The 120,265-nt window shown below is 38.1% G+C and overlaps 6 protein-coding genes and 1 non-coding gene across 11 annotated transcripts; 5 read left to right on the top strand and 2 right to left on the bottom strand.

Moving 5' to 3' along the window:
* Nucleotides 1-6,914: 6,914 nt before the first annotated feature.
* Nucleotides 6,915-6,986, top strand: trnaq-cug. The gene has a single exon. It is a non-coding gene; the product is annotated as a tRNA-Gln (tRNA).
* Nucleotides 6,987-17,448: 10,462 nt separating this feature from the next.
* dennd4a (DENN/MADD domain containing 4A) lies at nucleotides 17,449-50,342 on the top strand. Of its 2 annotated transcripts, XM_042495646.1 has the most exons (31): nucleotides 17,449-17,600; nucleotides 23,339-23,670; nucleotides 23,848-24,094; nucleotides 24,188-24,257; nucleotides 24,986-25,155; nucleotides 26,000-26,238; nucleotides 26,363-26,429; nucleotides 26,583-26,641; nucleotides 26,736-26,880; nucleotides 27,837-28,012; nucleotides 28,361-28,461; nucleotides 29,799-30,017; nucleotides 31,212-31,357; nucleotides 31,822-31,842; nucleotides 35,333-35,466; nucleotides 35,826-35,958; nucleotides 36,336-36,542; nucleotides 36,621-36,749; nucleotides 36,865-37,009; nucleotides 38,229-38,351; nucleotides 39,222-39,332; nucleotides 41,210-41,284; nucleotides 41,397-42,235; nucleotides 42,685-42,901; nucleotides 44,015-44,106; nucleotides 44,438-44,613; nucleotides 44,875-45,238; nucleotides 46,089-46,206; nucleotides 46,495-46,657; nucleotides 46,782-46,846; nucleotides 48,053-50,342. In XM_042495646.1, the coding sequence occupies exons 2-31, from the start codon at nucleotides 23,360-23,362 to the stop codon at nucleotides 48,187-48,189; spliced, it is 5,199 nt and encodes a 1,732-aa protein (XP_042351580.1). In that variant the 5' UTR covers nucleotides 17,449-17,600; nucleotides 23,339-23,359; the 3' UTR covers nucleotides 48,190-50,342. The 2 variants fall into 2 exon arrangements, with proteins under 2 accessions (XP_042351580.1, XP_042351581.1); XM_042495647.1 differs by lacking the exon at nucleotides 31,822-31,842.
* A 1,384-nt stretch (nucleotides 50,343-51,726) lies between these two features.
* Nucleotides 51,727-59,189, bottom strand: slc24a1 (solute carrier family 24 member 1). Its single transcript, XM_042495585.1, has 9 exons — nucleotides 58,149-59,189; nucleotides 57,971-57,973; nucleotides 56,879-56,938; nucleotides 56,535-56,643; nucleotides 53,741-53,829; nucleotides 53,315-53,572; nucleotides 53,140-53,229; nucleotides 52,077-52,243; nucleotides 51,727-51,976 (listed from the first exon to the last, which is right to left on the bottom strand). The coding sequence occupies exons 1-9, from the start codon at nucleotides 59,187-59,189 to the stop codon at nucleotides 51,727-51,729; spliced, it is 2,067 nt and encodes a 688-aa protein (XP_042351519.1).
* A 1,996-nt stretch (nucleotides 59,190-61,185) lies between these two features.
* Nucleotides 61,186-70,621, top strand: ints14 (integrator complex subunit 14). 3 transcript variants are annotated; one of them, XM_042495587.1, is made up of 12 exons: nucleotides 61,186-61,249; nucleotides 61,556-61,838; nucleotides 61,990-62,097; nucleotides 62,828-62,983; nucleotides 63,569-63,687; nucleotides 63,792-63,934; nucleotides 64,026-64,118; nucleotides 65,108-65,252; nucleotides 65,379-65,512; nucleotides 65,861-65,979; nucleotides 69,893-69,958; nucleotides 70,041-70,621. In XM_042495587.1, exons 2-12 carry the CDS (start codon nucleotides 61,617-61,619, stop codon nucleotides 70,272-70,274), a joined length of 1,539 nt encoding a protein of 512 aa, XP_042351521.1. In that variant the 5' UTR covers nucleotides 61,186-61,249; nucleotides 61,556-61,616; the 3' UTR covers nucleotides 70,275-70,621. The 3 variants fall into 3 exon arrangements, with proteins under 3 accessions (XP_042351521.1, XP_042351520.1, XP_042351522.1); XM_042495586.1 differs by having other exon boundaries at nucleotides 61,246-61,264; XM_042495588.1 differs by lacking the exon at nucleotides 61,186-61,249 and adding an exon at nucleotides 61,378-61,430.
* An 87-nt stretch (nucleotides 70,622-70,708) lies between these two features.
* hacd3 (3-hydroxyacyl-CoA dehydratase 3) lies at nucleotides 70,709-86,237 on the bottom strand. Its single transcript, XM_042495589.1, has 11 exons — nucleotides 86,064-86,237; nucleotides 83,764-83,806; nucleotides 82,570-82,643; nucleotides 82,301-82,465; nucleotides 82,082-82,127; nucleotides 81,791-81,901; nucleotides 81,556-81,683; nucleotides 71,914-72,026; nucleotides 71,614-71,720; nucleotides 71,401-71,532; nucleotides 70,709-71,294 (listed from the first exon to the last, which is right to left on the bottom strand). The coding sequence occupies exons 1-11, from the start codon at nucleotides 86,139-86,141 to the stop codon at nucleotides 71,218-71,220; spliced, it is 1,074 nt and encodes a 357-aa protein (XP_042351523.1). The 5' UTR covers nucleotides 86,142-86,237; the 3' UTR covers nucleotides 70,709-71,217.
* Nucleotides 86,238-86,315: 78 nt separating this feature from the next.
* Nucleotides 86,316-94,481, top strand: ppcdc (phosphopantothenoylcysteine decarboxylase). Of its 2 annotated transcripts, none has more exons than XM_042495591.1 (5): nucleotides 86,316-86,572; nucleotides 88,171-88,266; nucleotides 88,711-88,839; nucleotides 88,944-89,112; nucleotides 92,127-94,481. In XM_042495591.1, exons 1-5 carry the CDS (start codon nucleotides 86,429-86,431, stop codon nucleotides 92,219-92,221), a joined length of 633 nt encoding a protein of 210 aa, XP_042351525.1. In that variant the 5' UTR covers nucleotides 86,316-86,428; the 3' UTR covers nucleotides 92,222-94,481. The 2 variants fall into 2 exon arrangements, with proteins under 2 accessions (XP_042351525.1, XP_042351524.1); XM_042495590.1 differs by lacking the exon at nucleotides 92,127-94,481 and adding an exon at nucleotides 89,210-89,541.
* An 8,162-nt stretch (nucleotides 94,482-102,643) lies between these two features.
* Nucleotides 102,644-117,490, top strand: c11h15orf39 (chromosome 11 C15orf39 homolog). The gene is made up of 3 exons (XM_042495902.1): nucleotides 102,644-102,834; nucleotides 106,119-109,299; nucleotides 114,719-117,490. The coding sequence occupies exons 2-3, from the start codon at nucleotides 106,164-106,166 to the stop codon at nucleotides 115,798-115,800; spliced, it is 4,218 nt and encodes a 1,405-aa protein (XP_042351836.1). The 5' UTR covers nucleotides 102,644-102,834; nucleotides 106,119-106,163; the 3' UTR covers nucleotides 115,801-117,490.
* The last annotated feature ends 2,775 nt before the right edge of the window (nucleotides 117,491-120,265 follow it).

Below are 120,265 nucleotides of genomic sequence, written 5' to 3'. Positions count from 1 at the left end.
TATCTTCTTGTGAGATGATCAGTGTCATTTTGTGTGTGTTTTTTGAAGTTAACTTAAAATGTTGTTTCTCTTTCTCTCTGTCAGATTGTAAATTGAAAAATAAGGTTTCATCTGACCCACAAAGACCCTCAAATACCCCTGTGCAGTATTTACAAAGGGAACCACACTGTATGTTAGGAATCCATTTCTAAAATATGTTATGTTTGTATCAGGCGAATTAACTTATTTATGAATTGAACTTTATTCATTCACTACGTGAATTCCATTTCACCCTCTGTAGAAGCAATAACATGTTGACAATCGATGCCCAGACAGCATTTCATTAGTGCTGGACATTATGCCATCTTTGACCAGTGTGGTGACAGTGGATCATATTTTACGTGACTGTTTTCCTCCAAGGAAAGTTTCACCAGTTGCTGTCATATCAATGCTGCTTGTTGTTTTGGTACTTAAGTTTCAAATTAAAAGCCTATTCTTGCCATCAGAAAGCTGTTTCAGTCAGGTCAATACCCCGGACAGATAGACTAGGTATTTACTTCTCATGTGAAGTGTTAGACAGGATACATCTCTCTTCATCTGCTGCTCTGAATATATGGCACGCCATGACAATGAATGTTGACAAGACTGATGAATGAAGGATTGCACTCTAACAAATAAGAGATGTTATTTAAGTGTGTTGCTGGGTGCCAAAATGTTGTCCAGAGTCTATAGGGGAAGAGTAAAATCATGGTCACACATCATTCTTGTCAAATGTCTCACAGATTCATTACTAGGGACATTTTGTCAAAGTGCTCTCATGTTAAAAAGACTTGTCAGCGGAGAGACAACTACAAGATTTGTACATCGCAGGCTTCACAGTTGTGTTTGACTTGTGATTTGAACAGAATTTTATTGTTTTAAAGGTCTGTGAAGATGTTTTTAAGCTGTAATTTTATTTCTATTCCTTCGCTGTAAAATAATTTTATGTAAGAATTATATGATAAATATAAATATGATGTATAGCTTTATATACTTAACTACTCAACAGTGCATAAAGTCATTAAAATGATCTCTACCTTGATTACATCATTAAAAACCTGCTTAAAATGATTTTATCAATGCAATTATATGATATAAAAATATAACAAGGGCTCTTTATCCTTCATAATGAGGATTCTTGGTATTTATACTTTAATCCTTTATTACCTGGATTGACATAAGTGTTCTTGTGCTGCTTTCAGACAAATTTCACTAGCATCCAAACCTTTGAAACCTAAAAAAGTTGGTTTGATGTCTTTCAAAAACATGGGGAAAAACATAATCAGCAACTTGTTGTTTTTTTTTGTTTTTTATATATATATATATGTATATTAGACTCTTTTTGTTGTTGTTTTTATTATTGTTGTTTTTTGTTTAATTTTTTTTGTTTTTTTACCTTTTTGTGTGCTTATTTTCAGGTAATTTTCTTGTAACTATAGTACTAATTTTGAGCTTTTTTTTTTACCCATTTCATGTTAGGTTGCTTGATGTTCCTTTTGAAAGACATCAAGTCAATTAACTCAGATATCAAACAGTTAAATTCATTTTGCTATAATAATACTTACTTACTTTTACGAACATTTTACTGCAGGACTTTCACTTGTAATGCAGTATTGCTAAACTATGGTAGTGCTACTTTTACTTATTGGATCTGAATGCTTCTTTCACCACTGCACAGCAAACACCAGCAATCTGGCATTTTTAATAAAGACATATAATATAATATAATCAAGAAAACTGTAAAAAGGCAAGAACAGGAAAATATGTGTAAAGCTAAGTCTGACCTTGGCCTGATGCATATAGAGACATGTGGAATTGTTGATTATTAAGAAAGTTGCTTTTACTGAAATGGCATGACTGTGATATTATGGGTGCAGTTGCAGTGAGTCGGGTTCACTACAGTTGAGGAGTTCTGGTTGTTTCTCAGTTGTAGGAAGCAGGTTTGTCGAGCTCCGCAGACAGTGGACGTCCTGCCCCAGCTGACAGCCAACAAGCCCTGAGCGATGCCCCACTGAAAGGAACGGCAGTCAGTAAGTCAAGAAGCTAATGGACCAAATACAACAGAGCACTTCAGAGAGAGCCAGATAGAGAGAGAGGCATGAAAAGACGAGGTCACACTGCAGCAAGGTGAGCACTCGCGAAAGATTTCGATTTTGCAGCTTGTTGAATAGCCTTGCAACAATTAATGTGGTTTCTCGCAGCTCAGAGGGGGGCAGAGAGCAAAAGACAGCAACAGAGATTTTTTTAATTCAACCCATTAGAAATCGGATTGAGAGCAGGGTGAACAGTGAAAGGTTAAAAGGTCAAACTGTGTGAAAATCAAATGTCTCCTAGTACAGCCTCCTGCTAATAAGGTGCTGAAACTACTCCTTATGTTCAAACACACTTACTGCTGCCGCTGGGAAGCAGGCGCTGCCTTTTAACTGAGTCACTGTGACAGGAAAAGAGATTTTTGATTTATTGTCTCACTGTTCAACCATCCTCGACCGATCATTATGGATTAAGTTTCAATGCAAAGTACATTAGCCACTAAATATGTAATTGTAGAGCTGTATTTCCCTCCTGTGCTCCAGCGATTACATCTGCACACAACCATACTCCATCATTTCTAATTTAGCAACTGTTTCCTTACACATTTACATTTTAGGTACAAAATGAATCCTGACGGAAGAAGAAATCCACATTCCTTCTGTTCCTCTCTCAGTTCAGTGTGATGTCTAGAATACTGAATTTATCCAGAGTTTGTTGCATATTTTCATTTAATTAACTGGCTATTTACATACCCTACTGTCACCGTAACAAGGCAATGCAACTCAGCGCATTTCATTACATAAACTTAACGTGATTCTACACGGAAATGCTTAAAGCGCCAAATAGCATGTATGGAATTAAGAATATGATATTGAAAATAGAAGCAAATTCAACCATAGCAGAAAATAGATGAAAAAATACTCAGTCGACCCCCTCCAGCTCACATAAACTAGCACAGGCAGTGAATCTGCAAGTTAAATATATATATATATATAATATATATATATATATATATATATATATATATATATATATATATATATATATATATATATATTGTGCATATATAAATTATATATCTAGTATACATTTCCTACATCTCCTCTCCCATCTCTACACCATAGAAGTAGTATGAAAGTGCTCAATAACCTTGATAAGTGTAGGTTGATATATGTTTAATTACCAAACAAGTATGTATTTGAATAAAAGGTCACAGATTCATTCACGCATTCATTCATTTTCCGTAACCGCTTGTCCTCTCAAGGGCCGGAGCCAATCCCAGCTGTCATCAGGCAGATTATCGCAGGGCCGAAACATATAGACAGACAACCTCTCACACTCACAGTCACAGTCACACCAATTTAGAGTCACCAATCAACCTGACTTGTATGTCTTTGGAATATGGGAGGAAGCGGTAGACCCCGGAGAGAACCCCCTTGCAGACACGGAGAGAACATGAAAACTCCTCACAGAAGGGCCCCCAGGTCACAGATTATATGTAAAAGAGTTTCAGGTTAATTAGAATTTTGCAGGAACAAAGTGAAGGATTTAAGGGGATTTAGTGACATCTAGTGGTTAGGACTGCACACTACAACCAGCTGAAACTTATCCCAGTTAGAATTCTTTTAGCATTCATTGTTCAGGAGGTTTTTAACTGGAGCTGAATTACTCACGGAGGTTTCTTCCTCTCCGGAACACACAAACGTCACAAATCGGTGTTTCTCTGATGCTGTTTGGCATGTTGTACACAGGCCCCTTGCCTAGCGCTGCTTATGTGGGCTCAGATCTTGAAGTCCAGGAGGCTTTCACTGCAAACTGAATTATCCACAGAGATCTCTTCCTCTCTAGAATAAATAGACAGTGATTTAAACAGGTAAAAACAAAAATAAAAAAAAGACCAAAAAAGACTAAAAACTTTTTCTGACATTCTCATCACAGAGGGGCTGCTTAGTATGGTGCCTCATTTGAAATTCAAAAAACTATGAGTGACACTATGTAGAGCCAGTTTGTCCATTCTGGCCTATTGTAGAAAAAATGGCAGTGCATCTCTTTTGATTAAGACTTCTTTGTATTTCTTTGTAGATATAAATAGCTCATTTAGGTCACAAAAAAACAACAATTCTTATTTTTTAGGTAATTACACTTGTAAAAAAAAACACACACTTATTATATTATAATCCATGTCTGCCAGTATATCCCCTTAAATCTTACACACAGGACCTTTAAGTTGTAAAATACATAGCCCTCAACTACATAAATGGCTACCAAACTTACAGATTATATTGATCTGCAGCACAACAACAAACACCATTAAAATATGTCTGATTCTAATGAGCAAAAAGAGAGTTTCTTTTCAAACCAATACCTGAAGAGACTTGGTTTCTTGTAGAAATATTCTTCATACAGTAAAGGTGCACCACAGTGAATAAAACAACCTGGACAATGTATCAATTCAAAGTAGGACTGTCTCCGGGCTGATTATTAAAATGCTGTAAAATATTGCAGAGGCAGAGAGGAACTGCGGGGACTTTCCCCTTACTAATGCAGGCCCAGGGCATAATCCTTTCTGCTGCAGTCAGCCTGTCAGCTATATCTTTCAGCCTGAGCTGTTTTTCACTGAGGCTGCCACCGGGAAGACGCTATACCTCTAAATGCTCTGACAGAGTTGCACCTTTGGTTTATTCTCAAGAGACTGCACCTGGATGCTGACCACAGTGCTGCTGGATAACCTGTCACTTTCACTTCAGTCAAACATTGACTGTTTAGAGCCAGGACGGGAGATTTATGTGGGGAGAGGAAAAAAAACGAACGAAGTATTTCTAAAATGACTGACACCAGTGTTGAAGTTTCTATTTTCACAGTGCATTACTGCCACAAATTTAATCAGAGCTCAGTTTAATAATGCTTTTATTTCAACATTTGACTGCACTCTGCTGCGGGTGAGTCCATAGCAGAGCTCAGCTGCAGATCTTCATTGCAGTCACGTCCTGCTACAGGAACTGTGAGGATCCATCACACCAGAGCCGGATCTTTGCTTAGCCACTCTTAATGCATAATCAGTATTCATCCTAGTCAGGCTGATCATTTTCACTTCTTCCAGTGTCTATAACTGCTCCCAAATTCAGATCAGAATTTACCTTGAAATACATAACAATAAGCCCTTTGACAAAGTAAGTCTGGAAAAGTTAAATGGGCAAAAGATTTGTCTAAATCAGGGTAGTTAGAGAGGTCGGGGGAATCTGTGAGGACAATCTGGTTGTTTCCACAAAGCTGAGACAGACATTTATCCGAAATATATTTTTCTCAATGATGTTATGTGGTTATGTTATGTCATTATCTAAAAAGGAATTTAGCATTTCTATTCATAAACTCACTGTTGTAGGGCTAATCACTGGGGTGAACTTCGCTGGGAAAAACTGATGATATATTCATAAAAATGCAGTCTTTTTTTAAGAATAGGGACAATCTAAAACGAGCTTAATGTTCATCTTGAAATATAAATCAGTAATATATCCCTATTCAGGGCGATTAAAGGCTTATTTGATTAAAGAGAGTTTGAATCGTTCACCCACTCTGAAGGTCAAAGTTTATCAAATACTGAGTCGCAAAAAAAAAATTAAAATGGCTATGCCCTCCGTTCACAGAACTTGTTCTTATTGTCTTTATAGGGTTTGTATGGAGTTTGGCAAAGGAGCCTTTATGTATCCAGCTCCAAATATGTGGATGCTTCTGCAGAAAGACTTAAACTCACTCACTGGTTCCGGCAGGCTGTTTAAAAGCACTGTAGCAGGTCTTTTAACCCTCTCAAACCTGAGCAAACTCTCAAAAACAAAAAAGGAAAAAAAAAGAAAAAAGAAAAGGGCAATGATTAACTAAATCAAATCAAGAATTGCCCTGAATATAAATATAAAATATATAACTATAAGAATTATTAATATCGTTTCTGGACTTTTTTGTAATTTAATTATCTCCCCACAACTAATTTTTTAACTAATTTTCTTGTCACCATTGACACATTTTTTACAATATGTTGAACATTTCTTCCCAAGTTGCTTATTGCCTTTTTTCTTATGTTTTCAAAAGAAATAAAACCAATTTGCCAGGTTCCAGAGGTTTAGATGTTTGTGAAAGGCATCTGAAAGCAGCACAACGAAACTGGTGACAATCCAGGTACTAAAGAGTTAATTGTCTTGTTTTTTTATGGTTTATTTATAGTATATATTATTACTTTTTAGTCCTTCCTTATGGTAACTTTATTTTTGTGTTCTTTTTGTGTTTTATATTGTTGCCTCGGAGTTGTATATTTTTCTGATTTTGTGTTTTTTTTTTTATCCATGTTGTCTGTCTGTAACTTTTGTTGCTGCCTGTTTTGGCCAGAACGCTCTTGAAAAAGAGACTTTATATCCCAAGATGTTTTTCTGGTTAGAAAAGAAAAATGTGTTTTGAATGTGTGAGATGAACGCTGGTGCTCCTCCTGCTGGCCGCCAGGGGGCAGGCATAACGGCCATGTGTTTGAGAGTGGATGAACAAGAATCACTCTCATGACAAGCCAGTGCAAGTCATGGTACCAGTGAGTTTTTTTTTTTGGGTGCCTCCCAATTTATTGGTCCCCAGCTATTACTACAGAGTATACGATATTTGTGTTGTTTTAAAAGATTATTTTTGGTGGCTTTTGCCTTTCACTGGCGGGACAGTAAAACGTGAAAGGAGGCGAGAGAAGGGATGAGGTGGGAAACGAATCTGCGGACGCTGTGGTAAGGACATAGCCTTTGTAAATGGGGTGCCTGCTGTATTATCATTAATAACACTACAAAAAAACTACAGAAAGTAGTACCAAATTATGTGACGTTGATAGAAAGAAGCAGGGTTCCATGGTGTAATGGTTAGCACTCTGGACTCTGAATCCAGCGATCCGAGTTCAAATCTCGGTGGGACCTGAGTTTTCATCGTCAGGTGCAGCCAATTGCCAAGTGTGGTGCAGATTAATAGAGAAAAATACCGACATGAAATAGAGTAAAGGGCTGTTTTCAAACTTTTTGATACAGAAGTTAAAGTAGGAATGCTCAAATAATGCTACAAAAGTAATTGTAAGATCCGGTGTAGTCATTTTATTTCGTTTATTTTTTTCATGGTCGCCCCCCGCTGGCCAGGTTATTTGATAGATGCTGACAAGAAAGGAAGTGAGGCCTTGAACCGGGAGAAAATTTAAGATTGGAAACCGCGGCGGGGACGGCAGCAAACATTTTGACCAATATTAAGTTGAAATCAGTTCGTATGTCCACCGTTTCCTACACAAACTAGTGCGAAGCGCAGTGCTGATATTTAGATAAATTATAAAAACATTGTTCATAGCCTATTTTTTGGTGTTAAAATCATCGCAAAAATGACTGGAACGTGCGTCTGGACTCCACATCTGTCTCTGCTCTGGCTGGAGACCTGAGAAAGGTAGGACAAGCCACACTCATTAACACTTATTACATATACAGAGTAACATTAGATCAAACTTTATTAACCCTGATGGAAATTGCTGTGAGGCAGTTGCAATTCAAAGTTATAAGTGCAGAGAAAAATAGTGTCTACAAAAGACTCAACATAGATGCAAATTCACTCAGCCTTGCAAAGTTTATTTTAAATGTATTTCCAGTAAATATTAAGGGTTCTCACTCTTAACAAAGTTTAACCCCTAGAGACTGTTTATTTTACACCTTTTTCTGTTTGTTTGTTTGTTTGTTTGTTTATAACTGTGGCAGTGTTCATGCATATGGCATACTTTTTGGCAGGATTGTGTATTTTTGTTTAATCTTGGAATTTCCAGCTCAGCTCCTACAATATGTCTACAATGCATCATGCATATATGGATAAAACATACATTGTATTATTGCTGGGTGTCATTCTGGGCTTTTTTGGAAGGTGCAATTTTTACTATTTTCCACCTGATGATGCAATTTTTACCATTTCTGTCACAATCAATGTTGCTGCAAACCATTGACATATCCCAGACTGTGATTATCAAAAAAAGATCTACTTTGCATGTAGATGTTGAAAGTAATTGTTAAAAATATTTTGGCACACAGGTTCTATATCATATAACCCAACAGAAATTAATGACTCATTTAAACAGTTTTACACACATTTATATACATCAGAACCACCAGAAAACCTGAGTAACATTGATGAATTTTTGTCCACGATTGAACTGCCCAAACTTGGCCAGGAAGATCAAAATAGTCTTGATCTACCCTTCACACTAAAAGAAATTGAAAAAGCTCTGGGCTCATTGCAGGCAGGCAGGTCACCGGGAGAGGATGGGTTTCCTCCAGAATTTTACAGGGAATTTAAGGATTTACTCCTCCCACTTCTCATGGACGTCATCAACTTAGCCTCTAAGACTCAAACACTCCCTGAATCATTCTCTACAGCCATAATCACTGTGATTTACAAAAAAAATAGAGATCCATTGAAATGTTCTTCATATCGGCCAATTTCATTGTTAAATACAGATTATAAATTGATTTCCAAGGCCCTGGCTAACAGACTCGGCCAATACCTGCCACAACTAATAAATCCAGACCAGAGTGGCTTTATTTCAAAGCGCTCTTCAACTAATAACCTATGTAGACTTTTTAATATTATTCACTTAACAAAATCGGAAACAGAACCCAGCATCTAAAGCCCTTTAGATGCTGAAAAAGCCTTTGATAGGTTAGAGTGGCCATATTTATTTAGAGTGTTAGCCAAGTTTGGGTTCGGCCCACTATTTATTAATTTGGTTCAAACACTCTACCATAAACCCCAGGCAAAAATCAGCACCGATGGGCAGATTTCATCTACATTCCCTTTAAGTAGATCGAGTCGACAGGGATGCCCTTTGTCTCCTGCACTTTTTGTCTTGGCAATTGAGCCCTTAGCTGAGGCAATTAGACAAGATCCGGATATAAAGAGCTTTCAGGTGGGTCAGACAGTTCATATACTTAATCTCCTAGCAGATGACATTATTTTATACTTAAAAGATCCTGGTAACTCCCTTTCCAAATTACAAACCATATTAAATACCTATGGTAGTATTTCAGGTTATAGGGTGAATTTGGAAAAAGTGAAATTATTCCACTGACAAACTTCGACCACTCCAACCTCCAGCGCACGAGTCCATTTAGATGGCCTATGGATGGTATAAAATACCTTGGGATAATTGTAGACAACAACCTCAAAAACCTGTATAAATTGAATTACCTCCCACTGCTAAGTAAGATTGAAGATGATTTACGTAGGTGGATGGGTTTGCCTCTCACCTTGATTGGCAGAGTTAATTGTATTAAAATGAATGTACAACCAAGATTGCAATATTTGTTTCAATACCTGCCCATTTCATTACCACAATCATTTTTTAAAACTCTCAATAGATATGTTAGACAATTCATATGGAACTGTAAAGTACCCCGGATATCCATGGGAAAGTTAACGTGGGACTATGGTTCAGGGGGACTTCGACTACCCAGTTTTAAAAATTACTACTTGGCAGCTCAAATGAGGTTCATTTCATCATTTTTTGAGGGCAGTGACGCCCCCTCTTGGACACACATCGCGCTGCATCCCCTGAAAGAAAAGGTTCACAGTGACTTCATTTATAAACATAATTTTGGAACTATAAACAAGAGGACAGATAACCCTATACTGAGGCATCTGATTAAAATTTGGTATGAGGTTCACAAAAGTCTTGGATTGAAGGTGGGATTGTCACCTAAAATGCCTTTAAAACAAAATGAACTTATAACCATGACTCTTGACAATAAGATTGTGGATATATGGCATCATAAAGGAATCCAACACTTGGAGGACTGCTTTGACAAAGGACTTTTCATGTCATTTGAACACCTGAAGAGGAAATATAACTTGTCCAATCAGACCTTTTTCTGTTATCTCCAGATAAGATACTTTTTGAGAACTAATCTTGGTCCCGAAATGACTCTGCCTGTCATGAATGATATTGAGAGATTTCTTTATGAGGGGAAACACACATATAAATTCATTTCTAAAATGTATCGCCTGTTGATGAATGAATGCCCAAAGCCAGGTTTGCATAAGTCTAGAATGAAATGGGAGTCGGATCTTAATGTCACAATTGATAAACAATTTTGGGCAGATTTATGTCAGAAAAGCTTGTCAACTACTATCAATGCCCGGTATAGACTGATTAACTATAATATTCTACATCAGTTATACCTTACCCCAGAAAAATTACATTCATTCAAATCTGACCTGTCAGAGATGTGCTTCAGATGTGATACTGAAGTTGGTTCCTTTCTACATTGTACCTGGCACTGTACCAAAGTGAGGCCTTCTGGCATGATATCTGTTCCACTTTAACCAGGATCACAGGAGTTAGTGTTCCACTGGACCCAGAACTGTGTTTATTGGGGAACTTTACATGTATTCGCGGTTCTCTAAACAATGCACAACTCAAGTTTATGGAGGTTGCTCTATGTGTGGCCAAGAAGTGCATTGCTGTGTCATGGAAATCTGATTCCCCTCTTTTTATTGACAGGTGGTCTTTTGAGATGAATAGTTGCATCCCCCTGGAAAAAATTACATATTGTCTCAGAAACGATACAACACGTTTTTGAAAATTTGGCAACCATATTTAGACCATATCGGTACATCTCTTACTCCAAGTACTTAATATAGTTGTTTGTATTGCCTCTGCACACTGACTGTATGTTTGTTTGTTTGTTTGTTTGTTTTTTGTTTGTTTCTTTTGGGGGGGGGGGGCGGCTTCCTCTTTGTTAAGGTAAGGAAGCTCACCCTTTACGCCTTACCTTATGTTATGTCCATATACTGTTGGTATAATGGTATGTTTGTAAACATTGCAAAACTGAAAATAAAATAGTCCAAAAAAATATATATATATTTTTGGCATCATGACAAAAACTGGCATTTAAAGGGTTAAAATTCTGAAAATTAATGACTATTTAATATTTAGGACTAAGACTGATGTTGGTTAAAAAAATAAACTCAGTGAAAGTAGAAAATCATATTAATGTTTAATATTTTTACAGCCTGATTTTGAAAAGCTCATTTTGTGCGCAGAGTAATGCGGGTGTATGTAATATTAAAGCAGGCCCTAAGGATTAATTGAAAAATATTTAAATAACTTCTGAATTATATGACTGTTTTGCATAGTAAAGAAAAGAGCCTGTAGGACTCTGTGTGTTTGTTTTTATGGGCACAGCAGCTGAAGAATAACTGTATCACTTACTTTGTTTTACAAGATTAAACTCGAAGGCAGCAGAAGGGAAGCTTGTTTTATGGATGATGCCGGCTGTTCGGGATTTTTTTTCTTATTTTCAGGTAATTTTCTCGTACCTTTTACTAATTTCCTGCTAAGTTTTGGGCCATGTCTATAATTTTTATATATTAAAAATTATGTTACAGAAAAAAATGTAGGAAATATATAGATTTTCAGGGGGTGGGGTGGGGGGTGGGTATTTGTTTGTTTTTTTTTTAGTTTTTTCTCTCTCCAATTTTTAAAGAAATCAACCCAGTTTGCTCAGGTTTCAAATGGTTAAAGCCATCATAAAGCTGGTGCAGCCTGCATGATGTATGAATTGGGTTTATCTTTTTGTTTTTCCTGATGATGCATTTTCTTCCAATGTTGTCAGGCTGGTTGATAAAAGTTCAACATTGTTGTTGAAGCTCATTTTAACAGTTTTAAAAAACCTTTTTGTTAATTCCTTTTGACCATCATGTTATCAACAACAGGCTGGTACGATCCACAGTGCGGTCCCCACGATAAGGTCATTTCATCTGTATTTTCCGCAGTGATGTTGACTAAATCTGTTTATAATTCTTTGTCCTTATCAATCATTACTAATGACAGGCTGACTCACACCTCAAATATAAATTGTATTTATTTAAGAGAGACCAAAGTAAAGTTGTCACATGATCTGACTCCAAATCTCAAAATGACCTGGACATGACTGGCTCTTCTCTTGTTCAAAGTAGCATCTTGTGAATATCTTTCCTGGAAAAAGAATACAATGTTCCTGTAAAACTCCTTCTGTGGCACATTTGTGAAGGAGGCTCGGACTCTTCAAGTTACCTCGTCTGGCTCAGATCTATTACCTTTTTTTCTTTGTGATTTGTAGTCTACATCTTTTACACAGGCTGTTGCCATGGATGCGTGTTTCTGACTTTTGACAGCTGAAGTATTGACAAGCCTTCATCACAAGCTTCATCTTTGTATGTCCTCTCTGTTATTTGATGGAGTAGAGCGCCTACAGGAGCTCTATGATCTATATTTCCTGTGCCAGATCAAAGCATGTCAAGTGGTGTGCCATATATTCATATTTCTGCAGAGGCAATGACTTCATTCTCTCATGTTTTAGACAGTAACCAATGCATAGTATGAGGTTACGTTACAATGATGACCTTACAAACACTCTAGTATGAGGTTACTTTAGAGTCATAGATTGACTGACTAAAACATTGCATGCTACTATGATCAACTGTCTGTCTTACAACAATAGTCAGCTGCAGATATCTGCACTGAAACTGTTTTATTACTGTAAAGATTCTTCCTGTCCATATTAACTCTTTGAGATCTGGAATGACATTGTTTTTCCTGTGCTGCAATGCCTTTCATGTGCATTTAAACTTATGAAACCTAAGCAAATTGGTTTGATTTCTTTTTAAAACATGGATAAAATGGCAAGTGTTGTCTTGAAAATTTCAAAATAAGGGTAAGAAAAAGACTTAAAACTTAGTTTTAAAAAAGAAAGAGAGAGAGAGAAAATTATGAGGAAATAATTTTTTAAAAAAGGTAAAACTGTCCGAAAACGATATTTATAATTATCATGATATTAATTAATTCTTTTTATTTTATTTATTTATATTTATTTTCATTATTTTTTGTTTGTTGTTTTGTTTTGTTTCACCTTTTGTTGTTTGTTTGTTTGTTTGGGTTTTTTTGTGCTAAATGTTAGGAAATGTACTTATAATTTGTAACTTGTAAGGCAAAGCAACTTTATTGGTATAGCACATTTCATACAACAGGACAATTCAAAGTGCTTTACCAAGCACTGAATTATATATATGAAAAAAACTTAATAAAGGATATAGATTTAAAATAGAGTAAAGAGATAAGATATAGAAGGTAAACTTAATTACTAAAGTAAAGTATTAAAAAAGTTTGTAGTCATTTCCAGTCGGAGTAGAAAGTGTTTAAGAGGAGCGTTTTAGCTTTTCTTGTTATTTTTTAAATCAACCCAATTCGCTGATGTTTCCAAGGGTTAACCTGCTTGCGGTAACAAAATCCACACTCCTCTTTTAGTGCAAAAGTGTACTTAAAAGTTTCTGTGAAGTTTATATCAGGCTTCAACAGTCAAAGATAGACGCACCAGGTTAAGTCTTTTTAGTACAAATTTCTCTCTTTGTGTAACTACTGCTTCAGTGCAGCTCAGCAAAGAAAAACTGTCCTGGGAAACAAAAAGAGGAAAAAGGCAGACTTCTACTTTGGAGGATTCCCTCTTTGTCCAACCTCATATTACCTTTAGAAAGGACGTCTGAGTGTATTTTTGCACAAAAGAGGATTTTGTCCCCGATTTATGATAGATTTTGAGATTTTTGATAAAGTTGTCCATAAAATTGGATGTTAGATCAAGTGGAATGCATGGACCATGATGGGATCACTAAACAGGCCAACAGGACACGGGCCACAGGGGCTCCAAAGTGTAACGGACTCATTGTATCAGTCATATGTACTGTGACGTGTTCTCTGTCATCACATTAACCCTTTGAAACTTTGAGTCATCACTTTTCATGTACTCCTTTTTAGACACCTTTCACAAGTATTTAAACCTTTGAAATGTGAGTAAACTCGTGATGAAACTCGTGAACAAAATGTTCCACAAATTGCAAGAAATTTGTAGATTTTGTAGAATATTTTTTAAGCTAAGGAAAAAATTCTAATGAAAAAAAAAGCAAAGGAAAAACTATTTGTATAATTAAGTATTTAAAATTATGTTACAAAATTATAATTTTTAGGCACTTTTTCTTGGTAACTTTTTTAACTTCCTTTTTTTCTCTTTTCTATCTGTTTTATTTATTTATTCATACAAATTTTCAGTTAATTGTCTTGTATTTTTTACTAATTTTTTGCTAATTTTGGGGTCATTTCTTCTGTTGCTCCTTACCTTCTTCCCATGTTTTTGAAGGACATCAAGCTAATTTGCTCAGTTTCAAAGGGTTAAGTCTGTGAGGGCAGAGACTGCAGGCCGCTGATAGGCACGGCTCGAGTCTGCTTCACTCATTGCCGTGGAAACATTTGAGTGACAACTGCAGTCATGTCCCGGTGATCAGTGCTGTCATATTCTGTCCCTGCTGATAACAACATGCAGATTTCATGTGTAGGCTATTTTATGACTCAACAAAATTATATTCACACTTTTCTATGTAACATATAGGCTACATACATTTTTAATGATGTGCTTAAATATTATTTCTGGCCTAAATGATTCGAGTAAGACTTACAGTAACGTAATTTATCATAGGTTGGTTTTTTTTTTTTGTTTTTGTGGTTGTTTTTTTAGTTGGCATTTGGAAAAATGAGAGCATCATGTCTGAATTTCTATGAATTTTAAGAAATTAAACCTGCAAAGTCTGGAAGTCATGTGCGGATCTGCAAGTGTGGTAAAGTCCAGAGATTTGGGGTGCATTCCATTCCGTTCCATATTTTTAGTAGGTACTACAGCTCCCCTTATGTATGTACTGCTGCATGCAGTATGCATACAGTCGAGACATAATACTTCTCCATAACAAAGTCGTCCTAAAAGGGTATCAACTTGCATGCTATTAAAAGCATAGCTGAAATCAATAAAAAGAACACAAGCAACTGATTTTGGTTGTTGTTGGTGTCTTGCTATTTGGTCCACCACAGTAAGAGTTCCCTGTGTGATTTATAAGCAAATTGTAGGGGGTCAAGATGACTCCCCACAGAGGACTTCAGATGGACACTGACTGCCCTCTCCATACACTTGCCTAAAAGTGAAGTCAGCGCAGCTGGGTTAAAAATCTTTAAAAGATGCTGCTCAGGGACTTTAGGCACAGGTCTAACAGTTTTCCATGAGTGTGGAAAAATACAGCTGTAAGCATTGTTTGAAGTAATTGGGTGATGGGCCCTTTAAGTTGGTCAGAGCACACTTTAAACAGCCTCCCTCTCAGACTGTCAGATCCAGGTGCTCTGTTGGGTCTGGTTTTGGATGGGCATGTGGCTATTTCTCCCTGAGACAGCTGAATAGGTTTCATAGCTACCTATCTGCTCGCAGATTGTACTGCAGCATGTTCTCAGCCTGTTCGATCTACAGTAGTCACACATTGCTTTTTCCCCCTCCCTGACCATCATCCTATCATCCCCTCCCAAGTTTGCTTTGCATTTCCTGTACAAATTTTTTTTGCTCAACCTCAACCTACCAAATTCTACCTTGAAATTCCCTCTTTTCTTCCTGCTCAGATATGGACTGAAGTCAGGGGCTCTCAGTCTGCGTATGATTCAGTCTCACTCAGACAAATGAAAAAGCCTGATGCTGTCTGTTGCTGTTGACTAGGCAATCAGTTCAGAGCATTCAAGCTGTCATTCAGACTCTGCTGTTAGTATCTCAGATTCACGTTTTTCAGTTTTTAATCAACCAGAGATTTTGAGTCAAATAGGACAAATGTAACCGTGCAACACATGAGGGGATCATTCATTAATTTATTGCACTTTATCCCTTATTGTCTAATGTAATCTCTCACTTCATAACTTTTAACATCTCTGTAATGTCTAACATTTTTAATTTGACAAACCTTCAATGTCAGTGCGATGCATTTTTAATATCATAAAGACAAAATGACAACAGCAAAGATGACTCAGCAAAATGTCTGAAGACAGAACAGGACTACATCCGAGCTGTCTGCGATCTTCCGGTATACGAATATGGTCATTTGTAAATTTCAACAGAACTGTATGTCTTTCTGATGGCCACACAAGGGCAGCAGAGGGCAAGACAGTCGGCCAAGTTGTGTGTGGCCACAGGCGCTGTGCAACCAGTCCAACCAAGAGACAGTTTGAATGTCCACCCACTCACAGAAAACTTTTCCCCCTGCTGCTGTCTCACACTAAGTGAAACACATCCAGTTGTTAGCTGAGTTCCTCCATGCTCTGCACTAATAACATTTAGAGATTGGCTCACCCAATTTCTGTGTAAATTCAGAAATATTGGGCTGATTTTACAACTACTTATTTAAACTCCATGCCGTGTGGAAAGTTTGTATGTTGTAAATATCAGTCTTGCTTTATTGTTCCAGAGTATAAATTTGATTTGCAGAACATGTACATGATAGATAATATTACTGATGTTATGAGAGGCATGGAAGGTGCCATCATATTAAAAAAAAGAAAATCATAAACAATTTACTATTTTTTTATTATTCAATTAACCATTGTCTTTAGCTGCCATTTAGAACACTGTGGTCATGTCCTTTACTTTTAGTTTTATGGGAATTTGGGAGTTTTAGCAATCTTGGAGTGTTCAGATTACACAATTAGAAAGTAACTCTTGGTGGGGTATTTGTTGCAGTCCCTCGGTCTTTGGTACTTGCTGTCATTTTTCCAAAATTCATTTTAGGCAAATGTCACAGTTCCCTTGAGATGACTGGGTGTGATGGGGTTATTCTGATCACCTGTTGAGCAGAGTGTAGGGACTGACTCCAAGCTAAGAACTGAGAGCAGTCTGACAGTAGTATTATTTAGACATTATGTTTTAACTTTTTTAACCACCAAAAAATACTCAGAATTTGATTCTTGACAGATTGGAGGAGGCTGTTAAATAGACCTGGCACACTTAGTTAGTTGACTGAAAATTAAATAGCAACTATCTTGATAACTAAAAAATATTTTTGTTTTAATGAATTATAATTTCCTACAGTCCAAAGTAGCATCCTCAGTGTGTGTGTGTGTATATATATATATAACAGTATACTTCATAATGTGTATTAAAATTAAAAAGAACAATGTATAATATAATACATTTCAAGTGAGGTGGTAATTCTAGGGGACAATAACACATATAATAATTATTATTTTAATAATAGCAACAAAAACAATAACAACAACAATAAAATCAATAGTCTGACAAGAGCAACAGCCTGTGATAAATCTCTTTATGGATTCTTTTCTTCGCTGCTCCTGTGCGCAGTTGAGCAGTTGAGTATAAATTTGTAAATTAGACCACACGTTTCCTCACAGCTTCAGACGTTGTTATCAGTGTCATCAGTGACGTCAGCGAGGGTTGTAATCAGTCACGTGGGCCGCGCAGGTCTGGATAAAGCGCTGCTCGGGGACTACACAGGCTATTCGGGTCCGTCCATCGAACTGTGAATTATAATTTTTTCATGATAACAAATGCGGACAGACATAAAAATAAACAGAACAGGCGAACACTGAGGAATCATATTATTCATCAGCAGACACCTGGCTTTTGTTTCGATTCATACTCGACAGATCAGCTTTCAATCGAGATGTGAGTAGATTCTTCTTTTATTAAGAATAAACACAAACGACGCCCACACTCCCGGTTTTTATAATTAAGGTATTTCACGTGTTGATTTTGTCCTATTTTGTCATTTTATTTGTGCTGATGTCGTTTGCGTTAAAAACAAAAACCTTCGATGTGTTGTTTTGATGCTGGACGGTTGAAAGGACTATTGACTGACACGCTGAATATGTTATATAATATTATTGTCGTGTAAATGCATTGCAAAACAATTGAAGGCTTCATAGTGAGCATCGCATCCTGTGTGTGATTCCCTGTATTTACCGTGCGCCCATTGGCTGCTAAGAAGTCATATGGAGGCGTATTTTATTGCATCCCGTGTAGATGCTCCATAAGATGGCTTCTTGTGATGTGGGCATATGAGAAAACCCCTCTGTACTATTGTAGCCGTGGTCAGTTGCTTTTTTTCAAATGACCATTTGCTCTGTGGTGGGCTAAACTAAATATTACCATTGCATGAAATGCAAGCGTTGCAAGCTGATCATGCAATGTTCTTTGGTATTTTTTTCCCAGCTGCACCTTAGAGTATTTTCTCCTTCATCTTTCTGCTCTATTTATCTTGGGCGTGTGTGGTTTCCTCATGCAGCAGCCAGGGTCCCCCCCGTCAAACATAAGGAATGCAAATGGCTGGTGAGGGTGAGGGTTGTCTTCATGGCTAAAAGGGAACAGATGCTGAGTGAAATGTTGTGGTGGTTCCCTCCCCAGATCAGACTGCCCATCCTCCCTGCCCTCCTGCTGTTAACAGGCCCTTTAATCCCTGCACAGCCTGAGACTGACTGTCCAGAAGCCGCTGCCTCTGTCTCTGGGGCCATAATTATAACAACACAGCCACGCTCAAAGCAAAAAGTCAAAAGGCCCTGACTTCACATTACAAAATAACATGCAGTGGAGGGAGAGGGTCGATTATTTTTGAAAGTTTAATGTCAAAATCCTGCATGACTGTATTGGGAAAATGGAAAAATAAATGTTCCTTGTATGAAATATCAAAAGGCATGGATGAAAAAAATGATAAAAGCTCCCTTTTTAGCTTCTATGTTGTATTTAATCTCATTCCAGCTCACATTTTGAAATTGTTATCATTGTTCAAGCGCCAAACAATCATTATTTGTTTTTGTTTTTTTGTTTTTTTTGCAGTTTTTATTTTTTTGTATTTGAGCTTATTTTATTTTATTCGTGCAATTTTGTCAAAATTGACCAAACTTAAAAAAACATTATTTGCATTTTTTCCCTTTTTCACATTTTCTATTGGCTATTTTTGAAGGTTTAATGTCAAAATCCTGCATGACTGTTTGGGAGAAAATTAAAAATAAATGTTCCTTGAAATATCAAAAGGCATGGATAAAAAATGATGAAAGCTCCCTTTATAGCTATCTTAATGTATTTATTCTCATTCCAGACAGTATTTTGACATTTTTGTTACATATCAAGCTTTTAAAGAATCTTTAATCATATCTTTTCTTTTGTTGTTTTTATTTTTATTTTATCTTTCCAAACTGCTTCCAGGTGAAAAACCCCTTTTAAAATACAAAAAAAAGTGTATTTTAGATTTATGTCAATACTCAAAGGTCACCTTAGACACCAAATATGACAACTACCTGGAAAAGATTTTAAAAGTGATGAACTTTTTTTTCATCTTTTTTTCAACTTTTCAACCAGAAAAGGCATATTCCAGTACTTTAAATGAAGCACTGGGCCTGGCAGATACAAAATGTGAAGTGTGACGTTCTCAGACAGTCTGCGAAAAAAAATCTAAGGCTCAAGCGGTAAACAAATTACTGACAATCTGCCGTCTGTGTGAAGCTGAGGGTTGGATGTGATTCATGAAAATAATAGTGGATGTGAACGGGGAAGTTGGCTCGTTCGCTGGTGAGAAGAGGAAATCCGCCGTGTCCTTATTTGTGCTGCTTTTATGAAGAAAGCAGTAGTGAATGAAAAAGATTGCAGTTTCTGGGGAGACCACGAATGAGTCACTTCCAGTCTTGGGCGAATACAGGATTGCCTGCAATAAGTGAGGTAGTGGGAGGAGAGTTGAAATTATGTGAAAAATGAAATATCAAGTTTGTTTGAGTCAGGTTTATTTTTAGGCTTTTTTCTACTAACACGGGTCTCAGAAGATTTTAGACATCTTTCCATGCAAACAACAAACAAACACATGGCAGTAAAGAGCAGTCTACCCAGCAATATCAACCTTAGACAATAAAAGAAAACAAAGGAAAACTCACAAAAACACTGATGGGTAAAATTTATGGACAGGCATATTCACTGCAGTGTGACATTAGTGTGTAAAAACTTCCAGATCAGAGCAACTAAAAGAAAAAAAACATGAGATAAACAGAAACTATAGCTTTTTATTTCTATATTCAGTATATATCTGTTTTGTTATTTAAAATCTGTCATCCTCAGGTTATCTCAGTGACTTTCCCAATAGAATACATGTCCAACGACATAGCCCATTAGCCGAGTTGTATTTGACCCTTTGAAACTGAGCAAAATGGTTTGATATCCTTAAAAACAACATGGGGAGAGGGCAACAAGCAGCTTAACAAAACTTGTTCCAAAAAATCAGCAAAAAAAACCCCGAAAGTAAGCAAGAAAAAAGTAAGAAACAAACAGAAAACTACCTAAAAATGCTTAAAATTATATATATATATATATATATATATATATATATATATATATATATATATATATATATATATATATATATATATATATATATATATATATATATATATATATATATATTATAATATAAATATAGTTTTCTGGACATTTTTCCCTATTTTATTTTCAATTTTTTTGGCTAATGTTTTTGTCACCTTTAACAAATTTCTTGCAAATTGTGGGACATTTCTTGCCAAATAGGTCACCCCCTTTTCTCTCATGTTTCAAACCACTTTGCTCAGGTTTTAAAAGGTCATATAGCTTGTTGGAGGCATCTGAATGCAGCACAAAAAACTGATGCAGATCCAGATTTCAAAAGGTTAACTAGACCAATGTTCCCTGCGTGTTTCAGCATCACAGTAAGAAATGTTCAACATCTCAGTTCGGCGTTTACTTTCACTGTTGTTGCTATGGTGAGGATTAGATATAATTTTAGGCCTCTGTGTCCGGCTGAGTGGGAGGAATAGATGCAGTGGATGCACTGTTGGAACTGCAGATTACATCTATATTTAATCCATAACCTTCCAAATATTATATGACACATCTGCCGTTGTATATTTAGCAGCATTCATGTTCCTGTAATATTACTTTGAGCAGGTGTTTTTATGTACTAGCATAAGTGTTGTGTCAGGAAGTGGAGCTACAGAAAAGAAAAATGTTGCTTTCAACTCATTTTTTATTGGTAAAAATGTGGATTGTAAACAAAAAAGAAAAACTTGCCTCTTAACCCTTTGTGATCTGACCAAATTGGCTTGATGTTTTTAAACAACTTAGGTAAGCAACTTCACACAAAAATGACCCCAATATTAGCATAAAAAAATAAAAAAATTACGAGGATATTACCTAAAAATTAGGAAAAAAAAGTAAATAAATAAAAGGGGGAAAAAGGAAAATTACTTAAAAAGTACTTAAAAATAGTAATACTTTTAAATTATTTTTAATATATAATTATGATAATCATAAACAATCATAATTTTTCAAAATCCACTAATTTCTTGCAATTAGTGGAACACTTCTTGACAGATTGCTCATTTCCTTTTTTCCCATGTTCTCAGAGGAAAGCAAATTAATCTAATTAATGGAGAAAATACCAGAAGCATCTTCTTTTATAGACAGTGTTTAAATTTTTCTGTTAGTCTGCTCAGTAAAATGCTTCAGTGTCACTGTATATGGAGGCTTTTCTTTATTATTATGATGTGCATTTTAGCCAGTGTAATGAGCATTTTTGTGTATGATTTTTTTTTTTTAATGACGTTTGACTGTAATGAGTGACCTTAATCTGCAGTGCGACCTGACTGGTCCATGAAGCTCATTCAAACTATTTAGAATGGTTTCTCACATTGTCTTATAAGATAACCTGATGAAGGTGTCCATAACGTTATTCTTGTTCCAAATGCATTTTCTTATTCCACAAGAGTAGCAGACAGTGTGCAGGAGTTCTTTGTTCTATGATAGTTGGTCTTCTCCTCTGCACCTGTCAACCCTCAGGTGAGACACAAATTATGCAACAGCTTTAAATTTGCAGCAGTTGTGCAAATATCTTGAAAGTGTGTCACTTTTTTTTTTTTTTTTTAGAAATCACACTTGTTTAATCACTTCAAAAAAACACAGTAATTAAAAGATGCACGAGAAAAAACAATCTTGTATTTCATTGGTGCATTTGTGATGCATTTATGCATATTTTGCCATCTCATTAAATCCAGCATTGAAGGACATCTGAAAAAGATGAAAACTTTGTTGCAGTTCGGCATGCTGAGTCATGGGGTATACCCGCTAGGCTCAACACTGCAGAGCACAAAAAAAAAATTACTGGCATCAAAACAGCCGCCAGCTAGTCGGAGGGAAAACACTCATAAACACATGGAGGCCAAAACACTGCAAGACCATGAGCAACCTTGTGATAATGAGTCATGATTTTTAAAAAGACAACTTATGAAACAGGAAATATATTTGACTGAATTTTATTGCTAAATTGTTTTGGATGGTCTTGTGGTTTTTCAGAAATATGCTTGCTGCTATAGAGTATCTTTTTTTTTTTTTTCGTGTTCTCGTGTAAGCGGTGAATTCCACGCCATAAGCCTGTAAGCAGTGCTTAGCGTTGTGTCCCATCACTTGTCCACACCGGGGAACGGCACACATCAATTGGCTTTAAGGCCAGTGCAAGCCAAAGTCCTAAGTGGGTGAGATATGGTCACGGCTTCTTGTGTGCCACGATTCCTAGCAGTGACACATCCAGTGCAGAGGAGGGGGAATAACTTTATGCTAACTCCTTCACATCCCAGCGGGGGAAATAATAGGCAGCTGTTTATCAGTTTGCTAGTGAGTGTGGAGGAACTGCTGTGAGAGATAAAGCAAGCTCTTCAGCTGAAGCACAATGAGCTGCCCCAGTGCTGAGAGGGCTTCCAGGGCTCAATGCTTTGTGATAAAGCTATAACAAGCTGACTCACAGGCGCTCTCTCTGTTCCTTTCTTTCTCACAACATTGTTGAGCGCAGAATATGTTTAGTATGAATATTACCTTGCTGAGAGCTCTGAAAAAAACTCTTTTTGCTGCACTTCAGTGCGCCCTCTCTTCATTTCCCAATGCTCAGTTCTGGTACTTTTCCTCTCCGCAAATTTTTCTTCCTTTTTTTTTTCAACAAAGGCATGTGTTTTATTTTACATAATCGGTCATGGCATATAGCAAGGTCATTGGTCTTAAACCCGCCCATGTTTCTTGTTGAAATATGGTGTTTTTGCAGACAGGAATGCACGCTAAATGCTTCCAGATGCTCTCATTATATTCTGTTGTTTTTTCAGTATAGAATGCATTTGTAATGTATGCTTTTTTTAACATGGATTTATGTGTTTTATGCAACAATTGGAGCAGCACGATCACTCAGTGTGCTCAGAGTGTTTTTTAGAGGCGACGCTTTCTGAGTGAGCCTAGTCTCTTCAGCCAGGTCATTTCCTGATGCCCATTTTCACTTGTTTTTAAGCTTACAGTGATATGATTAAAATGCATAATGAAAGCCCTCCCCCTCTCTCCTCTTCTCTTTTCAGCCCACAGTGTGGGAATGGGAAATGATGGAGGATAAAGGGCCTCGTGTAGCCGACTACTTTGTGGTTGCCGGCCTCACCGACTCGTCCAAGCCTTTGGAGGAGGAGCTCCACTTTGATGATGCCGGTCCCAAGTCTGTGAAACCTAAAGCCCCCATTACCGACGTAGCTGTGGTGATCCGCTCCCTGGGTGAAGAGGTGCCCGCAGGGTTCACCTGTGTTGAAAGCACCCCCTCAGGCCTCTCTGCAGAGCTCAATGGAGCCAGCCTCCGGGGCCCGCAGATATTCTTGTGCTTCAAGCGAGGCCGAGATAAGCCTCCACTGACAGATCTTGGGTAAGCAGTAATCCTCGGTCGCTGACCCTTTACTCACCCAGCACCACTAATCACTTCTCTGCCCAGGGTCGCCATAATCTGCCCTTAAACACATCCTCTACTCTGTCATCTCTTCAATGAATATATTATCAGAGTGCTGCAATAATATTTCTCAAGAATTTCCATCTTGTCCTTCAGGGTTCTGTATGAGTGGAAAGAGAAGCTGAAACCTGGATGTCACATCGTCCAGACCACTCCCTCAGGTCGCCCTGCCAACATCAGCAGCTCGTCGTCACAACGCATCTACATCACCTACCGCCGCGCACCGAAGAGCCAGCCCCACACTTCACTAGCTGTCACCGATGTCTGCATCATCATCCCCGGCAAGGGCGAGACGCCCCCTCACACCTTCTGTAAGGTGGACAAGAACCTCAACAGCAGCATGGTGGGAAAGAGCTCTGAGTGCACGATATCTCTCGTATGTCTGTATTTTAATCCACATATTGATTGATCTGTGATGTCTCTTCGCATATTACAGTGGGGATCATCAGTCTACCTTTGTTACAAGAAGTCTCTGGCTAAAGCAAACACAATCGCATACAAAGCAGGTAAAGTGGTGCGCAGAATTTGTATTATGAGCTAATTCAGAATACTCAATCAGTGGTATGGGCTGAAAATGATATTGCAATACTTTTAGGCTGCGTCTCAATACATGATATATATATCGATATTTATAAATCTCCTCAAAAACACTACATTAATGCTAAAACTAGGAGACAAATTCGAACATTACTTTTTTTCTTTTACCAATTCCCCTCTTTGATGTGACAATATTGTAGAAATGACTATTGGTATTTTCATAAAATATTAACACAATTCCATTTTTGATCAGTAATGTATTCATTTAATGTAGAAATAGAATCAAAATCAAATGTCATCTTAAAATGCATCTTTTTAATCTTGCATATTTAGTTTGATCACTATTGAGCTTGATCCGGTTACACTAAACCTTTGTACATAATGATTTTATTTGTTATTATTGTTGTTGTTGTTGTTGTTGTTGTTAAAATGACTAAGTGGGTAAAGGCAGGTACTTAAACAAGTAGAGTTGTTTGATAAGTTGAGAAAAGTAATCACTTTATTGTAATGCAACCTTTAAAATCAGAAAAAAACATAATTTATTCCATATCATGATTTAACAATATTGAATATCTAAGACAATATATAGCCTCATATCTCAATATGATATAATATCTCTATATTGCCCAGCCCTACACAATCTTATTAATCAGATGCCTGTATATGACTGTCTTTGACTGTGCTTGTGTGTGTGCAGGTCTGCTGTGTCGGTACCCTGAAGAGGACTACGAGTCCTTCCCACTGCCTGAGTCCGTGCCTATGTTCTGCCTGCCCATGGGGGCAACGATCGAGTGCTGGCCAGCACACACCAAACACTCCCTGCCTGTTTTTTCCACATTTGTACTGACGGGTGCCTCTGGAGAGAAGGTAAAACCACTTTCTTACATTAACGTTACCAATAACCATGTTGCTTTGTTGCGATCCGTCATAATGTCTTTTTGTACCTTTTGCAACATGCACACAGACTTACTACATGCACACTGATTTTTATAAAGGAAACCACCACTATGTTCAGAGTCCTGCTAACTTTCATTATATCATCATTAATTAAGCCATTCCCCCAAAGTTGGCATCAGTTTTCTGCCCTTAAATACATAAATTCTTCTTTAATTGCCCATTTCGGCCAGCCTCTCCATCTTCACCCCCCCACCCCCCCATCTCTCTCTGTGCATTAGTATCCCTTTTCGATTAGTTTGTTGATGAACTGCAGTGGTTTTTCTAAGAATACCAGACAATCTTAATCAACCCCCAAACTCTGACTGGAATCAAAAATTGTCTAAAGGCTGTGTTTGGAATACTGAAATGCACTAAGTCTTTGAAAGCAATGCAGCATAAAAGTTTTTTTTTTTTTGCAGTGCATCTTTTGAATAATGGATAGCTCATGCACCACTTGGGCTGCTTGGTGCATAAGTTTTAAATGCTGAATGCCTCCATGCTCAGTCCTTCCCCTGCAACCTCTAGTCTGCAGACTGGTCTCCTGGCACTGTATAGCTTGTTTATTTATTTGGGAAGAACAACTTCAAAGGCCTGAGTGTGATTTAGCTGATTTATTATGATGAAAAATTCTCTAGCGGAGCAGCCATAACAGCTCACCTGAATAAGTTCTTCCACTGTGGTTTGTGTCTTTGTAAAGTTTGCTCCGGGATGTTTGTGTGCGCATGTATTGGATGTGCAGATCATCACACTTATATTGTGATCCTTTTGCTTGCAGGTGTATGGAGCAGCCATCCAGTTTTATGAGCCTTACTCAGAGGAGAGCCTGTCTGAGCGTCAGCGCTCACAACTCGGCCTGCCAAGCTCTGATCTCGGACCCGACGGGACCAGAAGTGTTTACAGCAACAAGAGCATCTGTCTGCTCTCCCACTGGCCCTTCTTCCAGTCCTTCAGAAGCTTTCTTACCTTCCTCTACCGATACTCCATCTCTGGACCGCATGCCCTGCCTATTGAAAAGTTAGCATTGTTTTCTTTTACATTTTTCTGTCTCTTTGTTGACATCTATTGCTCACTCTGGTTAAAGTTTCAGGTCTATTCTTACACTTATTGCTTTATTAAGTGATTATTTTTGTACTCACAGGCACATCTCTCACTTCATGCAAAGTGTGCCATTCCCCTCCACTCAGAGACCGCGCATCCTGGTGCAGGTAAGCTGAGTAAAGTAAAGCAATGATCTCAGTTCTGCATGTTTGCTGTATTTGGTTTGACACGAACGTCTTAAAACACACCGTAGTCATGAGCTAAATCCCCCACCCACTGATACTCTAATGCTGTAACGCTCTCCTGTGTGTCCTCCACAGCTGTCTCCACACGACAGCCTGATACTGAGCCAACCTGTATCCTCTCCACTGCCTCTCAGGTAGGGAAACATCAGCAAAATGCCAAATATGATAATGTATTTTATTTGCTTTAGCCTTAATCTGGTGACATTTGTTTTTTAATTGTGTGTCCAGCGGTGGAAGCCTCTCCACGTTACTGCTGAATCTGGGCCCAAAGAACGCAGCCACTCTGCTGGTGCTGGCTGTCACAGAGCACAAGATCCTGGTTCATTCCCTGCGTCCAGCTGTGCTCACCAGTGTTACAGAGGCCCTCGTGTCCGTAAGTCTTTTCTTCTTTGTTTTTCTTTCCACATTTCCTCATGTTACCACTGAAGAGGGTGGTCTTTAATGTGATTAAAGCTACAATAGTGGATGAGCTGCGGCTTCACTGAACAAACTACCCATAATCACATCAAAGAAGACGCTCTGGTATTATGGATGAACAACAATTACCACTGAAAAACGCTCTTCAAAGAAATAAAGTTCTGAAAAGGGAAAGAGACATTTCTGACTAGCTCCTGGTTTGAAGGTTTGGTCTGTAGGATTTAGGGGGATGAGATAAAATATAAAGTGTTTTTTTTCCTTATATAACCACCTGCAAATGTGACGTGGGTTTGGTTACTTTTGAATGTGTCAATTATATCTACAGAGGGAGCAGGTCCTTATCAACGGAGTCTGCCATGTTGCACCGCCATGTTTCTACAGTAGCTCAAAACGGACAAATATGTAATAATATGTAGTTGGCAGCCACTTTGCTACAGAGCAGGAATGGGGGTCGATGCCCAGTTCTACCGCTTTTTTCAAAAGCCAAAAATCAGTAAGGTTTGAGCTTTTCAATACTGCTCTTGAGTACCGTGGGTCCTATAACGCAACTTTACATCTCGAGTGAAGTCACATCATTTAAATCCAATCAATGGTCCACATACACTGATTTTACATCAAATTAAACCTAAATGCATTACTTTCAACTGTCTTTGGATTAAAAACAAAATCTCCAACTCCATCAGTTGTTGCTGCTGCTTCTGCTTTCATCATCATCCACTCAGCAGCAGTGGTAAACACACCCAAACTTTGTAACAAGTCCGTCAGTTAAAAATAGTAATCCAGTATTGAAATCCACGTTGAAATCTTCAGGATAAGAGCTAGTTAGCTAAATAAACAATGTTGCATAAGGTTTCATTGTGATGTGTTTAAGGTCAGCTCATATTGTAAAATGTATTGACCTTTCCTTTTCAGATGATCTTCCCTTTCCACTGGCCGTGCCCGTACATCCCTCTGTGTCCGCTGGCTCTGGCCGGTGTCCTCAGTGCACCGTGTCCTTTCATCGTGGGCGTGGACTCCCGATACTTTGACCTTTATGTGCCCCCGGCTGACATCAGCTGTGTGGACTTGGACACAAACACAATCTCCCAGTAAGTGACCTCTAACCACAGCTGCTCTGTGATAGATGGCTTTCAACTTTAAGACACCCCCTTCAAAAATTATCTCCTAGGCTTTTATAGGTCTGATTGTGAAAGTTCTCTCCAAGGTTATCGGTAGTCAGCCTCTTATGTAATGATACAAGCTTGAATGTGGAATATTCTTACTGTACACAAAAGCACATTTTGTGTAACCGCTGGTCTCTCACATCCATTCAAAAGCTGTGGTGAGATTAAATTGTCAGTGCTGATGCCAGTGAATCCGTCTCCCTCCTTGTATCTTTTTTGCAATGTTTCTTGACTGTCCTCCCGTGTAATGAAAACCACATGGTGTTCTTTCAGAAAAGACGACAAGAAGGCTCTAACGTGGAAAATCTTGCCCAGGAGGGCCTGCAAACATCTCCTGAATAACCTGAATAAGCTCTATCAGCAGCTGACTGAGGGTGAGTCCAGTCTGATGCTTTGTCATTTTTGGTTTCATGAATAATTTGTGTGACTTGAGTCTGCTGACTCAGCCTGTACAGTCAATTTTACAGGAAAACCCAGCGGACGTACTGTTATAAGAAACCACCTTGTTGGTCGATGTTCAGTGCATAAAGGAAGATAGGACATGTAATTTTATCCTAATCCATTTCTGCTCAACCTGCCTCTTCTACATATAGTTAGTAATTTCATGTGTTTCTGTGATATTTAAGGTTCTGTTGCAGTCTGTCTATTTTACCATGTTTTTTGTCTTTCTGACGCTTTAATGTTGATGCAAAATAAATCCCAGTTTAGAAAGGAGCTCTTTGATTGCGACAGATTAACATTTACCTTTGATGTTTTCTACAATAACCCGCTGACGTAATGTCAGGTGGCCTATTTTTGGCCAGTGAAACTGAAACATACAAAAAGAAACCAGAAATGAATTGCCTGTTAATAGATGTTTTCACAGTGTCATAGGGTGCATTCAATCAAACCAAGGAAAGAATCAAACTAAAGATCCACGCACTATTAAAAGCTCCCAGTAAATTTTATTGTGCAACATTTCGATCAAGCAGAGATCTTGGTCAGGCATATTAAACAAAAAAATATTTTTTTATTTTTACGTTGTTGTTTTTTAAATGTCTGACAAAGATCTCTGTCAGATTGAAACATTGCACAATTAAAATTTACTGGTAGCTTTTAATAGTGTGGGGATCTTTGGTTTTGGTTGGTTTGGTTGATCTTTGGTCTATAGCAGAGTAGGTCAGCCATCCTTTTCGGTGCATTGGGAACATTTTGATCAGACAGTCATGGTTCCCAGAGGTTAAAGACGACTGACTTTGGGGTTCCCCTGACTTTTCCTCTTTATGGTTCCCTTTGAATTATGAATTTTGAATGAACAAACCAAACACTGGCCCTGGTGTTTTAGAGTTTCCGCAGTTAGCAGCCCCCGCCCCCCTGTCAAAAGACCAAATAGCATCAAAAAAACACTAATTAACCAACCAAATGTTGCATGCTGACACACTAAACCTAGATGCAGAACGTGGTACATTATACCAGTTAAATATCAGCAAATTAGCATTGTCCCTGTGAGCTTGCATCCTGGCTGTAGTGCCAAACAAGACAATTTGTGAAAAATACAAACAATCCAAAGATTTTTTTTCCCCTAATTTCAGAGTGAAAAAGAGTGCTCCAAATATTTGTTCTCACATAGCGCTGTGGAGATGGGTCTGCCTACAGGACACTAGCTTTCAATAGACAATTATTTGTTTATGTGCTAATACGTTCTTCATAATCTACTGTTGCGTGCTATCAGGTGGTCAGCTGAACCGTGAAGATGTGCAAATGGAGCACACTGTGACCGACAGTGAGCTCAATGGTGGAAAGAGCCTCCACACTCTGGAGCTGGAGATCCAGGAGACCTTCTTGCGCTTCATGGCAGCCATCCTGCGAGGGTACCGCTCCTACCTGCTGCCCATCACCCAGGCCCCCTCTGAGAAGACCACTGATGCCAGCTCCCTTTTCGACATTCAAGGTACATTTCAGTCTCTGTATGCATCACAAAAACACGGCTGACAAGGTGGGCTTGCATTAACCCTCAAATTGCACAAATTGAAATAGCAAATATAAATTACACCTAATGGTTAAAGCCAAAAAGTGTGAAATACTTTTTCGGCTATTATAGCTCACATGATGCTATAGCTATGTACTATGTCAGCTATGTCAGTAGGAGCTGGCTCCCTCGGGCATGATGCATCAGGTGCTGCAAGAGGTGTTATTGCATCAAAGAATAATAACAGCTTTGTATAGCAGTTATCTAAAGAAAGCTACAAATTGTTACACAAAGTTCATTAGAATATACAAAGAAATATAAAGTTAACATAAATAAAACACTGTTAAGAGCTAAGATAAAAGTGTGCTTAGAGTAAAAGAACATAAAATACAACATTTCTTAGAATGAAAATGTACAAAGCAGTCATTAAAATGAAAAGCTTTCCTACAAAAATTCCTATGAATAAAGTTAATAGTTAATAAAGTTAAGCAGATCATCTGGAGGTTTAGAATCCTCAATTCCTCTGTGAAATCGTGGACTATCACCTCATATCCCAATCCCTCATATGTGGGAGCAGCCACATATAAATGGCTTGTTTTTCCATTATCACTCGCATTACACACCTGTGTCCCCTGTGATTGGAAATAATGACAGTTAGTGTGGTTGCTATAATAGAAATAAACTTGCTTATGTTCTGAACATCCATCGACATGCTTCTTTGAATTTTGAATGTTTTGAAAATATGGCTTTAGTTTTGCACAAATCTGTAATGGAAACCAGCCTATTGTTGCCTTTATGTGATTCTGTGCTGTAGCAGGTCATGGGGTTAAGATCCGAGTGCTGCTGCATCAAAGTTTGGCCTACTTCACTGTTATAATGACTGTGGTGATTAAGCTTAAGCTTTACTGGAAATTAGGGCTGGATGACAAATCACAGAAACTGCTGTGATGAACAGCACAATGTCCCCGTGCATCTGTGTGCTCTTATGCAAGCGAGGCAGCGGAGAACAAACTGTTTCATACCACAGTATTCATTTCCTGTAAATGTTGGTTAAGTCTGCGTGTTGACCCTGCAATCATCCTGAAACAGCTTGATAAGTGAATGTCCAGTTTTATAATCCGATATTAAAGCCCACTTGTCATGCTTGTCATTACATAATGTGTTTTTGTTTCGTAGGCTTCCTGAAGAGCAGAGACCGCTCCCACCAGAGGTTTTACTCCCTCATGACCAAGACTCAGATGTTCAGCCGTTTCATCGAGGAGTGCTCCTTTGTCAGTGATAAAGACGCCAGCCTGGCTTTCTTTGATGAGTGTGTTGATAAGGTGAGGCTTGCAGCTAATCTTTACTATGGATTTTCTCTGTCAGAGACGATTCATCAGAAGAGGTGCATCTCTCTGCTGTGCAGGAACAAATGCTTCAATAACAATATTCAGCCTGGCCGCCACCCATTTTTCAGCAGAAACAAAGCTGAGTCATTGAGAGGGAAAATTAATCATATGCTGTCCTCTTAATTAAGACGTCTTATTGAGGTCTTGGTTTAATTTGAAGGCACTAATAAGGAAAAAACAGGAACTAATGGAAATAAACAAAGAGTAATTAACACTTGGGCTGCTTGTTATAAATCAGCACTACCAGCTTTTCCAATCCATAATGTCCCCTGTTCTTTCAGTCCTTTTTTAAGTCTTCTTTTGGTATTTCTATTGTTGCCCTTTTCTTCTTCTCTGATTTTCCACCTTTTATTGTCTTTTCTGCTGCTCTGTTTGTCATCAATGCTGCTGCCTGGTAGCTTTTCACCACTGGAGGAAAGGTAAGCTATTAGAATCTGTTTTGTAGTTCAAACCTTTTTTGTTTGTTTGTCAAAGAAAATGCTTTTTTTTTTTATAATACACTCATATTCTTTTTTTAGCTCTAGTAGAACCAGGTATGAACCTGAATAACGTGTTTTCCTTTGTTCTGAGTGCGTGACTCAGCTCAGTGTTTTGTGTAAGTGTGTGCTGAATAAATCAAAGAGAGGTGAGTGCAGTTAGAAGTGCAGGAGAGGTCTTGATTGTGAGGATGTGCATTAGCTGTCAGTGTGTGTCAGCAATCTGCATTATTGAACCAGGTGCCATTAGAGTGAAGCACACAAAGAGCAGAACTGTGAGACTCTGAGGGGACGCTGAGACTGTGAGATTAATTATTTGTGCAGATGACAATGCACTATCCTGACTCTAAAAGTCTCTCAAATATAATCATAGAAATAGATTGAGAGTAGAACGCTACATTGCATTGCTTGCTGTGATCATTTGTAAAGTACAAAAGAAGATGGGGCAGCTCCAGAAGCAAGTCAGTCCCCGAAGGCACCAAATAAACATGTTTTGTTTTTAATTGGGAACTAGTATTGTACAAATGTCAAATGCAAAGTACAAATATATGTTCTATTTGTTTTTTTTTCTTCTCCCCACCCTCTTTGTGGTGTGCAGAACAGAAAAACAAAACGCCATCTTATCCGAACACCCCACCCACACACCTCAAGCCCCCAAAAAGTAATTAACACAAAAATAACAACAACAAAAACTATTTTAAAAAAAGAAGAACAGGGAGAAGAACTCCACGTGAAAGATAGACAAGATGCCTACTCCAAGAAATTAGATGCAATGAGAATCAGATAGGGTACAGCGAATTAAGAGTATTTACATAACAAATGATAGGCTGCCGTCTTTTGTAGAATCTGACAGATGAGCCTCTCAGGAAATATTTCACCTTTTTTAATGATAAAAAGGATGTTAAATCAGACAACTAGGATATGGCAGAAAGAGCAAAACATGTTTTTTATCCCTATAGCTAATTTCAATATTCATGAAACCTGTACAGGGGTAAATTTGTATATAACTCACCTGCTAACATTTTATTCTATATTTTATACTTATATCAAACTCAAGGCTTTAAAATGGGAGTCCGTGAACCAATTGCTCATTCATTATTTTTTGCAGTCTGTGGTGAAAAGACACGTCAAGTGGGACCATAAAGTGACACACTTCCTAATTTGGGAATTTCTTTTTTACCCTACTGAATACAAAAAAATAAATACTTTTCCAAGTTTCTCTCTTTCACCAAACTAATATTAGCTTAATTGCACTTGTAACTCATTATGAAACTCACCAAAACTGTCTCAGTTAGTCTTATTAGTTTATTATTCCACTGTTCCACTAAACCGTTAATTTTACTGAGTTTGATATTAAAACATGCTGATGTGCACTCTATTTATCCCCGTGGTCTCTCTCATGCTTTCAGCAGTCCACGGAGCAGCGGTTCTCACTTGTTCTTTGAAGGTAGCAACAGTACAATCATTCACCAGACATGCAATTAACCCTCTGTGGTACGCATTTTGATGCCAGTGAAAAAATGGTGTTTCTAGCAGCTTGTTGTCCTCCGCAGTGTAATTCAGCCTCAGTAACATCAACTGGGAGTGCTGCTTTTACCCTCCTTTTCTTTGAAGAGTCAAATAATAACAGTGCATTCATTCTGTAAATGGGAGGAAACTGTGTATTATGCAGAGGACTCACAAATTGCACTGTTATAGTAGACTACGTAGTGTAATAGCCTGAACTGTATCACAACTAACGTGATTTAGTTTAATTTTTATAAATTTAACACAGAAGAATGACAAACAAAGATGTCGGTTATAATCCTTATTTGTCAACATATTTTGAGTTTTATTGTTGAAATCCCACAGAATGTAGACAGTGAGATGCTCATTGTCGTTGTACGAACGTTAGTCATCTGCTGATTTGAAAGCTTTTATTAACACAACCTGCCCACACATGTTTTGTAACACACGCAAAAAGACAAAACATCGCCCTCTCCTGCAAAAAAAAACTCTGTGTGCTTGCAAACTTGTGCAATCAGGAAGTCACATCTACATCCTGCATAAACAGTGGGAGCTCCTGTACAAGTGGTCACTGCGGTTATTATTGAGAAGTGGAAGCATTGATTCATTCAGCGTCAGTACTGCTGAGGTTGACAAAGAGGGTGCGATTGAGAAAGACATATTAGGTGTAAGAGGAAGGGCAACAAGCGGAGAAACACTGAGCAGAATCTAAGCGAGGGCAAATAGGTCAGTGGGAGTTAGTTGACTGAATCATCCACTCGACCGAGTGGAACAAACCCTGTAACACAGTAGCAACAGGGAGCTATTCAGCCGCTGCCATAATATTAACGTTTTTGTGAAGCTCATGTTCGAGATAAGCTGGTACTCAATTCAGATAAGCCAAGTGAATGCACATGAGCATAGCTGGCTTTTTTATGATCTCCAGACAGCTATTCAATAGTGTTTCCCCCTAAAAGAGAACACGGCTTTACCTTGCCACACAACACAAAGGAGTGCTGCTGCCGCTGTTCCCAGTGCAGCCATGTACACTTCTCAGTTCTGAGCTGAAGGAATTGTGGCAGTTTAGTATCAAGCGTCGCTGCCAAGGCGGCACAGTTTAATGGTTTTGTGTCCCTGGAGCAACATGGCATCCATTTTGTCTAGGTCACTGCAGCCTGGATTCATTTAGTCTTGGAGGAATCATGGGATCAAGCCTTGGCAGTGCCCTTTAGTGAGATGGAGTGGAGCCATATTTCTGATGTAGATGGACTCATTACAAACATCTGTTTGTCCTCACTGCCCCTCACATCTGATCACATCTGAGGGCTCAGACAGTATTAGATGCGTGTGAGCATCCAGACAGCTTTAGCATCTATAGATTTGTGTTTGTTTGTTTGTTTTCAGTATTCACATTCATTACAGTGAAGGTCACCCAGAAGTTGGGCCTTCATTCTAAAAAACACTCTGCTCTTTGCAAAGCTGTACTGACATGATAACATCATAAACAGATAAATCAGAAAACACAGGCATCAAATTAATACACACTTATATACAGCCCGTTCTCACTCTGAACTCGTTAAATAGCGCCACTCTAAGTGCTTTTGCCGTATGAGAGTAATGTCAAAGGCCACCTTCCATGTGAAGGTGTCATATAAAATCACGCTTGGACAGAACCGGTGGTGTTGCCATGATACGCTGGTGGACAGCCGGAGGGCACTGGGCACGTCCACATGCAACGTGCATGCAACTGATGTCATACTCATGTTACACGAGTCCTGTAGCATCCAGTAATTTAAATTCCGAAAAATGTAGTTCTCTAGAAATTTAATAAAATTTGCACTTAACCTGATTAAAAATGTAATGAAACCCAGTAAAGAATAGATTTGTGTTTAGATGAAATATGAAGAACAGAGGAAGGCAATGACAATTTTTTCTCTTAAAAAAACAGATGGACAGCGAGCGGCCAGAGGAAACCAGACTGATCGAACTGGATGAATCCCACCGCAGCGAGCACACGGTCTACATCAACCCTCCGGAGCTGCCTCCACTACCACAGGGAGAAGAGCATCCTCTGTGCTATAGGTACCACGCTGCACATCAATGTCTTCACTACAAGACAGGCTGTTTCTTTCTTTTACGGTGTCTTAAACAGACACCCATTTCAAGAGCACTTCTCGCCGACACCTGGTGCACACAATGCAGCTCCCAAAGGAGAGGCATTGCGTAAATTGCCTCTGTTGTAGGAGAATTTGTTACTGCTTTAGGGCTTTGTTATTATTTTCAGCCGGAACATGTCACTTTTGTATTTGTACATCAGCGCTCAAGCTTCCAGCGCATCAGAGCCAAACCATTGTGCATGTCACTCGGCTTGCCGGTGTTTATATGGGATTGATGTCTATTTCGGTTCATGTTTTTAAGAGTGAAGGTATGTCTTTTTGCAGCTACTCTGGCTTTCCTGTGCTGAATGCTGAGCTTCTGGAGCCACTGGAGGGAACAAATCCTCCATCAGCAGGCATGGCCTCACGCCACAGCAGCCCAGCCAGCCCTACGGCCATCTTTAGGCGCTCTAAACAGGTCAGCCGTGTGAGATGTCAGAGTTTCTTGAAAGTAGACTCAGTCTTACAAATAAAAGATGATTTATTGTTTAGAAATGCCACTTATAAAACCCTTGTTTCCTGCTGATTTTATGTGTTTTACTAGCTGTTTCTAGTGTGAAACCATACAATTTCAAATAAACATAATTGGATTGCATTTATTGTCAGATCTGATCCTATGTAATTTGAGCCAATTTGTTTGTTTTTATGTTTGCAATTAAGGAAGTTAAGCTCATTTTAACGCTGTATTCATTCTACATGATGATGGATACGGGTGTATATGTGAATGCAAAATGCAAATCTGGTTGCTAGAAGATATTTATCTCTAAATGTGATTTTTTTTTTCTTTTTCTTCAGGAGATCAAATCAGCTCAAAGGATGGCCAAAACCCACTCATCTATGCCTCAGATGTGGTCCAAGTGTCTGCTGCGCCACTGCTACGGCCTTTGGTTCATCTGCCTGCCAGGGTTTGTTGGCACCTGCCACTCAAAGGTGCGGGCTCTGCGCACAGCTTACGACGTGCTGAGGAAGATGCAAGACAAGAAGCTGCAAGCTCCAGATGAGGTGCATAAACAACCACATGACTTCATATATATTAAGTTTTATAGATTGATTTTTAAATCCTCCTGTTTTGTGTTCAAGGTGTGTTACCGCGTGCTGCTACAGCTGTGCGGGCAGTACAGCCAGCCAGTCCTTGCTGTCAGGGTGTTGTTTGAGATGAAGAAAGCCGGAGTTCAACCCAACGCCATCACTTATGGTTACTACAACAAGGTGTGTCTTTGTGTTCTGTAATGGCGGAAAAAAACTAATCTGAAACTAAATTGAATCTTGCAGCTTGAATCTGAAAATACATGACCAAATATGCTGTATGTGTTAATTGCTGCAGGCGGTGTTGGAGAGCACCTGGCCCTCCACCACCAGAGGAGGCTACTTTTTGTGGGGAAAGCTGAGGAATGTGGTCCTCGGTGTGCTCCAGTTCAAGCAAGCGGGGAGAAAGCAACAGGCGCTGCACAGAGACCCTCAGCTTTCAGGTAAATATACTAACATCCAGATAGAGCTTTGCAACCAATCAATCAGTCAGAAGTTATGTATGAAGTTATGCAAGTTATGCAAACACATGAATAAAAACAAGACTGTAATATGATTACTCATTAATAGTAGGAGTACTCATTAAAACCAGAAGCTCAGGAAGCGCTAGCAGCACCAGAGGCAGAATAAACCCTATGAACAGAAAGAGAAAAACAAAAAAAACCAAATAACTAAAGAGATAAAATGATAATAATAACTATATAACTAATAACTACTGTAACTGACAGTTTATCATACACCCCCACTCTGACTGCCTGCAAAAAACCAAAGCAAGGAGTAATTGTTTTATACCCAAGACTAATCAGGTCTTAACTTCTTGGAGATTGAGTTAAGTTCTGCGGTAATTACTTTTCAACTGTGCTCAAGTTCTGTAATTGAGAGACTGAAAGTATAGGAGTTCTTTTTACTTACCTAGATCTTAATGAAAAGATTTATAAATGAGTCTGATCCTGTGGGAGCACTTGTTTCATCTCTCCTGGTCTCATGTAAGGTTTATCCCGACTCCAACCTCCTTCAGCACATGTCGCTCCCAACCCTCCTTTCCTTAATGGCACTAATTAAACAGAGTGAAGAGGTTTTCCTCCCCAGCAGTCACAACACACAGGTTGCTCTTGAAGCCAGTCCCTAATTAACACAGCAGCCCAGTTAGGCTCTGATTACCATAATGGCATGTTGTGCAGAGGGGCTCTAATAAAAACATCATGCTTTACATCTTATTCTGTAATCTGGTTGTTTCTGGCGTGACTTCACTTTGCTTGCATTCACCCCACAAAGAGGATTTTTAATTCAAATTTCCCAAATCGTAATGTGATCATGTTTTATACCGAGATCCTTTCAGTGACATCCGTGAATGTATAGTTGGCAAAATGAAAATGTGATTTAGTCAGCCCTTGTTTTCCTCTCCTTTGAGATAAAAATAAGACAGAAAAGTGACATTTGGGTTATCTTTTGGCACTCTGGCATCATGTTCATGTTGTTCAGTCTCGTTGACGGCGATATGACTTTCAAAGCATTCCTGCACCTTCGCAGCGGATGACACCGATTACAGCGATGTTCAGTGATTGTTTATACAGAGCTCTAACACAAGCAGGGCTCGTATCCTGCTGGTGCTCTGTCATTTGTTTTAATCAGCCTCATCCCTTTTCTGTTGTCTCACTTCAGACGGCAGCGATCTTGACACAGTCAGTCACGGCAGTTTGGACAGTGCTAATGACTCCGCAGAGCGCACTTCCATCGACACTGACTTCACTAAAATGGACTCCAGCGATGATGGATTTAGTACAGGTAGGAAACGGCTCTTTCTTCCTCGAGCTATTTCATTCACTCATTAAGTGCCACCGCTTCTCTTTATGTCTCAGTTTCTCTCTGAAAAAAACTCTCAATTTGATTTAATTCACCACTTCAAAAGCAGCTAAACCACATGATTCATGAACTTTAATTTTGCATTTCTCCACATGAAAAAAATATAAACCAGACTTTGACAACAAATGGATTCCTTTCTTCTGCGAAACCAGAGCACCATGATCCCACCATTGTTTGGTTCTGTGTAAAAATGCAAATGTGCTGTAAAGAAGGGACTTTATAGCAGCCCTGTAGTGCTATCTCTGTGTAAAAAAGACTTTTTTTTGTTGTTTCATATTTTGTCCTCACATTATTAATAATGCGCTGTAGATAAAGGACAGTGGAGACAACAGAGCTTATAGTGGTCCATCAGCAGGATAAAGCTCTTCCACTAACACTATCATAGACTTGAATCTGGCTCATCACTTGTCTCATCTTTTATTCCCCTCAGCAGAAAACAAAAGAATAAAGCAGAAATTGTGAGAATAAAATAAATCACAGTCGAGCAGGTTTGTACCTTTTTTCCTGCAGTTTGACCTTGTGAATATGATGCAAGTTTTCAAAGACTCTATTCCTGCTGCTCCTGCTTTTCTATTTCTGGGAGCGCTGTTTGCTGTAAGCTGTAGGGAACGTTACAGTGCTCTGTTGAAGAAAAACTCTCAGATCAGTTGTCATTTGTGTAGCTATCCAGAGACTAAATATCTGTTTTTTGATTCCCTCAGCTCTTTCCGAAAGAGGAAACTAAGCAGGTGAAAAAACACAATCAAATAAGTCGATGTTTGTCAGAAGAGTAAAGCCTCTTATGTTTCTCAGGTGGACAGTCAGACCAGGGCTACGACTCACTTTCCAAAGAAGAGGAGCGGATGTGCAGCAGAGAGAGTGACAGCGCAGCACTGACTGAAGACAAAGGGCCGCTGCAGTCCAGTGAGTTATGGATTAGCTTCTATCGCTCATCTTTGACACTTAGCTACCATTTCTGCTGGAGTGAATCACCGTTTACTGGCAGTGAAATGAACACTCTGGCTTTAAAAGCTCGGGTATCATGTGGCAGTGTGGGTGTACTGTATTCTCCAACGGTCCATTTGCAGTTATATTTAGATGTTTTTGAGAAACAGATTCTGGTGTTGGATGAATGCATTATGTAAGCAGGTGATTATTTGCATGATAGGATTTGTCTTGAATTTTGTTGCTATTAACACCGTGTCTCACTTGATGAAATCTCTGTTCCAGCCCTTGTGATCAATAGTCCTCACTCACTAATTGGTGTGGGCTTTTCATTAGAGGCTTAATGGGGCACTTAGGTTTTTGGGACAAGACAGCCATATTTATAAGATTAATAGCTGTCCCTTAAGGAGCCACACAGCTGCCAGTTTCACCCTAATTCACCTCAGTGCAACAGCTTCATGCTGCTGTAAACAGCAACACTCCAGCAACTGATGATTTTCTTTATAAAATGTAGATTTTACATGGATGCAATGACAGAGGTATGACTCAAGTTACATGACTTGGACTTGATTCACAAATCTGATGACTTTAGACTTGACTTGCAACTTGACGTGGACTTAAACACTTATGATTTCACTTGGACTCAAGCCTTTACCCTAAAAAAATACCCGATACCTTCCCCCAAACCCAAAGATTACAAAGTATTTTTATTATAGTTACTATTATTTAAAAACTTTGCCATGAATCAAATAATTTCCCTTCATATTTTCAATAAACTCATGTTAATGTTAATCTTTTCTTATTCCCCTTAGACTTAAAGCGTGCAACATCCTACAGTAGCATTTAAAACAATGAATAATCTTACAGAAAATGTCTGATAAATTAGAAAGTTAAGGGTATGTTTTCCAATATGAGATATGAATACAATAAGCCAGGAGAGAAACAAAATTTCATTACGTTGTGGTCCTGTTTAATAGTGCTATATGCTGTAAAAGTGAAATGTCAGCAGCACTTCATATAATTATGTTCAGCTGTGCTTGCTTGAACAAATTTTTAACAATATTTTTATTGAAATTTCAAGTTTCAAAAGATGTACATCAATCAACAAATATGTATCCCTATAATAATAATAACAGATTATAAATGAACTGAAAAAAATAAATAATTGATTAGATGAAAATATAAGAATGAATTCAAAAATTAAAAAATGAAAAAAGAGAAAAAGAGTGATTTAATAAACATCAAAGTAATGAACTAAAATGAGCTAAAATAAAGTAAATAAAATAAAAGACAGGATCAATACTTTCATGTGATCCATAAAACTTTTCCTTTTCAGTAGGTGATACATGTTTCATTGGCCAAGAAGAACATAAATGAGTCCAGAATACAAACAATCTCTTTTTATTTACCTTTAACATTAAGTAAACCTCTCCAGCCTGAGACATTTCATCAACTCATTTTTCCACATTTTAAGTGACGGTGGTTCTACAATTTTCCAGCAGAGTGCAATCTTTCTTCTTGCATGAGAATTTTTGTAAATTTAATACATATTCTTACTCTGTTGTTAGATTGGCATAACTGTAAGCAAATAGCACATTTTGACTTGTTTTAGGAGTTGAAACTTGAAGTTTAGGATTTGTGACTTGACTCTGAACTTCACTCTGGACTATTCAATCTTGTCTTGGGATTTCACTCGGGATCTGCCTTTTTTTATTTGAGATGTGACTTGGGACTTGATTGCACAGACTTGAGACTTGTAAGTGAATTGCAAAAGTGCAAAAAACTTAGTCTCACCTCTGTATAGTGCTGATTTAAGAAATTCTGCTTTAATGACTGGGTGTCATTTAAATCTCCAGCACCAGAGATCGAGGTTCCAATCAGCAACACCTCTCCTTCTGCTAGAAGCTACAATTCAACAGATGTCACTGCAGGTAGGATTAGAAAGATTGTCATGGAATCGTTATAACTGCATATAAAAGCCTCAGATGTCAGTCCAACTTCATGTGAGCTGAATGTCATGCCACGTATATGTTTTTGTCACAGGCAACAAGCTTGTTTCCAGTCCATCTAGTGACGCCATTCTGTGTGGAGTTCTGCCAAAGTCAGAGAGGCCAAAATCTCTGGACTTGTCTGGTGGACAAGGTAGCCTCAGGCTCACCGTTCCCCACCTTGGCTCATCAAAGCAGCATCACCTAGCTGCTGACAGGCTGCACGGGGTAGAAGAGGAGGAGACAGAGACCGATAAGCAGAAAGCTGCGGTGGAGAGAAGTGTCAGCTGCAGCGGTGCAGTGGACAGGCCGGGTTTGTCCATAGAGAGGAGTATCAGCTGCAACGCTGGGACTGTAAGCAGAACAGGTGTTATTGAGAGCGGCTTTGATCCCCTGTCACTGATGGCGGCAGATGCGGTACAAGAGTGCGATCAGGAGAACAGCGGCACAAACACGGCCCGCCGCGACCTCGCCGATGAGATTGAGATGTACATGAATAATGGCAACAGCCCTCTGAGCAGCCGCACGCCCAGCGTGGACTTGCAGAACCCCTCGAGCCCCTTGTTTCGATCCGCCTCGTCTCCTCACACCTCCCCACGACCCTCTACCCTGCTCCGCTCCAGCACACACCTCCCACTGCCGGTGAAATCAAAGGAGAGGCTGAGGCCGTCGCCCTCGCTTCCTCTCGGTGTGGGTACCAAAGACAGGGAGCGGCCTTCCTCTTTGGTGTCGCCCTCTTCACCTACTCCCTCCTCCTCATCATTCTCCATGGACTCCCTGTTCACTCCGACCCTGGACATCTTCAAGAGCAGCGTCATATCTGCAGGGAAGGGCGTGGCTGAGAAGGCCAGCCGCCTCTACTCCCGCCTCTCCTCCCAGACTTCACTAACACAGGTCAGTAGTGCAGCATTTCCCTGTCATGGCTCGTTCTTTGAAAGTCTTTGAAACTGTGCCATCCCAACTGGGCTCCGCTTCTTAATTCACAAATTAAACAAAACAGTCCAAATCACAACACTGCAGTTGCTGATTCCGTTGCCTTCATTTGGCTGATTTAGTGTCACTTTTAAACAAATTAACACAAAACTTTCTCAGTCTACCGTGAGGTCAAAGACTGTACCGACACTGTGTTCTACACACTTGGTTGCTGTAGACACAAAAGACACAGTCCAGCCCCCTCTATCACAGCTGATCATAATCTAATTAATCACATTGATAAGGAGTCACCTCATGGATGAAAGAAAAATCCTATACAGATTAGGCAACTTGTAACAATATTTATTTTAACATTAAAAAACCTTTAACATTTACCTTACTGATATTTCCAGTATAACTGTTTCCTACAGGATGCAAACTGTGACCGGATTAGTGTATCATCACTGACCTCAGGAGAGGCAGACTGCTCCTCACTGCTGGATAATGACTGCTGTCTGGATCCAGACGGCTTCACCTCCCCCCAGCACGGAAATGTTTCTCGACTCAGGAGGAGCCCAGTTGTAGGTCACAACAACCTGGGCAGCCCGAGCACCCCCAACAGAGTGTTCAGACACAACTCCTTCTCTGGTCAGTGGCATATTCTTGAATCAGTTTACAAACATTGTTGGAATAAAGTGCCTACCCAGTGAGCAATTTTTGCTTCTAAAAATGTTCTGAGAATGGTTCAGCCAATGCAATGTTTTAGTGATGTTTTCAGCAGCAAGTTTTCTTTCAGTTCCCAGACTGATCTTCTTAAAGTTAGGGTAACATTCTCTAAAACATGTTGAAAATTGTTTTTTTTAACATATCACAGTACAGTACATAGTACGTAGTACAGTATAATCATTAAAAAAATGGTCTGTAATCTAAGTCCTCACTAACATGTTCTTCCTTTGTTTTCATGTAACATTGTGGGAACATTTTCTGAAAGAACATTCTCTGATCTGTCACCTCGCAACATCACCAAAACATCCTAAAAATACACCAGTTACATCTTTACATCTTCTTTAGCATTTAACCATATAAACATCTTTTAATTAAATTAATTAAAATGGTTTCTTTAAAACATTATTGCAACTTGTAGGTAACAGTAGCCAGTGTTGTGGGAACGTTCCCTGCTAGCTGGGCTAGTTTTCATGCTGATGTGTGGAATTTTAAAAATATTTGCTCTAGACGAACAATGCAATCCACACTCATTTAAAGCAGTTGGCAGCCTTTATGAAAGCATCTCCGACATGAAAAAGTCATAGCTCACAGCCCTGCTCGTTAAATTTGCTGTGTTAACTGCAGAGTTGTGTTGGTTCCTAGCAAAACACTTCTTGACGATCTAAATTTAGAGTAAGAGCAGGGCTCAGTAATGGAGAGCGTTGGGTGTTGTTCTGTGTGAAACTAGGCCAGCAGGCGTGAGGGCTGATTCAGTGTGTAGGCTGTTCTGCACTCAGCCACAGGCCCTGTGCTATACATAAACACAAGAACATGCACATGTGCATGCACACTCACGTGCACACACCAATGTGAAAGAGACTCTCTAAACCTGCAGCACAAGAAAAAAAAAATCCACTGACTATACACTTCAAGAACGAGTTGCTGCTTCTTCTAATTTTTCTTTTGCTTTATCAAATCTAGATTTAGCTTTGACAGTTGTGTTAAATCTTGGCTTTGTCTCATGTGTCTAATTGTATAATCCTCCCTCGTATCCAGGTGGTTTGGCACTTCCTTTCAAACCCCCCCACACTCCAGATTCCTCCCCTGACACCTGCCGCTTCCAGCCCACTCCCAATTATACCATGGAGGTAAGCTATTCTCATACAAAAATCCCTCATCTGGATTTTTATTTATTTATTTATTATTATTAATTGTTGTTTCTTATTTTTTCTTTAAAATTAAAGATAATTGATCTATTTATTTATTCGGCTGTAAAGTTATTAATGATCCAGTGGGTGGGAAGCGGGAAGTTTGGTAGGAACTTGTTTCAGATGTAACATGTTCAAGCTGTATTTGTTGTTTTTGTGATATATTTGGAAACTACAAAAGACCTTGATCAAAAAAACAAAAATCTCTCATCTGTAGACGGACTCAAATTATCATGATTAAGTGTTACACTGTCTGCTGCGTTTGTCCTAGGTGCTGATGTCCAGCTGTTCACTCTGTAAGACGTGTGACTGTCTGGTGTATGACGAGGAGATCATGGCCGGCTGGACAGCAAATGACTCCAACCTCAACAGCACTTGTCCATTCTGCGGCACAGCCTTCCTGCCATTCCTCAATGTGGAAATCAAAGACCTGAGACCACGGAGAAGGTAAAAGCTCCCGTTACACAGAGCGCTATAAAGTACAGAAACGCTTCAAACAATTATCCAGGTGCTTTCATCATTTCACACTGAATCCACTGATAATATGAGGTTTAATGTCTTTGATCTCTTATGCTAGACTGTCTATTGTTGTACTGTCTCGCTAGCTGGCACTTTTTCTGAGACGCACTGACACACAAACGCACTCAGACACCAAGTCTTTTATCCCCGCGGCTTCTTTAAACACATCCACTCCGTGTCTCCCCTCAGGTCTTCTGAGGAGAGTAATCCTGTTACAGAGGAGGTCACGTCGGCTTCCCTCAGTCCCGAGGCCAAAATGTCTGCGGCAGACTGTGCAGCTCCGTCACCTGCAGCGCCCCCGCAGGAGCAGCAGAGCAGCAGGAGCGCTGAGCCGGCTCCCGTGACGGTGCCCTACCTGAGCCCTCTGGTTCTGTGGAAAGAGCTGGAGAGCCTGCTGGTAAATGAGGGCGACCAGGCCATCTCCTCCCCGAGCGTTGTCGACCAACACCCCATCGTCTTCTGGAACCTCGTGTGGTACTTCAGGAGGCTGGAGCTGCCGAGTAACCTGCCGGCTCTCATCCTGGCCTCCCAGCACTGCAGCAAAGGAGACCAGGTAAACACACAGGTGTCTGTCAAGCTCACACACACACACACACACACACGGTTGTGTATAAATTGACCCATTAACCGTAAGGCTGTCATTTATCAGCTCTGTTAAATGCGCTTTTCCAGTTTGTTGGCATGAGTTAGATGCAAATATCGATACCACTCTCATATCTGCATGAAGCAAAGCCAAGAGAGAGCTATTGATCTTTCATCTAATTCTCAGCAAAAAGGCAAATTTCCCAAAATGTCAAATTATTCCTTCAAACCTCATGTGTGTATAGTTAAAACTTTGGTGACTCCTAGTGGCAGTTTGAAAAAAAGACAAAAACAGAGCAATGCATAAAATCAGCACACAGACAATTCCAATTTTCACTGGGAACATCTCTTTATTTGGTTTTATGAAAAACATGAAAAAAATATGTTTATAAATGCATCAACATTAACATTTTCCTATAAGGTCTGTAACATTCAAAGTAAGGTATTAATCATTTGTTCATTCAATCTTTATTTAGTCTTGATGGATCATTGAGAGCAACCTCTCATTTACAGTGATGTCGTGAAAAGTACATCGCACAAAAATTCAACCAAAAGTGCACGATAAGAAGAGTAATAAAATAATCTAACCAATTAAAAGCATTTAAAACAATACAGTTTAAATAAATCCAAATTTACAATGATATTAGAAAAGATTTTTTGACAATTGTTTAAGACAGTATCAGACTGTGACAGAAATATTGGTGATCAGAGATCTGAACTGACCAATGGATAGAAGTGATTTAAGTTTCAGAGTGGATTGCGGGATGTTCCATGTGTTAGCAGCAGAAAAGCTAATCGTTCACCTGCTTTACCCCTTGCAGACTCCGCAGAGCGTCTCCTCCGAGGACAGTAAGCAGGTGCTTGTGAGGATAATGTGGGACAACCTGAAGTTGCACAAAGACAAAGTTCAGCCCTGCTATGTCCTGTGGAACACACATTGTAAGTCGCTCAAGCATTTACTTTAACTGAAACTGAGCCATAATGTAGTTCACAAGGTGAAATTATTGTGCAGAAAATGATTCTGCTGGCAAGTTTGATCAAGGTCAGATATTTACATGTAAATTGAATAATGCATATGAAGTAACTAGAAAATCATGCATAATTCAGTTCAGAGCTCCTATTAGTCATGCCGCCCTTATCAGTGCTATTCTTTCAGAATTGATTTGGAGTGATGGAGATGAACGAGCCTTTGAACGGGGGGTGACTTTTACCTCTTGTTCTTTGCAGGCGCAAACTCCCTGGTTCGCTCTGGGCTGTGTGAAGATGGCCAGCTCTTCACCGTGGAGCTGCTGCAGGGTTTTGTGAGGAGCATTAAGAAGAGTGACGTCTATCAGCCCATGAGCCAGATCATCCAGCTGCTGGGGCCAGAGCTGGGCTTTAAAAGGCAGAGGTGAGAAGATAAAGAGTTGAGCGTATACAGCCATGTGTAAAAAGCGATATGGATGGAAAATCTAATTGTTTTTGTCTCTCTCTCTCTCCCTCTCTCTCCCTCCTTCCCTCCCTCCCTGTAAAAGGAGCTTATACAGAGATTTATTGTTCCTCGCTCTGGTGGCTCTGGGAAAGAACAACATAAATATCAGTAAGTCCCAAAGTATTATATCCTGTTTTTAGCCAGGGTTTGTTTATCTTGGTCCAACAGTTCAGGGCAGACAGAAATATCTCAACAACAATTTTATGGATTGCCATGAAATATGGTGCAGCCATCCACTGTGCTCAGAGGATAATTCCTAAACACTTTAAGTGATCCCCTGACTTTTCCTCCAGTGCCACCAGCTGGTCAAAGTTGTCATTTATCCTGCAAAATACCTCAACTTTTACCTGACATAGTGGTACAGAAATAGCGCAGATATTAATGTCCTGAAAAAGATGAACTGAGATCATCCAGAGCCACGTGTTTTTTAGACCAAATACCTGTAAAATGAATGGCATGGAAATCAGCCACAGATGTACTTTGTGATTAGTGCTTAATTCGCAAATGTTAGCATATTACCATGCTTAAAAGATGGTTAGTATCGTCTTCTAAACATCATCATGATAGCATTAATGTTATTATAATTAACTAAAACTAGGTGTGGAAGGAAAACATTTTTTTGTTAACTGAAATAAATTTTAAAAACTCTAGACTTTTGAAAAAAAACAAAAAGCCTTAAAGATATTATGTTCTTTAAAATGAACTAAAATAGAATAAAATTATACAGTGATACGTGTGTTTGAATGTTAATGAAAATAAATAATATTATGAAATATATAATATTTTACTGTCAGTTGTTGACACTATTTCCATGCTTTCCATCATTTCTGCTGCCCTGAAAGATCACGCAAATGTCACTACTCATCAGCTCGGGCATCATCGAAATTTCCCAATTTCCCACTCATTATTATGACTTTGAGGGCCGTTCATGTGCTTGTAACTTATAAATATGATACTTCTGGGGAGCACATGAAGGCAACATTAACAGTTTTTAATTTAAAAAATTAGTGTCCAGGCTGCTTTAAAGCCTTTTAAGTTGACAGAATTTGAGAGGACAAGATGAGATAATTTTGTAACAGTTCAACTTCTCAAATTCAGTCTACTTAAAAATTAAAGGGAGCCCAGACACAATTTTTTTTAAGTTAAAACAGATTTTGTTTATTTTTACAGCGAGCCTCACAAGCCCAGCTTTAGAACAGTCTTTTCTCTGTAGAGATGCTAGCAATGTTATTTTCTTGCTTTATTAAACACATGCCAGTTATTTCACTAACACATTACAGAAACATTTTTAGCTAACCGTCACCTGTTTTGCAGATGCTTTTGATCGGGAGTACAAGTTGGCATATGATCGCCTCACCCCCAACCAGGTAAAACTGACACACAACTGTGACCGGCCCCCCGGAGCAGGGGTCATGGAGTGCAGGAGGACTTTTGGGGAGCCCAGTCTGTAAAGTTCTTCTCTTTCTCTGTCCCATTATGTTTTTACTTCACGGTTACTGCTGCTGTTTTTCTTTTTTTATTTTGTTGGACTGCTCCTCAGACTCAGGACCAGCTCACCTGACTGGAGCACAAAGCTCTTAAGCACAATGGGAAAAATGACACTTAATGTTAAGCAACTGCCATGAGTTTCTTGTATACTGTTAGAGGCGTGGAGTGACAGCCTTGTGTTTGTAAATATTTTAAAAAATCCACTGTATTTTCAGTATAACTATAATGTTTGTACAGTTATTATACAGTCTATTTTATGACTTTGTTTCTGTTGAAGCTGTGAGCAAGTACGTTAAAGTAAGCGTGATCATCACATTGTCAAACTCATAAGTGGTCCTGGTGACCTTGTTAAGACTGTTGTCGAGTGTGTGTATAAAAAGTATTTGCTTATAGACGTTTGTGTTTTTACAAAGCACTTTGACGAGATGAGCTCTTACCGGTTATTCTCATTTATGTAACGCTGTGGCCCAGCCGCCTATGCTCAAGTGACTTTTTATTTGGCTGCTGCAGAACTTTCTGCACTGTTTGATAGTTCCATTACATGCAGTTAATGAAAGCAAAGAAATTCCTCCGCTTCCTGTAAACATGGCAGGGACAAATCATAGGCCCGTGTACACTAAATTAGAGGGTAACATCAAAAAATTCTGAACTTTTGAATCAAGAGGGGAGTGCTCAATTATTGTATATGCATCATATTATTTCTTCATCCCCTTTTTTTCAAACAATGTAACAAAATAACCCAAAAGGAAATAGTATTCCTATGATTTAATTACATTTTTTAAGCAATACATTTTTTAATGTGATGTGTTATAAGGGACCACAAGGATAGATTTCCTTAAAATAGTACAATCAAACTTATAGATGGAAAAAAAAAACTGAAAATAATGTTTGTTTAATCGACACTTTTTTTTAATAAAGAAAATAATTTATTGACACAGTAATGGATCTATAAAAATGTACAGAGTAATTGATTCTTGTATTTTGTATATTTCCTTTTGGTCATCCCTTTGTGTATGTCAAATTTCGACATTTGGACAACAATGCACTGTTTAATGTTACATACAGTAGAGTTTTGTTTTTTCTAAAGACATTGAAATCTTTGGACAGATGATGGCGCATGTTTTTTTGCACTGAGATTTAAAAGATACGTTAAAGTCAAAAGTGTCACGTTCGGACAACAGCTCAGACCTGCCCTGATTCATATTCACTTCCAAAAAATGAGTGCGATGGTTCACTGTGTTAATATTGTATTTCACTTTTAACTGACAAAAACCTACCTAGATTCTGTTCCACATCTTATTGCTGGACTTCACCTCAATCATTTATGATGTTATGATGCTGGATTAATTGAGGCTGTGTACATGGAATAAACACCAATTTCACAGCATGTAAATTAGCATTTTAATCACCTTATAAGATGTTACAAAAAAAAACAATGATGACCAAAACATCATCTGATGTCTACATGTTGTTTACACAATTTGTCAATTTAAACAATGTTTATGATGTATTATTTATCATTTGTAATACAGATACTAATTTGTATGATTTTTATATATAAAAAAAAAAGAAATCAACTTTTTTCCCCTGGCTGGATTTCTAGTTTGCTTTCATTTATGAATAAACACATTATTCTACAGATGTCAAGTTTAATCATTTCCAAAGTGCTATTGCCACGCTTGACCTTTTTATAAAAAGCTGATGTGTATGAAAGAGTTTAAGCAAGCTCAGATTCTCTATTAATACATTTTATTAAATGGTTGTTGGTGCAAGTATTTATACAAAATTCACATTTAGAAACCTAATACACTTTCCAAAATCTTCATATACCCTAAAGTTCTAATTAGAGCCCGACCGGTACAACATTTTTTTGGGCCGATACCAATGTCAATTTTGGAGATTAAAAAATTCTGATATTGATATTTTGGCTGATGTTCTGTATGTATACAATTTTGCAATGCAGTTATCCCTCAGATATTGTTATCAGCTACCTGTGACAAAGATAACACAATGAAGGCAGGATAGTTTGTCATTCTATGTTACTCTAAGCATGTTTTTCTGCGTCATGTTCTGTTAAAAATAAACTTTAAATATCGTGCATATCTGCCAACATATAGGCCAATACTGATATATCTGTGATGGGCCACTATCAGCCAATAATATTGGCCAACCGATATATCGGTCAGGCTCTAGTCCTAAATGCATTCTGTACATGTTGTTTTGTAAACAGTGAAACAAAAATGTTAATATCCCTGTTAGGGTTGATCCCTGAAGAGTTCCCTCTTTTACACTTACCTACACTCTATCAGACAGTTCTGCATCCTCTGATATCCCTGAAAAAAATGTGTAAAAGCTGCCATTTATACTAAAAGTAAAAGTTCTAGAAAAAAGACTTGAGTCACAAATTTGATGACTTTTGATTCAACTTGACAAAATAAAAATAACAAAACAACAACACAATATGGACCTCAACACCAGTGACTCATGACTTCACTTACACCTAAACCTTTTGACTCGAAATACTTGAGGCCTTCCCCCAAGCCATTTTGGAAAACGAAAATTGTTAACGTTTTTCCAGTATGAGCCCAGTTAAACTGCAGTACATTTGGTGACAAGCAGGCAATGACTTGAAACTCAAAGTTTAGGACCTCCACCGTTAGACGGTTTAACGATAGATAGCATGACAGTTACCCAAAAGTGTAACATTTCAATCTGGATCGCCCCCTGGTGTCTATCTGCAGTATAGGTCATAAAGCCCGCCCCTCCATGTTAGCGTATGGGACATGGGCCGAACTAAAATTTCAAAGTACATCCCAAATAAATTTTTCCCAAATATGGTTTCTGTCACTGAAGGTAATTCTCATCACCCTGATGTTTGTTTAAGTGATCATTTTAATGAAAAGTTTAGTTTTAATAAAGTTTAGTTTTAATGAGTTATTCGTTCTACGAAAAGAAGATTTACCGCCATGACAGCTGTGACAACTAATCCATGTGCTCGCATTCAATGCTGCTGCTTGCGATTGATCGGACGGGTGTTTTGATCGAAAAAAACCCACTGTGGACATTGCTTCCGCTCAGATTCCGGCTCCAAATGACGTCACCGGCACACGATGGCTGCAGCCATATTGCGGATATTTTAGCTTCACTTGGGGGTAAATGGGAACGCGGCGTCCATCCTAATATACAGTCTATGCCTCAGTGTCGACTTAGTACTTTAACTGGGACTTGAGTGCAAAGACATGAGAATTACTTGTGACTTGCAAAAAAATGTCTCAGTCCCACTTCTAGTGATAATGATAATGTTGTCGTATGTGTATTGTTGTTGACACACTGGACACATATCGATGGTGGCAATGCAGAGCAACTACAGCAGCTTTCTGCAGTTTCTACAGATATCCAGACTCACGTTCATGAGGACAGTACATGCACGGGTTAACAGTTGTGCTTCAGCTCTCAAGTGAAGCCAGAGCCCGCTGTAGAGAACTCTTTGGCTCACGTGCTCAGATGGAAACAGGGCAGATAATGATGCGATCCTCCAGCATCACGCTAAGTACCAGGAAGATAAAATAGAGCAGGAACATGGTGAAGCCCAGCAGCTTATTCATCTTCCACTTACAGGATGCAATGGAGATAATGACGAAGAGGAGCATGATGAAGAGCAGCACAATGGCACAGAAGAGCCCATTGCTGCTGACTGCCACTGGTGCAAAACCGTGTGTGCTTGAGTACAGGAGCCATGGCACTGGAAGACTTTTGGGAGAAAGTGACAGAGCAAGAACCAGAGAAATGGAAGAGATTAGTGTTTATCAGTGTTTCTTTTTCAAACATGACTCAGGCACTTGGAGCTCACCCCACTGTGATGTCGAAGATGTTGCTGCCTACGGAGCTGGACACAGCCATGTCCCCGAGGCCTTTTCGTGCCACAATCACGCTGGTAATGAGATCAGGGATGGACGTCCCTGCAGCCAGGATAGTCAAGCCCATAATCTCCTCTGATATGCCGATGGTCTCACCGACCTACAACGGCAAACTGAAGCTCAACGAGGATAGAGGCTACAGAAAGTTCATTTAATGGAGATTAGACCTCTCAAATTCCTCCTTTTTTTTGTTCAAAACCGTGAATCCAATCCTCAACACAATATGATCATCAGAGAGAAGAGATTCTGCTGAATGTGTTGATGTGTTTTTTTTGTGTGTTTGTGGTGTAAAAAAATGTAAGAGTAGGTTTCACATTTGTCTTTTGGAAATTTCTTATCTCGGTTTATACAGGAGTGAATGGGGACTAAACTTGCATTCCTTTCACTTGGAGGCTCATTTAGCCAAATATGTTAGTCTGTTTTCTTCCTTAGGAACATGTCTGCAACCAGCACACGTTTTCATACATTTTGTTGTTCTACCCTAGCTCTAAACATTTCGTACCATAGACCACCCATTGTAAAATCTGAAACACCTGAAAAACACCATAAAATTTTAACTCATTTGGCCCAATAAAATCCTAAGTCTTGAGAGCCGATTAAACGCTTAACAATTTTCAGAGTCATTTGACGTGGCCCCAAAGAGGAGTGCCTTTGTTCACATTATTTGCTATGGGGGAATATATGGCAGTCTTCTGCAATTTCATGAAAATGGCTGGGCAAATCTAAATTAGATTAATTATGTTGCTTTTGTAATTTTTTTTTGCTCAATTGATTTTTTATAAATTTTGTACATTTTTTGCAAATTTTTGGACCATGTCTTGTAATTTGCTCGTTGCCTTCTCCCCCATGTTTTTAATTCAAACCAATTTGCTCAGGTTTTAAAGGGTTTAACTTAACTAAAATATCACAACGCTCTGAGCCTGTGTGCACAATCAGAAGAAAACACATCTCTAATTCCATCTCTAAATCCATCTCAGTGTTGCTACAGCAACTGACCTGATGGGCCCACCACACCATGAGGTAGGAAAAAATAGCAATCCACAGAATAGAGCCCAGGAAGGTGACTGCAAAGAATTTTCTGGATTTCTGCGGACAAGGTAGATGATGTTAAAGCAAAAACATGGTGTTGTGGTATCAAAGATTGTACTCAGAGATGCATCTGGGTGTTCACCTGGTTGCGAACATCTGGAACTGTGAGCCACAGGGGTAAGATGACGGGCAGCAGGAAGATGTAGGTGGCTTGTTTACGCGGTGTGTCAGGCCACTCTAAAGACAGAGGTTCTTCTTTCTCCTCTTCATCACTCTCCTCATCATCATCATCATCCTCATCGTCATCATCATCTTCACTGGAGTCATTGCTGTCTTCATCGCTGTCATCTTCATCACTGTCAGAGCCTCCTGACCCATCGTCTCCTGCTGGCACATCCTCCTGAAGCGTTGGGGTGGGAAAAAATAATAGAAGCGAGGAAAAGACCAAAGAAGCCTAAGAGGCGTTTTGCCTAAAGTTGTAGCTCTGAACATTGACTCTTACATAGACCGCTATCAAAGAGTGACTTCTGGGCTTTTTGAAAACCCCCAGGACATGGTTGGAGAGTACCTTCTTGTCCTCTGGTTGTTCCTTCTCCTCTTTCGCTGGGGCTGCAGCAGCCTCTGGCTCTTTGGTCGGCTTAGTTTTTCCTCCACCATCTGCGAAAAAGAATCCCAAAGATCTCGTGCATTTCCCTGATGCCTTTAACTCATTCGGCTATCTAAAAGAACTCCAATGTCATGTGTTTTAGGATCTGTCATGTGGGGAAATGTAATGATCTGCAGTACTTCTCCACCTGTTTTTCTTTGTTTTTCTTTCATTTGGGTTTTCTGTTTTATTTTGTAATTCACATCTCATCTAGTTTATTGTAAAACCTGAGCAAATTGGTTTTTTTTGGGGGGGGGGGTGTTTTTCAAAATCATGGGGGGGGAAGCAATGAGCAGTTTGGTGAGAGATGGCCCACAAATGTTAAGAAATTAGTAAAGGGTGATGAAGAAAATGACCTGAACGTTATTTTAAAATGGGGAGAGAATTCTTAGAAAATTATCAAAAACTAGAGGAAATGATGATACTTTTAAATCTATGTCATGTGTACTATTGTTATTAGTATTAGTAGTAGAAATAGAAGTAGTCGTATTGTTATTGTGTTTATTTGTTACTTATTTCTTGCTATTTTTTTGGACCATGTCTTGTTAAGTGCTTGTTGACTCCTCCCGTGTTTTTGAAAGAAATTTAACCAATTTGCTCAGATTTCAAGGGGTTAAATTATTATAATGAAGGAAAAGTATCAAAGACATTTCATCTCTCTGTCGTCACAGAACCCGCTGGACTCACTCAGGTCACACGCTGAAGTAATTTGGGTGGCTGTGTACTTTTTGCAGCCGAGATGATGAGCAGCTTTCAGACTCATAAGCAGCCTCTCAAAGCTTAACGACATGATCAGTGGATGACCATCACATCCTTCCATGTTACCTTCACTTTTGTCTTGAGTTTTGCTCTCTGCCGTCCGTTTAGCCACATTATTCAGTGTCTCAGCCTTATCCTTAAATTTTCCTACGAACAACCAAAAACAAGCTTAGAAGAATTCTGAGATGGGTTACTCAGTCAGGTGATAATTATTACAGTAATTTCACAGTTATATGAAAACAAATAAGCAGTCACATCATTCGGCACAGAGCAAAAATAACACTGACAGTATGATGTCAAAAACAACAACAGCATCACAATTCTAACTGCAGCACAGAGCAATGTCATGAGAGAAAGAGTGAGCTTATTAAAGGGATTGCACAAGAGCCACAGCATAAGAAAAAACAGGATATGACTTTTACTCTCCATTGAAAACACATGACTGCACATAAATTCCACTGCTTCTTTGTCATTATTAGAAACAGCAGTTCGACTCAAATTGACAAATAGATATAAACATAAAAAAAGCAAGAATTTGCTGTTCCTTTTAACCCCATGCTTTTAAGTGAAAACATGCACCTCAAAGCAAGAATAGTTTATAGCTATATACATAGAAAACGTGGGGTACAGAGTATCTAAACATCAATTTTGATTTTAAATTTAAAGCATTTATAACTATTTATAGCCCTTTTCCCCCATTAAATTGGCCAATATTCTTGCACTCTTCTCTTAATCTCTTAGTAGTCTAATTATTATTTTTCTGTCCTTTACTTTGCATTATTATCTAGTGTAATGCTTTTTTGGAATAATAATAGTAATAATAATATTACAGTGGATTTATATAGCGCTTTTCTTGAACTCAAGGTTGCTGATATAAGGGCTGATGACTGTGATTCTCATTTATTTTTTACAGGTTCATTCAGAAGCTTGACCTTGTGTTCGAGTCATGGAGTGTTTGCTGCCTGAAGGCGACAGAGACGATCAAACCAGGTGCCAGAGCCACAGGTACACACACTGGGACACACTGTGCCGAGATCTTGCCTCAGGCGACCGCAGATGAAGAAAATATGAGCACTGCTTTGAGATGATCCTAGAATGCATCATCATAGCAAGATGCTCTGTAAAGTCACACTTAAATGATTTGGTCTGTTGTGTCAGGTTTACATATTTCAGTTAGATTTTTAAAAAAGTAAATCCAATTAAGCATAGTAAATCTAATATTAAAAAAAACAAAGTAAAATAAAATAAAATAATACTGAGATGAATAGACTTTGAGAACTTATGTACATGCACCCTCTGAAATTTATTTTAATCAAGTGTATTACTTATTAAAATATATAAAATATGTTAATAAATAATACTTCAAATAAATAAATACAATTTTTTTTATAAATTAAACTATTGTTTATTAATTTTCTTTTATTTATAAAATCTTGTTTAAAAAAATAAGATTTTATCAATAATAGTTGATTCTTCCAAATATTTGAAATACTCATAATTAATAACATAATAACATAATATCTTATGAAGAAAGCCTAAGGAAAACCACTGGGGAATCTGCACTGGACCAATCTTTCACCATATCGTTTAACCAGCCAGCCAATACATCATAGTTAACAGATTTTGCTATCTGATTGAACAAAACAATATTAACACTTTCTGGTATGACACTCACATAATAGAATTCTTATAAATATATGTAAATCGTTGTTTCTGTTGAATAAGACCATATGTGTCTTAAGAATCTGTTTATATTTCACTGTGGCCTTACAAAGGATACCTTGATGGACTGAGGCAGGTATTTATCTGCTTAGTATCAATCTGGACTTAGTGCTGCCTTCATTTGGGACGCTTTGCTAATCCATATCACTATGATAATGACGTAGTCCCCAGACACTTGTTACAAGAGCACTTTTAAAAGCAGACAATGATCAATCAGTGGTGATATGGTACTCACCCTCTCCTAGAGGGTCTAATGTGTGGATCATGAGCTGGAAGATGGTGTTTCTCATGGTGCTGTTGTGTAAAGAAGCTGAACTTCCCCCGCGCTGAAGAGACGGCTTCAACTGGAGAGAGAGATGTCTGAGGTCATGATAGCTACTCACAGTAACATATCAATGGTATAGTCATGCACTAGAGGAGTTCAGGCTGGTGTGTGTATTTACATGCACCAGCACATAAAGGGAGGTGTGTTTACTTTGTGTAGAAAGGTCAAAAAGTTTCAGTATAACATATAGATAAATGAAGTAGAGTATGAGGATGTTGCTTTTTGTGTCTTATTGGTTGGTTGTTTAACTTTACCTTTAACCGATTCTTGTCCTCTGAAGCAGGAGGGGCGTTATCTTCAGTGTCCCCATTTGTCTGCGTGCAACAATCATTTTTCAGGGATAATCATTCATTGGTAGAGACAGACAAAAGTCATTTCATGCTAGTAGAGCTTAAATATCCGCATATAAACCACAGTCTCATACAGTACATTCTTTGGGTTTTGTTAGTGTTACGTGTGTACAAATGATTGAGATGCATGTCGTGTATGGGATTATAATTTTGTGATTTTATCCCTCACCACTTAAAAAAATAACTATGATTTGGTGTGAAATAGCTTTTTTTAACAGATGAAATAAATACATTAGCTCCTGAGGACAGCATATCCAGCTGAACAAATACCTCTAGTGTGCACAAATACTGTTGCTTACCATATGTAAATTAAGCCACAGTCACACACACATATATGTTGATGCAAGAATTTGCACAGAACAGGAGCTCCTTAAGGGATTGGTTTACTGTGGCTGATAAGCTTTGGTTTTTACCAACGTCTTTGCTTGAATCATTTTCGCAAGATTTGCATAAAGCCCCACAGGTGGGAGTAGAGTTGTCATGAGTGATGAGTAATGTGACTTTCTTTAAAATATTAACAGAAGCAAACACATGCACGTACATACAGTCCAACTTGGATCAGGGGCTGAACCAAAGGTGACAGTCTGATGAAGAGGTGTGAAGCTTGAGACGTCACTGCAGCTTAGTTGCATTAAATCAGTGATAACTGGAGCCCTGCAGTGTGTAAGCTATGTTTTGCCTTTTGACTGTTTCACTATTAAACCACACTGCTTATAATGAGTATGAAAGAAAACGTGACAAAACTATGCATGAGTGAACGAGCTAGTTTCACATTTGTGAATATTCATCTGTATTATGAGCTGCCACATCATGTGACAGTATTACAAGATTAAACACAAGCAAAAATGGTGCCGGTAAATCATTTTTGCAAATTTGCAACTTATTGAGAGTTGATGCATTTGTATTTAATAGACAGAATAACTCTACTTGACTCAACTTGACTCACTTCTATGGTACCAGGAACTTTTTCATATTGTTTCCCACTGCAAATATTACTCCCTTAGCGTGGGTGGAACATAATGTCACTGCCACAAATAAGTTTGCACACTGAGTTCAGAAGCAATTAGGCAACTTCAGGCCAATGAAAACTGCTTATACAGACCATAATTGTGTCAGCTGAGTACATGTAAAATCTGGTGTAAGACCAGTTGTGTTCCTTCATGGGAGTGCTTACCTTTTCAGGTTCTTCCACAGCAATAATTTTGACAATGTTCTTATGTTTTAGGAGTATGATCTTGAAGGCCTGCTCTATTTGCACATTGAACTTCATGAAAGTCACATAGAGCGTGTAACAGGCCACCAGAATCATGCTCTCCCACCACGTTATTATATTATCCAAAAAGAAGATGATGAGCATGATGAGGTCCAGTATGTAGAAGGATACGTCTCTGAAAAGCGGCCACCAGGTCAGATGGAGAACCTCCCGGGAAAACAAAGCGCACATCCCAATCACAAACAAAATGTTGAAAACTGCCGAACCGACGATGGTGCCGATGCCCACGTTGCTGTGGGCGATGAAGACTCCTATCAAGGAGGTGAAAAGCTCAGGAGCAGAGCCTCCGGCAGCCATGAAGGTGGCTCCTGCTACATCATCAGAGATTTCTAATTTGTCTATGATTACCCCCAGCGCAGGGACAAAGAACTCATCACACACAATTGCAAGTGAAATGAACATGTAGGTCATCCCAAAAATGTGGAGGATGACCCAGCCTCGTCTACGGTCCTCAACAGAAAATATATCTTGAGGGTATTCACCCTTTATATGTGGAGCCTCTGCAGGAGAAGCTGGGGTGACGGTTGTCACAGGAGGCGCTGGTGTGGGCGTCTCTCTCGGAGGCTCAGGGGCCACATAGATGCAATGCACAATAGTCCGGTTTGTAGTTGGCAGTGGTGGAGATTCAGTGGAGGTTGATGGTGTAAAATCATCTGTTGTTATATCCGAATTATGCACCACATGCATCTCTGGTGTTGTTTGATCTGTGGGCTCTAATTCGTGTGTTGCAGTGAAAGGTTCCTCCAGCCCCTGAGTTTCAACTGTAGCCTCCTCAACCCCCTCAGTTGAACCCTCTCCAAAATCCTCTCCGATCTGAGGCATTGACAGAGGCTCGTACAGTCTGGCACTAATGGTCAGCTGGTAGAGGGTACAGAGAAAAACCCCAGAGAGGAGAAACAGGACCCGGCTCAGCTGCAGCCGCTTCCGTCTTGTGCAATACATTTTTTCTCCAAAGCAGTGAGGCTACTGGCTATGGAGAGTAAAGCTGCATAAATGGTAGAGGACAAGTCCAGCTCTCTCCCCAGAAGACCATGGGGTGACAGAAGCTAAAACTTGGGCAGCGTGATTCATGTCATGCTCGAACCCAGCCTATTGTAAATAAGAAGCATCAACAGATGGCAAAACATTAGTGTAAATGTAAAAGCATGAACACTTTTTAGACAATGTCTCTGATCATTAAATAAACTATGTCTGTCATGGAATTAGTGCTAAGCCCATTTAGAAGCTGTTATAACTACTTTATTGCATGTTGGTGATTTAAGTGACCAAATAAATAAAGTAAAGTAAAAGTAAAAGTAAAAAGAAAAACTGCACAGCAACTCAAATAAATGTCATATAGTAAGGGGTTAGGCTAACATTGACAGATGGAAGAAAAAAAAAACATGCATTATAACTACAGCTGCAGACTTACCACAGAGCCAGTGTCTTTCAAAGTCAGGGGTCCAAAATGCAGATTTCCACAGCTGGTTATTGTGGCACAAACAAAAGTCCAGACTGCTTCCAGTGGCCACAGGGTTATGTAGGACACAGGACAAGTCTTCACAATGGATCAGCATTATACCTAATACCTGAGGTCTTCTAAGAGGATTATGTGCATTGTCTCACTCTCGCTTTATCATCAGCCTACCTTTGTTATATTCAATTTAATGCAGAATAAAAATGGTGCTTTGGTCCAACATTATTATTTTACACAACTATAACATGAAGATAATCTTACTGACAATTGGAATTAATAATGAAACAAAACATGGCAATATAAAATGGTACGGCTAACTTTAAACTCCAAAATGTATAATGTAAAAATGCCACTAGCATTGAAAGTATGGCGTGCCTAGTTGATCGTTTTTTGATTGTACCGCCATTGTCAGCACAGTAATATAAAATTAAAAGTTTGTATCACATAGGATCTATTTTTTAATGCTGATTTCACCCGGATGGGAGTAGCGATGTACGTCACATATTGATGACGTGAGTGAAGTTAATTCTGGAAGACACACAGTCTTTTTTTTTTTTTTTTTTGGCTCTGACACATATCAGTATGACTTACTGAAAGTTTGCACCTTGACTTAAGACTTTTTGAATTTTATCAGTCAGTTTGTTTTGTTTATAGAAAGTTAGCATAAGTGAGCCGAACAACAGTTAGGGACTGTTGTTTATTTATCAGAGGAGGATGGTGACTGGGGTGTGACTGTTTTGTTTTTTACCCTCCACGAAGCTAGGGATGAATGCATGAGCCTCCCTCCACCATGAATTAGTTGTTAGATTTTAATACTTATGCTTTGTTTGAAAATAAAAAGCTGAAGAAAAAAAAACTTTGTTAATTAGTGCAAATGTTAATTTTTGGCAACATTTTAAATGAGACATAGTATAAAGTGATCTTGATGAAATATAATTATTATGGCTTAGATTTGGTTATGTTATTTTTTTCTTACTTAAGCATTCATCCCACATGATGTGTTTAAGGACCATCAAAAAATTTAAAATCCAACCCTGATTTGAGTTTTTACAGTTTCTGGCTGTGACAAATAGTGTAATTTGGGCGGGTTTTTATTGATGGCATGTTTTCTTTAAAATCGGCTGTAAAATATTTACAAAATACAGCCAGATGTATACCCCTCCCCTAAAATAAATAACAGAAGTTCCTTCCCAGTGCTTAAAAATATGTATATTTGACATGCCTTTTTGCACTACCTCCTTCCCTCTTAGAGGTAACAAACAGTCCCTTATAAAACCACAACTATCAGACTGCAACTTTTACAGCTTTTGGCGTCTTCAATTGTTGCTTTTTGGTTTAAATCAACCTCATTGTTGTCTCGCACCTAATCTCTTAAAATTATTGCGGAGACACGTTTTTAATCACATTTGGAAGTGACGGAACTTTTCCTCCTGTCATGTAGCAAACAGAGTAGGAACTACTGTTCTGTATTACACTGTTGTCACCCGGACGGAAATAGCGGTGCACATTAAAATTCAAACACTGATGGCGAGCAAAACGCTGAATGGCACGTATATATTGCGTCTGTGTTTTATTATTTATTCTCTTCATAGTGAAACGTATGAATATTTATCTTCGCAACGTTTGTGAAATAGTATCCAGAGCGTTTATTCCGTTTGACCTTCTGGTGTTATGTTTCAGAATGCTAACGAAAGTTAGCTCAACAGCTAGCTGACATTTTGCTAACGGTTAGCTGTTGATATGTTGTTCTGTTATTTTGGCTGTTTAATGGTTATTGTTCGTTAACATGCATCTCAGAGGCAGAAAGAAACACTCTGAAACGTCTTGTCGTCTATTCTTTCTCTTCCTTCAGCGGGAGCACGTTGGAGGATACTTTAAGTCCATTGTGTTGTTGGTAACCTCAGCAGGAAACAATGCCTACTGTGGTCTTAATGGACGTGTCTCTGTCCATGACACGGCCAGTGTCTCTGGATGGCAGCGAGGAGTTTCAGAGGAAGAACCTGGCTGTTCATGGACTAAACATGTTGTTTGAACACATGGCCTCAAACTACCGCTTGGAGTTCACAGCCCTGATGGCCTTCTCGTCCCTCTGGGAGCTCTTGGTGCCTTTCACCAGAGATTACAACGCATTACAGGTAAATAAAAAGTGCCTCAAATGAGAATTCAGTTTGAAAAATCAACACATGGTTTGCTCTCCTGAGTCACTACTTGTTTGTTTTTAGAGAAGCCAATTCTGACATTGGAGAAGAGATAGAGATTATTGCATTGATGTATTTCTCTGTGCAGGAGGCTCTGAGCAACCTGGAGGACTACGACAAGACCTGCATAGAGTCGGCTCTTAATGGAGTTAGTAACGTGGTACAACAAGAGTGGGGCAGTGCCTGTCCCTGTCAGGTAATTTGAAAGGTCCTTTATATAATGTTATCGCACCTCTTGGACTTATTATTGATTGACTAAAGCTGGGTTGTTGTCAAATAATATTTCTAGCTATTTTTACCCTTTTATCGAGAGTTATGTTTATCAGGGTTCATGCAGACCCTTAACGTCTTAAAAGGAATTAAATTCATAAATCTAAAAATAAGGCCTTAATTGGGATTGAGATGTTTTAAATTAATCAAAAGTCTTAAAATGCAAAGACTTTGAAAGAGGTATTTTATCAATCTTTTTTCAGGCATTGCATTGTGAAATCAGAAATTAATTGGTAATATCTATTTTTTGAAATAAATTTCCAATTTTAATGTCAGGCGGCTCAGGGAAGAAAAACCAACAACCCTTATACACAGTATACTTAGCACATCCAAATAAATGAAAAATGAAATGTTTCTTTCAAGGCAAACCAAAGGGATACTTGAATTACATAATATTTTTATTGTTTTCCACATGTTTTAAGCTAGAAAGTTTCAGTGTTTTTCAGCATTTGAAGTAGATCATCTAACTTAACTTACTTGACCAAAAACAAGAAGAATGTCCTTTATAAGTAATTGATGTGGGTTATGTTTTTTTCCTTCAGTTTTGGTTATTGTAATATTGGTCTTTAATCTTACTTTGAGTCACAATGAAAATTTTTAAGTCTTAAATGTAACTAGGAAGTCTGGTTCATGTACCTCCTTCCTTTAACCTTTAGGTGGTGCTGGTTACTGATGGATCTCTGGGTATTGGAAAGGGCTCCCTGCGTCACTCCCTTCAAACACTGAAGCATCGCCCAGATGACAAGAAGTTCCCGCTCCCTTTCCCTTTTCCTACCAAGCTGTTCATTATGGCTGTAGCCAATGCAGAGGAGGTACGAACTGAGTCAACAATCAAGTTCTAGTTACTTGCATCTTGATCTGAACACAGTCATTGTAAAACCATTTAGTAAATTTGACCAGATATTGTGCAACCATACAAAGCTGGTTATAAACAAGTTCTTAGGTGATGGCTTCTGTTGGGCTTTGGCTGTAATATTACAATGATTCCTTGAGACCGAGGTGGTAATGGGCCATGACTTTTACTGTTAAGATGACTTATCAAGACTGCATTTAGGAGTTGTGCATGTATCATTCCCTGTATTTGTATGCAAGTGATCTTTAGAGGACAAGAACACCCTTTCAACAGTTCCTTGAAAGAGTTACTGTGTTGGTTGTATACAGGTCAATGTGTTTTTCCACATTCACACATTTAAAATTCTCCTTTTTTAAACTTAAAAAAGAGTGCCACCTCATTGAGCCATTGAGCACAATTTTTGTGTAATGTAGGTCAAGTAGCAACAGTTTTTTCCCATGCGCTCATAAAGCATCTGTGTAAAATTAAAGCTTAGGGCAAGTTGGTGCTTGTAATAGATTTGTATGCTGCAACCAGTGAAACCCTGTGCCTTGTGGTATTGCAGTTACAGATGACTGATGCCATGGACAACTTAGAGGAGCTGCTTCGTCTTAGTGGAGGTGATGGACAGATCTTCACTATGGAGGGACCTCTTTGCATGAAGAGTGTACAGGCCATGTTTGGGTACGACTCTTACTGGGGAAATAATCCAGGAAAAAACTACTATTTCATGATGTATGTGATAACTTAGAAGCCTTAGGCCATGGTATGTCTTTGTGTGTCTTCAGGAGGCTGATCGATTACGCGTACTCTCCCTTCCATGCTGTCCTGCACTGTGGGAACTTGTCCTCAGACGTTCAGGTGTTCCCTCGCCCTGAGCCAGTTGTGATGGATGAGGAAGTGGAGCCCATGCCCCGATCAGTCAGTACAGGTACCTAGCTGCCTTTGAAATTTCATGATTTAGAGTTAAAGTTAAACCATTTTTCCTTTAACACGTCTTCATTCTGCTATGCCTGTTTCAGATTTGGAAATTGTGGGTTTCATTGAAATTGCTGACATTTCAAGTCCTCCTGTTATATCCAGACACCTGGTACTGCCTATTGCTGTAAACAAAGGTTAGTTTTTGTTATGTTTCAAAGGAAAACTGAATATTCAAAGGCATATCAGCTGTATAGCATGCATAGGACACTATAGTAGCTGTTTCAACATACCATAGTTCCTAGGACACGTAGTTGGCAAGGTGTCTTGGTCTAGCTCCATGTTGTGGAATATATATAATAATATAAGTACTCGTGTGAGGCAGGAAAAAACTTAAACAAGTTCACATAAAATTGTCCAATACATTACTACACGGTAAAACATGTTACTACACGGTTAAAAAACTTTGATAGATCCACACCTTTGCTGACCACTCGTCTTCTAGCAGAGTCACCATAATTTTTTAGTCATGCACACTTACCTGCGTTATGACACCATACCTGTTTCAAATAGAAAATACAGAAAATAATTAATCAATAAAGTAAAAACAAGCACAACCCTAGCATAGTTCACTACTGTGCACTGTTTAAAATATACATAAACTACTGTAAAACCTGAATAACATCAAAACCTTTATAATATATCATATACCAACACAAATACTTTTACCAAGTATCAAATATGTGATTGAATGGTACTCACAGACTCATTGCTTTTGCTGATTTTTACAGCAAATATCCTGATTTTCTTTTAACAGAGCTAACTGTAACAGATTTTTTCCTGACTCTTAAAGATTTGTTTCCTACAAAACACTGCAAGCTACTCTTTTTTTTATTTTTTTACAACATATTGTGCGTCTAGTGATATAAATTAAAGAGAAAATGGGAAGAAAATGCAAAAAACTCTGCTGATAATGCACTAGGAAAATAGTGCATAAAAAACAGTTAAAACTGTTTGTATATCTGATGCAAATAATATTTCTAAAACCCCTTTTTTGTGATCCCCTTTCATATTCAAAGTAGACATTTAACACAACACGACTGTTTTGAACGCAAACTGAAATTTAATGAGCTCTCAGTATGCAAAATTGTATTTTTTAATTTTTTAAATCTGTATTTGGTTGCAGAGGTAGATGACGTTGGTACAGGAGCCACAGATGAGCTCGAGGAGGAACCCTCTGCCAGTCAAATGGCAGGCAAAAGTCCAAATTTTTGTGTCCTTTTACACGGCAGTCTTAAAGTTGAGGGCATGGTGGCACTGGTCCAGTTGGGGTGAGATGCAATAGAGATTTTTATATTTAATTGAATTCTTTTCATGTGAACAATGCACCTGCAGAGTAAAACAAATTAATATATTTTAATGAAGAAATGGCCTAAATCTAGTCTTCTGTCCTCCAGGCCAGAGTGGTACGGCATGCTGTACTCACAAGCAGACAGCAAGAAAAAATCGAACCTGATGATGTCTCTGTTTGAGCCTGGTCCAGAGCCTCTGCCGTGGCTGGGCAAGATCACACATCTGGGACCAATATCAGGTAACCCCTCACCCCCTCACCGTGCCTGATTTCTCTGCAGATACACGGCAAACAAGCAAACAGCAAGTTTTACTGCAAATCTGCTACACAGTGTCTGTTTACATACTCTATGGTGTCTTGTTCCTGAAGGATTTGTTTTATCAGCATGACACGTTTGGACATGAAATGTTTAATGAAAGGTATGACACACTAACCCTTGTTCAAGTAAATGTTTTTTTGTTCCCCTGAAGACCAAAGGCCTCTCTGCTCTTAATCAAGCAGTTAATAATTAACCATTTTTATTTGGCCGGCTTCAGTCGTGATACAGATTGCACACACTGATGTTTGATGACCTTTTTGGTATTTCAGAGGCTGCTGAAAATCCCTATGGAGAGGATGACAGTAAAAGTCCTTTCCCTCTGCAGCCGCAGGCTAAAAGAAGCTATGCTCAGAATGTCACTGTGTGGATTAAGGCCAGTGGACTACAGGTACAGTCAAATCACTGTGTAAAAGCACTGCTGTTTGTTGTAGACTTTGGAGAAATGACGGTTGGTTTCAGTTGAGTCATAATTACAGTGTGCTTTGTTTACTTTGTGTTCTCAAAGTGCACGTCACGGTACGTCAGAAACTGGAGGAACTATTTTCTATAAATGATTTGCATTTAGGACGTTTCGCCTTTAATAGAAATCACAGTATCAATTTAATGATTGGTCTGATTAACTGGCTAATAGATTAACTGAGTGTAACATGCAAATACAGAGATTTTATTAGGTTATTATTATTCTGATTACTATAAACTGCACTGAGATTGTATATATTATTATTAGGTTATAGGTTCCTATGCAACATATCAGGTTAATAGACACACCCTTTTTGCAATGGAACTTGTGGTCCTATCAGATCAGATGAGGTTTTTTTGATTTTTTTTTTCAAACGGACTACTATATGCTTTTATTACTTATTGTACTATGACTATGGGGTTTTTAAGGACAAACTATAGTGACCTTTTTTGGATTTTTTTTCAAATGTGTTATGCTGTGATGCTTTTATGATTTTTTTAAAATGACATACTAAATTACGAAGGTTTAATGACTAATTTAAATTACATAATATATTGATCCAAACATGATTGTATGCCATTACAATGTGGTTTTTATTTTTTTTTAACAACATAAAACATTTTAATGTTTTTTTTAAACCAATGAAATATTTAATCACATTGTAATGGCATACAATCATGTTTGGATTATTTTTTTAAATAACATACAACACTAATGACATTTTCAGTGTTTTTTTAAAATGCCGTACTATACGATCACATTTTAATGATTTTTTAATGACATACTATACTTAGAAATTTTAATTCTATTATCCTATTAATGGCCTATGACATATTTATGATTTTTTTTAATGACATACTATTTTATCGCTTTTTATGATTTTATAAATTAAACACTATACAAGACTTTGTCATGATTCTTTTCAGTGACAAACTTTACCATGATTAAAAAAAATATATATATATTTTTAATGACATACTATACTAAGGATTTTATAATTTTGTTAAGAACATATATTGTGACATTTGTTGTGATTTTTTTTAAGGACACACTATACTGACATTTTTATGGTGTTTTGAATGACACACTAAACAATTACATTATTATATTTTTATAGGACATACTGTAACATGATTTTTTTTAATGACATATGTTTTTATGATTTTTTAAAGGACATACTGTACTATGACATTTTTATGATTTGTTTCAAATGACATTTTCATGATTTTTTAATGACAGTATTCTATGACTTTTTAATGATTTTTCAAATGACACACTTAATTATGACGTTTTTAATGATTTTTCAAAAGACATACACAACAGTGGAATTGTTGTTATTTTTTAAACAATATACTGTGATGTTTTCATACTGTTTTTTTCCACAACATTATTACACTGTGACATCTGAATGATGCTTGAAATGCAATTTTGCACTATGACGTGAATGATTCTTTTAATACCATATTGCTGACAATATTATTATGTTTTGACAATACTATACTATGACTTTTTATCTATTTTCACACATATTATACAATAAGATTTTAATATTTTAAAATTACATGCTACTATGAAATATTTCTGATGTTTTTATTGAAATGTTATGACTTTTTTATAAATGTTTAAATGAGATATTACACTATGACTATGGTTTTTTAATCGATTATCTGGCTCGAATCAATGACTTGCGTCATTTTAAAAAAAAAAGAAGTTTTTTTTTAAAAAAAAATTTTTATGATTTTTTTTTCAAATTTGACATTTAAATGACATACTATCCTATCACTTTTTTATGAGTTTATAACGACACAGTGTAGGATTTTTTTCATGATTTTCGAGAACATGCTATACTATAACGATTTTCATAATTTTGATGACAGACTGCTATGATCTTTTTAATGAATTTTGAAGGAACTTCAGTACTATGAAGTTTTTTCATGATTTTTGAGGACATACTATACTATGACGTTTACCATGATTTTTGACCACGTAAAATACTTACTTAAAATACTTTCTAAACTATATATAATATTATAATATAATAATATAATGTTACACTATGATGTTTTTTTGTTGAATTTGGAAGAAATGCTATACTACGTTTTTTTATCGTGATTTTTGACAATGTCCTACACCATGATGTTTTTAATGATTTTTGACGACATACTATACTATGATGTTTTTATGAATTGTTGGAGGAAATACTATGATGTTTAAATGGTGACACGATACTATGAACTTTTTATGATTGTTTTCTATGACATACTATGCTACGACCTTTTTTCTGATTTTTTGAAACAACACAGTTTATGAAGGTTTGGTAAATTTTGGTGACATATCATACTATGACATTTTTATGAATTTTTGGGCGACATAATATGCTATGTTTCTATGAATGTTTGGTAGACTTTGTATATGTGCTTTATGTTTTTTTTCGACCACATATATTATTTCGCTGTAAATAATTTTAGACGACATGCTATGGTATGATGTTTTTATGATTTATTCGCAGACAATATGCTATGATCTTTATAAATTGTGAGACGACACTCTATGCTATGACCTTTTGCTATTTTTTTGTGAAACATACTATACTATAATGTTTTTGTGATTTTTTTTGTTTTGTTTTTAGAGGACATACTATACTAAGACGTTTTCATGATTTTTGCACGACATACTATAATGAGGTTGTCATAATGTTGGACAACATACTATACTATGTTATTTTTATGAATTTTTGGATGAAATACTATACTAAGACATTTTTATGATTTTTTATACATATTATAGCACAATGTGTTTAAGATTTCTTGGACGACAGTAATGTGAAGTTTTTCTGAATTTTAGGATGAATTACTATTCTACTACGCTTATACTATGATTTTTTTGGCAGCATAATATACCATGAATTTTTGATGATATATTTGGACAACATGATAAGTACAAAGACGTTTTAAAGAACTTTTGGATAACATAATTTATACTATGAAATTTTTAACATATGTATGACATACTATACTATGACCTTTTTGATGATTTTTGACAACATTCTGTAGTTTGAAGTGTTTTGATCTTTGACGATGTAGTATACTGTGACATAATATGAAATTTATATGACTTGCTGTACCATGAGTTTTTTAATTATTCTTGATGACATACTATATACTATGACGTCTTTTGGTGATTTTTGTAGACATGCTTTACTGTGTTTTTCAATTAGTTTTGATGACATTTTATACCATGATGCTTTTTGATTTTTCTCAACATACTATACCTTGTCGTTTTGTCATGATTTTGACGACACACTACACTGTTTTCTTGATTAGTTTAGATGACATTCCATACAGTTTTTCTTGGATTTTTGTAAACATACTATTCTGATATACATTCATGATTTTTGATTCAAGTTTTTTGGATTACATACGATGCAGTGTTTTTTTTTGTTTCGTTTGTTTTTATAACAGTTGATTTTTTTCATGCTTTTTTTTCTTAATGATATACTATAGTATGACATTTTGAAGATTATTTTAACAACGCACTGTGCTATCTTATTTTTAAAAGACATATTATCTAAAAGTATGCACGTATTGTACAGGGGTTCTTAATATTTTTCAGGCCAAGGACCACTTCACAGCTAAGCAGTCCTTGGCCTTAGAATATAATGAAGATGATTTCTTTAGAGCAGTGGTTGTTAATGTTTCTATTTCATTTCTGCCTATACATCACCCGAAATCCTACGCAATGGACCTTTAAATTAGTTCTTGAATGATTGGCCCTCATGTGTTTAGAGTCTTTATTGGTCATCATTGATTGAAGGGTTGTTTTTTTTGCTGTCATTCTACAGACTGATGTTCAGAAGATCCTGAGGAATGCAAGAAAATTGCCAGATAAAACTCAAACTTTCTACAAGGTAAATATAGCTATAATGGGCTCTGAATTCTGAGCATCATTTGCAATAATATCTAACTCCGTTCTGTATTTGAAACTGTCAGGAGCTGAACCGTCTTCGAAAGGCTGCCTTGGCTTTCGGCTTCTGGGAGCTCCTGAAGGGAGTGGCCGACCTGCTGGAGAGAGAGTGCACCCTGCTGCCAGACTCCGCACATCCGGACGCCGCCTTCCAGCTGTCCCACGCCGCACAGCAACTCAAACTGGCGAGCACCGGTGACTCCCAGTATGCTGCCTTTGATCACAACATTGCCCCCATGCACACGGACTTCTCAAGCTGAACCCTGTTTGAATCCGCAGAAACAGACTAAAATATAGCAGCATCAGCCTGTGTGGACCACTGCTGAGACAGCAGCTGTGTGAGCTGGAGGCTGCTTAAAGAACTCATCAGAGGACTGCTTCAAGAACCTGTGTGGAACCTAGATGAGTAAGACTGAGAGCTCACACTCCTTTGACACCACCTTAACATGGCAAAACATACAAAGTGAGGTGTTGTAAAATGGTAGCATGTACATATTTACTTTTTTACAAATTTCTTTGTAGGATCTTTTTCACAATTTGACCACATTTAAATCTCACTTTTATTCATACCATCCACATTTACAGGAAACCTATAAAAAATGTAATGTTAGCATTTGAATTCTGTCAAAATGATGAAAAAGCAGAATGTGGGAAGGTGTCAAATTCTACATAGAAGGCTCTTAAAGGGCAGAAGAGACACAAAATGCTCTTTATTTCAGCTGTAATTTTCCCTGAGGTTTGTGGGATGGTTCAGCAATCTGGAATTAGATCAAATGCAGTATTTGTAGACAATGTTTTCGCTGTTTTTCATTTATGCAAAATTACTGTATCTAAAATGACAAAATGCAGCCAAAAAAAACAACAACCCAAGATTAAAAGAAACTTGAAAAAAAACTATCACAAGATGTCATGTTCTATTGCTTTATACATCTCCCAACTTATCTAGAAAATGCAAACTTACATCTATAAGAACTCAAACACAAGTAAGTAAGAACGTCAATGGAATGATTGAAATAAGTCATCTGTATAACAACCATAAATTAATAAATCTAACTGAGAGCAATATTGTAGAATAAAAACAACCATCTAACAATAGTGAGCATAGATTTGACTGTAGCATGGTTTATGAGTATCATTTAAAATGTTTTATCCAGAAATAAGCAGGCAGCTGAGGTGTTTGACGAGTGTTTTTGTTGCTGTATCTCAATGTGCTTTCCTCTTCTTGGTGCGGAAACGCCTCCTCCTCTGCTTGTAAAGATGACGAAAGTTGATAAAAAGTCCTGAAGAGAGGAAGCCAAAATGTTCATACCGCAACCAAAATGCTGTTATTAGAAGATAATGTTCGCTCAGAGATGAGTATGATTAATGTTTTATCTGGGGACTTACCAAGAAACATGAGGACAAGATAGATGTGCAGGACGTAAGAGAAGCTGATAGACGTTCCAACGGCTTTGGGCAGAGGAATGCTGAAGAGTTTGGTCTCGTCAAAGATGGGAATGGATTGTATCACAGCAACAGCTGCATGGGATTGGAGATGAGATACATTTTAGTACTTGTACTTGAAAACGTATTAATTGTGAAAGAAGTAAACAAGCTCACCCTCAGCTATGACACCTAATGGGTACAGTGGTATCCAGACTGTGTAACGCAGCCACGTGAGAGTTTTCCACTCTGTGTTAAAACAGCCCAGCATGTAAAATGGATACCTGAAATAGGAGCATGGTGTTAGTTTTAGGAAGGAAACAAAGTTACATCAATAACTGTAGTCCTTTAAAACAATTCAGCCTGTATAACTAGTTATGCTGATTCTTGTAACAAAAGCTGCTGCACCTGTCTGCTGCTTAGTGTGTCAACTTGTCTGTGGTGCTACTGCATTAGACTTTACCAATGCATACTTACCTAAAAATCTCAATGGCGCTCCAAAAATAGAAAACGAAGAACGTAACAGGCTTGTTATGCATTTCTTCCAAACTGCCCAGAATGATGAAGAGGATAAAATTTCTTCCAACCACCTAATGAGAGTACAAAAATCAAAAAAGAAACCAATACCAAACTACTTTCAGTTTCAGCGAATTGTCACGCTCCCTGGTACATATTTTCTTTTAGTTACCAACGTACTATAATGTGACTTTTGGTCAGATTATATGGTGACTTTAAATTCCTTTTTACGACATACTCTATCATGGACTTACTATACTATGACAGTTTTTGTGTCATTTTGGATGACATACCATAGTATGACATTTTTATGCCAAGTTGGATAAAATAGTGTAGTATAACGTGTCATAGTATTGTATGATGTTTTTATGCCATTATGGACGACATACTATACTACTGAATGACAGTTTTGTGCATTTTTAGAAGACATACCAAAGTATGACATTTTTATTCCATTTTGGACGACATACTATATTAAGACATTTTTATGTATTTTTGGATGGCATAGTATTGAAGGACTTTTTTATGTGTTTTTAGTATGACTTTTTTATGCATTTTTGAGAAAGTGTAGTGCACTAGTACACTACACTGACATTTTTATCCCATTTTGGACGACATATATTAGTTTTTTTTTTGTGCCAATTTAGACATCATACTAAAGTATGACATTTTTATGCATTTCTGTTTGACATACTGTAGTATGACATGTTTGTGCCATTTTGGAAGACATACTGTACTGTATTTTTATATTACCGTAGAGTGAGTTTTTTCAACATACTTTACTAAGATTTTTTTAACATACATTCTATGAGTACAGATGACACAGCCTTAGGAGGGACAAGAACGTCAAAGTACTACATTATGCAATGAGTTTTTTCAAGATACTATAGCGAGTTATTAAAATGTTTCGACATATAATGGCTCTTTGGGAAATGAAGACAGGAAGTGGGTGGTGTTGGACACAGAAGAGATAAAGGAGTAGGGAGTGGAGATGAACACAGTAAAAGAAAAAACAAGACAACAGACTAGACAAAAGCACTAAACACTTGACTAAGACAGGCTGAGCCGCAGACAGCTGTTTCAATTTGTTGTGGTTATAAACAAGTTTGAAAAATAATATTCAGCTTTTTTGTTGGAGTGATGTGTTGTTCTTAAAAGATTGTGGATCAGAAGCAGAAAGTGTCCCTCTGCTTTATGATTTTGTTTTTCTCTGATTAGGTCATGTAGGTAGGTAATAAGTTCTTGTGTGTACTTGTTATTGTGCCTCTATGAAACGTTACCGCGCGCTGCCACACACCTTATGCACCTTATGTTTTAGTAGTGTTGTGCACCCAAAAATGGGGCTCCCCCGAAAGTCACTCTGTAATTTGGACCCTCACTATAACTTTTCATGTAATTTTTTCGACATGCTATATTATGATGTTTTTGGATGTTTTTTCAACATTCTATACTATGACGTATCTCGACATGTTGTACTTTGTGGTTTCAGTTGTTTTTTGGACATATTTTGTGATTTTTCACCATACTACAGTATGGCATTTTCAGTCGACATGCTATATTATGGCGTTTTTGGTTGTTTTTGAAACATACTATGCTTTGGCGTGTCTCTGCACGGTATATTTATGCTGTTTTGAGGCATTTTCAGTTGTTTTTGGGACATGTCATATTTTTACATTTTTAGCCTTACTACAGCCTTGCCTTTTTTGGTCATTTTTTCAACATGCTATATCATGGTGTTTTTGGTCGTTTTTGCAGCCATACTATGCTGTGGCATGTCTTGGCATGCTGTTTTATGCTGCTTTGAGGAGTTTTCAGCGGTTTTTGGGACATTTCATGATTTGATATTTTTAGCCTTACTATAGCCTTGGCTTTTCAGTCTTTTTTTTTTAAGATGCATCATTGTGGTGTTTTTGGTTGTTTTTTTGCAACATATTATGCTATTGTGTCTCTGCACTCTACTTTATGCTGTTTTGAGGTGTTTCAGCTGTTTGTGGGGCATGTCGTATTTTGACGTTTTTAGCCATACTATAGCCTTGCCGTTTACGTCATTTCTTCAACATGCTGTATTATGGTGTTTTTGCAGCATACTATGCTATGGCGTGGTTTGGTACACTATTTTATGCTGTGTTGAAGTTTTCAGATGTTTTTGGGACATGTCATATTTTGACAGTTTTTAGCTATACTGTAGCCTTGCCTTTTTGGTCATTTTTTGACACATGCATTATTGTGGTGCTTTTGGTTGTTTTTGAAACACATTATGCTATGGCATGTCTCTGCAAGTTGATTTATGCTGTTGTGAGATGTTTTCAGCTGTTTTTGGGACATGTCATATTTTGACATTTCTAGCCTTACTATAGCCTTGCCTTTTTCAGTCATTTTTCGACATGCTATATCATGGTGTTTTTGGCCATTTGTGCAACATATTATGCAATGGCATGTCTTGGCATGCTGTTTTATGCTGTTTGAGGTGTTTTCAGCTGTTTTTGGGACATGTCATGATTTGATATTTTTAGCCTTACTATAGCCTTGCCTTTTCGGTCATTTTCTTTAGATGCGTCATTGTGGTGTTTTTGGTTGTATTTGCAACATACTATGCTTTGGCGTGTCTTGGCATGCTATTTTATGCTGTTCTGAGGTGTTTTCAGCTGTTTTTGGGACATGTCATATTTTGACATTTCTAGCCTTACTATAGCCTTGCCTTTTTCAGTCATTTTTTGACATGCTATATTATGATGTTTTTAGCCTTTTTTGTAACATTCTGTGCTATGGCATATCTCGATTTTATGCTGTTTTACTTGATTTTATGCTGTTTTGAGGTGTTTTCAGCTGTTTTTGGGACATGTCATATTTTTAAATATTGAGCCATACTACAGCCTTGCCTTTTCGGTCATTTTTTCGACATGCTATATCATGGTGTTTTTGGCTTTTTTGCAACAATCTATGCTATGGCGTGTCTTGGCACGCTATTTTATGCGTTTATCATAAAACGTGTGTGTTTTCAGCTGTTTTTGAGACATGTCATATTTTGACATTTCCAGCCTTACTATAGCCTTGCCTTTTTCAGTCATTTTTTGACATGCTATATTATGATGTTTTTAGCCTTTTTTGCAACATTCTATGCTATGGCATATCTCGGCACTTGATTTTAAGCTGTTTTGAGGTGTTTTCAACTGTTTTGGAGGGCAATGTCATATTTTGACATTTCTAGCCATACTATAGCCTTGTCTTTTTTAGTCATTTTTTTGACATGCTATATCATGGTGTTTTTGGCCTTTTTTGCAACATACTATGCTATGGCGTGTTATGGTACTGTATTTTATGCTGTCTTGACATGTTTTCAGATGTTTTTGGGACATGTCGCATTTTGACATTTTTCGCCATACTATAGCCTTGCCTTTTCGGTCCTTTTTTCAACACGCTATATCATGGTGTTTTTGTACATTTATTCAACGTACTATGCTATGGCGTGACTCTGCACTTGATTTTATGCTGTTTTGAGGTGTTTTCAGCTGTTTTTGGGACATGTCATATTTTGACATTTCTAGCTTTACTATAGCCTTGCCTTTTTCAGTCATTTTTTGACATGCTATATTATGGTGTTTTGACCTTTTTTGCAACATACTAAGCTATGGCATGTATTGGCACATTATTTTATGCTGTTTTGAGGTGTTTCTGGGACATGTCATATTTTTAAATATTGAGCCATACTATAGCCTTGCCTTTTCGGTCATTTTTTCAACATGCTATATCATGGTGTTTTTGGTCGTTTTTGCAGCATACTATGCTGTGGCATGTTTTGGTATGCTATTTTATGCTGTGTTGACAGGTTTTCAGATGTTTTTGACACATGTCATATTTTGACATTTTTCGCCATACTATAGCCTTGGCCTTTTCGGTAATTTTTTCGACATGCTGTATCATGGTGTTTTTGGCCATTTGTGCAACATATTATGCAATGGCATGTCTTGGCATGCTGTTTTATGCTGGTTTGAGGAGTTTTCAGCTGTTTTTGGGACATGTCATGATTTGATATTTTTTAGCCTTACTATAGCCTTGCCTTTTTCGGTCATTTTCTTTAGATGCTGTATCATGGTGTTTTTTGGTTGTATTTGCAACATACTATGCTTTGGCGTGTCTTGGCATGCTATTTTATGCTGTTCTGAGGTGTTTTCAGCTGTTTTTGGGACATGTCATATTTTGACATTTCAAGCCTTACTATAGCCTTGCCTTTTCGGTCATTTTTTCAACATGCTATGTCATGGTGTTTTGGGCCGGTTTTGCATCATACTATGCTATGGCGTGTTATGGTACTGTATTTTATGCTGTGTTGACATGTTTTCAGCTGTTTTTGGGACATGTCGCATTTTGACATTTTTCGCCATACTATAGCCTTGCCTTTTTCAGTCATTTTTTGACATGCTATATTATGATGTTTTTAGCCTTTTTTGCAACATTCTATGCTATGGCGTGTTATGGTACTGTATTTTATGCTGTGTTGACATGTTTTCAGATGTTTTTGGGACATGTTGCATTTTGACATTTTTCGCCATACTATAGCCTTGCCTTTTCGGTCATTTTTTCGACATGCTGTATCATGGTGTTTTTGGCCATTTGTGCAACATATTATGCAATGGCATGTCTTGGCATGCTGTTTTATGCTGGTTTGAGGAGTTTTCAGCTGTTTTTGGGGACATGTCATATTTTGACATTTCTAGCCTTACTATAGCCTTGCCTTTTTCAGTCATTTTTTGACATGCTATATCATGGTGTTTTTGGCCTTTTTTGCAACATTCTATGCTATGGCATATCTCGATTTTATGCTGTTTTGAGGTGTTTTCAGCTGTTTTTGGGACGTCATATTTTTAAAATATTGAGCCATACTACAGCCTTGCCTTTTCGGTCATTTTTTCGACATGCGATATCATGGTGTTTTTTGGCTTTTTTGCAACAATCTATGCTATGGCGTGTCTTGGCACGCTATTTTATGCGTTTATCATAAAACGTGTGTGTTTTTCAGCTGTTTTTGAGACATGTCATATTTTGACATTTCCAGCCTTACTATAGCCTTGCCTTTTTCAGTCATTTTTTTGACATGCTATATTATGATGTTTTTAGCCTTTTTTGCAACATTCTATGCTATGGCATATCTCGGCACTTGATTTTAAGCTGTTTTGAGGTGTTTTCAGCTGTTTTTGGGACATGTCATATTTTGACATTTCTAGCCTTACTATAGCCTTGCCTTTTTTAGTCATTTTTTTGACATGCTATATCATGGTGTTTTGGCCTTTTTTGCAACATACTATGCTATGGCATGTTATGGTACTGTATTTTATGCTGTCTTGACATATTTTCAGATGTTTTTGGGACATGTCGCATTTTGACATTTTTCGCCATACTATAGCCTTGCCTTTTCGGTCCTTTTTTCAACACGCTATATCATGGTGTTTTTGTACATTTATTCAACGTACTATGCTATGGCGTGTCTCAGCACGCTATTTAATGCTGTTTTGAGGTGTTTTCAGATGTTTTAGGACATGTCATATTTTGACTTTTTTAGCCATACTATAGCCTGCCGTTTAGGTCGTTTTTTCAACATGCTTTATTATGGTGTTTTTTGGTTGTTTTTCCAACATACTATGCTATGGCATGTCTTGGTGTGCTATTTTATGCTGTTTTGAGGTGTTTTCAGATGTTTTTGGGACATGTCATATTTTGGCATTTTTAGCCTTACTATAGCCTTGTCTTTTGGGTCATTTTTTCGACACGCTATATCATGGTGTTTTTTTGTACATTTATTCAACGTACTATGCTATGGCGTGACTCTGCACTTGATTTTATGCTGTTTTGAGGTGTTTCTGGGACATGTCATATTTGAAATATTTATCCATACTATAGCCTTGCCTTTTCGGTCATTTTTTCAACATGCTATATCATGGTATTTTTGGTCGTTTTTGCAGCATACTATGCTGTGGCATGTTTTGGTATGCTATTTTATGCTGTGTTGACAGGTTTTCAGATGTTTTTGACACGTCATATTTTGACATTTTTCGCCATACTATAGCCATGGCCTTTTCAGTCATTTTTTCGACATGCTGTATCATGGTGTTTTTGGCCATTTGTGCAACATATTATGCAATGGCATGTCTTGGCATGCTATTTTATGCTGTTCTGAGGTGTTTTCAGCTGTTTTTGGGACATGTCATATTTTGACATTTCTAGCCTTACTATAGCCTTGCCTTTTTCAGTCATTTTTTGACATGCTATATGATGATGTTTTTAGCCTTTTTTGCAACATTCTATGCTATGGCATTTCAACATGCTTTATTATGGTGTTTTTGGTTGTTTTTCCAACATACTATGCTATGGCATGTCTTGGCATGCTATTTTATGCTGTTCTGAGGTGTTTTCAGCTGTTTTTGGGACATGTCATGATTTGATATTTTTAGCCTTACTATAGCCTTGCCTTTTCGGTCATTTTCTTTAGATGCGTCATTGTGGTGTTTTTGGTTGTATTTGCAACATACTATGCTTTGGTGTGTCTTGGCATGCTATTTTATGCTGTTCTGAGGTGTTTTCAGCTGTTTTTGGGACATGTCATATTTTGACATTTCTAGCCTTACTATAGCCTTGCCTTTTCGGTCATTTGTTCAACATGCTATGTCATGGTGTTTTTTTGTACATTTATTCAACGTACTATGCTATGGCGTGACTCTGCACTTGATTTTATGCTGTTTTGAGGTGTTTTCAGCTGTTTTTGGGACATGTCATATTTTGACATTTCTAGCTTTACTATAGCCTTGCCTTTTTCAGTCATTTTTTGACATGCTATATTATGGTGTTTTTTACCTTTTTTGCAACATACTAAGCTATGGCATGTATTGGCACATTATTTTATGCTGTTTTGAGGTGTTTCTGGGACATGTCATATTTTTAAATATTGAGCCATACTATAGCCTTGCCTTTTCGGTCATTTTTTCAACATGCTATATCATGGTGTTTTTGGTCGTTTTTGCAGCATACTATGCTGTGGCATGTTTTGGTATGCTATTTTATGCTGTGTTGACAGGTTTTCAGATGTTTTTGACACATGTCATATTTTGACATTTTTCGCCATACTATAGCCTTGGCCTTTTCGGTAATTTTTTCGACATGCTATATCATGGTGTTTTTGGCCATTTGTGCAACATATTATGCAATGGCATGTCTTGGCATGCTGTTTTATGCTGGTTTGAGGAGTTTTCAGCTGTTTTTGGGACATGTCATGATTTGATATTTTTAGCCTTACTATAGCCTTGCCTTTTCGGTCATTTTTCTTTAGATGCTGTATCATGGTGTTTTTGGTTGTATTTGCAACATACTATGCTTTGGCGTGTCTTGGCATGCTATTTTATGCTGTTCTGAGGTGTTTTCAGCTGTTTTTGGGACATGTCATATTTTGACATTTCCAGCCTTACTATAGCCTTGCCTTTTTCAGTCATTTTTTGACATGCTATATTATGATGTTTTTAGCCTTTTTTGCAACATTCTATGCTATGGCGTGTTATGGTACTGTATTTTATGCTGTGTTGACATGTTTTCAGATGTTTTTGGGACATGTTGCATTTTGACATTTTTCGCCATACTATAGCCTTGCCTTTTCGGTCATTTTTTTCGACATGCTGTATCATGGTGTTTTTTGGCCATTTGTGCAACATATTATGCAATGGCATGTCTTGGCATGCTGTTTTATGCTGGTTTGAGGAGTTTTCAGCTGTTTTTGGGACATGTCATATTTTGACATTTCTAGCCTTACTATAGCCTTGCCTTTTCGGTCATTTTTTCAACATGCTATGTCATGGTGTTTTGGGCCGTTTTTGCATCATACTATGCTATGGCGCGTTATGGTACTGTATTTTATGCTGTGTTGACATGTTTTCAGCTGTTTTTGGGACATGTCGCATTTTGACATTTTTCGCCATACTATAGCCTTGCCTTTTTCAGTCATTTCTTGACATGCTATATCATGGTGTTTTTGGCCTTTTTTGCATCATACTATGCTATGGCATATCTCGATTTTATGCTGTTTTGAGGTGTTTTCAGCTGTTTTTGGGACGTCATATTTTTAAATATTGAGCCATACTACAGCCTTGCCTTTTCGGTCATTTTTTCGACATGCGATATCATGGTGTTTTTGGCTTTTTTTTGCAACAATTTATGCTATGGCGTGTCTTGGCACGCTATTTTATGCGTTTATCATAAAACGTGTGTGTTTTCAGCTGTTTTTGGGACATGTCATATTTTGACATTTCCAGCCTTACTATAGCCTTGCCTTTTTCAGTCATTTTTTGACATGCTGTATTATGATGTTTTTAGCCTTTTTTGCAACATTCTATGCTATGGCATATCTCGGCACTTGATTTTAAGCTGTTTTGAGGGTGTTTTCAGATGTTTTAGGACATGTCATATTTTGACTTTTTTAGCCATACTATAGCCTTGCCGTTTAGGTCGTTTTTTCAACATGCTTTATTATGGTGTTTTTGGTTGTTTTTCCAACATACTATGCTATGGCATGTCTTGGTGTGCTATTTTATGCTGTTTTGAGGTGTTTTCAGATGTTTTTGGGACATGTCATATTTTGGCATTTTTAGCCTTACTATAGCCTTGTCTTTTGGGTCATTTTTTCGACACGCTATATCGTGGTGTTTTTGTACATTTATTCAACATTCTTTGTTATGGCGTGTCTTGGCACACTATTTTATGCTGTTTTGAGGTGTTTTCAGCTGTTTTTGGGACATGTCATATTTTGACTTTTTTAGCCATACTATAGCCTTGCCGTTTAGGTCGTTTTTTTAACATGCTTTATTATGGTGTTTTTGGTTGTTTTTCCAACATATTATGCTATGGCGTGTCTTGGCGCGCTATTTTATGCTGTTTTGAGGTGTCATGACACTGCAAACCGTGTTGTTTTTTTAATGACATACCATACTATTTTTTTTATTTTTATACCTTTTCAAAGTATACTATTCTATGACCACTTGATGACATTTTATGACATCGCTATGACTTTGTTATGACTTCTTTTCACATCTCCATGTCATACTATACCATGACATTTTTAAACTTAAACTTTTAAACGGCATAAACTATCAAAGGCAGGGGACAAGATTTTGTTATGGATGCATTCAGGTTTCTGTTTGTGGTCTGAGTGGTATTGACCAATAACCTCTGAGCAGCAGGTAAACAGATGTTGTTAGATGGAACACATTGGCTGACTTGCAATCTTGGAACCCATTTGCTAGGGCCTGATATGAATTAATTGATATTAGGATATGTACTACCCACCCTTCACATTTACTGTTAACATCATAATTTTGACTTTTATTCTGAGTTTTATTACACTATAATCTGTTTTATTCTATTTCTTGTCATGTTCTAACTCTTTCATGTTCAACACATGGAGTTACCGTTTATTCATGATTTGTGCTGTATAAATAAAGTTTGGTTTGATTTAATTTAATGCCTACTTGTTACAACGGATCTCTCTAAATATTGGCTGTTGCCTCAAAACCTATAGCTGATGGGTTTTTGAGATTGCTGCACATCAAACAAATGAGCACCCCACACCTGTATAAGAGATGGAATAACACCTGCGTGGACTACACCAAAAGCAGCATTGAGGACCTCTACTGCTGCCAAGATCTGGCAGAAGAACATAACATCCGATATGGTGTGAAACGTGTCATAGAGAGAATCTGAAATGAGAGCAGTGTTATAAATGACCAGGTTATTCAGAAGAACTTGATCAAAGAAGGAAAAACAATGTGAATGTTAAGGCCACAGTAATCTTATATTTGCTCACCTTGACCAAAGATAAAGAGCCGCACGGTCATGTTGACAAAGATCCATGAAAAACCAAGAAACTGCACCAGGTTATACATAAACAAAAACCCTGTTTTCAGGCTGACAAACCCTGAAACATTTGAAATAAAAAGGAAGCATTGAGGCAATAGATTCACAATAAGATATGGTAAAAGTCTACTGCCCAAAAAAAATAAATAAATAAAAAATGCCAAAAGCAAAATCAAACTCTGGGAACAAAATTGATAGACTATAACAAAACAGGCATGCATGTAGAGAAATTTGCATTCACCTTCCTCGTTATGCCTTGAAGCCTTCAGCCTATTTTGTTTTTCCTCCTTTTCAAAGAAAGGCAGAACAAAATATACATAAAAGTCTTTACCTTTGGTATCAATAGTAAAATCTTAGTTCTGGTATGTAGACAACATTGAAATTTTTGCAATATTTTATTTAACACAGCTGTTAAAGTTAAGTTAGTGCATGAAAATGTCCCTCTGATGTAAAAACTCACCTTTTCCCGGATCTCCATCTCAGCATCTGACTCGTCCAGCCAGCGGTCAAAGTCCGGTGCCAGGAAGACTGGTTTGCGCTCCTGTAGCGTCAATCTTTCCCACCAGCCTCTCTGCTCTTTCTGCACTGTAATATTCACCTGCCGCTGCGTGGACTTGTGGCTCACCTGGTAACACAGTTTCATTTAATGAGCACAGTCAGCAAAACTAGAAGGCTAAGTAAGAAAGGAGTAGCATTATAGTTAGGACTGATATTTAAATGGATACATACCTCTGACTTTACAGGTAAATGAAATTCTAGGCTGAATTCATATTCATTTTGTCCTTTTGCACCATGGCCCTGTGCTGCAAAAAAAATACCACATAAAATCATTAACATTCAAAAAATGTTTACACAGGCAAAAGAACATTAAAAGGATAGTTTAGATTTTTGAAGTGAGGTTGTATAAGATACTTATCCATAGTCACTGTATTACATGAAGTAGATGGCAATCGTCACACCCTCAGTTTTGAGAAGCAGTGTCTCAGTTTATAGTTAGGGTATTTTTTACTGCTTTATCACACAGTGATTTCTAATGGGAAAGTGAAGCTGTTATAGTGCTTTCTTTAGAGCCAGATTCCATTGAGAAAAACAATGATTTACTTTGTTGAACATGAGAGCTGCTGGTCTACCACTAGGAGTGTGACAGTATGGATTTTTTTTTTTCCACTGTGGTGAAAAAGCAATGCATTACCACGCTTTGGTGGTACATATGGAAGAAAATTAATGATAACTACACAATGATTACTGCTTTATATTTCATATAATACTACATATGCATTCCTGTAACTTTCACCAGAAAAAAAATACAAAATCTGGGAAAGAAATCGGGTGATGAGCTCAATCCCAGAGCATGCCTCAAATAACTGCAGTATTACAGTAATGCAGTTACTGTCACAGCCCTATCTACCGCTGCTTCACTCTTAGTTATTTTTTTTTGTTTTATTGCGTAACCTTGGCATTTAAAGGGTAAGTTCAACTTCACCAAAGTCACACAATAACACTAAGTAACGAACAGACAGGCAGCTTCTGTGAAGCTTCTGTGATAAGCGAGCTAAAATTAGTCTTTCACAAAGGAGCTCTGTGGTTTTGACAAGAGCATAAATGGGGAACTGAGGCTGTTGACAGCGTCCCTGTCAAAACGGGTCCTGCCTGAAGAAAACATAGAGTGATGAATCTTCTCTAAGTACGGCAAACACTCTAACTGATATTGATTTTTTTTTAGATGAGACTTTTTTTTTAGGTGGCCAATCTACAGCAGTACACTGCTTAGCTTCCATGTCGGATTCCAGCCTGCTTTTCCAAACTGGGGGTGTGCCAACTGACATCTAGTGTATGTTACATATAGACTGGTAAGTATCCAACCAACCCCACCTCAAAAATAAATACAGTATATATCTTTTTATATCTTTCAATGTACCTCACCTTTAAACTGAAGCACTCTTTCATGTACTTGCACGTCAATATTCTGCAAAAAGAAACAGAGGCAGATGATGAGCTCACTTCCTCCTACAGAGAATTACAGCCTTACATTACAAGCTGTGCAGTGTGTACAATAGGGCTGTGCAGAGACACTAATAAAATGTTTAAAAGACCGATGTTAGACCTAAAGAAGCTGTTGAGCTAAGGCAACTTTAATAATTGTATAATCCACCGACAATAGAGACCAGCCAAAACCATTTCCTTGTTTCAAGAGACTCTTGAGGAAATGAGCTATTTCACATAATGTCCACCCTGAATCAGCTCTTTTTCATGTTACTGTTTACTGTGCAAGAAACAGCATGGTGAAATGGACTGCACCTGTATAGAGGTTTTCTAGTCTTTTTGACCACTCAAAGAGCTTTCACACTACATGTCACATTCACCCATTTACACACACATTCACAGACTGGCACTCTGTAACCATTCATACACACTCACACTCAGTATCTTGCCCAAGGATACTTTGACATGTTGCCTGGGGGAGTCTGGGATTTAACAACTGATCTTATGAATAGAGGACGACCCGCTCTACCTCTCAGCCACAGCCGACCCTTATACAGAACACAACAATTTAAAGGACTATGATGCAAAAATTCAGAGCAGAACAGAGCAATAAAAGTGTACTGAATGTTTTTTTCTGCAGGCTAAAGTTTAGGGCAAAGTGACATCTGTATGATGCAACTGTACTTTATCCTCACTGCCCTCACCTGTGGGACGTGGTTAGGAATGTTTTACAATGCCTCTGCACTTTAGGTAGTGTGGAAGGCTATATTTAGGGTTATTAACCCATGCAACTGACTGTGCACAAACATTCTTTAAAGCCACGATACTTATCTGGAATGTGGTATATCACTGAGCAGGTTTGGTGTGATCAAATCTGATATAACCAGAAATGACTTCTTTTCAGGTTTCCTGCAGCTTAAAGCAGATTCAAGACTTTTAAAGGCTTTCTAATGCCACTTGGTATGTAGTTTGAGACCATTTTTTCATAACCAAAATTAAAGCAAGACTATTTTATTTTTCCCAAAGGTTTTTCTTATGACATGAAACATGATATTTGTTTTGTCTGGTGAAAAAGTTTGATTATCCGTGTCAAATATTGAAATAAAACACATTTTTGAGTGAAACACACGGAAGACAATGAATATGTTATCATACAAAGTATCTTTTTGGTTTACCAACAGAAGCAGGAAATAACTGCCATTTTCTTCGCGATTTTGTGTTTTTTAATCTGCATGTGAGATTCAACTGCTTGGATGATGAGTTTAACATTTTGAAACCTTGAGGGACATCATTTTTCTTGTACTGTATTCAGATGCCTTTTACAATGATTTAAACCACTGAACCCTAAGAGAAGTGTTCTGTTTTGTGTTGTTTAATCATGGGGAAAAGGGCAGTTAGTAACTTGGCATGAAATGTCCTGCAAATTGTGAGATTTAGTAGACTTTGAAAACGAAAAAAAATGTACCAAAAACTATATCTATAATAGGCATAATTAGATACTTAAATTAAATTAAAATTTAAATTAAATTAATTAAAATATTACGGACAAAATATTTTTATTTTTGGAACTTTTTTCTGGGTCATTTCCTTGTTTGTTATTGTTTTGACTACTAACATTCTTTCGCCCTATTTTCTGTCCTGCTTCAGTAATATCTTCTTATTTATTTATTTATTCATTCTTTAAAATTCATTTTATTTTTACTCATTTCTTGATCAGTTTTGGTAGTTCCTTCTGAAGATGCCTAACTGTTTTGGGGAAAAATCAAGCCAATTCGCTAAGATTTCAAAAGGTTAAGAATAGGAATTAATTACATTAATTAACTGAAAAATAAAAAATAAACACAACAATTAAGGCCTTTTTTGTAGGTTAATAAATGCAATGCCTTCAAGGCTTTTTGAGGAACCATGTCTTTATTTAGCAGTCTATATGCAAAATGTGCAGCTACCCAGAAGTGTGGCATTTACAGGAACCTGCACCCTTAATTTGCTTGATCTATTATTTCCCCTTAGCGACACAAAACTGTGCTCGGGCCAGTGTTATGTCGAATACTGTGCCCTCGTCGATAGGTGCCCCCCCAACTTTTAACTCAAACCTAACCACCGAGGTGTGCACTCGCACTAACAGAGGGAAGACATTAACGGGGTAACACATTTCGACACAACACCCACCAGAGAGCAATATCTTGAGAAGTAGTGAGTACAGGCAGTTTGTGTTCCCCCAAAACAAATCATTATCTCACCTGGGCGTCCGTCAACTCCACTCGCAGGTAAATTTCTTCATGGCGTTGAGCCCAGTAAACGAGAGGTGTGAGCGGCATTGTTCCGCTTTTAACAGAGCTTTCTTTCAAACAAATGTAGGTCTAGTCGAGCAATGAATGAACCAACTCTCCCCCCTTCATGCTAGCCGTCATGGAAAGCTTCAGCATATACCCAGAATATTCTGCGAACGCGCGCGCTGTCTATCTGTAAGCGTAGCGACGTGCTCGTGCAGGAGCCCTTTGTCGTGCTTTCCGCTGATTGGCTGGCGGTGAATATTTACGGAAGTAGTTAAAGTTGGCAGGAGAGACACGGGTGTTAAGCGACTTCTTCTTGGTAATATGCTAATATGCAGACAGAGGAGAATGTATCCTGTCCAAAAACGGATTTGTTGAAATCTAGCGGAACATTTAATATTCTTGTTGGCGTGACAGGAAGCGTTGCGGCCCTAAAACTGCCTCTTTTGGTTCCCGAGCTTCTTCTGCTCCCTGGGGTGAGCTGCTTCGTATGATGATTGTTTTCATTCAGTGCCTGATTTTAAATGAGCAATTCTTCTGTCTGTCTCTCTTAATTGTACACCACGTATATGGCCGTACACCAGCTCATATTACTGCTTCTCTACCTGACAGAGCGCATATTAACTCACTTTAGCCGCGAGATGGAGATGTTGCAGCAAATAACCAGCAGTATAATCGTGTTGCTATAGACTGTTTATTTAGCTACAGTATTGTTATTTTAGTCTCTGACAGTGTCGTTTCTATAAAAGCCTCACGAAGGACAGTGAGATTAAACTGACAAAACAGTGGCTCCAGCCTACTCAGCCAAAGTAGCAAAAACCCTTTGAAACCCTTTGCATTTAAATCACTTTCCAAAATTGGTTTGATTTCTTTAAAAAATAAATAAATAATGAGTAACATGACAAGAAATGGACATGACATTGGTAGAATTAGAAAATTATTATGTTTTAAAAAATAGGAAGAAATATCCGCAGAACAATACTTCTAATTATCATTGGTATATATTTAAAATGCTTCAGAATTGTTATCATTTTACAGTGAGGTGTATTATGCTTTGTTTATATGGGTCTTATCTTGAGGTCAGAGGTTGATGGATGGTTAGGCCTTGGAGCCGGATGTCGGATTACTGGCACCAGGCTTAAATGACATGGAATGTGTCCCCTTGGGGGGGTTTTGTGATTGATCACAGTAGGTGAGGAATGTTTACTGATGAATGTGTAGATGCTTGTACCTCTATAAGAGACATGCATGAGCTGTAAGAGAGAGAGATTCGCATTGGTCCTGAATCTTCTCCGAGGCAGACCATGGTGCCTGGTGGATGCTGAACTTTGTTGTAATTGATTCTTATGCAACCAAGTCAGTGTCAGCGGAGGTTTCTTCATCGTCTACACATCATTGCTACTTAAGAGACAATGACAACAGCCTTTTTTGTTTGTTTGTTATATATTCCCATTTCTTAAGTTTTCTCCTTATTTGTTTGCTTTTTTTTTTTTTAGGTATTTGTCTTGCACTTTTTACTAATTTCTTGCTAATTTCTGGGCCATTTCCTCTTAAGGTGCTCAGTGCCTTCTTCTCATGTTTTGGAAAGAAATATCTATTTGCCCAGGTTTCAAATTGTTAATGAAAACCCTAGACTGTTAGTGGGACACTACAAAGAAAAGGATATCTAAGAAACAGTGAGGTGTCTCTATTTTTGTGTGAAGTGTTTTAATACATCCAGGTTTGAGAGATATTGAGCTCTGTAACTAATATTTGCAAAGAACACTCATGAGAGAAACTCAAACTCTGGGAATTACAATAAAAGTGTTGAATGTATCTTATTATGATAAAAGCGGATAATGACATGACATATGGTCCTGAGAAGGAGGCCATGAAAAGTGTAGTCAAAACCACAAACCTGGGTGTGCAACTTTAACTACATAATTATGTGAAAGGTGCAATGGTGTACTAAAGTGCAGGACTTATACTGTATATGGTCATTAATATGAAGATCAGTGACTGTATCTCTGCTTAGTTTTCCACTTCTTAAACTCTACAGCAATATTAAAATGTGCTGCCTTGTTTTATGCCTAAGGTGGATGTAAGAGTGGTCACCACAGAGCATGCCAAGCATTTCTACAATCCTGCAGAGGTTTCAGTAAAAATCTACAGCGACAAGGATGAGTGGGAGGTAACAACAAACTTCTTAAATGTTCTAGTATAGTTATTATAGACTGACAGTCTGTAGCAGAGTTTTTCTTACTTGGTAATACTGATAAATTGACTGGACTGTGGAAGGTTTGGAAAATGCATGTTTTAATAACTGGTATATTTTTAAAAATAAATGAAATAGGTGTGACATATATCACAATTTATATAGAGTCTATTTAAGCTCCCTGTATGCTCTTGAAAAGAATTCCATACTTATGAATTGCACTGAGTATATTAGTGTGGCATTACTTGTCCAACAATCACTTGACAGCGTTACAGTTGCTGAGGTCAGGAGACATAAAAACATGGTCAAAGGCCAGAAAAGATTGAGAAACGCTGGTCTGAAGTTTCACGCTCTTCGGACAGGAAATGAGGAAGCAAGTGTGTCATTGTTTGAATTCCTCACAGCATGTCTCTGTTTCAGCTGTGGACTCAGAGATCTGACCCTGTGCTTCACATTGATCTGAGGCGCTGGGCAGACCTACTTGTTATTGCCCCCCTTGATGCCAACACTCTTGGAAAGATTGCTAATGGCATTTGTGACAATCTGCTGGTGAGGACATTACCTAATATCACCTAATAAGTAAACAAATGTTATAGCAAATAATAATGAATTCCATCATTTTTTCCATGCTGATTTGTCTTTGTCATTGGCAGACATGTGTGGTAAGAGCCTGGGATACCAGTCGCCCTCTCCTCTTCTGCCCTGCAATGAATACAGCTATGTGGCAGCATCCCATTACAGCCCAGCAGGTATCCAGGCTGATCGAGTTTGGATATGTGGAAATTCCCTGCATTGCTAAGAAGCTAGTGTGTGGAGATGAAGGTGGGTTTTATTACTATCCAAAAGATATTAACTCTGGACCAATATTAACTTTCTCTTTATGGAATCTCAGAATGCATGACCCTGTTTGTTTAACCAGAAGAAAAACACAATACAATGCTGAAAGGAAAGCCAATCAAATCACAGAAGATCCCACTCACCCACTGCAGAAGTCTTCCCAGCTACTACCATCAGGCCGCCATAAAGTCCCCTTGGCCTAAGAAAAATACGTATAAAGATTCCTTAATTCCAACTGCCATTAACATCTTAAATAAAAAATAATGATCCATACATATACATTAACACTATCACTTCGCACATAGTAGTATATTGTAATTTTATTCTGTCTAAATTATTTGTGTTAGGGTATTTATTCTGTTTTTAGGAACACATGCTGTGTGTTTACTGTCCGAGTTTGTTTTGCACTGTATGTTGAGCCACGTCTAAGATGATTTTCCGTCACCACAGACAATAAAGTTTTCTAAATCTGAAACATTGATGTCAAAAATGAGTGAATATAGCTTTAAGTACTTTCAAAGTATAGATTCTGAATGCATCAGTCTTTTTGTTATCACCATAACTTTTCTAAAAAAGTATGCAGACCAATAAAGAAATTCTTACCTCAAGGCATCCTCAAGAGCAGCATCTGTAAAATAAGCAGAATGAGGTGAATAGACAGGGCAGATGTAGACAGATGTGGGAATTTAACTGTAAATGAGTAAACAACTAGTGTGTACAAGTGACGAATACATCATGTGACATCAGTAGTCTACAGGCAAATATATTGGTAAAATAGGCAAAAGCTTTATAGCAACTAGACTAGCTTCATTGTTTGGCATGCCGTCATCGAGGCATTAGCAGAAAAGGGATGGATGGATGGATGGATGGATGGTATCATCTCTAATACAGTGTACAGTGTACGACAGCTGACAGTAAGCTATGTCTTTACTTTGAGTACTGACGGAAATACAGTCTGATTCTTTCCAGGAACAAGCTGCAAAAGTAGCCAAACTACAAATTAGCTGGTGTTGTGTGATTGATGTTTGGTTAAAGAACTTAAGTTGGAATGTAGGAAGTGATTACTGGTGAATTTGAAGCTTGTCTAGCTGTCAGCAAACTGGATCGTCTATATACTGCTGTTGACCTCTGAGATGATAATTGACAGTATTTTGCTGATCAGCTAAGATGCTCATTCTGTTTGTACGCTGTGGCTTTCTCACAAAAGATGGTACAAGCAGTTCTGACGCTGTAATGTCTGGCAGTTATAGAGTCTGTGTGATTTTAAGGGTTAGAATGCAATTTTAATTTGCACTCGCTAACCTGTGTGGTATGTAGCCTGAGTAGTGTCTGAAGCATAGGGTGTGTTATCATTTAACCTTGTCATATCCCTCATAACTTCCATTCTTGGCATTCATTTGCCTTGTTATTAAATTAAAACCTGCACTATGTTCTGAAGTACTATGTGGGGTACCTTCAGCTTCATAACATTAGTTGCTATATTTACATGTTGTATTTGCCCGACCTGGTTTTCTGATAATAACTTAACAATTTAGTTTGTCAATTATTTTGTGCAATTGATTCAAGAATATTAAAAGCTAAAGAGTTACTTTTGATTGTGTGTTTGTACATGCATTTCAATACAAACACTATCTGCCCCAATAATTAATTCACGCTTATCCTCCTAAAGTGAAAAGCCACCTATTGCTATCCTTAACTTACCTCGGTTTCAAACTAATTTAAAAGCAGTTGGCCCAAGGGGTGGGTTGGGAATTTTTTTTTCCTAATGACACTCAGTAAGCTGGATAGCATGGTTTGATCACAGATTCGCGTGAATCTGGTTTAAACAGCTCAGTCATGTACTGACTGGTATGCAGTCAAGGCGCAGCAGAAGAAAAATTGTCAAGAAGATTGCGTTAGAATTCACTTTTGTGAAAGTGGTTCTTCCAATATATCAGCAGGCTGTCCTCATGTATCTAGTCTTTGTGAATGCCACTTTTTGTCACGTCTTGTGGTTATGTGACAAAGTTGTTGTTTTTTTTTTAATGCTTCAAAAAAAAAAAAAAATGCTACAGAGAGGCATACCCACAAAACTTTAAAAACAATGTAATGCGGATTCATAAACAAAAGTGGTAAAAATACACAAATGAAGATTCTAACTGTAGTTAACCCCTTGAAACCTGAAACTGGCTTGATTTCTTAAAAAAAAAAAACATAGAAAGCAGGCAATCAGCAACTAAAAAACATGACAAAAAGGAAGAAATTAGGCAAAAGTTACAAGAAAATTCTCAAAATTAGCCAAACAAAAAATAAAAGAACCAAACAGGAAATGACCTGAAAAGATGCTAGAATAAATTAATAATTTCTGACGATTCTAATAATTATAAATATACTTTTTTGGGGCAAATTTTAAGGTACTTTTCTTATCACCTTTGCGAGACATTTCATGTGAAGTTGCTTATTACCTTTTTTCCCACGCTTTTGAAAGAAATCACACAAATTTACTCAATGTTTTAAAGGTTTAAATGCTTGGGAAAGACACAAGAAAAGTGATAACCATCCAGGTTTTAAGTAAAAAAACAAACCTCAGATCAGCCCTCTTCAAGGATTATAAAAGCAAAAGTGTTTTGGCAGTAGCTTCACTGTCAGAGCTACAGACTAATAGATATCTGCTCTGGAAAACTTTAACTTTGAATCTGTTGCAACAGGAAGTGTTAAGTTTGCTTTAACAGCATAACGTCAGCTCTCTGATAGCGCTGCATCCCGTTGATGCACTGGTGTGGTCTGAACAACACACTGAAATGACCCAGCATAGATTTAGATAGGCAAACCCTATACAAGAGAATGTGTTTATTATTTTGTACGTATGGAGAATGGGCAAAAGTGCATGAGAAGTATATATGTGTCTTAGTATTATTTGTTTACAGGCCACTGACTGCTAATTTATTTTGATTTATTTATTTTAAATGTATTTTTTTGAAGTTGTTTGTATAACTCTGTCATTCTTGACCATGTTGCAGGTAAAGGGGCCATGGCGGAGGTATCGACGATCGTCAGCGTTATTAAACAGTATGTGCAGAAACAAGATGAGTCATCCCTGAAAACATGCATGTAACATGGTATTGTGCATTCAGCTGGCACAAAAAAAAGAAAAATAGAAATGAAGCTTGAAGAAGGTTTTTTCCAAACCTCGAAGACCCTGCACACTCATGATAAACTCACGCAGGTGATGTCATCTGTTTTACCTCTTCCTGCTGGGATTGCGTGGGTGTTTATAGACTGTCATTAAATGGCATCTCTCTGAAAAAAGACTGAAGTGTGGGGATGTCACTTTAATTGTTATTGTCAACTAGGTGCTTAGGTGCTTGTTTTTACATGTATCATCGAGTCATCATTACATAATAACATGACTGATGACTAATAGGAAAAAGAATGCAGATGATCTAGTTATTTAGGCCTCGCCTCTTTTCTGCAGTGACACGGCAATCCCAAAATCACATTGAGGTGTGTGACACAAAATTTCTGTTGTTTTTAAAACAGTAATAATTAGTGACATGTCACCAAGCTTATGTGGATATGTTGAAATGCAGGTTATCCTTGTTGTTGTCTTTCTTTCTTCCCGTTGTTCTTTTTTTTGTCTACACTGTCGCTCACAATGACATCAGGCACGTTATTGTGTTTTGTCAAACTGCTGTATGTGTACAAATATTCTGCCTGCTTAAAAAAAAAAAAGTGATAGGTATTCCTGGGCTGTTAGCATTCACATTATTGAACCTCTGCCTGAGGAACTCAAACTACGCAAAGGTTCATCAAGGATTAGTAGGTCTGAACTGTGATCTAGAGCCAGGCCATAAAGAGCCCTCCTAAGAGTAATCAATAAGATCCTAAAATCAATCCTAAAACAAACAAGGAATCAATGTTAAGAGGCGAAAACCTCTGCAATGTGGTCGTAGCAGTTGAGTTCTGTACAATCGGTAGTCGTTTTAAAGTTATTTGGTAAAGACAAGAATAGAAACAGTTACAGTAATCAAGGCTCAAGGAGAAGAAGCATCTACAACAGTCTCTAAAGTAAGATTTCATTGATAATAAGTGCTGCAGTTTGGGGAGTTTTAAACAACCTGTCGTAAGAGAAAACAAATGTTCACAATGCAACAGAGGTGTACCAAACTGGTCATTATGCAATAAAATGTCACTAAATGCATACGCTTATGATGTCATCCATTTTAGTGTGAACAACATTTTTCATACAGGAGTCTGTAAAACCTGTCATGGTTCCTATGGGGTTAATTATCGAGACAAAGGAGAGGAAACTCTTGTCCCACAAGGCACTTGGACAGAGTAGAGAACAGGTAACATAAAAGTGTCAGCTGAAGTATGGATGTCCCAGACTCACTGACTATTTGGTATGTTATTTTAGTACATATACATATACGTACTATTTTATGTGTCCAGGCAATATATTTTTAATATTTTTGACATAGTAATATCATGGCATAAATGTTTTTAAAGACATACCATGGAGAGGTATACTATATTTTGCAAAGTGCTTTTTTGCTATGACTCTAAGCACCAAAGGTCAAACGTGATGAAACCCATGGTTCACATCATGGTAGACATGTTAATCCCAGTGAAAACCCTCCATCTCTGAACAAACTAGTCTGGATTTTGTCAAGAGACAACAGACGAGTACATGTCAGAGTTAACCAGACCCTGGTTTGTTTATGTAAGTGAGCTGAGGCAGATGGTAACAACTGTCTCACTTGTAATAAACTGAAAGGAACTAAACCTTTGTTGGAGTATGTAAGTATATGATTCAATGTTCACGTTCATTCCTTATTTCATGTTTATTCCTTATATGGTCATGTATATTCCTTATAAGAAGACAAGATATATTGTCGCAATAACTCAATGTTCTGTATTCTGTATTTAACCTTTGGGGTCAGTAGTGAGAGTGAGAGCATGACGTGAAGAGAGATAAATATGGGATGGAAGGAAGAGAGGTGTGGAATGAATGGGGGTCAAAAGGGAATGGATGTGTGGTGTCTATAATTCTGTTCAACAGGACACCTAGAAAGAGAAAAACAATTCCTAATAGGGGACTGTCCTTGGGGTCAACCAATCCTAAGACGATGCCATGCTGAAAGGGGAGCCAGATAACGAGGGGAGCCAACCAGAAGATGACTCTACCTACATTCACATTTTTTGTCATTGTAATAGTATAAAATACTGGATCAGGGACAAACAGGTTGTCAGAATGCAGGCTGACTCACTGATGTTATCGGCTAGGGAGAGGCATTTCTGATCCAGAGCTCTGTATCGGCTCATTGCTTGCTTGAAAAGATTCACTAAAGGTTTGAACTTAAAATTCTAAATTCTGTGTGGACATTCACTCATTTGCTGTTTATTGAGTTGCTTTTAAGAATTCTGAACATAGCACTCACCCTGGGAGGGTGAGAGTTTTTTTCTATTTGCAGCAACCAAGAGAAAAACTCCTTCACCTTGTAGGTGGTCATCTCATGATGGACAAGTAGGGATAGTTCAAATTTTTAGAGGAGGGGCCATAAGGGTTTTTTATCCATAGTCAGTGTCTTACATACAGTAGATATCAGTCAGCAAGCCCCCAGTTTGATGATGCAGGCTGGAGTCTGACACGAGAGCTAAGCAATGAACTGCAGTAGACCTGAATCCAATGACAAAAACAGTAATTTTAGCTGGCAGCACGGGAGCTGCTGGTCTACCGCTGCCTCAGTTAGTTAGTTAGTTAGTAGGCAGGTTTCCATTAAAGCTCAAATTCCACAACTTGAAATTGCGAATGTAAAATATGCCTCATGGAAATACATCAATTTAGAAAAAGCTCCCATTTATCACAAAAAAAGTTCTTACACTTGCATGAGTTGGTGTTTAAGGCCATTTGAAAAAGCCATATTTCACAAAACTGCAGTTGAAACATGCCTATGTCGCCTTGGATTGCAAATAATGTCAGCTAGTGCGGTGGCGGCAATAGAAATAAACCTGGAAATGTTTTAAACATCCATCACCATGCTTCTTGAAAGTTATCTCCGGAGGAGAAGAAGCGTAACATCACTCAATAGAAAAGCAGTCATCTCACAGTGTTTTATTGACTTTTTGAAATATTGCTTAAGTTTTGCACAAATTTGTAATGGAAACCCTCCTTTTGTTATTGTGTGACTTTGGTTAATCTAAATAAACCTTTTTAAGCACCAAAGCCACAAAATAACACAAACACTGACTGATCGAGGCAGCGGAAGACCAGCAGCTCAGCAGTGTTAAATAACTATTTTTCTCAATAGAGTCTGGCTTCACAAATCATAAATCAGAACCTGCCTCAGAGGGCCAAAACAAAATATATAAAATATAAAAAAATATATAAAATAGATAGACAGATCAGATAAAATCAGGATATGCTCTCTGATTAGAAGTACATTTTTAGGAAATAATATAGAGAACATATTCTAAATATAGCATAAACTGAAACTGATATTGATTTTATTAGATGGGGAGTTTTTTTGGTGGCTAAAATATGGTTTGTCGCTAACCCTTCCTGATTTGCTCAGCTTCCTTGTTTGGACTCCAGCCTGCTTCTCAAAACTGGGAGCATGCCCACTGACATCTACTGTATGTAATACACTGACTATGGATAAATACCCCAAACAACCCCACTTCGAAATCTGCCCCCTTAAGATATAAACACTTAAACATTGTCAACCAGAAGGAAAATTGGCGATAACAGTCGCAAAAAGAGATTCAGATTTATAAATGCGGCCTAAGTCAGCACTGTTGGTATGAACTTGACTATTTATTGTTTTACAGTTCTCTTGAAAAAAACACTGAAGTCTTCCTGATAAGACGCATCCCTGGTGAATCATTGATCGTGTCTTTGTCATCAAGCTGCAAACACGCACTCATTTCCAAAGAACTAAGATGCCTCTTCCAGTAAACGCCTTCCTCTGTGACCAACATGTAGACACTTGCTTCTGTTTTCTCCAGTTCTATTCTATCTTGGTTTATGTCAGTTCCCTCCTAATCCAAGGGAGGCAGAGAAAATTTGGTTTGCAAATCACCGGGGGAACTGACAGTCGAGCTGTCGAGGTTACAGCACATGGAGGCATGTGAATGGCTCTCCATGCTTTAAAAAAATCAACCATCCCTGAATCATAACTTGTCCTGCTGCTATTGGTTGTCATGTGATTGTGTTAATGATGCCAAAGGAGCATTACATCAGCCACAGCGATGAGGGGAGTGTCAACAAGACCTTGACGGCTCTGTGCAGGAGTGTGCAGCCTGCAGGTGCGCCTGATGGGAATAACACTGTGTTCCCACGACTACAGATAAATCATCAAAACTACAGATAGGGTGCAGTCGGCTGCAATGTCAAATAATCAAGCACGTTTCAAGACGAAACATACTACTGTCCTCTACTGCCACATCAACAAACTGATTATTAAAAGAAGTTTAATCAAAATAGCGCTTGTAAAAATTAAGAGACTGATCCTGTAGCATTCCACCTTAACCCTTCGAAACCTCAAACCTGAGCAATTGGTTTGATTTCTTTGAAAAACATGGGAAGAAGGCATATGGAGGCATATGCAACAAAAAATACAAACAAGCAAATAACCTGGATAAAATGTGTCTAAAATATTCATTCATTTTCTGTAACCGCTTGTCCTCACAAGGGTCACGGGGGGGGGCTGGAGCCAATCCCAGCTGCCACCGGGTGGAAGGCAGGGTACACCCTGGACAGGTCGCCAGACTACCGCAGGGCCGACACATATAGACAGACAACCATACACGCTCACAGTCACACCTAAGGGCAATTTAGAGTCACCAATCAACCTGAGCTGCATGCCTTTGGACTGTGGGAGGAAGAGAACCCACGCAGACACGGGGAGAACATGCAAACTCCACACAGAAGGGTCCCCGCCCACGGACCGATCCCCGTTCCAAAATGGGATCGAACCAGGGACCCACTTGCTGTGAGGCAACAGTGCTAACCATGACGCCACAGTGCTGCTGTGTCTAAAATGATCATAGTTAAAAATATATATATTTTTAAATATATTCTCAGAAATATTATTAAATATATAATTAAGATAGTTCTGAATATAGATTTTGGGACAACTGTGATTTAATTGGTCAATTTGAGGCAAAAAATGCATTAGTACTGTTTGAAAAAGTAAAATTTTCATGTTTGTTTTTTTTTCAAATAACAATTAATTGATCGTTAATTTTACCAACAATCGATTAAGGAAAGGCCTACTTAAAATTTGCAACTCTTGAAAGAAATAGGAACAAAAGAATGAATCAGCAGTGCTGCTGTGCTCATAGGCTTCTCAGAGGTTTCTCACCTCTGAGAACAAATAAAATTAGAGTTAAGACTTGAATTTACTGAGACAGAGTTATGAAATTATGCTTGGCTCATTTATAATCCACTCAAGTTTTTTTAGGATCTTACTGTCATCTCAAGAGCTGATTATTTCAGACAAGACCATTGGGTGGTGATGAAATAAAACTAATAAAATCAATAATCAGAGGCATGAGCCCCATCAAATACTTTGTAATCCCTGAGTGTAAGAAACTAATTTGCCGCTTCACTTCAAAGGTGCATTGTACCTCAAACTAGTTCACCCAAGGTTAGTGTGTACTTATCCAAGTTATTGGATTGTGTACTGCATTTACAATGTTTACATGAGAGAAGAGGTGCAAGGGAAAATTTTACAATAGAAATGTGACACCTGTGACTGCAAGGCAAGTAAACAATACAAAAAAGCTTGTTTAATGTTAAATTGAGATTTGTTTTTATATTTTACTGTCGTATATTTGCTATAATGGCTATAATTTCATTGTATGGAGGCTGCAGTGCAGTAACCTAAAGTGAAGTATTACCTGAGCAGCATGTGATTAAAAAAAAAAGGACATACTTTGATTGTTCACTGTCCGTATTGCACAATGCATGCTTTTCATAGTGTATAGTCTGTACTGTACAGACATGGGTACACACATGTGCATTACAGCTATATGATATCTTTCCCTCTGTGTCAATATGTGCGCACGCTCAAGTGTACAAGCGTCTCGCGTGTCTGTTGCAACTCGATCAGTCTCTGGGCTCAACAGTTTCTGGCCTCTGGGGATGTTCAACAGTGTTTCATCAGAAACTACATCCTGAGAGATCACCTGCCCTATTCCCCGTGTCACCACAGCTCACATTGTGAACTCTCAGGTGTTTCAAAGTGGTAAACACACTGTTGTGTTTTATTTGTTTGACATATATATTTATTTAGTGTACTTCATATACAAATTGTACTTTAAGTTACACACAAAAGAGCCACGAGAATTGTAAACAAAACCACCTAGAGATTACAATCAACTGCTACCTAATAGTTTTGAGAGGAATATTCAAGATACAATTACTGAGGACTAATGCTAAATCTAATTTTATTACAGTTACAAGTGATAATTTATAGAACAATTAATGAAAAGATGTAGAACATTTGACAAATCTAAATCATTTTTTAAAAAAAACATACTGAGGGAATATGAGCTGGTTGAACAGAGAGGGAAAGTGGAAGACAGGGTAGGTTGTTTTTTGATAGTGTGATTTTTTTATTGTTTTCTTTGTTTTTTGTTGTGATGTGTGTGTGTGTGTGTGTGTGTGCGTGCGTGTGTGCGTGCATGTGTGTGCGTGTGTTTTATTTAGATTGATCTGTTCTTGTTTTGTCTTGAATGTTTAATCTTGATATGATCAAGGTGTGTTTGGTGAATACTAAAGTGGAAAATATTCATGTTTAATATAAATTTTTTGGATAAACTTTTTAAAAAGGGGTACCATTCTCCTTTTCAGACATGAAATACCTATGTTGTTTACTGGATATGTCTAATGGATATTATGTTGTTGTTTTCTCACTTACATTTTATGTTTATTCTCTTTTTCATTTTATTTGAAATAAAAATCTAAAACATAAAAAAAAAAGTCATTGGAAAGATAAACTCTTCATTGACATATTTTTTCTTAAAAAAGGTTCCAATTATCTGCTAAATGTTGGATTGCTTTTTATGTATTTATGTGTCTTAGATATTTAACAGAAGGGAGTTTCATAGAGGGAAATAACCAATAAGACAGGTTAGACTGCCAGTAAGTATTTGTCAGAGTAACAGGAAATAAGAGCCAGCAGATCGCTCTAAAACAAAGAGGAAATCGTTCTCTTCAATTTGAATAATCATTCACTAACTTGCCTACAATCAATGGGTCCGCAGTGGAGGGATTCTGGCTGTTTTAGAATTTCTGACCCTTTTCTGAAAAGCCTTTGCACCGGCTGTGTGTGTCTATTCACCTCTCCTGTCCACAATGTGTTTAATGCATCATTTTAACCCTTTATTTGTGAGTTTGGTGTTGTTGTACCTATAAGGCACACTGTAAGCCCCCTAACGCATTGTGTTGGTAAGCCTGAAGCTGTAATGCCATGGTAACTGGAAATAGGGGAGATGTGAAAAAGCTCCGTGGGGAAAAAGTTCCTGCCTTCTCTCTTCAGTCAAACCCCCCTGACGAGCGTCTCTTTAGCTGCGAGGCCACAAGGGCTGATGGAAGCCACCAACTTGTCTAGACTAAACTGTGGCAGTCCCGCAGGACGCACAAATTAGACTCCGGCTCACGGGTGAAAAGGGACCAGTATGATGCAAGTACAACAAGAAATGAACTCATTCAGAGGGCAAATCAAGCAAGTGGAAGAATTCAGCTTGACAATAATGTAAGACTTCCTTTAATGATCTGCTGCTAAATCTAACATTACTTTGCTTTAGTGTAAATTAATTAAGGCTCATGGACAAACGTGGCACATAATCGATAACAAGAGGTGAAACACAGTCTGTCTGAGGTAATGGCTGACCTGATTTCAACTTTGGTCAACCAAAGTCAACCATTAACCACATTAGGATGAGGTCAACAAATGGAGATTCAGTGCCAGAGCCTTCCTTCACAGCAGGACTTTGTCTACCAGCTATTCAAATGGTACTAGTTTTATTATGTTCTTTCTTTTTTTAAAAAAAAAATCCAGTATCTCCTCTTTTTTCTCTGTTAAGTCATTTAACATTTCTATTCCCGAGGACCCCGTGACATTCTGGATACAGTGCTGTAACTGAGATTTTCATCCTTTGAGACCTAAGCAAATTGGCTTAATGACTTTCCAAAACATACTAGATAAAAACAATGAGCAACTGAAATTACCCTAAACAACATTTAACATATATAATCATAATTGTCGACATGTATTTTTATAATTCCTCCCTAGCGTCTCTAAAAATTATTATTATGATTACTTTCCAAATCTACAAATTTCTTGCAATTTGCAGAACAATCCTTGTCAAGTTGCACAATGCACTTTTTTTCTTGTGTTTTCAAATGAAATCACACCAATTTGCTCAGTTTTTTTAAGGTTTAATTACTTGTGAAGGTGTCTGAACGCAGCAAAAGAAAAGTGATGCTGATCCAAGTTTCAAAGGGTTAACAGTTATAGCAATCCTAACCATGGTGTGCCTTTTAAGGTAAACTCTTGAATATGCTGCCACTTGAAATTCATTAAATTCATTTTTTTTTATCATTACAGAGGTGTAATTAAATTCCTTGACTTTTCCTGTACCTCATTCTTAACCAAAAGTTATGCAGTGGATCCATGTATAACTAAAAAGTTATTATTTTCAATTTTTTAAATTGAATTGAATTGAACTGAATTGAATTTAACTTCACTGAATTAATTGAATTGAATTGAATTGAATTGAATTGAATTGAATTGAACTGAATTGAATTGAATTGAATTGAACTGAATTGAACTGAATTGAACTGAATTGAACTGAACTGAACTGAACTGAATTGAATTGAATTGAATTGAATTGAATTGAATTGAATTGAACTGAACTGAATTGAACTGAATATAGTTCACACTGTGCAGTGTGGGCTCCCAAACTGTTTTATGTAAATGAGCAACAGACTAAATATTTATGGAAACTGATGCATGCATGCAAAAAGACAGTCTTACCTTATTTCTTCATGGATGGATTACTGAATGGAACCACCAGGCACAGTCCCAGGGCCCTCCCTCGCCTTCACCTGCAAAATATCACTCAAATTAACACATAACAACCAAAAAAGAGACCCAAAATGACTACAAAGAAATGCAAAGGAATTGCAGAAAGACACAAAATAACAAGCAAAATGGGGAAAACAATCACAAAGAGACACAAAATAACTATAAGTCAGCTTGCTACCAATGTCATTATTTGTTGATATTTGGTTGAATTTTTGCTGGGACATCGGGTGACTACAAAATTCTATGTCAGGACAACATCTTATGCCAATGCAAATTGAATACTTTTTACATTTGATGTTGGTTTTAAGTTGCGTTTTTCAGTTACTAAAATCCCACCTCTTCCAAATGTCTCATGCCATCGTCATCTTGACATAGGATAAAGTTGTAAGGTATGAAGAACAAAATCCAGCATCTGCAAAACTTCATAATGTAAACACCCAAACAATGTGAAATTCTAATGTTGTTAGACATTATATATTGTCAACCACATTTTCATTCCGACTAAAATTTAATGTCTGTCCGAGGTAAGAGTCCAAAGTTTTTCTGACATCATTTTGACATCTGGTGCCAGCTGAAATCGTCTGGAAATGTTTCAGTCGCCTGAAATACCACCTCATGTGAGCATAAAAACTTCTTAGCAATAAGTGGGTTTCCATTAGGCGTATTTTACGTTTGCAATTTCAATTTGAGGGTTAATGGAAACCCGCCTAGTGTCTCTTGTTCCTGTATAGAAGAGGTGGTGGGGCCTTTTGCATATCTGTGCCATATTCTCATAATCCGCTGAGGTGTATTATGGTCCATTCCTTATGGTCCTTATTTGGTCAGGCACAAAGAGACCTTGAAGAATGTATTGATGCCTGAATCTATATAAGAGACTTGCATGAGCTGTAAGAGAGAGAGATTCGTATTGGTCCTGAATCCTCTCACAGGCAGACCATGGTGCCTGGTGGATGCTGAATTTCGTTGTAATAAACTTTTTCTTATGCAACCAAGTCGGTGTCAGTGGAAGTTTCTTTATCATCTACACATCATTGCTATTTAATAAACAACACCGCCCAAGCTTATTTTATGTTAACATTTGGGGTAAAACAACCGTGACATAAGATTATTTCTTAATTTGGAGGATCCTCTGGAATAGCCTGAAGAGTACAGGGACCAAAACTGTGATTTGGGAACAGCAGAGAAAAGAGTGAGGCATCAGGCTGGAAAAATCAACAACACAAACTCGTGTTATCTGTCACTGCATGTCTAAACTCTAAGTTCACTTCAGGTGGCATCAGTAGCCAGCTGGCAGACGAGTTTGGGAATAGAGCCAATAAAAGTGAGAAAGTGACAAGCGGGAAAAGAGGAGAAAACAAGCCGTGGATAGACGCGAGGAGTGACTCCGCCTATTGATCAAAGACCATCCTCCTCCCTTTTGTCTTTTCTTCAGTTTGTTAACTTCTCTAAAAGCCGCGTGGACCTCGCGAGAGCCGCACCGACCTTTTTGGCAGGCCTTCTCTTCATTTCGTGGGACTTTGGCGCATCCGGGCTGACCCGGTCCACGGACAAGCTGATACTCCCTCCTTTCTCTGAATTTGTGTTTCATGGAGTCTTTGTGGAAGTCATTGATTGTCAACACAGCAGCGAGGTAAGAAAACACATTTATTGCCCAATCTTGTCCAAAATTATCATCAGATTAAGATACAAATAAATCGCGTTTAATAGACACGCGAGTGTTTCTCCTCAGAAAGCATGACACATTGTCAAAGTATTTTTATGTAGCCAAAACATCGCTCGGGCTTTGAAAACTGTGTTTTTTTTGCCCACAGTGTGGTTTTACTTTTACCGTGGTTTGCGACGCTTTCTCAGCTTGTATGGAAATCACTCGCACTGTGATCGGGCTCTCGCGCGTAGATTATTTTCATATTATTTGCGTCCTTGTTAATTTGAGCAGGCTGTTCATGCTGGCAGGACAAAGCTCATGTGTTCTCATGTAACCCCCCGCCCGATAACGACATATATCCACGCGCCCCAGAAGCTGCAAAAAAAAAAAAAAGCTGCGAATTCAAGAGACATTACTTTCATAGTTCCGTTTTTATGGTTGTACGTGAGTCATTTTTATTGGCTAATTTGAGACTTAGTCACGTGAACTTGGTGACACCTTCCAACACGTTTTAACTTGCAGGATCGATCACGGGGTAAATTATAGCCTAGAACTTTTACGCATACTTTAATGAGGTGATTTTTCTCACTCTCTCTTCCCACGTGGTTTGTGATCAGCTTGTCAGTTTGCCTTCTGAAGTCACACTCTCCATCACCCTTGCCCCACAGATCTGGGACTGTGCGCGCGACACACACACACACACGCGCGCACACACACGCAAACTCACACACTCCGTCACTCACTTTAACACACACACCTCACAGAGTGCGGCTTGCAGTCCGTTGAAAACAACCATGAGCAGTTTCCTCCATGCGCACAAACCACACTCCTCCTCGCTCTAAACCAAGTCAGGCCATCTCTGTGAACTTCTCTGAACGGTGTCAACAGGATGAGCTGATAACATCTGTCAGCGCTACGTGGTTGCCTGCTGCTTTGTGAGCCTGGATTTGGTTTTATTGAGGCCTTTTTTTTGGGGGGGGGGGTGTTAATATGTCACTCTATTCTCACCACGGCCTACATAAATGCCATAGAAATTATTGACATCATCTCACTTTTTGTACAGTCTGATAATATACTGTATATGTGCTCAGTGGATGTGATGCAGCTGTTTCAACATATATTGGCAGATGTTATGCTGTGAATTTGGCTTCCTGTCAAACAGGCCACAGGGGTGTTTATCGCACTCTGATCTGTTGGTTTTAGGGGGCAAATTGGAAATGATTGTCCAATAATGGGAGAAGAAATGATAACGCTTTATATTGCCGGTCCACCTACAGATGGTTTAAAGAATATTTCTATCATTTTAACAGCTTATTAGTTAAGATTCAGCAATTTGTTTGTTTAACTTTTTCTTTAGATGCTTATCTGAAGAGGATAGGTGATAAGGTCATATTCCCAGAACAATTTAGTTGAACTGTTCCCTCAACCTATGATACACGCCTAGATGTGTAAATAAAGTATTACCAAACATACAATGAAGATGCCCTCTGCTGCCTTCAGGTGCCTGCAAGAAAAGACAGAAAAAAGGAGTTGAGCATGTTAAATAAAAAGTATGATTAATATGGTAACTGCAGGATAGTTGAGGGTCCCACTTATAGATTTTTACTGATGTTGAAGTTGCCATGAGGTTTTCACAGACATTGTAAAGTACTATCAGCTTAAACAAAATCAATTGAAATAACATCGAAAATTTATTAGCAACTATTTTGCAAATATATGAGTCATTAAATAATACATTTTCAAGCTGAAATGCAAAGATTCCAGTTCTCTGTTATAAAGATTTTCTGCTTTTCTTTGTCATTTAGGATAATTAACTGAATATCTTGACTTATTGTCATACAGAAAAAGATATTTAAAGATATCACTCTGAAACTGAGACAATTGTGTTTTGACATTTCTGCAAACATGCAACGCTACTTAGATCTTAGATCTACTGTAAGACTGCAGACATACATGAAAACATGCGTTCATATTATGAGAGGCAGATAATGAGAAGGAGTATTTCTGGCTCTGTTGTGACAGGCACAAAAAAAGTCAAATAACATAAAAAAATCCCACATTTTAAAATGTGAAATTAACCTGTAAACTTGATATATTAGACTAAGTATAACCATTGTTGTTAACCCCAAATATCTTGAAGGCACTGAGTTATAATAATTGTTGTGGAAATATATTGTAGTTAAAGAATATAGCACAACATCTCAATGAAGCAGCTTAAAAAAAAGATTAGTTCAGATCCACTGGATTTAGCAGCTCAAATGTGATGTTATTTTTTTGTTATATATTATATTAAACAGAATATTTGTGGGCTTTGGATGGTTTACTGGACAAAGAAGACATCTGAAGCCATCACCTTATGTACTGGAAAATTATAATGGCCACTTTTGATAATTTTTTAACAAATATTTTCTGACATTCTGACAAGCAGTTGACAAAAAAAAGCATATTAATTAAAAGAGAAAATAACAGTTAGTTGTGGCCCTTCATGGTAGAAATGTATGGAAAACAGAACTCTGGTGTGACTTGTGCGTTTCGTGGTGATAAAATGCAGAATAGAAACACGCACTTCACTGTAGTGCTGAGTCTCAGTGCATCAACACAACATGAGGGGTGCGTGTCAGATCAGGCAATAAATAGAGGACATTCTGGTTTGATAAAAGGGACACTGAAACCGTGACGGTGATGACATCTGAAATGAGCTGTTGAACGACCATAAAACAACAAATATGACTAACAATACACTATCACAGTAATTCAGCCCCGTTGTCACTTGTCATACATGTACACTTGCTGTTGAAGGGAAGACTGCTCTCGATCGCATGCTAATATTTCATCACTGCCATAACTGGTTATGCTTGAGGCTCTGTCATGAGAGCTGGTTTGTTTGTTGCGACATGGCAGCTATCACATTGTTGATCCAAAGAAACTGATTGGCTCAAGTTATGAATCGGCCTCACACATTTTCCACTTCTTTGCTGTTTATTGCGTTTCGCTTCCACCTATATGCATTGGCTGATAAGGGTGTATGTGACATACATGTGATAAGCCACAAGATTCTCAGAAGTTGATAAAAGGCCTCAGGCTCGCTGTTATCTAATGATGACTTTATGTGTGCAAAGTGTTCTTGTTTTACCGCTGTCCTTTTTTTAATGTGTGAGGTTGGAGTTTATCAAGCTAATTGAAAAAAATCAAGCCAAAAAATCAAGCCTTTCTTCTATGGATATTAATGATTGAATGCCAGTGTCTAATTGTTTTTTTATGCTCTTTAGGTCTGGAGCCAAATCATTGCAGCATCATCATAAAAAAGTGACTACATGATGAGCAGCCAGTCGATGCACACCGTCATTGACCCGGTGTTTCGGTGCAAGATGCCATTATTCGACGGGACCCTAGGATCCGCAGGACTGACGAAACCACAAAATATGTCTGGTTTCCTGGGTAAGCCGACACTGCAGTACAGCGGGGCCTACTTCACTTATGATCCCAGAGGAAAGGACGGAGTGAGATTAACTCCTCCTTGGAGCAACTCAAAGACCTCCCTGCTGGATGGCAGAAGTCCTGTGAGTCACCTCTCTGGCATGGAGGGACCAAACCGCATCATTTACAGGCAAGACAGCAATTCTTCAGAGGAAGGCCATTCTTCATCTTTGCACCACGCCCCGGCTAAACCGTCCTTTACGTTATACACTAAAAGCCCTGGAATCAGCAGTCCTGCTGCATCGGCGGCTGTCGGAAAACAAAAAAACAGACGTGAGAATTCATCTCCCCTGTCTGAAAACTCTGTTTACTTAGCGATTCCTAAGCCGGTTTATGTGCATAACCCTTGTTGCAATGAACTGGGCTGTATGTTAGGACGATACAGTGTGGAACACAGCTCTCCGAGGATACCAAACACTGTGTATGAGCATGACTGGTTGCAAAATGATGCTCACTACACTGAGAGACCGCCCATGCAGAGGAAAACACAAGACACACTGCTGCAACAGAAAGGCTTACAGTTTGAGCCCAGCGCAGAGCCGCTAAAGAGGACTGTGGAGACGTACAGCCCAAGCAGAGCGAGGACTTTTTCTGCTATGATTGACCCAAACTACAGCAGCTACCCCTGCACCCCGACTCACACACTGTTTGGTGCTCTGAGTGAACAGAACCAGCGTTTACAGACTTCCCCCAGAGGCTACCCCGGTTTATACTCCTCCCATCCCACATATGAGCATATGACCTCAGAGGTTTATCAGGAACATTCTCCCATGTCCAAATATGGCCATCTAACACAGCACCCGATGTTTTACTACCCCCAGGCGAATGTGGAGGTAGAAAACAGGACACAGTGTAAAGATATTGGCAGCAAGCAGAGAGAAGATGTGCCTGTTATTCTAAAACACACAATCTCAAACCCCCGGGAGCATTATATAGTGCCTCAGTCGCTTCATGGGGAAATTCCTTTGCATAGCTCTGAATCATTGCCAAATCATCCTTTGATGAGAGGTTTTGACTACGCATATTACGCAGTTCCAAGATTTCATTTAAATGCAAGCCAAATCAGAGCCCCCCTTAAACATGCATCGCCCAGCTTGCACTCTAATCGCATAAATGTGTCCCCATCCAGCCAATTCAAAGAGCACCCCATGGCCTCTACAATCAGCTTACAAAAGGACAAACAAAACCCCAGCCTCCGTGTCAGCTCACCACTCCTACATGTGGACAAAACCAGTCCTACCAGACATATAAGCCAGTCTGGCGTCTCACCATCCAGCATACAAATCAACAGATTTTTTCCCCCACTCACCAGCCCGCACAGAGACCAACCCATCCTTTCACCAACTGGGATGAGCATGGACAGAATCTTTCAGAATCATTCCTCCTATGAAGCCCAGACTGCGTGTCTCAAACAGCCAAAAAGCCTCCCTGTGTCCCCAGGTGCATGGCTGTCGCAGTCCCTGCATCACAGTTCAGGTCGAATCCATGAATCTAACCGAAAAGCTATTTATTCCCCTGCTGTTGCACCAGGAGACAAACACACTGCCCCTATGTCCAATTCAGGTGCCACTATTCTCAGAGGGTGCCTGAAGAGAAGTATGTCTCACTCATCTTCACCCATCAAAATAAAAGACGAGGACAGGGATCTATGTGAAGTGGCGCTTGTTAAGAAGCGACACAAGGTCGAAATTGAGAAAGACAAATTAAAAAATAAAACAGACTCTCCTCCTATGCCAGTTATTGACACCGTCTTCAGTCTGGCGCCTTACCAAGCATACCTGCAGGCCTCTGGAGTCTTATTTCCAGGCAGAGTACCTCAGAAGACCGTCCACGCATCTGAGCAAGTGAAAACCAAGCCGGACATCAGAGACCAAAGGCCACAGCAAGATGAACAGCAACCTGTTTTCTATCAAGTTCCCAAAAAAATCTGTGGAGATACTCCACTAGGGAAGCCTTTTGTAGAAATGCTTGAACCTAAAAATATCAAAGTGGAAAAAGTAGGTCCTTCAGACAAGCCTGCAGAGATTCCTCTCGATCAGAGCAGCAAAATAACAATCAAAAAAGAGCCCGAAGAGAGTGGCTCATCCCACAGCGGGCCCATGTTTGTGATAAAGAAATGCGAACCTGATGAATTTGAATGTAAACCCTCATTAGCAGATGAAAAGGAGACTTCACGTGAGTGCAAACCTGTTGAGGTGATTGCACAGATGAATGATAAATGCACACTGAACAACCAGGGGGTCACCCTGCAACCCAAATCCATTTCTCCACCACCTGAGAGCAAATTCAAAAACATTCCTCCGCATTGTCTGAAACTTTCCAGCTTCAGTTTAATTATCTGTGACCCAAAGCACTCTGCTCCATCTGCAGAGAGGCCACCTGCAACGCCCGTAACTGAAGTTATCCCAAATCTAGAGCAGCAAATTCCAGTCCGCAAGCACTTCCTCGAGTTGCACCAATCCCTCTGCAAGCTAGTGTCCAACTTTGTGTCTACTTCTGCCGAGCAGGAGCTCAGAGCGTGGTTGTCTCAGTTTGAACTGTCCGAACCAGCATCTCCTTCAATCAAAGTCCAGAGAGTGTCGTGTTTGTTGGGGGTAAAAGCCAGAGAGGTGTGGCTCAATGAGGAGATGAAGTCGGCGCTCCAGAAGGTGCTGGAGAGGTTGAGAGAGTACACCACTCAGGAGCGCTGTCCTTTTCCACACGTCATGCGGACGGGGGCGGTGTTCCTCCCCATGCTGGTGGTGAAGGAGCTGCTGTTTCCGACGGTGCAGGGCAGCTTCATTGACCAGGTGCTGCAGGAGCACAGGGTGGAGCTGCGGCCCACCACGCTCTCCGAAGAAAAGATCCTCATCCAGCTTCATAAACGAGCCTGCTCCTCCAGGCTCAGGAAACTGATGTCCCTCAAACATCTGCCCGACATCTATGCTGACGTGGTCAACCTTTTTTATCATGCCTGTGTCTGCAAACGTTTGGGTGAGTACATGCTCACTTTCTGCTGTAATGCTATATGAATGTTTTTCTAGTAAAAAAAAATACGGGAAATGAGCATTGCACTGATGAAATGTCAGTTACAGACGTCTTGTTTTAGTCCTTATTCCGTCTGTTTTCCAAATGAATGTTGCTCAGGGGTGGCATCATGGTATTTTGTGTCTTTTTGGTATCATCAAGCTAGGCAAATTAGAGGTGACACAGTAAGCAAAAGTTGTGTAAATTACACTCATGGACACAACTATATATTTGACCAACGCTGGAGTAAACAAATGTTCATGAAGGAGGCAGGAAATGAGGGAATAATGGGCAGTCATTTAGGGGCATGCATACACAGGGGCATGTTTTTTAAATACATAGGTTTTTTTGGGTTTTTTTTTAAACAATTATAGCACTTTTTCAGTACTAAGAATGCAATGCACTTTGTCAGTTAACCCTTTGAGACCTGGGCAAATTGGCTTTATTTACAATAAGCAACTTCAGAGGAAATGAAGATGAAAATGAAAAAATAGCACAAAATTAGAAAATAAATAAATAAATAAACAAGTACAAAACAACTACCTGAAAATTAGCACAAAAAGGGAAAGAAAAAAAGCTGAGAAAATTACCTAAAAATTAGGGGCAAAAAGGAAAAGTTAAAAAAGCCAAGGAAATGACCTGAAAAGGTGCTAAATAATAAAAAAAGAATAATTCTGTAACATGATTTTAAATACAAAATGATGATAATTATAAAACTAGTTTAAAGGACATTTCCCATAACTTTTAAAAAAGATTCTAAATGTACTTATTCATTTTTATTTATTTTTTCCTTATTTATATAGTGCCTTTAAGGGGACTCAATGACACTGTACAAAAACACTACATAGGACATGATGAACTAACTAAAAAAGCAAGAGATAAGTGTTAGGAGGGGTTATTTATGTTTTGCAGACCATTTTTTTGCCAAGTTGCTCCATGCCTTTCTCCCCACGTTTTCAAAAGAAATTTGGTTATGGTTCAAAGAATTAAAAACCTGTGAAAGGCATCTGAGCCCAGCACAAGAAAATCAATGTCGATCCAGGTCTCAAAGGATTAAGTAAAGTTTTTTGGTCAGTCAGCTATAAAAATGTACCTTTTCATCTCAGTCATGAGTGAAAAGTACGAATCGGCTTGTGAAAAGTCAGTCAGGGATACTCAACTTGCTTGCCCGGGGGCCACTTTGGCAAAATGAACCAAAAAAAAAAAAAAAAATCAATAATTTATACACAAATAATTAGCCCAGATGTCTGCTGGTCGTCCAGCAGATTCTACCCTGGCACTTTGTGCTGTTATTTATGATAGATCATAAGGCTCATTTAGGTCATTCATATGATGCTGTTTCAGATAGAATTTGGTTACATGCACAAATACCAAGAAAGATTATACATCTAGTTATGTACATGACTGCCAAAGTAACAGTGCTTCCTGCTTTTCCTTTCATATTTCTGGAAAATCCCCCAACGGATAGATGGCATGACTTACTTATTCCTCTGGAATTTATTATAAAGCATATTTTTACTATTAACTATAACATGTTTTTTTCCCCTCAAACTTTTAATAATCATATTTTCTGCATTACTGGCCCTTCTTGCAAAGAATAAATCATAATAAACAAGAAATATTCCAAATAAAAATCCATTTATTTTTTACAGAATCACCCTCACCTGATGTCCAAAAGAGAGTCCAGGTATATTTAATTTTTTATGTTGTCCCTCAATCTCACTACTCTTTGCCTTTTTCTGATTAGAAAGCAGGACACCTGTCTGCTAACCTTTAGTGACTAATCACAACAAGTTGCATGATTGCATTGTACTTGTTATGGTGGGTGGAGGGAAGGTTGCTGAGCTGGGCTGTTTGTGGAAAAATGAAATTTGTGATTTTGTTGGATAGCATTGGTTGGACCTTTGAGATCGTGAGGCAGGCTGTTTGGATCACGTTACCAGAGGAAGGAAGTGACAGCCTGCTGCACACACGTGTACACACACACACACTCACTCAAACAAATTTTGAGCAGATCAGAAGATGGTGATCATCTTTTTTTTTTTAACTGACCAGTTCCCTCAAAAACCTTCATCTGTGCTGTTATAGGGGAAAGTCAGATTACACAATTGCTGTTGGGAGAAATCAGGATTTGAAGGAAAGGGCCATCAACATTCTATATTTTTGTTATTGTCAACAAATTGAATGAAAAATTCACATATTTCTGCTTCTTAGTTGTTTCTTTAACTTTTATTTGATGATCTGGCCAAGACGGGCAGCAGCCTAAATGAAAACACAGTCACAGACAGAAAACACGAGACTAAATTAAAAGCAAGTATAAATCAAGCATATAAATCAATTTAAAAGTCGTTCTTGTAACCAGGCAAATTAAGACATCTTCAGAAATGTGTCCATATTTCTTTCAATTTGGATTTAAAAGTATTTAACAAGCTTCATAAACTAAGTTTTAAGTAATTCTGCAGCATATTCCGTACCTACTGTGCAGAATACACTATATCCATTTTTGTCATTTCTGTACGGGCAGTTGGAACAGAAAGCATAAAGCACTGAGAATGCAGAGAGTTTTGTCTGGCTCTTTACTGCATGATAAATAGTGCGTTCGGAAATACTCACTCAGGCACAAACTTGACCGTTGGTAAATTCGGAGCGCTGCTGGAATGTACCGCCATGTTACTCAGAACACCACACACTCTGTCTGGGGACACAGCAGCAAAACAAATCAGCGTCATTAGTCATTAGTTTGACTTTTTCAGCAGGGTTGCAAATTGGAAGCACTTTCCTAAATTGATTATTGGTTAAATTTAACGATTGATTAATCAATTAATTGTTATTTAACAAACCATAAAAAAATTGCTTAGTTGTTTTTCCCCTCAATCAAAGCTAGGAGCAATATATTGCATGTACTTGGACAGCTCTGCATAGGTCATTGATTAATCAATAAAATTTCACACATTCAATTAAATTCTTACACGATCAATCAACTGTCAATTAATTATCATCCCTATTTTTTCACTGAAAATGAGATGCAAGATTGACCCACTAAAAGTCAGAGTCTTATTGCAATCGTAATATCTGTCAAAATAAAAGCAATATATATTTTTTTAAATATCATGCAACTCATGAGTATTTTTGGCTCCTGTACGGTGCTTGTGAGGTTCAAAATGACCTACAGTGCCCATGCTCACTATAATGAAGGAGAACCGATACAGTGGTGTGGATCATGAGTGTGTTAAAAATCAGCCACATCAGGCTTTCTCTGCACAGAACAGTTCATTTTTTGTTTTAGTTTTTTCATCTAATTTTTGGACAGTAACACACATTAGAACAAAGAACTCCTACACATGCTCTTAAAATTATTATTTATTTGGAGAAATGTTTCCCAAATAATTGTTCCCAATAAATCTCTTATAATTAGAAGTAGAGTTCTCCCACTCACCTGTCATCCTACAGGTGTGCAAAATGTTTGCTTTTTAACAACAAAAATGCAAAATATCACCCGACATGTTCTTCAAATCACCTTTTCCATTTGTGTCCCTCGACAGCGAGTATTCTATTTAGCACATGCATTTTCTAACTGAATTGCGCCTAATTGAGTTTCCGTTCACTGCTGACATTATTAACGGTTCACATGATTTGGGAGCACTTGACTTCAGTGTATAAACATTTCCCTTGTCTCACTCCTGCCTCACTGCTGTTTTATCCCTGACTGATATCACCCCTCGTAGCACCTGACTGTTTTCCCAGCCTTCGTGTTTACTCCCACAGCTTCCTATTCTGTCTGTTGAAATGGTGTTTCATGGTGGAGGATCATGCTGTCCAATCAGCAGGTCTGCTGATATTAATAGAATAGTTTCGCATTGTTCTCGTGCTGAATCAGCGTTATGGGAGCAGTGATTCGTCAAGCTGTATGGAGGTGTTGGATTTTGTGGTTGCTTTGTAGGAACCATCTGCTGGGAAACAAAGTGAATTTAGATATACTTTTTTCTGAGTCACAAATCCTGATCATCCACTTGCAACTAATGTCTCACTGATCGCTAAAAAAATTCTATAAACTAACCCCACCTTTTGTCAATATGCTCAATTTTATACGCTGAACAAAAATGTAAATACAACACTTCTGTTTTTGCTCCCATTTTTGACAGGTTTAAGTGAAAGATCTTAGACTTTTTTCATGCTCTCAGTAGATATATTTTACTCAAATTTTGGTCATTAGTTTGTTGAAATCCATGTTAGTGAGAACTTCTCCTATTCCAAGATAATCCGTCCACCTGACAGTGCAGCATGGCAATTTAACCCTTAGGGACTGTGTGGCACATTTTACTTCACTTTATCCTTAATTTTTTGATCATTTCGGCTGTGTTCGTGCATATGGCAGAAATTTTGGCACTTAACAGTATGAATGTAAATAAAACCGTTACATTCATACTGTTAAGTGCAAAAAATGCTCCATTGAAACCCATTCAAACTGCAATTTTTGATCCCACAGCCATCAAAGCATAAAAACACGTACTGTATTATTTCTTGAATTTGTCATTTTTACTATTTTCAACCTTATGACATAATTTTTCACCATATTTGGCATTTTACAGTGTTGGCATTATCAGCATTGCTGCAAATCATTGACATATCCAAGGATGTGATAGTCAAAATAAAATCTACTTTGCATGCAGTATATTTAAAATAATTATTTATTTTTTAAAGTCTTAAAACATAGTAGCATCATGACAAAAAAATTGCATTTAAAGGGTTAAAATTCTGAAAATTAATGAATATTTGACATTTATGATTAAGACTTATGTTGATTAAAAAAATAACTCAATGAAAGTAGTAAGTTATATTATATATAATACTTTCTAAAGCTTGATTTTGAAAACTGCATTTTGTGCGCAGAGCGATACTAGTGTGTGTAATATTAAAACGGGGCCCTAAGGGTTAACAGTACCATCACTACACAGGTGTGTCTAGGGATGGTCACAATAAAAATAAAATGTGCAGTTTGATCACACAGCATAATGCCAAAGATGTGGTAGGTTTTGAGGCCAGACAGACATACTGCCATATTCACAAAAACAACAAACAAACAAAAAAAAAAACATTTGAGATGGCTGATGGTAGTGAGATAAACATTCAGTTCAAGGACAACAGCTCTTATTGACAGCTCTTGACATTCCTGCAGTCACGCTAATGACACGCGCCCTCAAAACGTGCGACATGAACAAAAACTGAGAGAAATATATCCAATCAGTGCATGACATAAGTCTTAGATCTTAACGTTGGAAAAATGGGTGCAAAAACAAAAGTGTTTAAACATTTGTTCAGTTTATGTCTGGCATATTTTTGCATTTATTTTGACCTCTCCTAATTGCTAGCATTCCTTGTGTTGCAGGATTAGATTTGGATGATCCCGCTGACAGAGAAAAAGAAGGAGGTTCTGAGGAGACCACCAGCTGCAGGACTCCTGCATTTTCAGACATGGCAGCCTCAGAGCCACACCCACAGAGGCATCCGACGGACCGGGAAACCAAATCGAATTTAAGCAGGAATAGAACAACAAGCAGGGTGAAGAGCAGCTCCAGGCGCATGTTTCTGGATGACAGTTTGTCAGAAGAGGAAGAGGCAGATGACACAGAGAATACCGAAAGTGGCGGCGAGCTGATTGCACTTAGCGAGGAAAACTGGAGTGGACGTCAGACTGAAGGGACGGATCACACGGACAGTGACCACATGGTCGCAGAGCAGGATTCTTTGCTCATTCCAATCGCTTCTGAGAATTCATGGATGTGCCCTTTAACCTTGGACAAGCTTTCTCCATCTCCCTCCCACACAGAAACAGAGGAGAACTCCAGTCTGCAGCCTGTTGGAGCCGAGTCTCCGGTTAGACCCAAAAGCTGTTCAGGGGTGATTCTCAAACTGAGGAGGATGTTTAGTAAAGGACTAAACAGAAATAAGGCCCTCTACCAAGCAATCTCAGACTCAGGGACATTTGCTGGTTCGTCCCTCTCAAAGACTGAAGATGGGGAGGAAGAAGAGAGCAGCCGACGGGAGCGACACAGGCCCAAAATCACCCACAGGTGGCAGAGAACAGGAAGCTTCTCTCACGCTTTAAGACCCCTCCACAGCAAAAGGAAACACAAATCGCTCTTAAAGATCAAATACTGCCCCTACCTGTCCGCCTGCCACAGCGCAGAACACAGGAGGCGATGGGTGCTGCGTTCGGCCGTTCAGAGGGCTCGGGGGGCCATGAGGTTGTACTACCCAGACTTGGTGGGGAAGAGGATTCGCCATCTGTATGAAGAAGATGACAAATCAGAAGTGTGGTACAGAGGGGAAGTGCTGCGTATCCACGAGGCACACGCCAACCCTCTAAAGACTATATTTGAGGTCAGGTATGACAGTGAGCCAGAGTGGAAGTACTACCTAGAGCTACTGATAGATTATGAAAAAGGCTGGCTTAAAATTGAAGACTAGTTGCCCCACACAAAGGTTTTGCTTTTGGTCACATCATTTTTTTTTAACTCACCAACAACAGGCTGACAAGCTCTAAATGTGCGCCCGGCCTCCTCAGGAATGAAGTTGGACGGGATATTTTCTTTTTTTGTAATGAGGTCAGCTAAACCTTCTTTGACACTTGAGAGCGATAGGATGCATTAATAGGGACGGACTATAGCCAATGTGCTACATCCTGTAGATGTGTTTTTTTAAGCACTTATCATTTTGACACATCTATGTATGGCTTTTTGGTTTAGATACAAATTAGATTGTGGTTATGTGAAAGAAATGCTATGACTAAAAATAAAACCCAACTGTCTATTAGGTTTTTTTTTTATCAGTTGGAAGCAACTAAGTAACTGTCATTATTTCCCTCTTTTCTGTTTAAGAAAAAGTAATTCTGAGTAAACTTAGTGACTGGTAGATAGTTTTTTTTATTTTGCCAAAATAAAATAAGAAGTTGGCAAAGTGACATGAAAACACTTCTAAAAGGTTTTACTGTCAAACAGTTGCAGCCACATGTATATAGGTTAACAGTAGAGCCAGTTGTCATTATAGCAGAGCGATTTTTACCGTGATGATTGTAGTTGGTGTTTTATTGTGTGTAAAAGAAGCTGGACAGGCATTATAGTTCCGTACTAAGCTGCTGAAACGGTCTTTGGCTGAGATGCCCCCATGTCATAGTGTTCAAATCACTGTGAACCTGAAGACTTTCACCTCAAGTCATTTTAATTTTGTATATTTTTTTTTAGACTTCTGTAGATAAAATAGTTGAAAACATTATTCTCAGTGATGTCTTAAATATTTGTTATGATGCCGTGTTTTATGTCAAGCTGTTGAAATGTTTGCTTTTTCCAAAATACATTTGACTTTTTTTACTTACCTTAGTTTCGTGGTATTTCTTGAAAATCAAAGCTAACATTAAACATATACTGTTTAGCATTTTACTAAAAATCAACATATAGACACACTAGAAATGTGGTGGTGTATTTTTCTTTCCCTCTGCCTCTATTTTCTTGTTTTCTGTGTTCAGGACGGTTACAGGTGTGTGTGTACCTTCACAGTGCTTGGGTGACATCAGGGCTTTATGAAGAGGTAGGAACCAGCCGTAAGCAACAGGCGTCCGAGAGACACTGCCGAAAAAACACACATATGGCGAGGTAAAATCCCAAACGAGAGTGAATCTGGGGTTGGCTTTATACTAACACTGGCAAACTTCTGGCAAACTTTACAAACTGTAACCAACAATCCACAGATAATACCCGCTACACCATCTGAACTCCCCATGCAATTCAGTAAATCAATAACTCATATTCATGTCTTATTGAGTGTATTGCAGAGTCAGATCTATTCTTACCTGTTGTCCTGCAGTTAATGAAACTGCATAATTTTATTTTTGCCACCACATCAGTGTAGGTGTGATGCTGTAACTGAAACAAGAGAAGTCGTTTTAAGAAGAGCAGTTCATTTTGGAATCTAACCTCATGTGAAACTTGGAAGTTAGAAATGACAGTGTGTTTGTCCCCATCCTGTGGCAGAATGCTGAGCTGCAAATTCACTTTTAAAATGTCAAAATTGCTGTTGCAGGTGCGGACTGTAGTTCCAGTGACGTGCAAACAACTATCTTCACACTTAAGATGTTAAGATGTGAAATAAATAATAAATGATGTTGCTATTCTAATTCATTGTACCTTGAAATAACTTAAGGGCACCAAAGCGCTTTTAAAAATGCATTGCAACAGCATACTACTTTACTTGTACATTTACTTCAGGGGAAACCTCATGCAGCAACATTCTCTTAAATTTCTCTTATATTCTCTCTTACTTTTCTGGTAAGACAAATCTAAGAGAAGTCATCTCCAGGTGCACCAAATGCTCTTAACCACCCAAATTTGCTCATACTCAGGTGTGCTCAATAATGAATCCCACTTGATCATAAGTCATCTAATAGCACAGGTAAGGTCCCCAAAACACTATATAAGGGCAGGCTTTGTGTTGTGTGCAAAGGCACATAAACAAGACTGGAGACATGACACCACAGAAGGCTGTAAGATGAGGAAGAACTTCTGCAGGAGCAAAACTAATGAACTGTTAAATAAACTTAAGGTAAATGTAATATGAGGAAGATCCATTTAAGTATTAAAAGCAAGAGTAACACATGCAAAAAGGTTTAAATACATTTAATAAATCAAAATGATTGAAATTATTAAAAGAAAAAGCCGCAATTCCTCATACATATAGTATGTATGAGATTTTAAACCATGAAATGTTTTGGGGTTTTTTGCATGAAAAATTACTTACACAACAGAAATAGTTTGCCAATTAATTTTCTAATGGACTAATTGTTTCAGCTGCACTTGTATATTTTCAGATTTTTGGTTTGCGTGAAAAAAAATCTTAATTTGTAAAGCAGTTATCTAATAATAGTAGTTAACTAAAAAGTACAATATTTCTCTCTGAAGTGCAGTGGAGTAGAAGCGGCATGAGATTAAGATAATCACATAATGTAAAAGTTACCTCATATTTGTACTGAAGTACTCTACTTGCGTAAATGTACTTAATTACATTCCAGCACTGGTCAGCAGAGGGACACACAGCACCTGAAATTACAGTAATTGGGATCAACTGACTGAATACAGTAGTATCCCTCTACCCCTAAAATGTAATAATCCAGTCATTATAATTCTTCTAATACTCCATCTAAATTTGATAAAATGATATTAATGAATTTTTAAAATGTTCCACAAAGATACAAAAAAAATCCTTGTTTGACAATTGGTGGCCTGGGAAAAACAAGATATTTTTCTCCTATCTTGGTACAAGTGCTCTTGACCATTCGTGAAATTTCCTCTTTAACCAAGAGAAATGCAAAAATAAGAAAACACTGGTGAATCCTAAAAATCAATGGGTACTAACAAAATAAGAACAAATCCTGGATACAAGCAAAATTAAGAGAAAATGTGTTCATACATAGTGTCTTGCATAAGCACCATTGTGTTAATATATTCACCTGAAAGAGAAATAGTGGTTACATAGCAGATTCCATTTTAATCACAAAATATAAAAAACATGATTTATTATAATTCAACGAACTGCCCAGTATAACATTGGAACTGAGAGCTCTACTTTAAACAGACATTAAGTAAATTTAAGCGCATGGTGACTTCATCACTTTATATTGTTCTCTTCCCGTCCACTGCTTCCTACCTCTGGTTATTAGTTAATATGGCAAAGAAGTAAATCAGTTAGCTGCAAACACAATAAAATACTTATATGTTGAAAAACAAATATATATAATATAACAAATGGTTCGGTTTAGGAAAGAGGACTGGGATTGTCTATTGTTAGGGAGAGAATGTAAAGGTAAGTAAGTAAGTAAGTAAGTAAGTCCTGAAGCCCAACATCTGAACAGAGTTATAAAGTCTGTTAATTCTTCCTGTTAAGTTTATTCAAAGATTATTAATATTAAATGCATCCAAATCGCACCAAATTCGAGATTGCACATCTTCGGGTCCCCTGGCAATACATCCACCAAGTGTGAGGTAATTCAGATGAACGGTTTTTCAGAGATGCAGAGTAACAAACAAATCATCGTAATTATATCTTTGTGAGGACACTTGAATAACGCATTCCCTAGCCCCTTACCCTAACCTTAAACATCACAACTAAATGCCTAACCCCAACCCCTATCCTAACTCCAACCGAATTCTAACTGCAGCCTGTACCCAAAAAAACACAAGTGTACACCCTCAAACTGTCTTTGAAGAAATGAGGACCAGTCAAAATGTCCTCACTCTGCTGCAAAAATATTTTGGTCCTCACTATGTAGCATGTACAAGCGAACGCGCACACACACACACGCACACACACACGCACACACACGCACCTTGCCTTTATAGATAGATGGGTTTAGCTTGTACAAGTGATGACCACAATACACAGTGGCACTCTTGTTGAGGACACAGTTTAAAAAAAATTGATTGTGGCGAAAACTTTTTTTGGCCGCTGCCACAACAAAAACATTGTGTCCATTATCAAACAACCACCCGTGCCAGAACGATGTTTGCAACATTTTGCACTTTAATATTTTCTCCAAAACAGACAACTAATTTTCCCCACATTTTTACACTAAGAGGAAATAAAACACCTTTGATAGCATAAAGAAAAGATATGTAGAAAAGTATTAAAAGTTTTTTGGATGTCTCAATTTAATGTAAGTAGCTGCTTCTGTTACTTCAAACGTTATGTCGACATGTTCATGAACTACTAGCAGACACAATGAAAACAGAGTCCTGGAGAGCACATTAGCCTAATGATCACAGCTAGAACTGGTGTGTTACTGCAAGACAGCTTAGAGAAAGTAGCCCATCTTTTGTTACTATCCATTCAACTTGTTCCATCATTGATTTGTGACTTAGGAGACAAAATTAATTTAAAAGTGACA

Source organism: Plectropomus leopardus, chromosome 11, assembly GCF_008729295.1.
Source record: "Plectropomus leopardus isolate mb chromosome 11, YSFRI_Pleo_2.0, whole genome shotgun sequence".
In the NCBI taxonomy this organism is placed as follows: Eukaryota; Metazoa; Chordata; class Actinopteri; order Perciformes; family Serranidae; genus Plectropomus; species Plectropomus leopardus.
This window is presented reverse-complemented; position numbering and strand designations above follow the sequence as displayed.

What these genes read in the sequence shown, in the direction of transcription:
- dennd4a (XM_042495646.1), top strand. Translation starts at nt 23,360, where the DNA reads ATGATGGAGGATAAAGGGCCTCGTGTAGCCGACTACTTTGTGGTTGCC. An exon ending in CACAATCGCATACAAAGCAG is followed by an intron (nt 24,258 to 24,985) that starts GTAAAGTGGTGC and finishes GTGTGTGTGCAG; the next exon opens with GTCTGCTGTGTCGGTACCCT. An exon ending in GACCGCGCATCCTGGTGCAG is followed by an intron (nt 26,430 to 26,582) that starts GTAAGCTGAGTA and finishes TGTCCTCCACAG; the next exon opens with CTGTCTCCACACGACAGCCT.
- slc24a1 (XM_042495585.1), bottom strand. Translation starts at nt 59,189, where the DNA reads ATGTATTGCACAAGACGGAAGCGGCTGCAGCTGAGCCGGGTCCTGTTT. An exon ending in TTCCAGATGTTCGCAACCAG is followed by an intron (nt 53,230 to 53,314) that starts GTGAACACCCAG and finishes CCTTGTCCGCAG; the next exon opens with AAATCCAGAAAATTCTTTGC. An exon ending in TGGTGTGGTGGGCCCATCAG is followed by an intron (nt 52,244 to 53,139) that starts GTCAGTTGCTGT and finishes TTGCCGTTGTAG; the next exon opens with GTCGGTGAGACCATCGGCAT.
- ints14 (XM_042495587.1), top strand. Translation starts at nt 61,617, where the DNA reads ATGCCTACTGTGGTCTTAATGGACGTGTCTCTGTCCATGACACGGCCA. An exon ending in GCCTATTGCTGTAAACAAAG is followed by an intron (nt 64,119 to 65,107) that starts GTTAGTTTTTGT and finishes ATTTGGTTGCAG; the next exon opens with AGGTAGATGACGTTGGTACA. An exon ending in GTGGCACTGGTCCAGTTGGG is followed by an intron (nt 65,253 to 65,378) that starts GTGAGATGCAAT and finishes TCTGTCCTCCAG; the next exon opens with GCCAGAGTGGTACGGCATGC.
- hacd3 (XM_042495589.1), bottom strand. Translation starts at nt 86,141, where the DNA reads ATGCCGCTCACACCTCTCGTTTACTGGGCTCAACGCCATGAAGAAATT. An exon ending in AGATGGAGATCCGGGAAAAG is followed by an intron (nt 82,128 to 82,300) that starts GTGAGTTTTTAC and finishes TTCTTTGAAAAG; the next exon opens with GAGGAAAAACAAAATAGGCT. An exon ending in TTCAAGGCATAACGAGGAAG is followed by an intron (nt 81,902 to 82,081) that starts GTGAATGCAAAT and finishes CAAATGTTTCAG; the next exon opens with GGTTTGTCAGCCTGAAAACA.
- ppcdc (XM_042495590.1), top strand. Translation starts at nt 86,429, where the DNA reads ATGCAGACAGAGGAGAATGTATCCTGTCCAAAAACGGATTTGTTGAAA. An exon ending in GCGACAAGGATGAGTGGGAG is followed by an intron (nt 88,267 to 88,710) that starts GTAACAACAAAC and finishes TCTCTGTTTCAG; the next exon opens with CTGTGGACTCAGAGATCTGA. An exon ending in GCTAGTGTGTGGAGATGAAG is followed by an intron (nt 89,113 to 89,209) that starts GTGGGTTTTATT and finishes TTGTTTAACCAG; the next exon opens with AAGAAAAACACAATACAATG.
- c11h15orf39 (XM_042495902.1), top strand. Translation starts at nt 106,164, where the DNA reads ATGATGAGCAGCCAGTCGATGCACACCGTCATTGACCCGGTGTTTCGG. An exon ending in CTGTGTCTGCAAACGTTTGG is followed by an intron (nt 109,300 to 114,718) that starts GTGAGTACATGC and finishes CTTGTGTTGCAG; the next exon opens with GATTAGATTTGGATGATCCC.